Source organism: Bubalus bubalis, chromosome 20 (genome assembly GCF_019923935.1).
Source record: "Bubalus bubalis isolate 160015118507 breed Murrah chromosome 20, NDDB_SH_1, whole genome shotgun sequence".
In the NCBI taxonomy this organism is placed as follows: Eukaryota; Metazoa; Chordata; class Mammalia; order Artiodactyla; family Bovidae; genus Bubalus; species Bubalus bubalis.
The window spans coordinates 20,873,143-21,017,321 of NC_059176.1; the positions used below are offsets into that span (position 1 = coordinate 20,873,143).

General features: G+C 38.7%; 2 long non-coding RNA genes across 10 annotated transcripts; both read right to left on the reverse strand.

The window, feature by feature from the left end:
- Positions 1-1,205: 1,205 nt before the first annotated feature.
- Positions 1,206-41,985, reverse strand: LOC123330751. The gene is made up of 4 exons (XR_006546855.2): positions 41,928-41,985; positions 29,443-29,707; positions 7,240-7,295; positions 1,206-1,396 (listed from the first exon to the last, which is right to left on the reverse strand). It is a non-coding gene; the product is annotated as an uncharacterized LOC123330751 (long non-coding RNA).
- Positions 41,986-56,125: 14,140 nt separating this feature from the next.
- LOC123330750 lies at positions 56,126-96,488 on the reverse strand. Of its 9 annotated transcripts, XR_006546847.2 has the most exons (9): positions 96,034-96,333; positions 77,432-77,568; positions 76,458-76,554; positions 64,422-64,469; positions 58,476-58,503; positions 58,174-58,336; positions 57,776-58,091; positions 56,956-57,211; positions 56,138-56,186 (listed from the first exon to the last, which is right to left on the reverse strand). It is a non-coding gene; the product is annotated as an uncharacterized LOC123330750 (long non-coding RNA). The 9 variants fall into 9 exon arrangements; XR_006546849.2 differs by lacking the exons at positions 76,458-76,554; positions 77,432-77,568 and adding an exon at positions 96,372-96,488 and having other exon boundaries at positions 96,034-96,111; XR_006546852.2 differs by lacking the exon at positions 58,476-58,503 and having other exon boundaries at positions 96,034-96,334.
- Positions 96,489-144,179: the final 47,691 nt, after the last annotated feature.

The following is a 144,179-nucleotide window of genomic DNA, read 5'->3' on the forward strand; positions in this document are numbered from 1 at the left end:
CAACATGCATTTTGAGATAACATTGGCACCAGGTGAGTCATCCCAGGCCATAAAATGATTGACATGAGTCTTGAAGAAAGACACTTTCCAAGTAAATATATAGTTTCATTAACATAGATTCAGAGAAGGCGATGGCATCCCACTCCAGTACTCTTGCCTGGAAAATCCCATGGACGGAGGAGCCTGGTAGGCTGCAGTCCATGCGGTCTCAAAGAGTCGGACACGACTGAGTGACTTCATTTTCACTTTTCACTTTCATGCATTGGAGAAGGAAATGGCAACCCACTCCAGTGTTCTTGCCTGGAGAATCCCAGGGACGAGGGAGCCTGGTGCGCTGCTGTCTATGGGATTACACAGAGTAGGACACAACTGAAGCGACTTAGCAGCAGTTTAGCAGCAACATAGATTAGGAGAACAATGTATGAGTAAAACATACAGGTTTGTTGAGCCCTTATGGGTTCTGAGTCTTAAACAGAACCGACTTGACAGAGTCTAGAGTAAATACATAGTTAATTAACATAGCTTAAGACAAACATTTCCATGTGAAAAATGCATTAGTTAGCTCAAGGTTTGAGAAAAGTTAAGCTCAGGTGGAGCCAGGTGTCATCATGACATCCCAGAATTTTAAGAGAAACCTATTTTTAAATTTGTATAGAGAAGGGGGGAAATCTAAGTTGTTTGTTTCCTCCTGCTGCTTAAGGGAGAGAGAAAAAGTGTCTGACACTTGCAGCCTATTTCCTGCATTTGGAGACCTCTGGTCTGCCTACCTGTTACCCTCTCAATACCATGTTAATGGTATATTTTATCAGAAGAACATATGTTTTCAAAATTTTTCTATTATGTTGTTATATAAAATTGTATGTTATCATTTTAAAATTGAATTTTGTAATTAGAAAACCTGAAACTGTTAAGACCTAATATTGACTCTTTACTGTAAATAATAATATATTAATTAGGAAGATACTCCAACAGATGTCAACATAACTAGAAGACTCAGACAAAAAATATCTCCTAGAGAATATTCTCAGTTCTATTTTGTGCTCAAATTTCAGTGCTTACATATTTACCTCAGCTATTTCTACTGTCTTTTTGCCTCCATTCAGAGTCTTTTTCTCCTTAAAATATTTTAGAAGAATAAGCTTTTCTCTATCATTCTTTTGAAGATTTCATCATAAGTGGATGCAGCAAAATCACAGGCTTCCTCCTTTTCATTTCATTCCATAAAGTATATTTATTCAATTAAAATCATAGATCCATCAAAATATTCTTCCCATAAGTTAAGAGACATCAAAGTTTAATTATAGACTTTCAGAACTGAATAATGTATACCATTTGAGCTGTGATGTGCTTTGTTCAGTTTCTTCCTTGTTTATGTAGGATGAATTTTGGAGTCTTCCTATTTGAAAAAAAAAAATTATACAGGTAAGGAGGGAACAGGTTGATACATCAAGTGCCCACCTGCACCAAATATTTTTCCCACCACCATCCCAAGGAGAAAATACCCATTCTTGTCCACATATACTTGGTTTTATCAGCCCCGGAATGCTATCCTTGTTGCCTACATTGAGTCTGGAAAGAGCTGGAAAAAGAAATATGAGTTGTCTCTGTCATACTTCCAGATGTGAACATGTATCAAAGTGAGACCCTGTTCACTGCACATGGATTTCACACAACACGAGAAGAGACCACAGGCAGAATATAAGCATATAAAGGGGGTGTCTATCAGATCCATACAGATATATCTAAGCAAGTAGTAATGATAATAATACTTTATTTAAAAAAAAAAAAACAAGAAATCTAGGAAAAATTCTAAACAAGACAAAGTACCAGTATAACAAGCACAAATTTAGACTACATTTCCCATTACCCATGACAGTCTTCCTACTCAGAGGCATGCTTTTAGAAAGCTAGAGGCCCTAAATCAGTAAGTGAGCATAATGGGAATACAGCCAGAAATATTTGAAGGATTGTGGTTCTAGTCTTATCTGTATCTATGAGTGGCACAGCTAGGAACAACTTGAATTGAACAGCGTTTATTATTGAAATATTTTCTAGTTCTTTCTGAAAATTAAGCACTAAATTAATGTGCTTTTCTAAGATTCCACCTGAAGACTGTAGGTCTCAGAAGAAGCAAGTTTTCTAATCCAGAGTTTGCAGACTTGTTATACATCGTATGTACTTGGGGGTAAGGGTTTAAAATTCTCAAATACTGTAGGAATCAAGATCTCAACAAATCCTCCTCTCCCTATGGGAAGATGTAAACCGAAATCTTTTCCACCCACCCAGGGAAAAGAAACATAAATCCAACATAGGGCGAAGCAGCTATTGCCCTAGAATCAGAAAATATAACTCTGGGGGCTACTGTCTTTTATCCTAACCCACTTGCTTCTCTTGCCTTTGGTAGTTCTCCTGTATTCAGTGTGCAAGCACGGCCTGGACTCAGAGTTCTCACGCACTTCTAACCACCGACAATAGATATTTATTTTCTAAAGACACAATCTTGTTCTTTCCCACATACTTAACAACTTACTCATCTTAAAATGTTGCTTTGAAAGAGGAGACTATCTCTTAGACACTCTTGCTTTATCAAACTCCCTGTTCTGCCTCTCCTGGGGATTCTGGACTACAGCCAGAGCCATATCCTCAGCCAGAATCCTATCCTCTGCACAATTAGCCTATAGAGTCACGTGGGTAGTAACAACATCTGCTACTCTGTCTTCTCTTCTGTCACCAATCTTTTTACCTTGAACAAAGTGAGTGCTCAATAAATACTCTTGAGTGGAATGAATCATTTCAAGAATCTTGGTAAAGAATTGAAGTTTCATCTCAGTTAAAAAAAAAAACTGAAAATAATTTGATGGCATAGTCTTGATATCATAGAGGAAAATAACCCCATATAATAATGATTAAGTCAAATTAAAATAATCCTCTTTGTACAGTTTTCTAGACAGGAAGGAGGAAAGATCCCCTTATAGTAAGAAATCTAGAGTTAAATAGAGGGGAGAAAATCTGTGATCTCTTCAAGTATGTTTTCTTCTCATGTTATTAGAAACTCATCTCTTCTATACTAATTCACACATCATTTAAATTTATTCATTTATTGAGTCCTCATTTAAGAAAGATCATATGCTATTTGCCTTTCTCTGTCTGACTTATTTCTCTTAATATAATGCCTTTGAGATCCACCCACATTGTCACAGGTGGCAAGATTTCATTCTTATGACTAATATTCCATGTACACACATACCATTCATCCATGAATGAATGCAAAAAGTGTTTCCAATCTTGGCTATTATAAATAAAGCTGCAGTGAACATATGAGTGCATATATCTTTTTGAATAAGTATTTTTGTTTTCTTCAGATAAATACTCAGAAGTAGAATTGTTGGACTGTACAGTAGTTTTTTGAGAAACCTCCATACTGTTTTTCATAGTGGCTACACCAATTAACATTGGCACCAACAGGGGCAAAAATTCCCCCTTCCTCCACATCCTCACCAATCCTTGTTATTTCTTGTCTTTTTTTAAATAATAACCAGTCTAACAGGTAAGAGGTGATATCTCATTATAGCTTTTATTTGTATTTTCTTGATGATTCAGTTTAGTTCAGTTCAGTTCAGTTGCTCAGTCATGTCCAACTCTTTGCGACCACATGAATCTCAGCACGCCAGGCCTCCCTGTCCATCACCAACTCCCGGAGTTGACTCAGACTCACATCCATCGAGTCAGTGATGCCATCCAGCCATCTCATCCTCTGTCGTCCCCTTCTCCTCCTGCCCCCAATCCCTCCCAGCATCAGAGTCTTTTCCAATGAGTCAACTCTTCACATGAGGTGGCCAAAGTACTGGAGTTTCAGCTTTAGCATCATTCCTTCCAAAGAAATCCCAGGGCTGATCTCCTTCACAATGGACTGGTTGGATCTCCTTGCAGTCCAAGGGACTCTCAAGAGTCTTCTCCAACACCACAGTTCAAAAGCATCAATTCTTCGGCACTCAGCCTTCTTCACAGTCCAACTCTCACATCCATACATGACCACAGGAAAAACCATAGCCTAGACCAAACGGACCTTTGTTGGCAAAATAATGTCTCTGCTTTTCAATATGCTATCTAGGTTGGTCATAACTTGATGATTAGTGATGCTCAATGTACCTATTGGCCATCTTCTTTGGGAAAATGTCCATCCAGATAGTCTGCCAATATTTTACTATGATTATTTGTGGGTTTTGTTTTGTTTGCTAGAGAGCTGCAGAAGTTCTTTATTTTGGATGGTAACCTCTTGTCAGATATACAGTTTGCAATATTTTCTCCCATTCATCATGTTGCCTTTTCATTTTGCTAACAGTTTCTTCTCCTTGCTTTTTGGTTTGATGTAGTCATTTGATGTAGTCCTACTTCCCTATTTTCCCTTTTGTTGCTTTTACTTTTGGCTTGAGATACAAAAATTCATCACCAAGACCTATGTCAAGGAAATTACTGTGTATGCTTTCTTCCAGGAGTTTTATGATTTCAGGTCTTACATTCAAGTCTTTAATCCATTTTGAGTTAATTTTTGTGTATGGCATAAGATAGCAGTAGAGTTTTATTCTTTTTGCATGTGGATGTCCAGTTTTCCCAACACTATTAATTGAAGAGGTACTGCTTTATTCATTGTATATTCTTAGCTCCTTTGTCATAAATCAATTTACCGAATGTGTGAGGTTAATTTTTGGCCTCTGTATGCTGTTCCATTGAGCAGTGTCCATTTTTATGCCAATACTATACAGTTTTGATTATTTACCTTTGTTTTATATAGTTTAAATCAGGGAGTGTGATGCCTCCAGCTTTGTTCTTTATCAAGACTGCTTTGGCTATTTGGGGTCTTTTGTGATTCCACATAAATTTTAGGATTGTTTGTGCTGTTATTATAAAAAATTTCATTGGAATTTTGATAGAAAATTGCACTGAATCTGTAGATTGCTTTGAGCAATATGGACTTCTTAACAGTATTAAATCTTCCAATCCATTAGCATGGAAAACCTTTCCATTTATTTGTGTCTTCTTCAATTTATTTCTTTAATGTCTTTATAGTTTTCAGTATAGAGGTCTTTCCAATCCTTGGTTAAGTTTATACCTAGGAACTTTACTGTTTTTGATGCAATTATAAATTGAATTGTTTTCTTAATTTCTCCTCCTGATAATTCATTATTAGTGTATATAAAATACAATGTATTGATGTGATCACAAATTAGTTGTATTTATTACTTGTAAGGCTGCTCTCAAGTTCTAAACATTTCCTGCTTGTCTACTGTCAAACAGCACCGCTGAGAAAGGAGGTTTGTGCTGCTAGGGCTTCTTACTAGGAAAGCCATTCTCTTGTTAATGAACAATCAGTATAAGCACAGCTTCAGACAGTGTTAGCATCTTAGAGACCCTTGGTGCTAATTTTCTCTACTTGTTCACTCATTTCTTTAAAACTTAAATATTTAGTTTAAATAAACAAATGACTTAATCTTAGATTTTTCACTGGGCTATTTATACTCTAGTTTGATAAAAAGTGGATATGAGTGGATAATATTAATATTACCATAAATTATGAAATGATAATTATGAATTTAACACTTTGGGCAAAAACATCAATCTTTGTTAAATTACATTTTTTAAATAGTTCCTCTCAAAGCAGTCAGTCATTCCTCAAATTTCTGCTATTATTGCAATAGTATAATTTAAGAGATTGGTCTCATTAGCATCAAAATTATAACAGTTTAGCAAGAAAATTGTATAATATTCTATTATTATGGTCAGAATTCAGTGAGTTCAATCTAAGTTGCACTCTGTTAAATCTGGGACCACTATGCTTGATAATAATTTCAGAAATCAGGTTAAGATATACATTATAATGAATTCCTTTGTTTTCTTTTTTGACTTTGATTTTTCAGCAAAACAAACAGAAAAATGACTAAATGACTCAAAGTTTAGGAGTTCAGAGTAATGAATAGGCCATAAACGCTTAAAAGTTCAAATGAGGAATAGTGCCAAAACCTAGCTACATTAAATTATTATTTTAGTATTTATTATTTATTTTAACCAAATAAGTAATGCAATATAATTGCATTTCTTTATTAAGAATAAAATTAAATAATATAGAATAAAATGAAACAATACAGAAAAAATCCAACTTCCCTTTGACCAACACACCAAACACAGTAAGGCTTCCCAGGGGGCTCAGTGGTAAAGAATCTGCCTGCCAATGCAGGAGACACAAGAGATGTGAATTTGATCTCTGGGTTGGGAAGACCCCCCTGGAGAAGAGAATGGCAACCCACCGCAGTATTCTTGCCTGGAAAATCTCATAGAAAGAGGAGCCTGGAGGGCTATAGTTCATGAGATCACAAAGAGTTGGATACAACTGAGCAACTAAGCATACATAGTAGCTATCCCCTACCCCTGAAATGTAACAATGGTTGGCAATCATTGTACACCACTCTAACCTCTTCACCAATCATTGTTGCATGTTTAAAAAATGAAAAATAAACACATTGCTCATGACTTTCGGAACTGAGAAATAAACTGAGGGACTTTCCTGGCAGTCCAGTGGTTAAGACTCTGTGCTTCCAATGCAGCAGATGTGAGTTCAAACACTGGTCAGAGAACTAAGATTCCATATGCTGCATGGCATGGCCAAAAAAGAAAAACAAAATGAAATATCCATCCTAAATATACTCTACAGCAATGACATTGAATAAGAAAGGTCTATATTAACCAATATGAAAAAAAAAATCTCTAAGACATGTTGTAAAATAAAAAGAAACAAGTTGCATGACAGATACTGTAACAGAATGAATAATGGTCCCAAAGATTTTAGGTCCTAATACTGGAATCAGGAAATACTACCTTATTTAGGGAAAGAGTCTTTGCAGATGAGATTGAATTAAGGATTTTTAGATGGGAAGGTTATCCTGGGTTATCTAGATGGACCTTAAATACAGCCCTTAATCTCTCTTTTTTAAAAAGTCTTTATTAATTTTTACTACAATATTGCTTCCATTGTATATTTTGGTTCTTTGGCCGCAAGGCATGTGGGATCTTAGCTCTCCAACCAGGGATTGAACCTGCTCTGCCTGCACCGGAAGGCCACGTTTTAACCCCTAGCCTGCCGGGGAAGTGCCCTTCATCTCCTAAGTACAGAGATTTGACATAGACATACACACAGAAGAGAAGGCAATGTGAAAATGGAGCAGAATGAGATTTGACGATGTTCACCTTGAAGACTGGAGTGATGTAGCCACAAGCTGAGGAATGTCTGCAGCCACCGGAAGCTGGAAGAGGCAACGAACACATTCCCTTTCAGAGCCTTTGGATGGAACACAGCCCTGCTGACAGCTTGTTTTCAACCCAGCAATACTGCTTTTGGACTCTGGCCTCCAGAATTCAGAGGGAATACATTTCTGTTTTTTAAGCTACCAAGTTTGTAGTAATTTGTTACAGAAACCATAGAAAACTAATATAGGCACATATGATACCATTCATATTAAAAGATACATAAAAATGAATTCTGTATATTTTCTACAAAGCTACTGCAATTTAAACTTCAAAAATGTTGTTAAACTCCAAAAAGTTAAGGGGTATGTAAAAATATGAAATTAGAAAGTCTCTAACACCATATATAAAAATAAACTCAAAATAGAGTAAAGACTTAAATGTAAGACCAGAAATCATAAAACTTCTTGAGGAAAACATAAGCAAACATGCCAAAATAAATTGTAACTTTTTTTTTGTATCTGTCTCCTAAAGCAAAGGAAACAAAAGCAAATATAAACAAATAGGACCTAATTAAACTTAAAAGCTTTTGCACAGCAAAGAAAACCATCAACAAAATGAAAAGGCAAACTACTGAATAGGAGAAAATACTAGCAAATGATAAGAGTCAAAAGGGGGTTAATATAAAACAAATAAACAGTTCATACAACTCGAGACCAAAAAAATAAACAACCAAATTAAAAAATGGGCAGAAAACCTAAACATACATTTTTCAAAGAGGAAATGCAAATGGCCTACAGGCACATGAAAAGATGCTCAACAGCACTGATCACCAGGGAAACACAAATCAAAATCCAAAATGAGATATCACCGAACACCTGTCAGAATTGCTATCATCAAAAAGAACACAAATAACAAATATTGGCAAGGATACAGAGAAAAGGGAAACCTCATACAGTGTTGGTGGAAATGTAAGTTAGTGCAGCTGTTGTGGAAAACAGTAGGGCTGTTTCTCAAAAAACTAAAATCAGAAATAGCCAATAATTCTACTCCTGGGTATATATCTGAAAAAAGCAAAAATACTAACTTGAAAAGATACATGCAATATTCAAAGCAGCATTATTTACAGTTGCCAAGATACAGGAACAACTTAAGTGTCTGTCAACAGATGAATGGATAACGATGTGGCATGTAGAATGCTAATAGAATACTACTCAGCCATAAAAAATAATGAAATTTTGCCATTGGCAACAACATGGATGGATTTGGAGGGTATTATGCTAAATGAAATAAGACAGAAACATAAATACTGTATGATGTCATGTTTATGTAGGATCTAAAAAATATAAGAAACTAGTGAATATAACCAGAAAGGAGATACACAGATACAGAGAACAAGCTAGTGGTTATGAGTGGAGAGAGGGAAAGAGGGAGGGTAAATATAGGGGTAGAGAATAAAGAGCTGCAAACTATTTCATATAAAATAAGCTACAAGAATATATTTTACAACACAGAGAACATAGCCAATATTTTATAATAACTAAAGTGGAATATAACTTTTTAAATCATAAACTGCTATATTATATACCTGTGAGTTATATAATATACATCAACTATAATTTTGGGGAACACAGGTATACCTGTGGTGGATTCATTTCGATATTTAGCAAAACTAATACAACATTGTAAAGTTTAAAAATAAAATAAAATTAAAAAAAAAATAAAAACAAAGAAAAACTCTGAAAAAAGTTAGAGAATTTTTGTTAGGTTGTATTCTATTATGAAAGTTGGAAACATTTCATATTTAAAAATCAAAATATGTGGCCATAGTTGGGTCTGATTATTTTTATTTAAGAAATAAAATGCTATAGAGAGTATTGAAGCTTTCTACATAACCATCTCAACCCCATTCTCTTCTCTTATCTCTGCACCAAAGCTAACCACTATCTTCAAGTAGATGGGTATTACCCTTACATATGATTTTATCCAGAAATAAATAGCATTTTTGTATAAATGTATTATTCTGCATATTTTATTCTGTAACTTGTATTTTTCCTTGATAATGGTTTTGAGGATTATTCATGCCAATTTGTGTAGCTCTAGTTCATTTTATTACTTCTTTGTGGTATTTTATTGTATAAATACTCAATGATGCACTCATTCATTCATTCATTCTCAGAAATAAATCCACACACCCATGGTCAATAATCTTTGACAAAGACAGAATGTACAACAGGAAAAAGACAGTCTCTTCAGCAAGTGGTGTTGGTAAAGTTGGACAGACACATGTAAATCAATAAAATTAGAACACACCCTCATATCATACTCAAAATGGCTTAAAGAATTAAATATAAGACATGACACCAGGCTTTCCTGGTGGCTCAGATGGTAAAGCATCTGCCTGCAATGCAGGAGACCTGGGTTCAATCCCTGGATTGGGAAGATCCCATGGAGAAGGAAATGGCAATCCACTCCAGTACTCTTGCCTGGAAAATTCCATGGACTGAGGAGCCTAGTAGGCTACAGTCCATGGGGTCGCAAAGAGTCGGATATGACTAAGCAACTTCACTTTCACTTTCACGACACCATAAAACTCCTAGAAGAGAACATAGGCAAAATATTCTTGACATAATTCATACCAGTGTTTTATTAGGTCAGTTTTCCAAGGCAATAGAAGTAAAAGCAAAAGTTAAAAAATAGGACTAACCAAACTCACAAGCTTTTGTACAACAAAGGAAACCATAAACAAAATGAAAAGACAACATACGGAATGGGAGAAAATATTTGTAAATGATGCAACAGACAAGGGCTTAATCTCTAAAATATACAAACAGTTCATACAACTCAACAATAAAAACCAAACAACCCAACCAAAAAAATAGGCAGAAGACCTAAATAGATATGTCTCCAAAGATATACAAATGGCCAACAGGCACATGAAAAGATGTTCATCATCACTAATTATCAGAGAAATGCAAATAAAAACTAAGGTGTGGAGCTAAGAGAACACTCCTACCCTGATGGTGGGAATGTATGTTGGTGCAACGATGGAAAACAGTATGGAAGTTCCTTAAAAGACTGACAGTAACTGCTATCTGACCCAGCAATCCCACTTCTAGGCACATATTCAGACAAAACTACAATTAAAAAAGATGCACCTCTATGTTTATAGCAGAACTATCTACAATAGCCAAGACAGGAAAACCACCTAAATGTCCATCAACAGACAGATGGATAAAGAAGATGTGGTACATACACACAATGAAAAACTGCTCAGCCGTAACAAATAAATAAGGAAATAATGCCATTTGCAGTCACATGGATGGACTGTGAAATTATCACAGTAAGTGAAGGAAATCAGAAAGAGAAATACAAATACCATATGATATCACTTACATGTGGAATCTAAACTAGGGCACACATGAACTTATCTACAAAATAGAAACAGACCCACAGACATAAAGAACAAACTTGTGGTTGCCAAGGGGGAGGAGGATGGAGGAGAAAGGAACTGAAGTTTGAAATTAGCAGATAGAAACTATCATACAGTGTTTCAGGTTTAAAAATAAAATTAAATTAAAAAAAAAAAGAAACTATCATATATAGAATGAAAAAACAACAAGGTCCTACTGTATAGAAAAGGGAGCCATATTCAATATCCTATAACATAAGGGAAAAGAATATAGAGAAGAATATATGTGTGTATGTATGACTACGGTCCATGGGTCCACAAAGAGTCGGAAACAGCTGAGTGACTAACACTTTCACAGCAAAAATTAACACAGCATACTAAATCAACTACACTTCAATTTAAAACAGAATTCTAACTTCTCCAATTAATAATGGCATATGGAACCAAAATGTATTACACATTAGTTACCTTTTTATTGATACTATCCCTTTGATTTAGAACCATTATTGCCTTCCTGAAAGCTAAATATTTTTTAACCAAATAACATTTTTATTGATACTATCCCTTTGATTTAGAACCATTATTGCCTTCCTGAAAGCTAAATATTTTTTAATCAAATAACATTTATAAAGTTTGGCTTATTACTTGAACATGTGCCTTAAAAATCACTGTTTATGGGATTTTAATAAAATACTTATTTATATTTTCACAAGGCATATGTGTTCCCTTATAAATTGGAATTGTGTTTTGTTTTTGTTATTGGGGGCTTTGAGGGTTTTTTCTTTTCTTTTTTTTGAGTATGTAAAATGCAACAGACTACATAAAGTGATTCTTTTTTACTTATGAACTTAGTCACCGATGTTAAAGATAACTTGGCGAAAATTATAAAGCTATGACTAGAAGTTTTCAGTAAAAATGCCAAGATTTTAGCAACTTGGGGAAATAACTCCTCCTCGCCCTATTTAGAATAAGGAATTGGACAAATGTTCTGCTAGAGAACTCATTTATAATTTGCTGTACATACTGAACTTTCTCAATTCCATTAATATATGGTTCAGTTCAGTTCAGCTGCTCAGTCGTGTCCGACTCTTTGCGACCACATGAATCGCAGCACCCAGGCCTCCCTGTCCATCACCAACTCCCGGAGTTCACTCAGACTCACGTCCATCGAGTCAGTGATGCCATCCAGCCATCTCATCCTCTGTCGTCCCCTTCTCCTCCTGCCCCCAATCCCTCCCAGCATCAGAGTCTTTTCCAATGAGTCAACTCTTCACATGAGGTGGCCAAAATACTGGAGTTTCAGCTTTAGCATCATTCCTTCCAAAGAAATCCCAGGGCTGATCTCCTTCACAATGGACTGGTTGGATCTCCTTGCAGTCCAAGGGACTCTCAAGAGTCTTCTCCAACACCACAGTTCAAAAGCATCAATTCTTTGGCGCTCAGCCTTCTTCACAGTCCAACTCTCACATCCATACATGACCACTGGAAAAACCATAGCCTTGACTAGACGGACCTTTGTTGGCAAAGTAATGTCTCTGCTTTTCAATATGCTGTCTAGGTTGGTCATAACTTTCCTTCCAAGGAGTAAGCGTCTTTTAATTTCATGGCTGCAGTCACCATCTGCAGTGATTTTTGAGCCCCCAAAAATAAAGTCTGACACTGTTTCCACTGTTTCCCCATCTATTTCCCATGAAGTGATGGGACCAGATGCCATGATCTTCGTTTTCTGAATGTTGAGCTTTAAGCCAACTTTTTCACTCTCCACACAGCTCTAATAATAAAGCTAAGAGTTTTTATTTACTAGGAAACAAATTCTTAGTAGTATCATATAAGCATCAGTTTTCTTATTATAGATACAAAAAAATTTACTTTAAATATAATGGTAACTCAGGTAAAAGAGATCAGTCATATCAATGTTAGAAAATGTTGCTTTTAAAAGTTTTTCTTCCCTTTTAAAAGTAATGATTTTGGGGGAGGAGCCAAGATGGCGGAGGAGTAGGACGGGGAGAACACTTTCTCCCCCACAAATTCATCAAAAGAGCATTTAAACGTCGAGTAAATTCCACAAAACAACTTCTGAATGCCGGCAGAGGACATCAGGCACCCAGAAAAGCAGCCCAACTCTTCGAAAGGAGGTAGGAAAAAATATAAAAGACAAAAAAAGAGACAAAAGAGGGAGGGACGGAGTTCCGTCCCGGGAAGGGAGTCTTAAAAAGAGAGAAGTTTCCAAACACCAGGAAACCCTCTCACTGCCGAATCTGTGCCGAGCTTTGGAAGCACAGAGGGCAACATAAAAGGGAGGGGAAATAAAATAAATAAACAATTAAAAATCGCGGATTGTGAGCCCTACGGGAACTCCCCCAGCGGAGAAGCAGCGCAGACGCCTGCACACGGCATTAGCAAGCGGGGGCTGGGCAGGGAAGTGCGGCTCGGGCTGTGTCCCTTAGAGTAAGAATCGGGCCGAATGTCCTGAGCGCTATCTGAGCGAAATAATTTGGGCTAGCAAACCAGACTGTGGGATATCTACCACGCGAAAAGCCAGCCCTAACCTAAGACACCGCCAGGCCCGCACACAGAACAAAGGACTGAACAGAGATAGCCGGCTGCAGACCTTCCCCCTCCGGTGACAGGCAGCCAGAGCCGGAAGGGGGCAATCGCAGCCCCAGAGAGACACTATCTATAAAACTGTAAGCAGGCTTCTTTGCTAACTAAAACTTCTTGGGGGTCTGGACGGTCAATATCTGCCTGAGAAGGTGCGCCGGTTTTACACCCAGATAACCGAGTGGCGGGGAGGCGATAAGTCGCAGCATTGGCGCCCGCCAAACACCTCATCACCTGAGCTGCTCGACCTGGGAAGAACACAAAACGCAGGCCCAACCGAGTCTGCGCCTCTGAGGACTACCCGAGTGCCTGAACCTGAGCGGCTTGGACCTGGGAGCTCAGTCCAGGGCCGGCCTCTGATTGTTCCCGGCGGAACAACCTAGAGCCCAAGCAGTGTGGGCAGGGAGGTTACACGCGCCGTGAGCGGGGGCAGACCCAGTGTGGCCGAGGCACTTCGAGCGCACGCCAGTGTTATCTGTTTGCAGCATCCCTCCCTCCCTCCCCACAGCGCGGCTGAACAAGTGAGCCTAAATTAAAAAAAAAAAAAAAAAAAAAAAAAAAAAATAGGGTCCTCCACCGTCCCCTTTGTGTCAGGGCGGGAACCAGACACTGAAGAGACCAGCAAACAGAAGAAGCTATAACAGAGGGAAACGCCTTGGAAGCTACAGGCCATAGATTAAAACCCTGTGGTTACTACGGATTACATAGGAAGGGGCCTATAGATCTTGAGAAATATAAGTCGGACTAAGGAACTGCCAAAAATGAACTGAACCCACAATACTCACAACAAAACCAGAGAAAGACCTAGATATATTTTTACTATTTTTACGATCAATCTTTCTTTCTTTCTTTCTTTTTAATTAAAAAAAAATTTTTTAAGTCCTCTATTGTCCTTTAATTTTCACTTTTATAACTATTACTTTGCAAAAAAAAAAAAAAAAAAAGACCCTATTTTTTTTTTTTTCTTCTTCTTCAGCAAACTTCATATATATATTTTATAATTTTTTGACCGTGGTTTGTTTTTGTTTTTTTTTTTTTTTTCTTCTTTTTCTTCTTTTCTTTAACATTGCATTTTTGAAATCCCAAACTCCACTCTAGATTTCTAATTTTAGCCTTTTGATATATGTTATCAATTTTGTACCTATAGTTTTTTTCATAATTGCTGTGACTTTTTTTTTTCCTCTGTTTCTTTCTCTTCTTCTTTTATATAACATCGTATATCTGCAATTCCAAACTCTACTCAAGATTTTTAATTTATGCTTTTTGGTATTTGATATCAATTTTGTACGTGTATTTTCTTTATAATTTTTGCGACATTGTTTTTGTTGGTTTGTTTGTTTTCTCTCTTTATTTTTCTTCTTCTTCTTTTTTTTTTTTTTTTTTTTTTAACGTTGTATTTTTGAAATTCCAAACTCTACTCTAGATTTTTAATTTTTGCTGTTTGGTATTAGTTATCAATTTTGTACCTGTAGTTTCTTTATTACTTTCACGACCTTGTTTGTTTTTCTTTGTTCGTTTTTTCTCTCTTTCTTTTCCTTCTCCTTTTCATTAACATCGCATTTTTGAAATTCCAAACTCTACTCTAGATTTCTAATTTTTGTTTTTATGTATTTGTTACCAATTTTGTACCTTTAAGAACCCAAGCTTCAGGACCCGTTTTTCACTAGTGTACGAGATTACTGGCTTGACTGCTCTCTCTCCCTTTGGACTCTCCATTTTCTCCACCAGGTCACCTGTATCTCCTCCCTAACCCCTCTCTACTCTACCCAACTCTGTGAATTTCTGTGTGTTCCAGACGGTGGAGAACACTTAAGGAACTGATTACTGGCTGGATCTGTCTCCCGCCTTTTCATTTCCCCCTTTTATCCTTCTGGCCACCTCTGTCTCCTGCCTCCTTCTTCTCTTCCCTGTATAACTCTGTGAACATCTCTGAGTGGTCCAGTTGTGGAGTGCACATAAGGAAGTGACTACTGGCTAGCCCACTCTCTCCACTATTGATTCCACCTCATCTCATTTGGGTCACCTCTAACTCCCTCCTCCCTCTTCTCTTCTCCATGTAACGCTGTGAACCTCTCTGAGTGACCCTCACAGTAGAGAAACTTTTCATCGTTAACGTAGATGTTTTATCAGTGGTGCTGTATAGAAGGAGAAGTTTTGAAACTACTGTAAAATTAAGACCGATAACTGGAAGTAGGAGGCTTAAGTCCAATCCCTGACTCCAGGGAACTCCTGACTCCAAGGAACATTAATTGACAGGAGCTCATCAAACGCCTCCATACCGACACTGAAACCAAGCACCACACAAGGGCCAACAAGTTCCAGGGAAAGACATAACAAGCAAATTCTCCAGCAACAAAGGAACACAGCCCTGAGCTTCAAGATACAGGCTGCCCAAAGTCACCCCAAAACCATAGACATCTCATAACTCATTACTGGACATTTCATTACACTCCAGAGAGAAGAAATACAGCTCCATCCACCAGAACATCAACACAAGCTTCCCTAACCAGGAAACCTTGACAAGCCACCTGTACAAACCCACACACAGCGAGGAAACGCCACAATAAAGAGAACTCCACAAACTGCCAGAATACAGAAAGGACACCCCAAACTCAGCAATTTAAACAAGATGAAGAGACAGAGGAATAGCCAGCAGATAAAGGAACAGGATAAATGCCCACCAAACCAAACAAAAGAGGAAGAGATAGGGAATCTACCTGATAAAGAATTCCGAATAATGATAGTGAAATTGATCCAAAATCTTGAAATTAAAATGGAATCACAGATAAATAGCCTGGAGGCAAGGATTGAGAAGATGCAAGAAAGGTTTAACAAGGACTTAGAAGAAATAAAAAAGAGTCAATATATAATGAATAATGCAATAAGTGAAATTAAAAACACTCTGGAGGCAACAAATAGTAGAATAACAGAGGCAGAAGATAGGATTAGTGAATTAGAAGATAGAATGGTAGAAATAAATGAATCAGAGAGGATAAAAGAAAAACGAATTAAAAGACAATCTCAGAGACCTCCAGGACAATATTAAACGCTACAACATTCGAATCATAGGGGTCCCAGAAGAAGAAGACAAAAAGAAAGACCATGAGAAAATACTTGAGGAGATAATAGTTGAAAACTTCCCTAAAATGGGGAAGGAAATAATCACCCAAGTCCAAGAAACCCAGAGAGTCCCAAACAGGATAAACCCAAGGCGAAACACCCCAAGACACATAGTAATCAAATTAACAAAGATCAAACACAAAGAACAAATATTAAAAGCAGCAAGGGAAAAACAACAAATAACACACAAGGGAATTCCCATAAGGATAACAGCTGATCTTTCAATAGAAACTCTTCAAGCCAGGAGGGAATGGCAAGACATACTTAAAATGATGAAAGAAAATAACCTACAGCCCAGATTATTGTACCCAGCAAGGATCTCATTCAAGTATGAAGGAGAAATCAAAAGCTTTTCAGACAAGCAAAAGCTGAGAGAATTCTGCACCACCAAACCAGCTCTCCAACAAATACTAAAGGATATTCTCTAGACAGGAAACACAAAAACGGTGTATAAATTCGAAACCAAAACAATAAAGTAAATGGAAACGGGGTCATACTTATCAGTAATTACCTTAAACGTAAATGGGTTGAATGCCCCAACCAAAAGACAAAGACTGGCTGAATGGATACAAAAACAAGACCCCTGCATATGTTGTCTACAAGAGACCCACCTCAAAACAGGGGACACATACAGACTGAAAGTGAAGGGCTGGAAAAAGATTTTCCATGCGAATAGGGACCAAAAGAAAGCAGGAGTAGCAATACTCATATCAGATAAAATAGACTTTAAAACAAAGACTGTGAAAAGAGACAAAGATGGTCACTACATAATGATCAAAGGATCAATCCAAGAAGAAGATATAACAATTATAAATATATATGCACCCAACACGGGAGCACCGCAGTATGTAAGACAAATACTAACAAGTATGAAAGGAGAAATTAACAATAACACAATAATAGTGGGAGACTTTAATACCCCACTCACACCTATGGATAGATCAACTAAACAGAAAATTAACAAGGAAACACAAACTTTAAACGATACAATAGACCAGTTAGACCTAATTGATATCTATAGGACATTCCATCCCAAAACAATGAATTTCACCTTCTTCTCAAGCGCACATGGAACCTTCTCCAGGATAGATCACATCCTAGGCCATAAAGCTAGCCTTGGTAAATTCAAAAAAATAGAAATCATTCCAAGCATCTTTTCTGACCACAATGCAGTAAGATTAGATCTCAATTACAGGAGAAAAACTATTAAAAAATCCAACATATGGAGGCTGAACAACATGCTGCTGAATAACCAACAAATCACAGAAGAAATCAAAAAAGAAATCAAAATTTGCATAGAAACGAATGAAAATGAAAACACAACAACCCAAAACCTGTGGGACACGGTAAAAGCAGTCCTAAGGGGAAAGTTCATAGCAATACAGGCACACCTCAAAAAACAAGAAAAAAGTCAAATAAATAACCTAACTCTACACCTAAAGCAACTAGAAAAGGAAGAAATGAAGAACCCCAGGGTTAGTAGAAGGAAAGAAATCTTAAAAATTAGAGCTGAAATAAATGCAAAAGAAACAAAAGAGACCATAGCAAAAATCAACAAAACCAAAAGCTGGTTCTTTGAAAGGATAAATAAAATTGACAAACCATTAGCCAGACTCATCAAGAAACAAAGGGAGAAAAATCAAATCAATAAAATTAGAAATGAAAATGGAGAGATCACAACAGACAACACAGAAATACAAAGGATCATAAGAGACTACTATCAACAATTATATGCCAATAAAATGGACAACGAGGAAGAAATGGACAAATTCTTAGAAAAGTACAACTTTCCAAAACTCGATCAGGAAGAAATAGAAAATCTTAACAGACCCATCACAAGCACGGAAATTGAAACTGTAATCAAAAATCTTCCAGCAAACAAAAGCCCAGGTCCAGACGGCTTCACAGCTGAATTCTACCAAAAATTTAGAGAAGAGCTAACACCTATCCTGCTCAAACTCTTCCAGAAAATTGCAGAGGATGGTAAACTTCCAAACTCATTCTATGAGGCCACCATCACCCTAATACCAAAACCTGACAAAGATCCCACAAAAAAAGAAAACTACAGGCCAATATCACTGATGAACATAGATGCAAAAATCCTTAACAAAATTCTAGCAAACAGAATCCAACAACACATTAAAAAGATCATACACCATGACCAAGTGGGCTTTATCCCAGGGATGCAAGGATTCTTCAATATCCGCAAATCAATCAATGTAATACACCACATTAACAAATTGAAAAATAAAAACCATATGATTATCTCAATAGATGCAGAGAAAGCCTTTGACAAAATTCAACATCCATTTATGATAAAAACTCTCCAGAAAGCAGGAATAGAAGGAACATACCTCAACATAATCAAAGCTATATATGACAAACCCACAGCAAACATTATCCTCAATGGTGAAAAATTGAAAGCATTTCCTCTAAAGTCAGGAACAAGACAAGGGTGCCCACTTTCCCCATTACTATTCAACATAGTTTTGGAAGTTTTGGCCACAGCAATCAGAGCAGAAAAAGAAATAAAAGGAATCCAAATTGGAAAAGAAGAAGTAAAGCTCTCACTGTTTGCAGATGACATGATCCTCTACATAGAAAACCCTAAAGACTCCACCAGAAAATTACTAGAACTAATCAATGACTATAGTAAAGTTGCAGGATATAAAATCAACACACAGAAATCCCTTGCATTCCTATACACTAATAATGAGAAAACAGAAAGAGAAATTAAGGAAACAATTCCATTCACCATTGCAACGGAAAGAATAAAATACTTAGGAATATATCTACCTAAAGAAACTAAAGACCTATATATAGAAAACTATAAAACACTGGTGAAAGAAATCAAAGAGGACACTAACAGATGGAGAAATATACCATGTTCATGGATTGGAAGAATCAATGTAGTGAAAATGAGTATACTTCCCAAAGCAATCTATAGATTCAATGCAATCCCTATCAAGCTACCAACAGCATTTTTCACAGAGCTAGAACAAATAATTTCACAATTTGTATGGAAAAACAAAAAACCTCGAATAGCCAAAGCGATCTTGAGAAAGAAGAATGGAACGGGAGGAATCAACCTACCTGACTTCAGGCTCTACTACAAAGCCACAGTTATCAAGACAGTATGGTACTGGCACAAAGACAGAAATATAGATCAATGGAACAAAATAGAAAGCCCAGAGATAAATCCACGCACATATGGACACCTTATCTTCGACAAAGGAGGCAAGAATATACAATGGATTAAAGACAATCTCTTTAACAAGTGGTGCTGGGAACTCTGGTCAACCACTTGTAAAAGAATGAAACTAGAACACTTTCTAACACCATACACAAAAATAAACTCAAAATGGATTAAAGATCTAAACGTAAGACCAGAAACTATAAAACTCCTAGAGGAGAACATAGGCAAAACACTCTCTGACATACATCACAGCAGGATCCTCTATGACCCACCTCCCAGAATATTGGAAATAAAAGCAAAAATAAACAAATGGGACCTAATTAACCTTAAAAGCTTCTGCACATCAAAGGAAACTATTAGCAAGGTGAAAAGACAGCCTTCAGAATGGGAGAAGATAATAGCAAATGAAGCAACTGACAAACAACTAATCTCCAGAATATACAAGCAACTCCTACAGCTCAACTCCAGAAAAATAAATGACCCAATCAAAAAATGGGCCAAAGAACTAAATAGACATTTCTCCAAAGAAGACATACAGATGGCTAACAAACACATGAAAAGATGCTCAACATCACTCATTATCAGAGAAATGCAAATCAAAACCACTATGAGGTACCATTTCACACCAGTCAGAATGGCTGCGATCCAAAAGTCTACAAGTAATAAATGCTGGAGAGGGTGTGGAGAAAAGGGAACCCTCTTACACTGTTGGTGGGAATGCAAACTAGTACAGCCACTATGGAGAACAGTGTGGAGATTCCTTAAAAAACTGGAAATAGACATGCCTTATGATCCAGCAATCCCACTGCTGGGCATACACACTGAGAAAACCAGAAGGGAAAGAGACACGAGTACCCCAATGTTCATCGCAGCACTGTTTATAATAGCCAGGACATGGAAGCAACCTAGATGTCCATCAGCAGATGAATGGATAAGAAAGCTGTGGTACATATACACAATGGAGTATTATTCAGCCATTAAAAAGAATACATTTGAATCAGTTCTAACGAGGTGGATGAAACTGGAGCCTATTATACAGAGTGAAGTAAGCCAGAAAGAAAAACACCAATACAGTATACTAACGCATATATATGGAATTTAGAAAGATGGTAACAATAACCCTGTGTACGAGACAGCAAAAGAGACACTGATGTATAGAACAGTCTTATGGACTCTGTGGGAGAGGGAGAGGGTGGGAAGATTTGGGAGAATGGCATTGAAACATGTAAAATATCATGTATGAAATGAGTTGCCAGTCCAGGTTCGATGCACGATACTGGATGCTTGGGGCTGGTGCACTGGGACGACCCAGAGGGATGGAATGGGGAGGGAGGAGGGAGGAGGGTTCAGGATGGGGAACACATGTAAACCTGTGGCGGATTCATTTTGATATTTGGCAAATCTAATACAGTTATGTAAAGTTTAAAAATAAAATAAAATTAAAAAAAAAAAAGAAAAAAAAAATAAAATAAAAGTAATGATTTTAAACAGGATTTGTATAATAACAACCACATTTATATAGCACGACTTAAAATATTTTCCACATATTATCTCAATTCTCATGTAAACTCTCTAAGTTAATAACTTTTATAATCCTCTTTTTAAGATGAAGAATTGATAGTACAAAATAATTAATACCGGACTTCCTTGGCCATCCATTGGTTAAGAATTTGTCTGCCAAAGCAGGGGACACAGGTCAGATCCCTGGTCCAGGAAGATTCCACATGCCATGGGACAACTGAGCTCATGCACCACAACTACAAAAGCCCACACTCTAGAGCCCATGCTTTGCAACAAGAGAAGCCACCGCAATAGGAAACCAGTTCACGGCAACTGGAGAGTAGCCTCCGCTCACCACAGCTAGAGAAAGCCCATGCACAGCAACAAAGACCCAGCACAGCCAAAAATTCATAAATAACAATTTTAAAAATGATAAATACCTTGCCCAAAGTCACACAACTAGTAAGGAGGAAGCCAGAATTCAAATTCAGGCAACCCACACTTGTAAGCACCACCAACACGGACCCACTAACTAACCATGTTCCATGACAGAATCTATTAATAATCTTTTACCTACTATTAATATTTTATAAGAGGCTTCCCTGGTGGCTCAGATGATAAAGAATCTGCCTGCAATGCAGGAGACCCAGGTTCAATCCCTGGATCAGCAAGATATCCCTGGAGAAGGAAATGACAACCCATGCCAGTTTTCTTGCCTGGAGAATCCCATGGACAGAGGAACCTAGCAGGTTGCAGTCCATGGGATTTGCAAACAGCCGGGCAAGACTGAGTGACTAACACTTTCACATTCAGTCTTGAATAATGGCCTAACATTTCTACTCCATGACTGATACAAATTAGGTTAGAAACTGAATTAGTTCAATAATATTAAATTTAAAATGAAATGAATTCTACAAATAAATTGAAACTTGAAAAAAATTAAACCATAGCAAGAGAGTAATTTATTCTCAATTTTCCCAGCAGCTGAACAAGTACTAAATTTTCTTGACTCAGAAAACAAATGAAATTGTTCATAATTTCTCAAGGTCATAATAGGAACTCTGTAGTATCTTTGTATCCAGAGATACAAACAAAACCCTAAATTTATTGAGAACAGATTCCAAGAGATTAGAAGTTAGAGTTGCTTTGAAACCTAAGTAGCTGCCAATCCTCCAAACTGTAATTAAGCCCTTGGATACAGAAAAAAGACTCGTGTTTGCTGAAAGTCTTACGTCTACTAGTCATGGTCTAGCATGCTAATGTGCCCAGGCTTTAGCAAAGGAAGATGGGGATGGTACTTCAGCTCTGTCTGTGCCATCATCTCTCAAAGGTTTGGTTTCCTCATCTGTAAAATATGCATGAGAGTTGTCTCTTCTACCTGGCTAGTTACAATGAAGCCCCCATGAAAGGCCCATGGGAGACCCCTGTAGAAGCATTTTATAAACCTGAAAAGAGTAACCATTGTTACTAATAGTAAGTGTGGCAACTGTTGCTGCCAGTCACTTCTCCTTCAAACTGGTCTCAAATTTTTTAAATTTAAGATTTCAAATATATATATATCACTATAGTTGTGTTCATTTTCAATTCTAACAAATTTAGTGGTGCAAAACAACACAAATCTATAATCTTGCAGTTCTGGAGATGAAAAGTCAGAAAGGGGTTTCACTGGACAATGATCTCACAGCAGGACTGTGCTCCTTTCTAGACTCTCTAAAGGAGTTGTTTCCTTGCTTTTGCCAGCTTCTACAAGCATTTCTTGGCTACTGGCCTTCTTCTGCCTGAAAGCCAGCAATGGCAATTTGAGCCTTTCTCACATGGCATTCACTCTGACAATCATTATTCTGCTCCTCTCTAAACTTTTAAGGACCCTTGTGATTGGGCCAACCTGAATAATCCAGATTAATCCACCTGTTTTATAAGCTAATTAGCAAACTTAATTCAATCTTCTATTTTAATCACCCTTTGCCACATAATGTAACCTATTCACAGATTCTGGAGACTAGAACAACATTTAGAAGTCATTAGTTTGCCTGCCAAAAGTGATACTCAATTTTAACATTCCATGGATAATTTGTGGTTTTACTTTGTACTTGTTGTTCAATCACTCAGTCATGTCCAACTGTTTATGACTCCATGTACTGTAGCACTCGATTTCCCTGTCCTTCACTATCTCCCAGAGTTTGCGCAAACTCATGTCCATTGAGTCAGTGATACCATCCAACCATTTCATCTTCTGTTGCCCCCTTCTCCTGCCTACAGTCTTTCCCAGCATCAGTCTTTTCCAGTGAGTTGGCTCTTCCCATCAGGTGGCCAAAGTATTGGAGCTTCAGCTTCAGCATCAGTCCTTCCAATGAATATTCAGGATTGATTTCCTTTAGAATTGACTGGTTTGATCTCCTTATTGTCCAAGGGACTCTCAAGAATCTCCTCCAGCACCATTTCGAAAGCATCAATTCTTTGACTTTCTTCATGGTCCAACTCATGTCCATACATGACTACTAGGAAAGCCATAGCTATGACTAAAGGTAACTTTGTCAGCAAAGTGATGTCTCTGCTTTTTAATACACTTTCTAGGTTTGTCATAGCTTTTCTTCTAAGGTGCATGCATCTTTTAATTTGTGGCTGCAGTCAACATCTACAGTGATTTTGGAGTCCAAGAAAATAAATTCTGTCACTGTTTCCACTTTTTCCCCATTTATCTTATACTGAATATGTGTAAATATCATCCCACAGAAAATGAAATGTTTCATGAAAGATTTCACTCTTTGAATACCACTTAAAATTTTCCTCATTAATTTTCTTCCTTTACCAATAAGATATAAGAGGATACTATGCATCTATCCTGTTTTGATCATATTAAACTAAGTTGCATCAGTCTTATTTCAACAAAATTGATCTAATAAAGGTTAACATATTGGTGCTTTTCTATAATAATTGATAATATGTTTAGAAGGAAATTGTTTAGTAAAAAATTTCAATAGTTTTTTCCTTTAGTCTAAGAGCCAAAGAATTGATGCTTTTGAACTGTGGTGTTGGAGAAGACTCCTGAGAGTCCCTTGGACTGCAAGGAGATCCAACCAGTCCATTCTGAAGGAGATCAGCCCTGGGTGTTCTTTGGAAGGAATGATCCTAAAGCTGAAACTCTAATACTTTGGCCACCTCATGCAAAGAGTTGACTCATTGGAAAAGACTCTGATGCCGGGAGGGATTGGGGCAGGAGGAGAAGGGGACGACAGAAGATGAGATGGCTGGATGGCATCACCAACTCTATGGATGTGAGTTTGAGTGAACTCCGGGAATTGGTGATGGACAGGGAGGCCTGGTGTGCTGCGATTCATGGGGTCGCAGAGTCGGACACAACTGAGCTGCTGAACTGAACTGAAGAGTTAGCAGTGTATGTTAAAATACACAATTTCATTAAAATCTCTTTGCTTTGCTTAGTTTTTAATAGAATTTTAAATCTTTGAAAAGGCTAATTAAAATAGATTTACTTTAAAGACGCAGAATTTATTTTTCAACAGTCCAAGTAAAAAGACTGTGAATTCCACATCTTGCAAAGTTATAATTTTCATCAGTTGAAGCACAGTTCACTCTCTAAACCTTTAGGATAATTAAAATGATCAAGAAATGAAATACCAAATCAATCTGCTTGGTCATGGGAATTTATCAGAATGCATAATTTTCTTCTTTGACTTTAACCTTTATTATTTTGGCCATTTTAACAAATCAGTTCCTATTCTCAAACCTACAATTTTATGCTTTGCTGTATCTGGGATTAAATTTTTTAAAGTCTTCATATTAGGCATTTTCTTAGTTTTTGCTCTAGGGGAAGGGAATCTATATTATAACCATCTTTTCCTTAAAATTATTCTTTTAGGAAATCATTGAAAAGATCTTTTGAAAAATCTAAATTTCTAAATACATCCTCAATGAAACTAAATTTCTTGAGTGGTAAAAGTTAGGGCAAAAATTTCCCCCAAGAAAATATTTACTCTTTATATACATAAGGAAATGTTTCCCTAAAGACTCTTCTCAGAGTGTCTATAAATTTAGGTCAACAATGAGAATATGAACTGACAGCTAAAGAACGCAAAGGTTACTGAGTCAAATTCTTATTCCTTCATATTCATCACATGACAAAAATTTAAAACTTTGTGGTGTTTCTGCCTTTAGAACTCAGTTTTACAATATCTTGAAAAGTTAGTAACTGAGTATTTCTAAAGCTTTTGTCTTAATATTCTAAAGATTAATGATTATTTACATAGACAGCCCTGTAAAACTAAAAATATTCCACTAGATTAACAGCCATTGTGTTAATAGTACCATTGTTGTTTAATATGAAAGGGTAATAAGCTGAAAATTTAGGAATATTATATTGTAGTTGAGAGGGAGGTTAGTAGCTCTATGTTTAAAAAAAAGTAAAGAATTAAATTGCATCTGATAGTAAAACTTCCAACGCTATTGTTTGTAACATATTTCTAGAATAACCTACTGGTGAGTGGCTCAGTGGTCAAGAATTCACCTGCCAAGCAGGAGATGCAAGTTCAATCCCAGGGTTGGGAAGATCCCCTGGAAAAGGAAATGGCAACCTATTCCAGTATTCTTGCCTGGGAAATCCCATGGACAGAGGAGCCTGGCAGGCTACAATCCATGGGGTCACAAAGAGATGGACAGAATTTAGTGACTGAACAACAACAAAATGAGGTATAAGAATTTACAGCATTTTCTCTAAACCCAGGTACATTCTATTTACAATGTTTCAGTAGTCAACCCATTCATTATAGTAAAAAAAAAAGTTATCTTACTTTTCCCTGTTTATTTCCTCATGAACATCACAGACCACGTTAGACGCATCCCTGCCAAAAGAACTCTTTGGCACTTAAGTAGAGAGGATATTTTTTAATTATTAAAGTCAGGACTCACATATAGTATTCTCACTTGGTCCAGCAAACCATTAAATATTCAATATTATGTCCCTGCTCTAATCACTTGTGGTAGTTATCAATAGCACAGTAAGGAGAAGGGTTTTAAGGAAGAATCCAGGCTTAATAGATTAGTACTTGGAACTTAGCAATTTTGTTATCATGGCTGTAAGAGAATCACTAGAGGCAAGCCTGCTACAGATCTAGTACAGAAATCAGGGCCAAAGTATCGGATATATTACCTTGTTTCTAACAGTAAAGAAATGTGAAATACTTGGCTTAATGATAACAGTAATATAAAAATATTTCAAAGGAAGTTAAATTCCATTTCCCCTACCACATAATTGATAAAATAATTAGATATGCACTTGTCTGAACATAAATTTATTTTGTCAAATGTTTGAGTGACAGTTGTAGACAAGGCACTGTCCTGGTACCATAGAGAGTACAGATAGAAAAGAAATTGTGGTCAAGCATAGAAAGTAAACCTGAAGACAATGGCAGACATGTATTATGAGTGTTATGTGCACACATTCAGATTAGACAAATGTGCAACCACATGAGACAGAAACTAATAAATACCAGAGCTGAAAAAAAAATGATTACAGGAGTATGGAGTCACAAATTTTAGAATACTGTTGAATAAAATATTCTGACATAATAGTCAAAATAAATGAATTTACCTACCAGAGGAATGAGAGTTTGAGGGGCTACAAAATGGAAAATTATCTGAAGCCTGAGAAGAGACATGACAATACATCATGAATAGGAACACAGAGAGCCAACCAAGTAGAAGGAAGCATTAAGCGTCTTGTGGGCATGTGGCATGAGAAAGGGGAGCTCAACCAGCCTGATTCTGAGCTGTATCTAGCTATGCACCTTGACAAAGCCTAATGGGGGTTAAAGAGGGGTTTCTGGGAGAGGACAGCAGGAGGCACCGTGGTTTTCACTGCCAGTGAGAGACCTTGAGTAAACAGAGCCAAATGGAGCCAGGTGTCCAGCTTCCAGGAGGTGAATTTCAAACCTCTCAGTTGAATTAAAGGGCAAGCCAAGGGTCCTCAACATACAGAAACGCAATGAGAAAGAGCAAGTGTTCTTGTGACCAGAGGCCTGAAGGCAGCTGGAACCTATAAATGTGCCACCCGCGGAGAAACTGGATCCATCCAATATGCAAGTAGGCAAATGATGAATATGTAAATGGTTATGAATGCGAACAAAATGTTATTGGTTGGAATTTGAAGTCCCAGAAACTGATTCTTCAAAGGTTTCAAGATGATCATAATGCAATCTTGCTTTTAGTTCACATTTCACTGAAGTCTTTATCTGTTGGAAAAAATAACTACCTATATAACAGGGTGAAACCAACTTAAAAAAAACCCGACAAGATTTCACAGAGGAGGCTACTCTCCTATATTCTCCATCCTAATAAACTGCTCTGATGCTTTTCTCATTTTCTGCCCAAATATAAATATCCACTTTCTTCTGAGCTACAGCTCATGTATCTTAAAACCCTCCATCTGTGGGTAGAGATGTGGAAAGATCTATCCAGACTTTCTCCTCCTGCTTCATTCCACATATGAATTAATGGTATCACCACTTCTCTGCTGCCATTTTTAAATCACAAAGCTCTTTCTTGGCTTCTCAAAATCCACTGTCACTGACTGTACCTCCATTTCTTCCCCTAGCAACAAATGCCCTCTCCACTGAACTGCTTCCCCTGTACACCTTACATAAAGCATTCTCTCCAACCTCATATATTTCAGAGTATATGTAAACCTCTTAGTTCATATCCACATCTTCTTCATTCCCCAAAGTCCCTTTCCAACAATTATCACCCCCATTCAAGTGTAAAATTCTCTACCTCTGTGAATCTGGTCCCATTTTTCTGTACATTTTTTAGTCAGCATGTGTGAGTTGTTTATACCACATTTATTCCTCCTGTCACAGTCCTTGCGAATTACAGGCCACTTTTTCAATAGACACCTATGTTTCACTTGTCTTGTGTGTTTTTGAAAAGCTGACATTAGCTCTACCTTCAGAATTAGTGCATGCACTTACTCAGCCACAGTGATTGATTCAGGAATAATCCTATGAGAACTAATCTCAGAACTTCTGTTCAGTGGTTCTGGGAAATAGGTACTTCTCCCACGAGAGACAAACTGGGAAGTAAGAATTCTTCAGTACTGCTGATAGTTACCTTGAAACCATAAGAAAAATCAGCCTAAGGAAATAGTTCACATATAAAAAGATCCAAAGAGATAGGAAAAACAGTGGAAACAGCCCTGATCATATAGTTCAGAGGGAACCCTACTTCTACACTTCTATGTTTATTTTCTAAATCATTCCAGATGGGTTTCCTGTTATGTTCATGGACTTTGTCATTACTAGAGACTGCTGGTTCTCAAATTGCTACTTTAGGAAGCCTATCCTCAGACATTAACCTTCTGCCCTTTCAGTGTGCTCACTTATACTGTAACCTTTACTACATCTCCTCCTTCCTGTCTTCAGATACATATTTTGTTCACTGATAGCCAACCATCATGAGCATTCAATACATTAGTAAGCAACCAATACGTTACGTAGCTTGCTTGGTTGAATAATTGACTTGTCTCTCTACCTTTGATCTCACCCATTCCCAAGTGTGTATCACCTAGTGGTTATTCTTTTTCTTTTTTTCAGAGTTCATAATATAAATGTGTGTTTATCACTGTCCCACTGAAAATCGTCAATTACTCCCATTTCATCCAGGGTTAGACCTTAGATGCAATCCATGTTAAGCCCCTGGTATTATTGCCCACCAAGGATTACCAGCTTTCAATGGAGATTGAGGAGGGCCAGATCCTTCTGAACCAAACCCAATTCTGAGACTTATCTAAAACTGCCAGGCCTACCTAAATCTGATTTAAAGTAATGTACCTACAGTAAATAACCATATTCACCATCATCAAAAATCTCAGAAAAGCCAAGTAACGAGTCCCCCTGCAGTATCTAATTTGCTAAGAATTGTATTCAGTTCTAGACATTAGAATTAAATGGAACATTGGCAAAACAAAAATTATACAGAGAGTAACCAGAATGGCAAAAAGTCAAGAAACCATGTGTAAAAAGGAAAATAGAGTTTTGTTGCAGGGAGAAGACTTATGGGGAACATAATGTTTGTGTTCTGACATGTGGAAGAACAAAAGGAGCAAATCTCTTCTTCTCTGGAGGGCATTAAAAGGTTAAATATTTACTCTTTTCTCAGTTTCTTATTTTAAACATTTACTCTAATATGGAGTCACATCTTAAATTCACATGAGACAGAATAGTAAAATAATGTTTTTATCCAGACATAGAAGGGGCTCATGCAAAAGCACAGTTTTAAAAAATATTGATCAAGTTAGTCCAGTTTCTGCTGCAGCAACAAAGAACCCTAAACCTCAATCACACAAAAGTTTATCTCCTATTTACATTACCTGTCCAACACAGGCCACCAAGGGGTCTGCCCACTATAACACTCCAAGACCCAAGATGGCAGAGGATCCACCATCCTATGACACTGCCATCCAAAGTCTCCAGGGGTCATCTGAGCAAGGAAATAGAGCTTGAGTCACCAGTTGGCTTCTGAATGTTTCTGCCTAGAAGTGATTCACATCATTTCCACTTGAACTTTATTGGCCAAAGCAAGTCTAGAGCCATGTCTAATTTTCAGGAAATGAGGGCATACATTCCTCCATGTGCCTGGAAGGAAAGGAATATCAGAAGTTTTGATAAGCACTTGCAACAGTGACTTCTCCCCTGGAGAAGGAAACGGCACCCCACTCCAGTACTCTTGCCTGGAGAATCCCATGGACGGAGGAGCCTGGTAGGCTACAGTCCACGGGGTCACAAAGGGTCGGACACGACTGAGCAACTTAACTTTCACTTTCACTTTGCAACACTGACCAAAACTCCAAGTAGGACTTAATCAGAGATCAAATCATCTTAAGAATATTGTAGAAAAAATTACATGTCTAAGCTCCTTTAAATTCTAGGTTTCTATATTCCAAATTTGCCAGGAAGCTCCTTTAAGACCAGAGGTCTTATTTCCCAGGGTCAAATAAATAACTTTGGATGCTGAAACTCCTCTTAATTAAGAAAATCACTATGCTCAATATTTGAATATACTGAGCTGAACTTGGACTTGGTTTGGAAGAGCTAAAATATTGATAGGTCAACAGCTCTAAATTTGTTTGATAAGAATGTTATGTTTCTTTCTTTTTTTTTCAAACACTGCTGCAAACATTTACAGTTGACTTCTCCATAAGAGTTGTTGATTTTCAGTAGAGGCTGAAAAGGAATGATAGCTAATAACTGTTCTTCCTGTTCTATAGAATTTATTTTCAAGGTTTTGAGCTATTTTCCATACTTCTCATAAAAGCGTAAGCTTAGCTAAATAGTTTGCATTACATGTTGTCAGCTCTATTCTGGAGGCTTGACTGTGTCTTTGTGTAAGAACCTCTTCTTACAGGTTATGCTATATATTACAATCTTACTCAATTCATTTTCCTGGACATAACTTAAATTGAGAGTAATTACCCAGCTCATTTTTGCTCACTTTAAAGCTGCTATATCCTCAATTTTTCTTTAAATTATAGATCACATAAGGAAAGCTATATATTTTCAGTATCACAAATCTGTAACTCTGAAAGGTGCCTTAGAGATCACCTAGTTAACTCCTTGTTTAACACAAAAATATAATAAATAATGTCTAATATTTATTGAGTGTTTACCATGTTCTGGGCTAATGATTTCATATGTACTTTCTCAATAAATACTCACAATAGCCCAATGAGATGAGCACTGGTATCTCCATTCTACAGATGTGTAAACTAAGGTTAAGTATATAGCCACAGTTAGTAGTTTTTTGTTTTTGTTAAAAATCCTACCTGTCCACCCTCCAGAGACTTTTCATATGGGATAATGTAGTAGGGGACCCACGGGTGCAACTCCAGAAGTCCAGTTACTAGATGGGATTTGCCATCCCTTCAGGAACTGTGTAATTATGCTTATTAAATAGAAACACCCTCCCTGACAATAAGTATACACAATACATCCTCGCTAACGATGCCCATCATGAACTGAGCCCTGTCAGTACTTAGTAAATCTACTGTTACCTGCATATCCTTAGGTTTTAAATATCTACTCTTGTTCATACCTCTCAACCAGACATGTGTCCTGTAAATATGCGACCCCATGGACTGTAGCTCACGAGGCTCCTCTGTCCATGGGATTCTCCAGGCAAGACTACTGGAGTGGGTTGCCATGCCCTTCTCCAAGGGATCTTCCCAACCCAAGGAACAAACACAGATCTCCTGCATTGCAGGAGCCATCTGAGCCACCAGGGAAGCCCACATGAAAAATATTCAACCTTAATTAGAAATTCAATTAGAAATAACAATGAGAAATATTTCCCCTTATCAGATGGACCAGTACAGGAAAAAAAAAGATTATTAAATCCTACTGTTGGCAAGGACATGGATAAATAAGGACACGCTGTCATTCACTGTTCAGTATTTTGTGAATTTAGCTCAGACTTTTGGACATTGAATCTTCCTCCATTGTTCCATAGTATTTACATATCAATTTGAGAAAAGGTGACAACACGATAACAAAATTCAGTAAAGAAACTACATGATCCAATGTTTAGATGACAAATTGAAGGCTGGAGCAATTCTGTAACATCACCTAATCTGAGAAAATAATGGGTGGAATGTTAAAATTATTAATCATCAAGGCTCGAACCTCAGGCTCCCTTATTGAGAAGTTTCTGGAGTAGTTTCTTCTGAAATAGTTTCACCAATTGTGTCAAAACTTTTAAACTAATAATGCTTACTCATTATGAAAGGGATTTGTGTGAGTTTTACATTTCTCTTTGTGCTTTTCAATATTGTTTAATTTTCCATTTCAGTGACAGTACATTTTAAAAAATCAACAAAGAGATTTAAGCACACACAACCAGTTTATTCAATAAGCTGAACTCCACACAGAAAGAACAAAAGGGACTTTGTTCTTTCTCACCACTGTAGCTGCAAATCTGTTCTGTTTGATCTCATTTAAGGAGCTGACACTCACCTTGCACGGTGAGGACTGTCCTCCCATTGCTAGAGGTCTACCACTTTAAGAACTGCCTGCCTTTGTCAACACAGGATTTGATTCAGTCCTGGCATCCCCTCCTCAAACTCACTCCCACAAAGTTCCAGCCTCTGTCCTGCACAGGCATCTGTGTCAGGGCTGTCTCCAGAAATTCCGCATCAAGTGTGCTCAGCTGTCCTCACAATAGCCTCTCTCCACCAACCATTCCAGTGCTACCCTCTGTCATCTAAAGCTGAAAAGTTCTCTACTCTCAGCAGTGGTGCTGAAGTGGAAGGAGGGAAGGCACAGAAAAATATGCTCCCTACATACTTTGGAAGCATGAACCCTGAACGAACCCTGAACGAACTCCAGTAGAAATTAATGGGGAAAGATTCTGTATCACCGAACTATAGACGCATCATAGGTTAAAGGCTTTGGCAGGCTGGGCTGGAGGCATAACCTTTATTCATCACGCTATTTATTACTGTGGGAAAATGTGTGGAGTTCACAACAACTGACCTACAAATGATCCTTTGGAACATAACTCACCTGGAAACTGGGGACAGCTTTTACAACCAGCTCCAGCCTGTCAGGTAGAATAGATTAGAGCCAAGACAGCTGTGCTGATTTACAGTCTCGGCCCTGCTGTTGAACCACTTCCTAATTCGCGTTTTTTTTTAGTCTTAAAATGAAAGGCATAACGTGTCTGTTCCAACTACAAGGTTGTTGAGATAATAATTACACCTATTTCTGAGCAAATGTGTCACAAAATTGATAATACTTGTGTGTTTACCATTATTCCACAGTATACACTATGGAATGCACAATACATGTACCCAGTTACAGAGAAGTAGTTTCTGAGATTATTATAATGGGGTGCCCCCAAAGTGTCATAAACTTCTCTTTTCCTTTTCCTAATTTTTTTCTTAGTGATATCTCTTTATCTCTCTTAAGCTGTAGAATATATTATTTTTTGAATTTTGGCATTACCCAAAGCCTAAGTTTAGGAGCACTAATTGAGTGTGTGATGATGCACAATTCAATTCAGTAGCTCAGTCGTGTCCGACTCTTTGGGACCCCATAGACTGCAACATGCCAGACCTCCCTGTCCATCACCAACTCCCAGAGCTTATTCAAACTCAAGTCCATCATTGGTGATGCCATCCAACCATCTCATCCTCTGTCATTCCCTTCTCCTACCACCTTCAATCTTTTCCAGCATCAGGGTCTTTTCAAATGAGTCAATGTGGACAAAGTATTGGAGTTTCAGCATTGGCATCAATCCTTCCAATGAATATTCAGGACTGATTTCCTTTAGGATGGACTGATTGGATCTCCTTGCAGCCCAAGGGACTCTCAAGAGTCTTCTCCAACACCACAGTTCAAAAGCATCAGTTCTTTGGTACTCAGCTTTCTTTATAGTCCATACATGACTACAGGAAAAACCATAGCCTTGAATAGACAGACCTTGGCAAAGTAATGTCTCTGCTTTTTAATATGCTGTCTAGTCGATCATAGTTTGTTTGTTTTTTTTCCCCAAGGAGCAAGCACCTTTTAATTTCATGGCTGCAGTCACCACCTGCAGTGATTTTGGAGCCCCCCCAAAATAAAGTCTCTCACTATTTCCATTGTTTCCCCATCTATTTGCCATGAAGTGATGAGACCAGATGCCATGATCTTGGTTTTCTGAATGTTAAGTTTTAAGCCAAATTTTTCACTCTCCTCTTTCACTTTCATCAAGAGGCTCTTTAGTTCCTCTTCACTTTCTGCCATAAGTGTTGTGTCATCTACATATCTGAGGTTATTAATATTTTTCCCAGCAATCTTGATTCCAGCTTGTGCTTCATCCAGCCCAGTGTTTCTCATGATGTACTCTGCATATAAGTTAAATAAACATGGTGACAATATACAGCCTTGATGTACTCCTTTTCCTATTTGGAACCAGTATGTTGTTCCACATCCAGTTCTAACTGTTGCTTCTTGACCTGCATACAGATTTCTCAGGAGGCAGGTCAGGTGGTCTGGTATTCCCATCTCTTGAAAAATTTTCCACAGTTTGTTATGATCCACACAGTCAAAGGCTTTGGCATAGTCAATAAAGCAGAAATAGATGTTTTTCTGGAACTCTCTTGCTTTTTCAATGATCCACAGATGTTGGCAATTTGATCTCTGGTTCCTATGCCTTTTCTAAAACCAGCTTGAACATCTGGAAACTATTAAAGCCTGGCTTGGAGAATTCTGAGCATTACTTCACTAGTGTGTGAGATGAGTGCAATTGTGTGATAGATTGAGCATTCTTTGGCATTGCCTTTCTTTGGGATTGGAATGAAAACTGATCGTTTCCAGTCCTGTCACCACTGCTGAGTTTTCCAAATTTGCTGGCATATTGTGTGCAGCACTTTCACAGCATCATCTTTCAGGATTTGAAATAGCTCAACTGGAATTCCATCACCTCCACTAGCTTTGTTCGTACTGATGCTTCCTAAGGCACACTTGACTTCACATTCCAGGATGTCTGGTTCTGGGTGAGTGATCACTATTGTGGTTATCTGGGTCATGAAGACCTTTTTTGTATAGTTCTGTGTATTCTTGCCACCTCTTCTTAATATCTTCTGCTTCTGTTTGGTATCTATATCTATACCACTTCCACCCTTTATGATGTCCTTCTATGATACACATACAGCTACAAATTTTAGAAAGCCTTAGATTTTGTCATTTCTCACAGATCTCACAGTTCTAGAGGCTGGGGAAGTCCAACATCAAAGTGCTAGCAGATTCAACTTCTCATGAGACCACCCCCTGAGCCCCTTGCTGGTTGATAGCTGGCTATCTTCTGACTGTGACCTTCATGGTGGAAGGGCTAGGGAGGTCTCTGAGGTCTCTTTTATAAAACCACCAATTCTGACATACATATACTACTGATACTATATAAAATAGATAACTAATGAGAACCTGTATAGCACAAGGAACTCTACTCAGTGCTCTGTGGTGACCTAATGGAAAAGAAATCCAAAAAAAGGGGGAATAAATGTATACATATAGTTGATTAAATTTGCAGTACAGTAGCAACTAACACAACCTTATAAAGCAAGTATACGCCCATAAAAATAAAATAAATAAATAAATGAAAACACTACTGCCTCCACCCTCATGACCTTAACACCCCCAAAAGGACCCACTTCCTAATGCCATCACATCGAGCATTAGGACTTCAACATACGAATTTGACAAAGAGACACAAATATTCAGCTCACAGCAAAAAAACATAATCCTAAAATTTGCTGTTTGTTGCCTTATGGGCCAGAAACCATTTTATACTTAACCAAGCTATCTTATTCCAACATTCTTTTACTTTGTAGTATCTTCTTTGATGGACTGTTATTATATGCATTCTTGTTCCACAAGTGGAATCAGTTTTACCCTCATATTTGTTCTCTCATTAAATAACAAACTGGGTAAAAACGTTGACAAATATTCTCTCATATGTGCATGAAAGCCAGGTCTTTAATTCACTGAAAATTACATTTTGTAAAGGTGAGAGAGGAAAAATTAAGCTTAGTTGTGAACACCCTAGAAGCTTCGGGAAAAAACAGAGGCTGGACATTTGCAATTGTCCTTCACTTTTGACCCTACGATTACTGCCTTGTCTCACAGAAGAATGGGGCTTCCCAGGTGGTGCAGTGATAAAGAATCTGCCCACCAATGCAGAAGACACAAGAGATGCAGGTTTGATCCCTGGGTCGAGAAGATCCCCTGGAGAAGGAAATGGCAACCCACTCCAGGTATTCTTGCCTGGAAAATTCTGTGGACAGAGGAGCCTGGAAGGCTATAGCCCATGGGGTCAGACGTGACTGAGCATACACAGAGACACACACACACACACACACACATCACAGAAGAATAGAACAGGCTTCCTACCTTCAAGCACATCCCCTTTAGTTGCCACTGTTTGGTTTATTGAGGTATTTTGGACTTAATATCTCTTTGATCAGTGCTTGGCACATGGTAGGCAAATAAAATTTGTTGAATAAAAGAACCAGTTATCTGTAGTGCTTTATAACAGTCAGCAAGGTAGAGTCTGTCATTCTGATTTTACGAATGAGAAATCTGATCACAGAAAGGATACTGGCTTGCCTGTAGCCACAGTGAGTAAATGGTAGAGCAAGGAATCGAATCCAGGTGTGCTGGGCTCCAAAACCCACTCTCTTTACACTGTACCAGAGGGAGACACAAGCCCCAAATGTGCCATAACTTTTCTATTTTCAATAAAAACCAGCCCAGAGTCTCTGAATGTCAAACAAACAAAACATACTAAACCTAAGCCATTAAAATTACAGGTTTTGAAAGTAGACCTCAAGCTCCTTGGACATTGTGCTTTCTCACATCCTCCCACGTTCATTCTTCCTCTTGACCTAGCTTTAACACCGGAGAAGGCAATGGCAACCCACTCCAGTACTCTTGCCTGGAAAATCCCATGGATGGAGGAGCCTGATATGCTGCAGTCCATGGGGTCGTGAAGAGTTGGACATGACTGAGCAACACCACTTTCACTTTTCACTTTCATGCATTGGAGAAGGAAATGGCAACCCACTCCAGTGTTCTTGCCTGGAGAATCCCTTGGACGGAGGAGCCTGGTGGGCTGCCGTCCATGGGGTCGCACAGAGTCAGACATGACTGAAGCAACTTAGCAGCAGCAGCAGCAGCAGCTTTAACACAATAGTCCAGCAGTCTTCAAACTGAAGTATGAACAAAAAGACTTTCTAGAATATAAATAGTCTTAGATAGCAATAGGGTGAAAATGTCCAAACCTAAACTTCCAAATACTCATTCTTAAAGCTGAGCCACCTGCCTGTCAGCACTAATGTCTGACAATTATTTCTCCTTTTCTCACCTCACCCACTGTCCTCTCCACTTTGAGAAAGTCATACTACCCCTTACCCTAAATCATATTTTGGTGCATTGTTCCAGGGTGCAAAAATCTTCAAATTATTAAAAAATAGGAATCAATCTAGAATACCACTTTCCTAAGGGAAAGGCTACTGTCAGAAAAGCCAAAAAAGATTCAGAAAGAAACATTCAGGTGGACCTAATTTCATCCAGGAGATGTACTCAAGAGAAGTATCTATCTATTCATTCAAGTCTTACTTTATCCATCTAGCCACCCACCTACCTACCTAGCAATCAATCATTCATCTATCAATCAATTAACCTATCTCAGAATACAATCAATTAACCTTCTCTCAGAGGTGAGATGAGTGTTAGACTCATGACTGTAATGAATTTTAAAATAAAATCATACCTTTTCTAATGAAAAGTAACTCTGATGTGACTGATTAGTTTAACAATGATGTCTGATTATGTGAAGGACATGCTCTATAAGTTGAATGAGCTAAATCTACAGCTCTAAGATTTGGATAAAAATACAGTTAAGGTATGTACACTATGGGATTCTCTGGTGGCTGTGATGGTAAAGAATATGCCTGCAATGCAGGAGACCTGGGTTCAGTCCCTGGGTTGGGATGATCCCCTGGAGAAGAGAATGGTTACCCACCCCAGTATTCTTACTTGGAGAGTTCCATGGACAGAGAAGCCTGGTGGGCAGTCCATGGGGGTCACAAAGTCAGACACAACTGAGCAACTTTCACATGTACATTACATAAAAGAAACCATAAGAAACAATTTTGCAAGTATTTAATTTTATGATATTTAAACTTGTGGTTACATTTTTTTAGATTTCCACTTTAAAAGGTGTTGGAGTAGCCAGTTTTTCCAAAATTCTTTTAGTTTGGAGGCAAGTGTCTGGTATATCACTTCAGGTACTTGCTTATAAACATCTCATTTACCTTGTCCCATTGCATTTCACTCACAACAGCTAGAAAACACCCACAATGTCCTCTATGCCCTTGCCAAAGCTCAGGACTTAGGCACTGCTAGAGGAAAAACAAAATCACATAATCACATTGGTATCATTATAGTTTCATGGCATACAACTTGTACTGGGTCCTGCCTACTGTCTGGCAATGTATCTGTTTGTTTCTGTTTTTCTAGCTTTCTTTCATTTCCCACAGCTTTCATCACCAACATTTTCCAAGCTGCTCAAGCTTCCAGCCCCCATCACCTCCACCATCACTGTCAGCCTGCCAGTGTGCTTTCACTTGCCTAAACCCAGCCCCACTCCCATCCCAGGACAGCCGTTCTTAGGACTCTGCCTTCTTTTGCTCTTCAGGGATCTTTTTTCCTTTCAATTATCTAACCCCAAACTCATTCCTCTTCCTTCATTTTCAAACACTTCTTTTCATCTGCATTCGAACATACTCTGGTCTCACACATTAAAACAAACAAAACAGGAAAATAAAAACATGACCTTTCCCTCGATCCCTTACCCATCAAGTGTTACTATCTTGTTTTACTCTCCTCATATTCAGACTTCCCTAAAGCAGCTTCTACACTCTTGCTCTTTCTCCTCATGCTCACCATCCACATACTTCTCACCTAATAACTGATTTCTGCCCTCACCATGCCAGGGAAGCTGGAAAGATATTGACAACCACCTTATTATTAAGTCTCCTCTTCAATTCACCACAGCATAGCCTCTGCTGAGCATTTCCTTCTCAAAATATTTTCTTTCCTTAGCTTCCTTGACACCACCCTCTCTTGATGTACCTGTTATCTGTTCACTTGGTCTCAGTCTCCTTAGCCCATTCCTCTTCCTCTATCCATTTGTTAAAAACTTACGTCTCAAAAAAAGAAAAAAAAAAAAAAAAAAAACTAATGTCTCTAAGGATCACACTCTAGGACTGCATGTTCATGAGCAGCTGGATCATGGTGAACATGCAGTGTTTCCTTTCTACTCTGAGGCTGATGATCCCCAAATGTGTGTCTTTCATTCATATCTTTTTCTACAGTTTTACTGTAACTATCTTCTATACCTGTACGTAAAACTTAACATGTCTGAAACTGAAGTTATATTTCTGTATCATTGTGAGCCTCCTTCCTCAGTAAATGGTACCATATAGCACAATATGGCTCAAATCTGGGAGTCACCCTGAACCCCTTGGTCTTTCATGTATATCCTGCCCAACTGATCACCTAGATCTGGACATTCTTCCTCATAACAATCTCCTAAATCTGCCCATATCACCCAATTCCAATGGCCACCTCTCTGCTGCAGGTTCTGGTGGCCTCTGACTAGGCTGCTGCAAATCAGCCTTGAGTCCTCTTCATCTGTTTTTTATTCTATAGCCAGTAAAAGTGTTCTAAAACACAAGTCTAATTATGTATTAATAACTCCTTTCCTTAATAGCTTTCAGTGACTTCCCATCATCCTTGTCTATTACTAGTCACTTACTGAACAACTCAAGAATACATCCTGAACTCCTCACAGCTCCAAGGCCCTTCGGAAGTTGGCCTCTGCTCACCATGGTAGCTTCAGTTCTCCACAGTCTTCACTCTAAAGGGTGACTAAAGCATACCCACTCCCTAAATTTCACCAAGCTCTCCTGCTTCAAACACTTTTTCTTCCTCCCTTTGCCAGCAGCCTCCTATTTTAAATTAAGGTTTCAGCTGAGATGTTCCTTCCTCTAGATGTTTCCTAATCCCCTCAAATCTGGATTTGATCCTTATCTTACATGCTTCTGTATGCATTGTTCTTAGTTCATTACAGCATTACTCTATATTGATTTTTTAACTGCTTACATGTCTATTTCCCCAGGATCAGAGACACATAAAGCTAGGTTACTAGCCACTGCCGGGCATATAGTAGGCATTCAACAAGCATTCACTTACTGAGTGAATGTATGAAACTACCAAAGCTTTGCTCCTAAACAAATCACATTACTTTTATGAATGGTTTATAAACCTGCTTAGTAACCAAATGTACAGTTTTCATCAAGCTCCCATGAAATTGTTGACCAGAGAGAACCCACAAGCTTCATGGGGAAAAGTGTCAAGTTGTCCTCATGAAGCTTTGGTCAAGCACTTGCTCCATGAAATTCACTGAATCCTGAACAAAAGCTGAGCCATCTCCATCTTTTCAAATTTTATTTTTTTGCACCATCTAGGAGCAGCTGCTTTTATCCAAGTAGGGGTATTTTTTAAAGAGCATTTTTCTCTTATATGTCAGAAAACCCAAGTTGAAAATAAAATTACATTTCTTAAAACTTCCATGCTCCTGATCTTTTTCTCCTTTTGAGCTGTGCCAGAGGCATGAAGTTTTATACCCCTAGCTCCAGTTAGGAAGATGATTTATTAAAGAGACTTAAATGAAAGATGACTTGGCGTGGATACACTTAGATTCATAGTCCATGCCTTGGGGCAGTTCTAGTATCGACTCTCTAACTAATTCAGAAAGCAAAAAAACTTCTCTCATTATTTCAAGACAAATGCCTAAACCTTCCAATTCTTGTTGGCCTACTACAAATGTGTCGGAAACTAAAACTAGAGATTCTGTAGTTCACGTGTGCCTCTATACCCTACAATGTTTGGCAAATGCATCAGTTACAAATTACCAACTGATGGTATCTTGCAAAGTCTCCACTGTCCATTGTATCAAACTCTTGTGTTCTTTATACTGATCTCTCTACAAAATTATCACTCAGAAGTTATGCTGGAGAAGTTATTTCCAATTTTTTCATTAGGTTCATAAATCAGAACTTGTTCAGAACAAGTTAAAAAGCCATGATAAAGAGACAAATATTTCAACTGATTTATGAAAAGTCCTAAGCTTCTGCTGGTGCACAGAGAACAGAAAAATGACCTAACTAGTTGCCTCAGTTTCGGCTCAGAATGTGCACATATTTACTTCATTTCCTTGATTTGACCCTAATTCAAGAGATCATCCTGAAGAGTCAGCAATGCTAATGAGCTGGGTTTTAAAGGGAACAAATGGATATAATTGAAAGACATACGATGTCATTTTCTCATCACTGTCGTGAATAAAGAAGATATTTCTCAGTGATAGGGATCTTTTATAATGGAAAATAATTTGTACTGAACTCAGAAACCTTAGTGTCTGCTTGCCTTCATTTTATTCAGAACAGGAAGAGTTCAATGAATTGATATAGTCCAGAAACACACGAATGTCTTTCCTGTGATGAAAAGTAAATTTAAATTGTGAGAAAATGACTTCCTTTCTGAGAATTGTCAAGATTCTTGTTCTTGATCATGGTTCAAAGTCTCCCATGTAGGTTTTGTCTTCTCATTTGTTCCAGAGAAATTGTAAATGACACTATTCCTTTTATATTAAGAAAGAACAACATCCAAACTATCAAGATAGGGACATGGTTAGGTCTACATCACTCATCTCTTTGGGTCTAAGAATATCATTATGCATTAAATAGCATATAAGTAATAAGTTTATCACTTATGGCAATGGCTTACCTACTGGAAATTAAAGAGCTTGGTAACTATATAGTCTTAATTACTGAAGATCATCTGTAATTATTCTTTCAAACCAAAAGTTTTTTTTCTCAAATACATGTTGCTAGAATTAAATATTTAGTTTATATATAACAGGAAAAAATAGAATGGACATGCTTTAAAGCACAGAAAGGCTGGCAGAAGTACAATTTATAGGCTCATATCAAAGCTAAAATGAGAAGGGACCAAGTATGAATCATTTGCACAATTCACAGTAAATCATAAAAATGGCAAAAAAAAATGGCAAATAAAAATAAAATGATTAATAAGTCAGATATTTTCTCCAAGTAGTCCTAGTTTTTATATTGCTCTTTTATGTCTTTCTTGCTGTTCAGTCACTAAGTTTTTTCCAACTCTTCACGACCCCATGGACTCCAGCACACCAGGCTTCCCTGTCCTTCACTATCTCCTGGAGTTTTCTCAGACTCACGTCCATTGATCCAGTGATGTCATCCAACCATCTCATCCTCTGATGCTCCCTTCTCTTTCTGCCCTCAGTCTTTCCCAACATCAGGGTCTTTGTGTCTGTAGTGGCATCAAAATAGTTAGATATTTTGAAAAGAAAAAAGGAAGAAAACAGATCCAATACAAACAATTTAAATAAAGAGAAAACAAGGTGGTCAGGACTTTTTACTTATTTTTCCAAAGTTACTTACATAGCAAAGCAATTTGATTGTGGTTTAAATGAGCTTTAAATACAAAAAACCCAATATGCAAATATATTTTACACAGTTATTCAGAGTCAGACACCAGGCAGCTGAGGACAAATGTAAAAACCAGAGGAGCAACGAAGTGGAACAGGAGCGTCTCCTCCTACAGAGTGGAGAGTGGCTTGGTTGTAGGGTTGCAAACAGCAAAAGAAAAAGAGGTAAGTATTCATGGTGGGCATAATAATGACCCCTCAAAGATATTGACAGCCTTATCCTCAGAATCTGTGAACATGCTGCTTGTTAAATGACAAAGGGGAATTAAGATTGCAGAGGAAGGCAGAAGAGGAGTCCATCATATCAAATGACAAAGGCTTGACCACAGTTACTGCCTTTGAAGATGGAAGAAGGGAGCCAGGAGCCAAGGAACACAGATGGCTTCCCGAAGCTAGAAAAAGCAAGAAAATGAATTCTCCCCAAGAACCTCCAGGAAGAAACACAGCTATGCCAACACCTTGATTTTTGCTCACTGAGAATCATTTCAGACTACAGACCTTGAGAACTGCAAGATAAATTCATGTTGCTTTGTGCCACCAAGTGTATGGTAATTTCTTGGGGCAGCAATAGAAAACTAATACAGCACTTTGCAGTAAAAACGATAGTGGAAAGGATTCCCAAGAGGCAAAGAAGAATAAATTTAAAATGCCATAGTAGAATAAAAAAGAAGACAAGGAGTTTATTAAATAGCAGAAAGAGGGCAAAAATGAAAGAATTTATGAATATCAGCAAAACTGACTTCTACCTGCAATAGCCATCATACTACCTGTGACAGTAAACTATAGGACCAAGGTCAAGTGCTTCAGGGTAAAGAAGTAAAGTGGGAGACATTACACAATGTCCTTCACATGGCAAAAGCTTCATTAGATATTTATTAATACACTGCTCTTGAGAAACAAAAAGGGCAAAGAAAAATAAGAAGGGCAACTATCAATAGAAATGGATAACATAAAGAAAATCATAAAGCAAACATGTGTGTGTGTGTGTGTGTGTATATATATATATATATATATATATATATATATATATATAAAGTATGCCTTCACTTAGGGCATTGGGTTTTTGATGTTGTCTACTTGATCAAGTGAAAAATGGCCAGAGTAGCATTAAAAAGTATGGACAAGTCATACCTATAACATCCAAATTAGCATGTAATTCTACATTATTTGAAAGAAGATATGCATATATATACCATACCATCTGAAAATGGCTTCAGTGAAAAACCATACACTGTTCAAATGACAAATGACTAAATATGGGTTTTCTTGAACTTGTCTTTGCAGAGTGACATACAGTCACGTGACACAGTGAAAAATTTTGTGTGATTGTTCATGAGACAACACAAACAACTTTTGGGGATGTGACTTTTCTTCAGTTGAATAAAGACTGATCCTCTCCTAAAGCTATGTTCAATAAGACCAAGCCAAAGATGTTTTATGACTTCCAGGAGTCAGCCAATTAATCCTTAGAGAATGCTAAGCCATTATTTCTCTTTATTTCTCACATCAAACACATTAGCTTATGACTGAAGACAAACAAGAAATTCCATAGGAAATATTAAAGAATATGATGGGAGGTGTATGATGCTATTAAAAAGTAAAGTTCAAAATGTAATATGCAGAGTTGTTTTGGAACTGACCCCCTATCCCAGCTCTAGTCATGGTGGTAACTTTTAAGGATACTGAATAAATGGAAGTGTGTTCCTACTGATTCTGTTTTCCATAAGTTTAGGAAAAGGCTTTGAAAGTAACGTCTAAAGAACACACTGATTTTTTTTAAACATATGCTAAAAGATTAATCCTTTAAGAAGATATTTTCTAATTCTCCTTTTATTACCTAACATTTCTTTCTCAAACAAAACAGAAACAGAAAACAAAAAGAACCTTCTTTAGTTTCTGCATTATTCCTGAGAGAATAGTGAGGTTTTAAGAGGACATCCAAAAAGGTGTGACTTAATAAAGAATAACTCATACAATCACAGATTAACGCAGGAAGATACCTATAAGAACTCCTTCATAATCACAAAATCCAAGCATCTCAGAGAGAAAAGCCCTGTGAAGTCCCTAGAGCAACTTCCAATGTAAAGCAGGATATCCCACCACCCTTGGCCAGACAGGCTGTCATTCAGCTCTCTAGCTGAGTATCTTAAGTGAGATAGAGCTCCCAAACACCCACTATTACACTGTTCGTTCCCAGTTTAACTTCCACCTGTAATCTGTTTTGTTTCCTAGCTGCCAAACCCATGTCTAAGCCTGCTTTCCATATCAGATCTTCAAACACTAGATACCAATACAATAATATCTTTCTATTTAATCATCTCCTTTTAAAACCAAGAAGCATAGGGCAAGCGTATGTATACATGTCTATTATCTTGGACCCTCCTATATAATCTGATGATTACTTAGTACAATAACTTGTTAATGCATTCATCAACTGTGTGCTGACACTCTACCAGTTTCCTGGCAAGGAAGAAAGACCAGATCCCTGTCATCAAGAAGCCTAAATTCTAGTAAGTCAGACAATGAACAAGTGAACAGGTAAGTAAATAAGATTTAAAATAGCAGAAAGTGAGTATGTATTGATTAGGGAGATGATTTTTAAGACAAGAACCAAAGAACAAAAAAGAAAAATCATGCAAAGAGCCAGAGAGGAGAACTTAAGATCCTGAGATTGAAAAAAAAAAAAAAAAAAAAAGAGTTCAGTCTCTTCTAGATGCTCCAGGTGCTTCTAGAACATTAGTAGAAGAGAGAAGCAAGTGACAGAAACCAAAATTGGAGAAGCAGACAGACCCAAACCATAGTATGGAGTTTGTATTTTATTCTATGTGCAATAGGAATCTATGTAAGAATTGTAAGCTGGATACATAATCAATTTGTTATTTAAAATACCATTCTGATGGGCTTATGGAGAATGGATGAGGCAAGGGTGGAAACAGAAAGATGACTTAGGAGGCTCCTGAAATGAGAAATGATGGAGACATAGCTAGACATGGCAGCAGTAGAGAATGAGAGGTGTGGAATGGATTGAAGCATATGAGAAAGTACAGACAGATGTGTCTGATGGTGGACACAGATGGTGAAGGAAGATGGTATAAAAGGTAGTTCCTGGGTTTCTAGTTGGAGTGACTCTGGATGGCAGACGAGAAGATATATCCAGAAGGTTTCAAATAGGCAAGTGGGTGTGTAGATGTGGAGCTCAGAGGAAAGGACTGGCCTGAAGATGCAAAATATGGGAGTTGCCAACATATGGAAGGTATTTAAGATCATTGAAATGAATAAGGAAACCCAGAAAGTTTACAAAGGAGAATAGAGCTCAAAACCTAGTCCTGAAGAAATTCCAACACTTAAGAGTAGAAAAGACTACAAAGAAGCCAAGAAGGAAAAAGGAGAATCAGAAGACTACTTGAAAGAGGAAAAAGGGGTCAACTTCATCAGCGGTTTTTTGAAAACTGGAGCAAAATGAGAGTAAAGTGACCATCAAACATAACACCAGGGAGGTGGCTGGTGATCATGACAAAAGCAGTGTCTGTGGAATAGCAAAGCTAGAAGCAAATGAGTAGTTTTAGGAGTGAAGTAAAGGTGAGAAAGTGTAGAAGTTTTGTTGATGGTTCTTGTTTAGTCGCTAAGTCATGTCTGACTCTGCAACCCCATGGACTGTCGCCTGCCAGGCTCCTCTGTCCATGGGATTTCTCAGGCAAGAATACTGGACCTTCTCCAGGGGCTCTCCTGGCTCAGGGATCGAGCCTGAATCTCCTGCATTGGCAGGCACTGGCAGGCAGATTCTTAACAGTTGAGCCACCAGGGAAGCCCCACAAGTTTTGTTGGGGAAAAGAACAAAAAAGTCGGGGATAGGAGCAAGAGACGATGTGGGATCAAACAAGGATTTTTTCCCTTAAGATAGATATTACATGCCAAAAAAAAATCAAAAAATTCAGATATTAAAGAAAGCTTGACATACCCCTTCTCTAGGCCAGTGATTTTCAAACTGTTTTCAACAAAAGGCTGGGTTTCTGAGACAGTATCTTGCAGTCACTGCAAAAAGCAAAACAAGCTTCCATCCTTACCAAAAAAGTAACTCAAATTTAATCCATTTTATATATGGAGATTTAGAATAAGATGTCATCTGAAAAATCACTGATCTAAGGAGAGCATAAGGTAGTCAAACATCTCACTATATTAACTGATTAATCCATATATGGTTTGTATTCTTAATTATGTCATACAATGGCTCTTCAGGCAAAACATGATGATAAATTGTATCCGTAGCACAGTTTCGGGATACTAAACAAGTTTGTCATCGTTTCACAACCTCTTGGCAATGATAAATTAAGTAGCTTCTTTTACACTAAATTCTTCAGGAACTTCAGTATTCTCAAAACTTGATTTTCAATCATTTTAATTAATATAGTCCACAGTCAATAAGTTTGATAAACTTGAGACATCTCAAACATGCTTTTTAATAAAACTGACTTACAAATTATAAAATTGTATCAATACACAGATTTTGACAGCTAGGCAGATTAATTCTTTATCTACTCAGTAAATACAATCTTTTCACAAAGAGATTCCCTGACATTCAGATGTGCAAAATAAGACTTAGGCAATAATTCTGAATTTAAAAAATGTAATACAGGGGCACAGCTTTTTTTAACCATATGAGATAAAAACAAGTGGGACAGTAGAGAAAACAAATAGATTCATGAGAAATTTGTCACTAAATAAATGAAACAAGTTATTTTTCTAAAAGATATTTATGTTTATGACCTTCAGAAAACCTTATGACCTTCAGAAAAATCGTTGCAGCGATTATTAAAATTTAGCACTGATTTTGACATTACACCACTATAGCTCTATTGGTGGTTCAAACGGTAAAGAACCCACCTGCAATGCGGGGGGCCTGGGTTGGATCCCTGGGTGGGGAAGATCCCCTGGAGGAGGGCATGGCAACCCGCTCCAGTATTCTTGCCTGGAGAATCCCATGGACGGAGGAGCCTGGCGGACTACAGTCTATAGGGTCACAAAGAGTCGGACAGGACTGAGCGACCAAGTACAGCACTTAGCTCTATTTCTCTACCACAGGATTCCTCAGTCTCAGCACTACTAACATTTTGGGCCAGATAAATCTCTGTTTGGGGGCTCTACCTTCTTTCTGAAGCACGTTTAAAAGAATACCTGGCCTATAACCATTAGATGTTCATCGTACTCCCCTCTCCACAACCAAAAATGTCTCCAGACACTGGCAAATATCCCCTGAGAGTCCAAATCCCTCCCAGTTGAGATTCTGTTCTACAAGATGAGGTGATTTCTTATTATGGACTTCAGCTACTCTTTTCACAATTTTTAGGAAGATATTCGGGCTCTAACTGAACGGAATGAAGATATTATGACACTCAGCCCTAGCTGTTCATGTAACTGTAACAGAGCAAGGGAAGCACACACATCTCAAATGTGACTAAACAGCCTGATAATTGGCTCAATACCTGTGGAGAAGCACGCATCTGGAACAAGGTTAATGCATTATATTAACGCTTCATTGTAAAAGGTCCAACTACTGACCTTCACATAAGGAAACAGTGAATAAGATCACTTATTTGGAGGACTGTGTATCTAAACCTTCCACTAAAATCAGGCATGTGGCAAAGCTACATGAAAAACCTTGTCAAGACATTAAAGACAGGCAGATCATGTTTGGCTGTATTCATTTTACATGTTGTTTTGCATTATGCTTTTTAAATGAAATACCAGTGAGAAAAATATGAAAAGGGAGATTTTTAAAGGTGGAGCTAAGCTGCCACCTAGAGAATACAGAAATGAGAGCATCTGAGCCTTCTACATTTACTGCAAGAATAATATTGTCCTATTAACTAAAAACAAATCAAATTTAAAATCTCAAAAGCAATGTGAAATTCTAATGCCATGTTTTTTTTAATTAATTATTCATAAGATTTCAAATTCAAGTTTTCAACTGTGCTTTTAAAATTTCATAGAGAGTGAATTAACAGAGACAATCTTTTAGAAGTTCAAACAATTCTGAAGTAGTCATTTCTGAATAATAGCAGAATACCTAGACACAGAATACTGTACCATTAATGCTACAATAAAAACTTAGTCAAAATTTTAAAGTTTTGAAGAACACTTACTATTGAAAATGAATTGTAAGATTAATGAATGAGACCAAGTGGCTGATTTTCAATGTTTATCACCTTTCCTTAACAATTATTCTTTCAAATGAAGCCAATTAGGGAAACAATTATGGTAACTAAAATCCAATAGACTCACCACCTGGAGGAAAAGGAGTGTTACTTAGGCAACCTAACAGAAGCAAAATATAGAATATAGGAGAGGGAAAAGCCTGGTGGAAATAAGAAGGCGGAAAGTAACCAGACTGTAACTGAGATAAAGCATAAAGCAGAGCTACAATTTCTGGGGAAATATGAGTCTCCTTTCCTAAATATAACAGTATAATTGAACATTCATTAGGCTCCCCAGACCATAAACCATCGCCTGGTTAAGGTAGGCATTTGGGAAGCTGCATGAACTCTTCTGGGCCATGAGGGTCCCATTTAGTAAATTAGTACTTCAGTGCACAGAATGATACCCTTGTGGTCTTGTAGTGGATTCCAAAAGTGCTTAGTTTACACACTAGGAGGATCTGATGTTCATTAGGAGATGAGAAGTATGCCGGCTTACATAGCTACATAGATGTGAAAGTACTACACTCATTCAAAAGGAGAATATCAAGATGCAGTCTAGAAATTCAAGTGTCAAATTGACATGACCTGGTCTACAACTGCTTAACATTTAGATGATGAGACTTTTCTCTTTTACAACTTGAGGATTTTTATTTTTATCTTATATAAGTTTCTGATATCACTGTTTTTGTAGTTTTGCAAGAAATATCCTAGTTTAAAAGCCTTCCTGGAATGTTTTAGAGTGGCATGGGTACTCAACAGATCATCCACCAAGCCTGGTATCCACCTGTACAAGTCAGCCAGTAAAATCCAATTGTTTAGAGATGAATTTACTCAACCTATTTGTCATAGAAAATGAAAAAATATTAGGTTTTACTGATTTTTTTTTTGAACTTTATCACAGCCTAGGGAAAAGAATCCTAAGATTTCTTCTGTCCTGAGAATTCTCTTTAGGTACATAAGTGACTTGAATCATGTATGTGAATGGCATTCTGCAACACTGTGTCTAAAACTAAGCATTTATACAAGTAATAACTTAATGAATAAAGTCTTTCCTATTCCCATATCAGACCAGTAAAGTAATATTTTACATATCTTTCTTAAATCATAGCTTTCTAATAATAACTCATATTACATGAGTAGCTTGAAATTCATGATAAATCTCAAATGATAGCTATTCATATCATACAATTGTGCTATCTGACATAAAGTTATGCATTTGCCTATTTTTAGATAATATGAAACAGAAGCACCTTTTATGTGGTAAATATATCAAATCTCTTCAATGGGCTTTTTGACTAAGAAAATACGACATTTTAATGTAAGTTTCCAAAAAAGGCCTCTGTCAGTCAGAATCAATTTCTATACATTTCAGAAATCTGAGCCAATACTGTACAAGAAATATGTAGTCCAATCACGTCCCAAGTGGCTCAAGTGGTAAAGGATCCACCTGCCAATGCGGGAGACTCAGGAGATGAAGGTTCAGTCCCTGGGGTGGGAAGATCCCCTGGAGGAGGAAATGGCTACCAACTCCAGTATTCTTGTCTGGGAAATCCCATAGACAGAGGAGCCTGATGGGCCCAAGTACATGGGGTCGCAAAGTGTCGGACATGACTGAGCACGTATGCACGTGCAAGAACGGTTTATATAGTCCAAAAAATTTCTGAAGTTCATTTATATAAAGAGTAGCACTTCTTTATATCAGTATTCAAATGTAAAAGATAAAATTAATATTACTGTGTTTAAAAGCACAGTGCCATGACTTATGGAAGAATAAAAGCATTTGGAGGATTCCTGATCTAGTGGGAGAAATTGATACAAATCTCTTGGTGTCTTGTTATTGTTGTTGTTTAGTCACTAAGTAGTGTCCAACTCTTTTGTGACCCTACAGAACTGTAGCCCACCAGGCTCCTCTGTCAATGGGATTTTCTAGGAAAGAATACTGTAGTGGGTTCAGAGGTCTAGAGTAGAGAGGGAGTCATCTGAGGATTGAGGTATGAAAGAAGTTGAATGTTGTTGAAGCAGAGAGCAAAGCAGATCTTGAAAGGTTTGAAGGTTATCCTAAGATCTTAAGTTTGGGGACCATTAACTCAAAGGCAAATGGAAGTCCCTGAAGAGTTTTAAGCAGGAGAGGAGGATGATCAAACGTGATGTCTAAGGGATCTTCCCGGCTTTGGAAGCAGAACACAACTGAAAGTAAGGCAGGAAGGTGACTTTAGGAAATAATTTAAGCCAGGAAAAAGATGATGATGGCTAAATGAGGATGATAGCAGTGGCAGTAAATGGAAAGGGATGTGCTTGAGAGAGATTTAAAAGTTATCATATATGAGGTTTTGTTACAGAATGGATATAGAAAATTAAGGAGAGAGAAGAGTGATGGATAAGTCTCAAGACTCTAACTTGAAAAACCAGAAGTTCCTAACAACTCTAGAAACAATGCAATGGGGACAAATCCATAGAGAGAGAGAAGATGAGGAAAGGTAATGAGTTTAGTTATGAGCGTGCAAATATTGAGGCTCCTGGCAAAGACTATTCAAGTGAAGATGTCCAGAGAAATTTAAATATATAAGTATAAGCTCAGGCAAAAAAATACACAAGATTAAATCAGTATATAAATGGCTGTTGAAGCAGAGAAGGTAAATGAGATTCCCTGAAATTCTGTGTAGTTAAGTATGAAAGAGCCTAGAAGCTAGTCTTTAATGGCATTGAAACATGTATAACATCATATAAGAAATGAATCACCAGTCCAGGTTCGATGCAGGATACAGAATGCTTGGGGCTGGTGCACTGGGATGACCCAGAGGGATGGTACAGGGAGGGAGGAGGGAGGCGGGTTCAGGATGGGGAACACGTGTACACCCGTGGTAGATTCATGTTGATGTATGGTAAAACCAATACAATATTATAAAGTAATTAGCCTCCAATTAAAATAAATTAAAAAAAAACACTGAAACATGAGGGTCCAGAAGAGAAGAAAGATCTAATAAAGATAATGTTGAGTGAGAAGGAAAATCAGTGGATTGTGTACCAGAAGCCAGTGGAAGGGTGTTTCAGAAAGGATGATTTGATTAACAAAGCAAAGTGTCATCCTCGATTAACAAAATAATGACTGATGTTTCACCACTGCATTTAATAACAAAGAAACCTTTATTAAATGTGGTGTGAGTGTAGTTGGAGTTAAATCCAGAGAATAGAGTGCCCTACTGTGTACTTAGCAGTGAACACAGGTGAGAACATAGATACAACAATTATGAATAACCTCTTTTAAGAATTTTGGGTGTGAAGGGAAGGAAAGACATATAACCAAGAGATAATATAGGTTTAAAGCAAGAAGTTTTGGTTTGCTTCATCATAATTTACATAGGTGGAAAATCTTTAGCATCTTTGATGAATAGAAAAATCAGACAGTCATGGACAAGGAATACAGTAGAAAGAGAGGATAATCTATAGGGTAGCGTGATGGCTAATTTTATGTGTCAACTTGACTGGGCCACAGGGTGCCAAGATATTTGGTCAAACATTATTCTGGGTGTTTCTGTGAGGGTGTTTTTTGGATGACATTAAAATCTAAATCAGTAAACTGAGTAAGGAAGACTGCTCCCTAAATGTGGGGTGGCCTCATGCAATCAGTTGAAGGCCTAAATAGAATTTTAAAAAAACCTAACTCTCTCCCAACTAAGAGAGAATTCCTCCTGCCTAATTGCCTTCATACTGGGACATCAGCTTTTGCCCGTTTTCAGACTCAAAATGAAACTGGCTCTTCCTGTGTCTCAAGCCTGTGGCATTTGGACTAGAACTACCACATTGGGTCTCCTGGGTCCCCAACTTGCCAACTGCAGATCATGGAATTCCCAGCCTCCATAATCACATGAGCCAATTTTTTTTATCATTATATCTGTGTATTCACAAACACACAAATATATGCACATCCCATTGGATCTGTTTCACTGGCTAACCCTGGGAGTGGGTCCCAGAAATCAAGTTTTTAACAAGCCACTTACAAGTGACTGTGACTCAGACTTAAGCTTGAGAAGCACTGCTCCAGGACAAAGTTCCTCTGTGAGCAGGAGGGATTAAGAGCATATAGATGGAAGGCTTGCCTATACCAGGAATTCCATTATAAAAGGAGCAAAGAAGGGAGGGAATGGGGCTGGTAGATGAAGGTAAGTTTGAGATTTGGTGAAGAGGAATTTGAGGCAGCTTTTGCCTGGCTTCTTTTTACTCTGTAGAGCAGGAAATACAGTGGTTTTCTAATAGAAAATAAGGATGTGGTACTGGAGAAGGAAATGGCAACCCACTCCAGTATTCTTGCTTGGAGAATCCCAGGGACAGGGGAGCCTGGTGGGCTGGCGTCTATGGGGTCACACAGAGTCGGACATGACTGACGCGACTTAGCAGCAGCAGCAGGGGGAGAGAACTGAGAAGGGGAAGAAATGAAGTCTTGAAATGATCATTGCAGAAAGTAGGAAATTTTCAGAGCCCACGAGTTCAGAGGGTAACCATACCACACTCGCTGGTTGTTTAAGATTTTTCCCAGATTTGGTCAGCAGTTTCATTATGCAACCAAGGATGATAATTGGATTCACCCAGGATTTGGATTTTTCAGGTCAACAGAACAATATTTATATTGTCTTTTAAGAGAAATCAGTGTGGTCAGGAGAATAGAATCCCTGCTATTGAATCCAAGCAGAATAGGATGGGAGTTGAGAAAAAAAGTGCTGGAAGAACAGAAAACACAGAAGTAAGCCTCCTGATACCTGACACTGGTTCTCTGCCCTTTAGGGATACCACAGCCACCCCGATGCAAAGTGTTCCAACAGCTTCACCAAGTGTGATGAGGTAACAGGGAAAAGACTCTACTTCTCATGGGAGGATATCTGGGAAGGCCTAGATGAGATGAGAAGGTGGAACATAAACAGCCTTAAAGAATCTAGACACGCAAGCTTGGGCTAGAGTTCACACAGCACACTGAGAGTCTGTAGGGAGCAAGTTGAAGAACAGAAAACATGGTTCCCAATACAATAAGGATGTGAATTTAATGGAGATTGCATAAGCTTAGGCAGGGATGAAGAATACTAACAGAAAGTGCCTTCAGGGAAAGATAAAAAGACACACCACATTCATATTTGGAGAGCCTTGGATTTTACTGTGTGCTAGAGAACTATTAAAGACTTATGACAAGCAGAATGATATGATCATTGCAATCTTCGCATTTCCATCAAAATATTTGTTAAGATAGGAAAGACTGTTTGAACTGTTTAACTGATAGACTAGATGCACTCCTAGAAGCTGTCCTCTAAAATTAAATTTAATACGTAAGCTAATACTTTAAAAGTTGGCATTCCTGGTATGAAAAATATTAAAGTCTTCATAGCAAATGGTCATATAAAGGAACAAGAACACACAATTTACAAAACAGAAATGTAATTAGAAAAGAAAATGAATCTTTATGTTAAATTAATATTTCTATGGAAAAAAATGAATCAACCCTAGGATTTTTTTAAAAGCATCATTCATTGTTGCCCTAAATGTTTTTTTCCACAGAACCTTTAGGTCTATCTTTCTCCAAAAGATGGTATAATCCATCTTTGGTTATTTCAGTTTCAGGAGGTAGGTGGGCTTTTCCTTCTATTAGTGCCTCAAAAGTACCATGTGTATATAGTTGGGTATCAATAAATGATTGTGGATGATGACTCCATTTCTCCCTGAGTTCTCTATGACTGTTAAGACAATTTCCCAGCAGCACAAACTCAGAACAGTGTTCCCTTTTCTCCTGATTTCCCCAAATCTCAGACTGTTCTTTGTCATAACTGAAACATTCTCAAACTATACCTTTGCCCCAGAGAGGACACATACTGGAATCTCCACTTTAATGTATCTTTGCCATCAGGTGGCGGGGGCGGGGGGCGTTTTTAAGCAAAAGAATGGTCAGCACACCACAGGGCCATTTCACCAACTGAAAAATTCAAGAGGAGATTCTCATTCTATAGACTAAAAGGGTCTTAAAACTATATAAACTTTCTCAGTTAAGTTGAATTGAATGTCTTGTTTTAGAATGCTCATTTTGACCAAACTCTTCATTGGGATGCTAATGTTCAACAAGTAAAATGTAAAAATTAAAAATACAGCAGGACTTCCCTGGTGGAACAGAAGATAAGAATCTACCTGCCAATGTAGGGGACAAAGGTTCAATCCCTGGTCCAGGAAGATTCCACATGCTGCAGAGCAACTAAGCCCGTGCTCCAAAACCAGTGAAGCCCAAAAGCCTAGGACCTGTGCTCTACAGCAAGAGAAGACACTGACCACTAGCAGAAGCCCTCACAAGCCAACAGAGAGTAGCCCCCATTCGCTACAAGTAGAGAAAGCCTGTACGCAGCAACAAAGACTCAGCTCAGCTAAATAAATTGTAAACGAAATAAATAATTTTTTAAAAAACACAGCAAAAACTTCACCCTTCTTGTCCACTGGTTGGATTCCTTTAATCATCTTGGTAGACGAGAAAGAATAATGTTTGAAACTGCCCTGAGAAATGACACTTAATGATTTCCTCTTACTTCAACTTATAAGCAAGATTTTCAATTATCTTTCTAAAAATAAACTGGTAGCTATATAAACTTATTTAGCTATGAAACTGTGATTAAATACTCTGATCTACTGAATTGCCTATATCAACTAATTTTATTTCATAAAAGCAATCAACTATATCATCATATCCTGTCTCTACTATCTTCCAGAAGTTTATAGATACTCTTAATGTATACTATTTTATTATTCTTGACATGAAAGGATGATAATATTATGGCTTTCCTTTTAATAACTCGTAAAAGTCTCATGATCTGTTTCAGGACACTTCCATCTTTTTTTCTCAGCACTGGCTTTGAGTACAATACTTAAATATGTCTCTTTGTACATTTTAACCTCCTCCTCCTCCCTATTTATATTAAACTTCACCCAGCAAATCCTGCCAGCAATTATCCCACAGCTGTGATATTTCACTTGTTTAAACAGAAACCTTATCAGTAAATAATAGCTGTTTTCATTCTACACAACTAATCATGTAATAGTCACTGAATTCATTTACAATTTCCAGCTACAGACACAAGATGAAGCTACCTATTAACATGATTTTCCTGTGTCACTCTACTGCCTTTCATTGATAGATGAGATATGCAACTGTTAAAAAAAAATTTAGGCTTGTGTATGTGGTTTCTGGGGTCAACAGCATTATGAAATGAATAAATCATATAGTTAAATCTACCTCTAACACAATACTGTGCAAAAGCAACAGGTAATTCCCTGCTGCAACGACTTTACTAGGAAGCTTCAGGCCCAATAAAATCAGAGTTAAAACACCAGATACTTCCAAATCAAGTTTCATGGTAGAACTGAGACAGAGGTAGAAACTGAGAGAAAGCAACTGTTCATTTTCGACAAGAAATTTTTGTAAGTTGGAGAAAGGCATGAACAAAAAGAAAGGGAATAAGAAGTTTCACCGGAATAGAATAGAGAAAGAAAGATCATAATAATCATGGATACTTTTACATCAAACTTTGGTTTTTCTAATACCCTAGACAGAGAAGCCTGGAAGGTCACAGTCCATGGGGTCGCTGAGGGTTGGACATGACTGAGCGACTTCACTTTCACTTTTCACTTTCATGCATTGGAGAAGGAAATGGCAACCCACTCCAGTGTTCTTGCCTGGAGAATCCCAGGGACGGGGAAGCCTGGTGGGCTTCCGTCTATGGGGTCGCAGAGTCGGACACAACTGAAGCGACTTAGCAGCAGCAGCAGGACCCTAAAAAATATTTGAAAGTTTTTAATACCTCTTTTTTATTCAACAAATACTATCTGGTACCCACTCTTAAATATTTTCAGAACCCCATTGTGAAATATTCCTATACTTAATCATAATGTTAACTGTAATACATGTGCTTTTTACTCCTATTTTCCTTTCCATGTCTTAAAAATATATACATTTCCCCAACATATAACAGAAAATGTCACTTTCCCTGTACATTGGATCTATGGAAAGATCAGTCTTTTTAGTAGACAGCAAGGAATATATGAGGACAAAGCAGCCCAAAAGGCATCTGAAATGAGCACAGGAGCAGCCAGCCAAATTGGCATCACATTCTGTATCATCATTCCATATCAAAGACAGACTAGGTGAAGAGTCTCACGATTCCAGACCTAACTGCCAAAGATACAGTCAAAGCAAGTGAGCTCAGACATAGCAAAATAAAATATACAAATATATAAACATACGTGTTCCAAAGTTTGTGTTCAAATCAGCCATGAGGAACCATATAGATGATAAATGTCTAGGTGGAGGGAGGAAAAAAATTATACCAGTAGCTACGTTCACTTCAAAAAATATACAAGCACCTACTATGCAGCAGGCAGTGTTCTAGGAGTATGCAGCAGTGAATAAAATGGACAAAAAAAATCCCTAACTTTCTAGAGTATCCAGCCAGTGTAGGAGACACATAATAAACAAGAGAATGCAGAGTGGTAGGACCTTAAGACAAAATAAAATCAGGAAGAAGGGATATAATGCATAGTACCCAAAGATGATCACACCAATTGCTCCTCTCTCTGTAGTCACATCTCACTCCTCTCTGTAGCAGATGGAGGATCTTTCTTCCTTCTTCTTGAATCTTAGCTTGTTTATGACTAGCTTTGACTATTAGAATAGGCAGCGGCTCCAGCTCCAGGCCTAAGAAATCTGGCAGCGTCAGTCTGGGTTCTCTTGGAACCCAGCCTCCAGGCTATAAGGAAGTCTCAACAATCTTCTAGAGAGAGAGGCCACATGCAGAGTCCCTGGATGAGGAGACCAAGGTGGAAAGGATGACAAAGAGGAAGAGAAAGGTGCACCTTCTGAGCGCTCACCTGCACACCGACACATTTGAAACCACTGCTGACCCCATATGAAGAGAATAAAGTCCAGAAATTAGTAAGAAATAATGAATTATTAAATCATTAAATTTGGGAGTGCTTTCCCTGTATATACAGTTACACTGAAATAGATAGCTGAATCACGGGAGGGGTGAAAAAAGAGAAAATTGGTAATTATCAGAGTGAAGAATCACAATGCAACAATGAGATTATCTACGTATTTTCTGAGAATACAGCAAAAAGAAAATATTTAAATTACTTCAGAAGAGAAAGAATTAAGGTAAGCATACTAAATCCTATTGACCACTGGAAAGGAAGACAGACATAGGCCACATTTCTAAACTGGGGGCTGAGAGGCAAAGATTGATCTTGCTGAGTCAGTTATAGGTGGCTACACCTCAGGAGCCACGCTTAAGGAGTAGAGCCTAAGGAATTGTACCCACACACCTCAGCCACACCTGGACACCATCCAAATGGTAGGATCCTCACCTCAAGGCTTAGCTGGAGGTCTTCCTGGGATGAGACTTTGAGGGGTCTTGGGGGATGGTGAATGGGAGGGATGTGAATCACTTGGGTTCAGAGGGCAGAGTGGGGTCGACAGTTAGGTTGGCAGCCTCCGATGAAGGATACCTCCAGGTGGTCACTCCCAGTGTAATCTCCTTCTACCTTGACTCTGGACTTGGCCATGGATGGCCTCTGACCAGTGGAACATTAGCAAGTGTGATGCAAACAGAGGCTTGATAAGCTGGTCAGCGTAGGGCCTGTCCTCTTGGAGTACTTCTACTAGGAAGCAAGCTTCTTTCTGCTGGAGAGAGAGTCACGTGGAGGGCTCTGAAAAGTGAACACTCAAGTAGAAAGAGGCTATGCAGAAGAGACCCAAGACATACCAGCAGAGCTTTCAGCTGAATGCAGTCATTCTCAGGGAATGGGGACGGGCGGTGGAGAAGCCTCCATTCCACTTGCAAAACTGTCTTAACGAACAATTGTTGTTTAAGCCACTGGCTTAACAGTGTAAATTTGTAGGGTGGTTTGTTATGTAACAACAGACATCTGAAACAGAGGATAAGGCATAGAAGACTTCACTGAGAAGACTTAGAGGCGAGAAAGAAGCCTTATCTGGGCGGGGAAGCATTCCAGGCAGAGGGATGAGCACGCACAAAGCCCTGAAGTAAGAGTAGACCTGGCTTACCTGAGGAGCTGCACAGAGGCCAGGAGAGCTGAAACAGATGAGGGAGTCGGGTGGGGGACATATTAAGAGACACGTTAGAGCAGAAACAGTGGCCAGATCAACCCAGGATTTGCAGGTCATTGTAAAGACTTGACTTTCATCCAGAGGTTGATGGAAAGCCATTGGAAATTGAAAGCATTCATCAATTCATTTAAAACTATCTGTTTAGCGTGACTGTATGCCAGTTTCAGAGTGCTGGGCATTCAACAATCAATAGGACTTTGTGTGTGTGGGGACAAGGGCAGGAGGAAGGGTTTTGAGAGGGTGGAATAAGAGGAGCAGGATTACAAAAAAGCTGGACCAGACGGGAGGGAGACTGCTTTCTGCTGGCTCAGGCCACCTGAGGGTAGAGATCCCTTTAGCCAGGACCCCTCTTAGTTTTCCTCAAAGTCTCTCTTCAAGATAATTTGCTACAATTTTATATTTGAGTACATTATACCACACAAGAAAGCTCACTTCTCTTTTAACACAATTTAATTTCCTAAAAGCTTTTTTCCAAACAAATGGCATTTCATCAGCCACGCACATGTATTCTCCAAAGATCTTGCCAGGCTCCAGCCTTCCGCGCTCTGTGTGTCAATACATTTACAGAAAAACGTTCCATTAAATTTAAAACAGTTCTCTTCAGAAGACACTATGTACTTCCCAAAAGGTACTTCATGAATATAGTGCAGTACAGATTGCAGTGAAGTTTCAGAGCAATTGACTCACCACCGCATCATATTCTTAAAGCCAAACTAAATGGCAAAGTAACAAGCAAAGAAGGCATAGAGCTAACATTATTATAGCTTTAAATAAAAGTTCATGAAGCAATTTTCCTTGTGTGGAGCCACACACACCAAAGTATACTTGCTGGCATGGAAGGGGACGGTAACAAGAGGACTTCGCTGGGCCTTGACACGTGGAGTTTCTGGAGAAAAGTGTGAAGATCTGGTCGCGGGTGGAATAAGTTATAATTATTTCAGCTGGACAAGCCATCAGTTTACACTGAATCTGGATGGCATCCCAGTTCAGGTCAGACTATATTTAATAGTATTTTCATAGAACTTCTTGTCAAACACACATTCTTTGCGGGAAGGAAGCAGAAGTGCTCCCTTCAACAGAATAAAATCCTTCTACTTATTCTGTACTTTCCTAGGTTTATAAAGACAAGATATTCCCAAATACTTCGTTGCTTTAGAAGAGATGTTTTTTTGGCTAACTCATTTCTCTCAAAAATGCAACTAAATGCCCTTCTTTACCTTATGTTGTTTCTTTGTTGTTCAGTCACTCTGCAGTGCCCAACTCTGCAACCCCATGGACTGCAGCACACCAGGCTTCCCCATTCTTCACTATCTCCCAGAGTTTGCTCAAACTCATGGCCATTGAGTCAATGATGCCATCCATCTTCTGTCACCCCTTCTCCTCCAGGCCTCAGGTTCTCCCAGCATCAGGTCTTTTCCAATGAGTCAGTTCTTCACATCAGGTGACCAAAGTATTGGAGCTTCAGTGTCAGCATCAAAATCAGTCCTTCCAATGAACATTCAGGGTTGACTTCCTTTAGGATTGACCATTTTAGGATTTTATTTCTTAAATTCTAATTAATAACAAGATTTCAGTTTCCAGCTACCTGATATTTAAATGACTTCACTGAGCATTTGTTTCTCACAAACAGCTCTATTTTTTTTTTTTACTTAAGGGCCATATAAAATAGATAAGAAAAATCTAAAAATACCATTGTACCTACTAACACTATCATCTTATATCTTTTAAATCATTCTTGTATAAGGTGTTTTATTTTCCATTTTAAATCATTTATTCTCAAAGAATTGTGACTAAATCCTCTTGAAATGTGATTCAGGTTTTAAGAAACATGTCAAAGTTATTTGCACTCTATGCTATTACAGTCTCTGCACCCTCTCTCCTGCCCCGCACGCTGAACTCTTCCACAATCTGAAACAATAACTTCTGAAGATTCCAACCATTCACTTATTTCTTTAGTTCTCCTCAAGGGGCTAGGCCTCTAAGTCTGTTTCTTTAGTTCATCAGAATCAGAATCACATGGTATTAAAATTCAGGCCCCAAGACCCCATTTCAAACTTATAAACTTGAAACTTCTGGGTGTGTGGCCAGGAATCTCTGACAAATATCCCAATTGATTCAGATGTACCAGAGGTTTGACAGGCACCACACCAGACCATAGTCCTTAAGCCCCGTGAGCATCTGATACGTAGGACAAACCCTCAGCCCAAGAAGATACCAGGGGGACTACATTTTGCATATTTTCTCAGAGAATTCACAGAAGCTCTGAAGCCTGTCCACGGACCCTTCTTCCCCAGTGTGTCTGGACTCCTTGTTTAATAACTTTCTCTTTGACACCAAGGAAATCAGTATGAGTAAGACTGGGCACTGGCTGTGCTCCGCTCTGTTCTGTTGAGGAGAGCCATTGACAATTTCCTGCCTTTATCTCAACCTCAAAATAAAGTGTGTTTTTCTTATCCAATTCACACAAGTATTGTGAGGCTGAAATTGCTTTAAGAGCTTTAGAGGAAAGGTACCATATAAATGCAAATAACAGGAGATTTGATAAGAAGAATAGTCATACCCAAGCGCACAAGGGCTGCCCTATCCAAAGGAACAGTTTGTGGTTTCACCGTTATTATCATTCAGTATACATCAGAGAATAGACTATAACATGAGTCTTTAGAATTCTTTCTATGAAAGAAAGAATTGCAGGCACATTTTTCTCATACAATCATATAAATGCCACCAAGAGAATGGAAAGATGAAAGAAGACACCCTGGACCATAAGTCCTAAAGATGCCACAACCACTCCAAGAGGAAGAACGAATACAGCGCTGGTAGGGAAAACTCTACAACTTCAAATTTAAGGAAACTCGGGGAACTCCAAAGAGAATACTGAAATCACAGCTATCTCCCTGTGGCAAGACATATTTTAACACTTAGCACAAACATCCATCCACACATTATATAACCTGGCATTTACCACTTTAATTGCCCAGGTTGGGCATGTCTACCATGCCCTCAATCCATCAAGTTGGTTTTTGTAACCACGGCAACAGAGCTGGAATACAGCCTAAGGAGAGTTAATTCAGTATCAAAAAATAATCAAGAAAAAGCAGGATTTTTTTTAGACACTCTGGCTCTTTGGATGATTTCAGGATATCTGCAACTGTTTCTAGACTTCCTCTGAAACTTTCTCTTGAACCAGCTTACAATTTAGCCAGCAACAACCACAGCACTTCTTCCTTGGTTGCTATACATTGAGTAGCTAGATAAAATGCATACATTAGCCAAGGAGTGAGTGGCCAAGGACAGTTTACATGACATCTTTCTAATCCTATATAGACATCTTAAACAAAACCTAAGGAGAATAATAAAGGACAGGAAAATAACCTCACCTTCAGAACAGCAGCTTTTGCACAGGTTTTTTTGCCTGAGTTCCAGAGCTTGCATGTTAGATCCTCAACAATTGTACATGGCAGAAAAAGGAGAAACTGATACTCTATCACACCTGAGGCAACCAGGACCTTATCTTTGCTTGATATTATTCTTTTGTAATTACACATATACTGTGTTTTATTGTGCTTCACTTTATTGCCCTTCACAGATACTACATCTTTTTTTTCTTTACCAGTTGAAAGTTTGTGGCAACCCTGCAACAAGCAAGTCTGCAGACACCATTTTTCCAGCAGCGCTGGCTCACTTCATGTCTCTGTATCCCATTTTGGTAATTCTCACAATATCTTAAATATTTTCATTATGGTATAGTTGTTATGGTAGTCTATGGTCAGTGGTCTTTGATGTTACTATCACAATGATTTCGGGGGTGGGAGGCATGTCATGAACTGTGCCCACGTAAGACAGAGAAATTAATTAACAAATGTTGTGTGTGTTCTGACTGCTCCACCGACTGCCATTCCCTCTCTCTCCCTCTCCTTGACCTTCCTGTTCCTTGAGACACAACAGTACTAAAATTAGGCCAATTAATAGCTGTACCATGGCCACCAAGTGTTCCAGGGAAAGGAAGAGTCAATGGGGCAAACTTCATTGCTTTACTTTAAGAAATTGCCATGGCCACCCCAATGTTCAGCAACCACCACACTCATCAGACAACAGCCCTCAACACTGAGGCAAGATCCTCCACCAACAAAGAGATTATGACTTGCTGAAGGCTCAGGTGACGATTAGTATATTTTTATCAATAAATTTTTTAAATTAAGGTTTGTACATTTTTAGACATAATGCTATTTCACACTTAAAAGACTACAGTATACTATAAACATAACTTCTGTACACTGGTAAACCAAAAATTTCATGTGACTTGATTTACTGTGGTATTCACTTAACTGCAATGGTCTGGAACCTGCAATATCTCTGTGACATACCTGTGGTGTCCTTTTAAAGTATTAATTATATTCTTGTTCAAAGAGACAGACAGTTGGGGTTGTCATTTTTCAGCAAACCCATAAAGAAAAACAATCCATCCTCCTGGACATTAAATAGAGAAATTTGATCAATTATCAATACAAAAGTCAAGCCCAAATCCAGGAACTATCAGATGGAAGATGGGAGACAGGAAAGAAAGCTCCTGCTTTTGGATAAAGACTTTGGATTCCATAGTGTGGGTTGTTCAGTTGTGTCCAGCTCTGTGTGACTCCATGGACTGTAGCCTGCCAGGCTCCTCTGTCCATTGAATTCTCCAGGCAAGAATACTGGAGTGGGCTGCCATTCCCTTCTGCAGGGGATCTTCCCGACCCAGGGATCCAACTCATGTCTCCTGCATTGCAGGCAGATTCTTTACCATCTGAGCCACCAGGGAAGCCCTTGGATGCTATAAACCCAGACTAATATATCACCCACATTGCTTTCTTCCCACAGCTCCCCTACAGGAGAAAGCACAAAACTAAACAGAACAGCCTAAATGGCCCGAGAGCAAGTCCTGGTTCTAAATGCCTCAGTGTGTAGTAAGCAGGCCTCAAGGAGAAAGCAACTCAGTACTTAAAAACAAAGCTCTTGTAATATCTAGCATCTCTTTCTGACCCTTTAGGGAAAACTTCCAAATATTCTAACACATATCAAAATCAAAAATCTCAAAAACACAGCAGGAGATGTTATCTAAAGAAGAAGCTGAAGATTCCTACTTGAACCACTTTTCTTTCACTTCAGATCACAAACTTTAAACCTACAGAGCTTTCAGTGGAAGGATTCACAGAACTAAACAGTTCTAATTTTTTAGTGAGAATGAATAAATCTACTATTGATGAGACTGGAAATCTTATTTAAAAAATCTTTCTATTGGGTGCATCAATAGAATTCTTCCATCATAATTCCAGTGAAATAATACATCTGCATGAGACATTTGAGTATGTTAGATCTTTATCTGAAATTGTTTATTATCTTGCCTTTTTAAAACATAATATATTCCTGCCACTGACTGGATATACTATGACAAGGTCAGAAAAGTCCCACTCATGATAAAACTATTGTTTCACTCCCTTTCATGTTGAGAATGCTTCCAGTGTTGTCCATGCATGCAAACAGGGCTAAAAAAGAGAGCAGCGGGATTCTCCTCCACTTGATGCATGTAAAATCCATTTTTCATCAGCAGCTCTTCGCAGAAACTGCCACTGATTGCAGCTCTGCTTTGCTCATCACAGTCTGATGGATGTTTTTGCTCAAAATAAGTCACCCTTTGCTGATTGCTGCAGGCTGCTCAGTCTGTCAATTGTGGAAATACAGCATCCTCCAGCTAGGCCACACTGCTTATTGTAATCAGAGTCAGATGCAAACATTCATTCCCATGATTCCTTGGCTCTGATCTCTATTAGTCTACTGCAGTGTTCATTTTGGTTGTGAGATACCCTCAGAACAAAAATGCCGCAGGTTAGGGATCAAGTCACTCACCTCAGCTAAGTTAAAATCTTCCTCTCAGAGAATAAGCTTCTCATTTTCCTAAAAATATAAGCCAAAGAAAGGTAAGTTTTCTTTTAAAATACAGTGGGGTAGAAGCTACCATTTTTCACAAGGACGCCGGGAATGCCTCCTTTTACAAGGATACTAGAGGAGGTAGGGAACTAGAGCCTAAAGATTTGCATCCCTGACAGAAATTCTGAATGTCATGAGTTTAAGACCTGTCAATCAAAAGCATGTTAAGAGTACATTTGTATATGTCACACAATCATATTGGGAATGAAGTGATTAAACAGAAAGGCCTTGCACAGTCGTGTCTGACTCTGTGGCCCCATGGACTGTAGCCCGCCAAGCTCCTCTGTCCATAGGATTCCCTAGGCAAGAATACTGGAGTGGGTTGCCATTTGCTCCTCCAAGGGATCTTCCCAACCCTGGGATCAAACTCACGTCTCCTGCAGCTCCTGCATTGGCAGGTGGATTCTTTTACCACTGAGTCACCTGGGGAGTCCCTAGAAAGGCCCTGAGCTACTTCCTAAGTACTGCTGCCAGAAGAAAGATAGAGTTCAATGGTGTTTTTTTAAAAATAACTACATTATATCCATATTTATGTACAATGAATACCCATTTTAAATGCCCATTCCAAGTAGGAAATAACTTTCTCTGCCAGAAGGGGTAAGCATTCACATCAGTTAGGACTAGGTTCAGCTACATATAACAGGAAAATCCAGTGAGATAACAGCTTCAAGTCTTAGAAGAGAGAAACAACATATGTGTCTTACACATCATAAATTCAGAGGAGAACAATCCAGGAATGGAATGATGGGCCACAGCATTATCTCTTACTCGAGCTCTCCTCTTTCCTCCCTCATCCTAGTGCCTGAATTTCATTCTCAAAATCATTGTATGGTCTAAGTGGCTGCCCAAGCTCCAGCCATTACATCACATTCCAGAGAGCAGGATGGAAGAAACAAGGAGGCAACTCCCAGTGCCTTTTCTTTAGAGACTCCCCAGCAGTCCCACGTAGCACCTCTACTTATATCTCATTGGTGAGAACTTGGTCACATGGCTAATACTTAGTGGCATTGGAAACAGGCAAATAGTTATAGTTGAGGCTATACAAACTCTGCCAAAACTTAGTGTTCTCTTATTAAAGAAGAAGGGAGAATGGTTATTTAACAGAAAATGAGAGATACCTACTCCAGCACTCACTCTTCACCACCATCTCTGCCATCAGAGATACCAGATGACCTTGGGCAAGTCAGTAAAATCTGTCTGTGCTTCAATTTCCTCAACTCTAAAGTATCCACCTTGTGCATTTATTTGAAACTTAAATTGTTGAGTCCTGCCCCAAGGCCACAGGTGCGAGGACTTACACCAAGGCCACAGAAGCAGAGCCCAGAACCAAGGTCACCTCCGAAGCTGACTGGGCCCCTTTGTTATCATTTTCAAAAGCCCTCCAATCATCACTAACAAGCTTCCTGACCCATATTATGCAAAGATGCCCACTCCAGTAAACACTCTATAGGGCCCCAACCAATCACCTAATGCCAACCTTTCAGCAGGAATGTTCTTTGTCTTGAAGCTATAAAAATTGGCTATTAATTCACAAAAACTGTTGACTCTCCCTGACTTGTCTGCAGTTGTTGGCCCACTGTGTTCACAGAGCCCACTTTATCCCTGTTCTTTGTTCTTAATAAACTTACTACCTTTCTGCAGTACTCCATGTCTGGAAATTCTTTTCCAGTGTGTGCTCGGGCTGCCTCAACATAAATGAGATGACGTGCAAAGGGCCTAGGGCACATAGAACCTCAGAAAACATCAGCCTCCTTCCACGTATCAACAGGAGCCAGATTAAGCCCAATCCAGCAGATGCCTTGGAGCCTGTACTTGGGACCTCTGTCCCCTCTCTCAGGGACCACACTGGCACTTGGTCCAAGGCTGGCTTCCTCTTCTTTCCTTTGTTATAACCCACACCCAACGTGTGCCACAGATAACTAGACAGGCCTGATAACTGGACCAAAAGAGGCTGTGGCCCCTGGAAGACTCATTTTCAGGAAGAACTAGAGATTGGAAAGAGGCTGAGCATAAACAAGTCCTCAGGAAAAATGGAAGAAATACATTTTCCACTAAGACTTCATACACCAGAGGGACTCCAAATAAACTTTTAAGTTCTTTGGCAAAGACAGCAAACCATTCAGTAGCAGTTTCTATCTGCTCAGAGGAAAGTGCCTCAAGATCAGCTACTTTTGAATTTTATCCTTCAAGTCATTGCTCTCAGAGGACCCTTCTGAGAGACTGTGAGTGACTGCAGGAACCCATCAACACTAGGAAATAAAATACAAATCCTCCTGAAAGTCCCATCCCTTTTATGGGGAAGCCAGCGGATTGCTGATCAACTCCCTGCTGCCACAGGCCAGGGTCTCAGGAAGCAGATTCTGAGATGGAACTCCCCACGTAAAGTGTTCTCTGTGTGTTGTGTTGTGTTTTTAATCACTAAGGCATGTCCAACTCATTTGCAACCCCATGGACTGTAGCCCTCCAGGCTCCATTTCCTTTTCCAGGGCATCTTCCCAAGCCAGGGATTGAACCTGGCTCTCTACATTACAGGCAGATTCTTTACCACTGAACCACTAGCGAAGTCCATAAGGTGTACCTGAAGGAGTAGTGGCAAGGTTGGGCAGAAAAAAAAAAAAGTTAAATTTTAATACAGTCCCCACAAAGCTGGCAGGGAGCCCCAGAACAAGTATTGCCCCCACATCAAGGTGCAATGGTCTAGTCTCTGTCACCACCACCACCACACCCATCTCTCACAATCACCACCTATGAGCCATCCTCAGAGGGCAAGACCTCAGCTGAGGCCAACCCTCAGGAAACTGACAGCTTCAGACTATGTCCTGACTTCATTCCCTACAACTGGGCAGCAAGACCCTCATGGGAAAGAGGATGGAGCAGCTCAAGTCTACTCCACCATAGAAAGAAATCAACCGTAAAAGGAATTTTAAGGTTTTCCTGGCTCTGGTGTTCATGTACTGATTTTGTATCCCAAATGGACTTGACACAAAAAATCACTATTTCACTCCTCAAGTCACATATCACAGAGTATATGTTTAATTGATAGCAGGCTTGAAATGCTATATAAACAACTCAGTTAAGATTAGGAAGATTGGAAAGTCGGGCTTATTCTATCAGCCTTCTTGGTTTCAGATCAGATCACTCACTCAGTCATGTCCGACTCTTTGAGACCCCAAAAATGGCAGCACATCAGGCCTCCCTGTCAATCACCAACTCCCGGAGTTCACTGAGACTCACATCCATCAAGTCGGTGATGCCATCCAGCCATCTCAACCTCTGTCGTCCCCTTCTCATCCTGCCCCCAATTCCTCCCAGCATCAGAGTCTTTTCCAATGAGTCAACTCTTCACATGAGATGGCCAAAGTACTGGAATTTCAGCTTTAGCATCATTCCTTCCAAAGAAATCCCAGGGCTCATCTCCTTCAGAATGGACTGGTTGGATCTCCTTGCAGTCCAAGGGACTCTCAAGGGTCTTCTCCAACACCACAGTTCAAAAGCATCAATTCTTCGGCGCTTAGCCTTCTTCACAGTCCAACTCTCACATCCATACATGACCACAGGAAAAACCAGAGCCTTGACTAGATGAACCTTTGTTGGCAAAGTAATGTCTCTGCTTTTGAATATGCTATCTAGGTTGGTCATAACGTCCCTTCCAAGGAGTAAGCGTCTTTTAATTTCATGGCTGCAGTCACCATCTGCAGTGATTTTGGAGCCCCCAAAAATAAAGTCTGACACTGTTTCCACTGTTTCCCCATCTATTTCCCATGAAGTGATGGGACCAGATGCCATGATCTTCGTTTTCTGAATGTTGAGCTTTAAGCCAACTTTTTCACTCTCCACTTTCACTTTCCTCAAGAGGCTTTTGAGTTCCTCTTCACTTTCTGCCATAAGGGTGGTGTCATCTACATATCTGAGGTGATTGATATTTCTCCCCGCAATCTTGATTCCAGCTTGTGTTTCTTCCAGTCCAGCGTTTCTCATGATGTACTCTGCATAGAAGTTAAATAAACAGGGTAACAATATACAGCCTTGACATACTCCTTTTCCTATTTGGAACCAGTCTGTTGTTCCATGTCCAGTTCTAACTATTGCTTCCTGACCTGCATACAAATTTCTCAAGAGGCAGATCAGATGGTCTGGTATTCCCATCTCTTTCAGAATTTTCCACAGTTTATTGTGATCCACACAGTTAAAAGCTTTGGCATAGTCAATAAAGCAGAAATAGATGTTTTTCTGGAACTCTCATGCTTTTTCCATGATCCAGCGTATGTTGGCAATTTGATCTCTGGTTCCTCTGCCTTTTCTTGGTTTAATGATCAATAAATATAAATAAGGATTTTTCAATTTAAATAAAGATTTGACTGTACTTCATAGTCAATAGCAAGAATCCTAAAGACAAGACTATGGAGGAAAATGGCTCTTTAGCAGATTTCCAGTACTTTCTAAATCTTGCTTTACCAGGAAGCAAACTGTTTAGTACTTATTTTCCAATTTTCAGTTCTACTGAGATGAAATGGATCCTTTCATTTTCTACTTAAAATATTCAAGGATGAACTGAATTTCCCCAGTTCTCAAGGTAATCTTACAATCACCCTGTGTGCCTTTCCATGGGGATTCCATCTAAGAAAATGCTAGGGACCCTTCTTTATTCCAAAAAATTACCAAATTCTCAAAGAAGCAAACCACACTGAAAGGATTTTGCTGCATTGGGATCAAAATCACTCCTTGCTTCAAAAATAAAACCTAGTTTGTCATATTAGTAAGTGTAACTCCACTTGTCTGAAATATAAATCAAGCTCACTTTGTAAAATCATCTTGCATTTTTTTCAGGTGGGAGGAGGTGGAAGCATTTAAAAAACTGGAGTTATAACAGCAGATTACCAAAACACTGGACTTTACCTTGATGTAATTCAGTTAACTACCAGCTTCCCATACTAGAGTTCCCATGGAACTGCTATTACAACTATTAAAATATTTTCTTGCCCAGAGAATTTTACTAGACAATGTATCAGAGAATACACCAGAAGGAGGAAAACGAGGAAGATGTACAGGAGTATTCAACTGTGTGGAGGTAAGTATTAAAGAAAGGACTAGAGCTGAGAGCTTTTGAAAAGGACACCAAATCAAGATGGGTGAGGATCTAGATCAAGGATCAGGAAATCATGGTTCATGAGCCAACTCCAACCTGTCTTTTGTTTTTATAAATAAAGCTTTATTGCAACACCGCAACATCCATTTGCTTATATATTGTCTATGGCTGCTTTTTTGCCACAACAGATGGCAGAACTGAGTAGTGACAGTAGAGATTACATGGTTCACAAAGGCCAAAATATCTACTATTTGTCCCTTCAGAGAAAATGTTTGCCCATGCCTGCTCTGTGTGTGTGTGCTTAGTCACTCAGTCGTGTCCAACTCTGTGCAACCCCATGGACTATAGTCTGCCAGGCTCCTCTGTCCATGGGTATTCTCCAGACAAGAATACTGGAGTGGGTTGCCTTGCCCCCTTCCAGGGGATCGTCCCAACCCAGGGGTTGAGCCCGCATCTCCTGCATTGGCAGATGAATTCTTTACCTCTGAGCCACCTGGGAAGCCCTGGAGAAGAAAGCATCTTTGGGCAAAGAGAGAGCTACAGCAGGTCTTCATAACAATTGATGCTCTCTTTTAACTATCATGTGCCAAATCAGCCAAGATATGTCTACCTTCAAATAATGGTCCTGTCTGGTAGTCCCTTGACATATCTTTAGCGGCTCTTCCACACCTGTTGGGACTTTCCTCTTACATAGTGGTAGCCTCCAAGATTCTCACAAAGGATCTCCTCTTTTCTTATTTATTTACACTCTCTGGCAGCATTTTCATGAATGGTTTTAGCTTCAAGTAACTTGTATAGGCTGATGACTCCCAATTTCATGTTTCCTAAGTCTGAGATCTGCATATCCATTGCCTCTGGAACAGTTCTACTCCTCAAATGCAATGCATGTACAAACTCAACCGCTCCTTCCCATAAGTGAATTTAGTAATTAATTCAGACTGCATTAGTTAGGTTCCTAGTTCTACCCTTACTAGCTACTAGTAACTATTGGGCAGGTTACTTAAACTCTCTAATACCTGATTTCCTCATATGTAAAGTGGAGATGATAATAATAGTGCCTACTACAGAATATGGTGATGAGGATTAAATGAGATAGTGTATGCAAAGGACTTAAGACAGTGCTTGACACAAAGAAATAGTTCTATAACTAATAGGAATAGCGAAATCATCAATGGACTTTCATGTTTATTTGCAATATTAGTAAGTAACACTTTCATTAAATGTCCTTTTTTACCTTGGTTTTCTCCCTGAAATTCTGGCCTCTCAGAAATGGCAACCCACCCCAGTATTCTTGCCTGGAGAATCCCGTAGACAGAGGAGTCTGGTGGGCTGCTGTCCAGGGGGTCGCACAGAGTCAGACACGACTGAAGCGACTTAGCAGCAGCAGCAGCGGCAGCACTATAGCCCACCAGGCTTCTCTGTCCATGGAATTTTCCAGGCAAGAATACTGGAATGGGTTGTCATTTCCTACTCCAGGAGATCTTCCCTGATCCAGGGATCAAACCCACATCTCCTGTGTCTCCTACATTGGCAGGTTATTCCTTACCACTGAGTCACCTGGGAAGCCCACACTCTATAATATCACCACTCAAATTCCTTTACCTGTCAATTATGAATTCATTGATCACCAAGGCTTTAAGATCGCAACATTCTCAGTCAGTATTGAAAAAGCAAAGACAGAAAATACATTTAATAATATCATCTTGCTAGCAAATGGAGAGTACTGCAAACATTCTTAGTAGCATATTTTAGTACTACACTCAATTTAGAAATGATTGGTCTATAGTATTTAGTATTTATTTTTGCTAAAGGAAACTATTAAATCCAGATGGCCTATCAAGCTTTCAACTGGAAAGATTTTTTTATTTTCAAAAGTAATTAATGTTACACTGACAGTAGCTGATTGGCCCTTAGTTTTCTTTTTATATCAGTCATCACATTATTGCCAGGATATTGTCTTAAAAAGAGGAGCAGCCTCTAAAATAAAAATAACAAAACCCAAAGGTTGAGTTCTCCTTAACTCTACTCACCCTCCAGTCAATCACGGCTCCTTCTGGGGCTCAGACCTCCATGAAAATTCAACTTAACAGGTTGAAAAGACGGAGACAAGTTTTATAAGCCAAACTAAGGAGGCATGCAGCTGAAAATGTATTATATTCGTGTAGAAGGATTTGTGGACATTGCAAACACTACTTTTAAAATCAGACTGAAGGTAGGTGAAATGAAACCCATTCCAGATAGGCTTTTGATCCTCTGTGTAGCTTCAATCATATCATTCCTTCTGTACCTCTTTTTCTCTATTTCTGAAGCAATAATTGCCATGTCACTATCTTGAAAGTGTGATTTAATAACTAAATTTTAGGAATTTTTCCTGGCCTCATTTTGCCATTTGAAAAATAATGGAATTTCATCAGACACTTTCATGACTTCTAGCTTTAAAATGCTGTGACTTTTAGCTTTAAAATGCTGTGACTTCAATAGGTCATAAGTTATTTCCATTAAACTTAAAGACATTTTATCCAGAAGGCCCCTAGTCATGTATATGTTATCTACACAGAATAAACATTTAACTATTAACAAGAACAGAGTGTCAGTATGGATTTCTTCAAGTCCCTAAGAAAACAGAACATCTGACTAGCAAATGTTGATGGAATGCTGGAAAATGGAAAGACCAGGACCATGGAGACCTGTCTAGAGGGAGGCAAGCCATGTAAAGGGCAAGCCATAGGGTCAAGGTTGGTAGTACTTTCTTCATGGTAGATGTCCAACCATGATGATAAACTTTCTAGGAAAGCAGGAATAGAGATTACCAGTGCAAAGAAAGGGGAGACTCAAAAAGGGAAATTTGTGTAACATTAAAATCTATTTATCATGTTGAGCTGTTTTGTCACAAGATAATATTTCAATGATAAAAGTTTTAGATCAGTAGCTCCTCAAAAAATGAAACTGGCAATTGTATGAAAAATCTATCACGATATCATCATATGAACAAACATAAAGGTTAAAGTTGCTGTTAGGACTTCCCTGCTGATCCAGTGATTGGGAGCCTCCAGCCAATGCAGGCGACACAGGTTCGAGCCGTGGTCCAGGAAGATCCCACATGCCACGAAACAACAAGCCCCGGTGCCACAAGTACTGAGCCCAAGCACCACAACTAGATAGGAGCTTACACTCACAACGAGAGAAAGCTGGTGTATGGCGGTGAAGACCAAGCACAGCCGTAAATAAATAAATTTTAAAATAAAGCTCTTAAAAATATTCTTATACTCACACCTTGTTCTGAGTAAACTTACGATGCAAGGGGGAAAAGTCCTCAAGGCAGTCTCACCTTCCTGCTGCCACACTTGTCCCTGTCTACTTCTCATCCTTCCCTTGGCCCTTCTCCCACTTCTTGGCCCTGAAGTCCTCAGGCAGCTTATGGCACACACCCTCTCAGTCATGGACTTAACCTGGAAATACTGACCCTTCCTTTAGAACACCTCTTAGAACCAAGGTACAGTGGAATGAACATTGGCTTTAAAGTCAGGCAACATAGGTATGAATCCTGGTACCCTAAGTGCATGCGAAAAGTACATGCTTGCCAAACCCTGACATCTAAAAGAGCTATGAAGATTATATTTAAAACATTGACTATCCTGGTTTACAGTGGATACAAGAGACTGCTCTTCTCCTTGTTTCCAGAATGAGGATTCCCTCAGTGGAGTACCAGCATGACTGAAAAATCATCTGATAACTCAATTTCCAGTGGGAGTTTAGTGAGCTACCACTTCCTTAGTCACAAAACAAAAGCTAATGCTTAGAGACACCATACTTTAAACACACAAGAACGAAAACAGAATTTCTAGTGGAGTGACAAGTAAACAATAAAGTTGAATCTTTAGCTGTGCATGTAAAGAGAAAAGTTGAATCTGAGTGTCCTGTCACACAAGTTTATATTTTCTAGAAAATTCTGCATTTCTTTGCTTAAGAAACCAAATTTCCATTGTCCATAAGAAACTTGAAAAGTGTCAGCCAAGAAACAACTTTCTCAGTTCATTCAACTCAATAACAACAACAACAAAAAAAAAACAGTCCAACTGAAACATGGGCAGAAGACCAAAATGGACATATAAACGGCCAAGAAGCACATGAAAAGATGCTCGGTTCAGTTCAGTTCAGTTGCTCAGTCATGTCTGACTGTTTGCGACCCCATTGACTGCAGCACACTGAGCCTCCCTGTCCATCACCAACTCCCAGAGTTTATTCAAACTCATGTCCATTGAGTCGGTGATGCCATCCATCCATCTCATCCTCTGTCGTCCCCTTCTCCTCCTGGAGCCTTCAATCTTTCCCAATGTCAGGGTCTATTCAAATTAGTCAGTTCTTCTTATCAGGTGGCCAAAGTATTGGAGTTTCAGCTTTAGCATCAGTCCTTCCAATGAACACTCAGGACTGATCTCCTTTAGGATGAACTGGTTTGATCCCCTTGCAGTCAAAGGGACTCTCAAGAGTCTTCTCCAACACCACAGTTCAAAAGCATCAATTCTTTGGCGCTGAGCTTTCTTTATAGTCCAACTCTCACATCCATACATGACTACTGGAAAAACCATAGCCTTGACTAGATGGACCTTTGTTGGCAAAGTAATGTCTCTGCTTTTCAATATGCTGTCTAGGTTGGCCATAACTTTCCTTCCAAGGAGTAAGCATCTTTTAATTTCATGGCTGCAGTCACCATCTGCAGTGATTTTGGAGCCCCCAAAAATAAAATCAGCCACTGTTTCCACTGTTTCCTCATAACATCCCTAATTATTAAAGAAATGCATATCAAAACAACAAGGTACCACCTCACATCAACCAGAATGGCAATCATTAAAAAGTCTACAAAAACAAATACTGGAAAGAGTGTGGAAAAAAAAAGAAACTCTCCTACACTGTTGGTGGGAATGTAAATTGGTATAGCCACTATGGAAAAAAATACAGAGATTTCTAAAAAAAACTGAAAACACAGCTACCATATGATTTAGCAATCCTACTCCTAGGCATATATCCAGGTAAAACTATAATTCAAAAATATACTTGCACCCCAACATTCATAGCAGAACTGTTTACAGTAGCCAAGACATGGAAACAACCTAAATGTCCATCAACAGATGAATGGATAAAAAGACGTGTTATATTTATACAATGGAATACTACTCAGCCACAAAAAGAAATGAAATAATGCCATTTGCAGCAACATGGACAGACCTAGAGATTATTATACTAAGTGAAGTAAGTCAGAAAGAGAAAGACAAATATCATATGATACCACTTAGATGTGAAATCTAAAATAGGATACAAATGATCTTATCTATGAAACAGAAACAGACTCACAGACATAGAGAACAGATTTGTGATTGCCAAGGAGACAGGGACTGGGAGTTTGTGGATAGCAGATGCAAACTATTATATATAGAATGGATAAACAACAAGGTCCAGCTGTAAAGCTCAGGGAACTCTATTCAATGTTCTGAAATAAACCATAATAGAAAAGAGAAAGAAAAAAAGATTAAAAAAATTCAATCTGACAGAACAAAAATAAGAGAAACCAAAGAAACTTGTTTCAGAGGCAATTCTAAAGCCCTGAGACTTTCTTAATAGTTTCAAGAGGCCTTTCTATTCTTACAGAAGGGAGATACTATATGAGAAAACCTGTTACTTGTCTTTATGGAAAATGATAAGTGAAACTGAGGCCCACAAAACAGCCTGATTGTAGGGCATCAAGAATAAGACTTGATCACACTGGTGATTTTGTAATACCTTCCTTGCTGTGAGAGTATGACAATTCATTTTTTAAATACTGTGGAAAGGGAAAAATAAAAAAGGTGAATCATGACCCAAAGGAAATTTCATTTATATCAGGAGTCCTCATTTATATGGATGGAATCATTCTTCCAAAAGTTTAAGTTAGTCATAATTAATCTATGACTATAGGGTAATTCTTTAAGTCTCCAGTTAAATGGGAGTTGGTGCAATTATCCATGAAATTCAGGGATATTTTTAAAAACCACAATTTTGGCTTAAATTACTCAGATAAGACATTGACTGCTCAGCTTGTTCTGCGGGGCAAGTGCATTAAATACCACCATATAGATGATAGCATTATCCCTGGAGCTTCTTCAAGTGTTTCTGAACATCTGATTACTCATAGTCTATGACTCACAAATTATATAAATCTTTGGAGAATTGAAAGTCAGTGCTTTCTTTTCATTCTCATTATATTAGCAAGTAATGGTGCTATCTCTGAAAGAAATTAGAAGCCCATGGTTAATATTCACTGTGGACAGTCTTAGTCAAAGTAATCCTCAGCAAATGTCAATTGTATGCACTATCTACTAATCAGAGACAACAGCAGTCCTAAAAGGGAATTATGACCCAACAGGGATTTTCATCTTAGGGTAAAATGCTCAGTAATTTCCCTAACATTAGAACCTGGGTTCTAAACTTCAGGCAGTGTTCTTGCCCTCATTCCATATTTTTACCCTAGAAATCAGGGTATGGTATAAATATTTTGACTTGTGGGTTACATCTGCCACTTTTCAGCAATGTGACCATAGGGAAAAAACATAAAAATATTGAACCCCTTTGACATTCTAATTTCTTCATCTGTGAAATAAAAACATTATATCTAGCTCATATGATGCTTATGAAGCTTAAGAGAATAGAGAGAAAACTTTCCTAAAGTTATATTACATCAGACAACCTCAACATCTCCATAGCTTTCAAGAATAAATACTTTTTTCCTCATTTCCTAATTGAGCTGGTGCTCCATGTTTAATTCTGGATCCCATGCTGAATCCTGGGTTCCAGAATAACAGTTGCAGGATAGAAGAGGATGACTGGATACCCACAAAATTTCAGCTCACAAAATGCTTTCATTTCTGCCCACATTCCAATCATCAAAGCAAGTCATGTAGCCAACCCCAAAGTCAATAGGGAAGAATATACCTATCAAGAGAACACAAATAATAGGAAATGAACAAACTAATCACCAGAGCAATGATCAGTGCTTCCTAAATGTTGATTCTACCCACTACTGCCAAAGTACTGCTACTACTGCCTCTCTGAGCCTGGATCCCCAGGTTTGCAGATTATAGGTGTTCACTAATGAATTATTGATTCATAAAATAGTTGGCTAATGATTATCATCATACAAGTAGTAGAAATAATAACCTAGGTTCTAGTCTGCAAATATAAGCAATTTTCTTTTGGATGCTTGAATCACACATTTTAATCACATGGATTTTAAATGGCATTATTTTTTCAGTTTCTTTTCTTCTAGTTTTCTATTTTTTTAATTTTAAATGTTTTCTAAGAGTTTAGAAGTCATTGTATGCCATCCAGTGCAGATTCTTAATATAGTAATAAAAGGTTGAAATCATTAATATCTCTAGCAATGACTTCTTATTTATATTAAGATAGTTTAATAACAAAGTTAGAGACTTTGATAATTTTCACAAATTGGATAGATGTAGTAAAAATACTATAGTCTCAACCTACCTCCACAGATAATATAGATTGAAGTAACTTTAGGGGTAGTTTTGAGTGGTCACAAATATAAAAATCTTGAAAAACAATTGCAAAAGGAAAAGATGCCTCACAAGATTTGTTTAGTATCACACAATACTAATTTTTACCACCAGTATCTTGTGTCAGAACTCTTAGATGTACCAGGAAAAATGAAGATACTATGATTAAGAAATAGGCATTCTGACTTTCATCTAAAATTTCCATTTGCATGAAGGTGACTTTGTATAAATTATATTCATCTTTGCTCAGGATCCCTGACTGTATATCACAATGAAATATTAAGTTGTGTACTCACAGAATGCCTAGTTAAGCAGGATATTCTCTTGGATTGATTTCAGTGATGAATGCGAAGTTAATGTCTCTCTCTGTGTGTGAAAGTCTGTATTGTATAGAACAGGTTCATTTATAAAATGCCTTATTATTAAAGTGACCCTGAAAAAATAAAAGATGGACATGTAATACATGAAAAAGTCTGTTTGAAATGAATTTATTTATGTGCCATTCATCTAAAGGGATTAGCTATTCTCCAGATTAGTGCTATGCCACCATTACTGCCCTGTATGGATAAGAATTTACAGTGATTTTCCATTTTCATTGATCTTTTAAGTTAAATGGATTCTTAGTCTATAAGAGAAGGAAACAATTTCCCAAGGGAATCAGTTTAATTCTGAGCACTTTTCAAACCACACCCTCAAGTCCCAGGGATTTATACATTCACTCTCCTTTGATTATCAGGAGCACATTAATTTAAAGTTTGAGAAATATTGCATGGGAGATTCCTTAGGCAGAATACATTACAGAATTTATTTAAGGGAACAGAATGTTTAGGAGAATTTGAAAGAATAGGCTTAAATACAAGGAAATAGACAGCCGAAATATTTGTAGGATTTTATAGAAACCAATATAAATCTCTCACCCAGCACAAAAATCTCTCCCACCTAGTTGTTGAAGCTTAAATTGCCTTTCACATAAGACCTTTCAACCCCTTGGCCTTCCCTGGTGGCTCAGATGGTAAGACACAGATATATAGAACAGTCTTTTGGACTCTGTGGGAGAGGGCGAGGGCAGATGATATGGGAGAATGGCATTGAAACATGTAAATTATCATATGTGAAACGAATCACCAGTCCACCTTGATACATGATACAGGGTGCTCGGGGCTGGTGCACTGGGATGACCCAGAGGGATGGGATAGGGAGGGAGGTGGGAGGAGGGTTCAGGATGGGGAACACATGTACACCCATGGTGGATTCAAGTCAATTTATGGCAAAACCAATACAATATTGTAAAGTTAAATTAATTAATTAATTAATTAAAAAAAAAAAAAAAGAATCTGCCTGCAATGCAGGAGACCTGGGTTCAGTCCCTGGGCTGGGAAGATCCCTGGAGAAGGGAATGGCTTACCCACTCCAGTATTGTTGCCTAGAGAATCCCAGGGACAGAGGAGTCTGACGGGCTACAGTCCATGAGGTGGCAAAGAGTAGGACTCGACTGAGCAACTAACATTTTCAAACTTGAAAATGACAACATAATATATTCCCAACAAATACACAAGTAATTGAAACTAAATCTTTTCCTGAATGCAAGTTTTAATTGAGGGAAAGAGCCCACAAGTTTGGGGCACGTGAAGTAGAGAAGAACCTGAAGAGGATCCACACATTAGAAAAAGGAATCAGAAAAAGCAAGCCAAGAATATCAAAACAAGCTTCACCTACTTCAAAATTTTCCCTAGAGCTGCGGTGTATGGTTGACTTACATTTCCTTATCCAGCCTCTGAATTTTTCTCTCCTGCTGTTGCTGCTGCTGTGTCGCTTCAGTCGTGTCCAACTCTGTGCGACCCCATAGACGGCAGCCCACTAGGCTCCTCTATCCCTGGGATTCTCCAGGCAAGAACACTGGAGTGGGTTGCCGTTTCCTTCTCCAATGCATGAAAGTGAAAAGTGAAAGTGAAGTCGCTCAGTCGTGTCCGACTCTAGCGACCCCATGGACTGCAGCCCACCAGGCTCCTCCGTCCATGGGATTTTCTAGGCAAAAGTACTGGAGTGGGGTGCCATTGCCTTCTCCGTTTCTCTCCTAGACCTTTGATTTGCTCTCCTGAAAGAAGACTAAGCTATTCCAGCTGGCCACATACATGATGGTGTTACCAGCTGCAGTTCAAGCCAAACTTCATACTATTTTGATGCAAAGGATTTAACTTGTGGGTATGAGATTTACCGGACTTCATTAAAGAAGAGAGTTCCTCATTGTATGCACTAGTTTCAAAAGGGTACATAGAATAGTAAAGTGTCATGAAATGATATCATATGCAAAACTGTCCTGAAAAAGAGACAGTTACAGAAGGACATGACAAAACTTAATGCAAAAAGCGATAAACTAAGCCACCAATGACAGTGATGGAATTGGTTTCAGCATAAGAAAGAATTTCTTAAAAACTGTTGTTTTTAAGTTGAATTGTCCAAATGAAGAGGGCTGCTCTCCAAGGTAACAAACTCCTTGGTCCTTAAATGTTCAGTTAAGGGTAATGAAGAAAGCATGTCTGATTAGGAGATGTGGAAGAAGTTTGTATCAACAACTAAAACTAAATTTAATGCTGTGCTGTGTTCTTAGTCGCTCTGTCTTGCACAACTCTTTGCGACCCCACGGACTGTAGCACGCCAGGCTTCTCTGTCCATGGAATTCTCCAAGCAAGAATACTGCAGTGGGTTGCCATGCCCTCCTCCAGGTGATCTTCCCAACTCAGGGATCAAACCAGGTCTCCCACATTGCAGGCGGATTCTTTACCATCAGAGCCACCAGAGAAGCCCAAAATTTAACACTAAACACCTCTAATTTTCTACAGACAACATAAGTTTTAAGGCCATACAGAAGGAAAGTTTAAGAGACATTAATATAATAAAACAGTTTACAACCGCCATGTCTTAGCTGACGTGAAAGCAACCTAAGAGCCCACCAATGGATGAATGGATATAACAAAATGTGAGATATTTATATATATAATTCAACTATTTTCCAGCCATAAAAAAGATGGAAATGTTGCTATTTGTGAATTCATAGATGGAACTTGAGGCCATTGTACTAGGTTAAATAAATAAGAGAAAGACAAATATTGCATGATCTCATTTATATGAGAAAAATCAATCAATCAATCACAGATACAGAGAATAGACAGAATGGTTCAGAGGCAGAAGGTAGGGGGTAGGTAAAATAGGTGAAGGATTTCAAAACATACAGACTTCCAGCTATAAAATACGTAAGTTACAGGGATGTACAGCATGGTGACTCTACTATATATTTGAAAGTTGTATCTTTAGGACCTACTAAGACAGTAGGCCCTAAATACTCTTATCATGAGAAAAAATAGGAAGTATATACATACCTATATAAAGAAAACAATCTATAACTATGAATAGTGACAAATATTAACTAGATTTATTATGGTGATCATTTCACAATATATACAATTAGCAAATCATTGTTTTATGCAACTATAGCTAACATAATGTTATATGTCAATTATATTCAGTTAAAAAGAAGTATGACAAAAGTATATATATAAAATAATCCAGAATGACTATAAAAATGAAAAAATAAATGTTACCAATAAGTATGGAGGCCAGAAAGGACATGAAGAAAGACAAGTAATGACTGGCAGTGAGGAAGGACAAGGAAACAGAACATGTGGAAATAAGATAATCAGGTAGAATTAAGGATTCTTAATTAAGAATTCAGTTCAGTTCAGTTGCTCAGTCATGTCCGACTCTTTGCAACCCCATGGACTGCAGCACACCACGCCTCCCTGTCCATCACCAACTCCCGGAGTTTACTCAAACTTGTGTCCATTGACTCAGTGATGCTATCCAACCATCTCAACCTCTGTCGTCCCCTTCTCCTCCCCTCTTCAATCTTTCCCAGCATCAGGGTCTTTTCAAATGAGTTAGTTCTTCACATCAGGTGGCCAAAGTATTGGAGTTTCAGCTTCAGCATCAGTTCTTCCAATGAATATTTAGCACTAATTTCCTTTAGGATGGACTGGTTGGTTCTCCTTTCTGTCCAAGGGATTCTCAAGAGTCTTATCCAACAGTTCAAAGCATCAATTCTTCGGCATTCAGCTTTTTTTTATAGTCCAACCCTCACAGTCATACATGACCTCTGGAAAAACCATAGCTATGACTAGATGGACCTTTGTTGGCAAAGTAATGTCCCTGCTTTTTAATTAAGAATTAGGATGGAGAAATTGATGTTACTTCACCAGAACTGAGGACACATGGAATAAAGACGTAGGGATAAGCAAATCAGGAGAATGAGAAATTAGCCTGAAATGGAATTTCCCAAAATGCAGGGAAGGTTTAATATGTGTTTTGGGGTGGGAGGAATTTCTATGGTCAAATACATTTGGAAATACTGAGTTAAACACCATTAAACAGATTCTCATAGAGCCTTAGCTATTTATCACAATTCTAAGTCTCCAAGAAATGGGGACAACATGTAAGTCCTCATTAAATCCATTTTTATGAATAGATTTTAGAAATCCATTATAAAAATTATAGAAATCTTTGGGAACTAGCAATCCAAACAATACAAAATAAAAAAAGAAATATTAGACTTGGGTGTCTGGGACTTAGTATCTGCTGGTTAGGGAAAGTTTGGACTTATATTAACAAGGGCTTATACTCAAAGCCTAGTCATAATGAACCTAGCTAATTCAAAAACTATATAATAGAAACAAAAAGTCTTTAGCCAATTTGGGGAGAAAGGAGAGTAAGGCTAATACAAAAAACGTCCTCATGTATTAAACCCTGTTTTAGTGTGTGACTCAAGCTGTAAATGGTTTTGCCTTGTAGTGAGAGCCCTACACTATACCAGATCTGTGTTCTAAATTGCTGGCCATGGTAATATAACTTGGTGGATAGTTCATTTAAAAATAAGATAAGGAACATGAATTGGGGACACCTCAGGAGACCCAGCTTCACTGTTTAAAGATAATAATCACAGCTACCACATTTCAAATGCAACCAGGGGCCAGACAATTTAATCCTCACCAAGGTGAGAACACTGGAGATCGGAAAAAGTAAATAACACTTCCAAGATCTCTTTGCTAGTGGGTTGTAGAGCCAGGATTCAAACAGGCCTGGCTAACTCCAAATCCTACAACTCTTAACAACTGCTGCTGTTCAGGGACACAGGAAGGCAGGAGAGAACCAACAATTTGGAGTGAGAGTTGAGAACAAGTTTACATATGGACTTGTTACATTATATTACATACCATATTACTAGAGGCCATTCTCTCTCTCTCTCTCTCTCTCACAGTGCTCCAGCCACAGTTGTTTTGACATTTTCTAGATTACGCTATGCTCTTCCTTGCTTCAGGCCTTTGCACCTGCTATTCTCAGTGACTGAAACACTTTCTTCCCCCTTCTTTCATACCTTATCCCTCCAGTCTCAGCTTAAATGTCACTTCCTTGATGAGTTCTTGTTTTCAACTGCATCTAAAGTAGCTAAGCCCCTCCTCTCCTATCACACACTGCCATCAATATCACTGCTGTATATTTTTTATTATACTTACTGCAAGCTATATAAGTTTTTTCCTTCATTTATTTATTTTCCTCCTGCTTCACTCAACTTCAATCTCCATGAGGGCAAGAAGCCTGTCTTCTTTATCCAGACTAGTTTAAGGCTGGTTCCTAGTGCCTACTTAGTAAATACCAGTAGGATAAAATGAACTTCAAATAGGTATTAATATTATACATTGGGGTTTGAAGAGCTGAAGATAAATTAAGGCTTATTTATATACTTGAAAGTAATGGCCTTAAACATGGCATATGAAGCTATGGATATGAGTGGATTTGTCCATGGAGAATGTATAGAGTGATAAGAGAGCCTAAGCAAAAAACTTGACATGGTAACCACCATCCAAGATGGTCCACAATGACTCTTACTTCCTAGTACTCTAGCACTTGGGTGGTACCCTCTCAAATTGAATTGAACTGATCTTGTATAATTAATAAGATACTATAGAAATGGAAAAGTTTGACTGCAAAGGCTAGATCATAAAAGACATTATGGCTTCCTCCTTGCTCTACCTTGGAGAGTCAAATGCCATGTCAAACTGACACTGAAGTAGTTCTAAGGAGAGATCCATGTAGCATGGAACTCATGTCTCCTAATAACAGCCAGCAGCAACTTGCCAGCACACGTATGAACCAACAGAAGCAAATTCCCGAACCCTAGTCAAACCTTCAGATGACTGCAGCCCTGGTTGATATCTTATCCACAATCTCAGGAGAGACTCAAGTCAGAAATATCCAGTTCAGCTGTTTTCAAATTTGTGACCCACAGAAACTAAGTGAGATAATATTTATTGTCTTAGACACAAAGCTTGGGGATAATTTGTTATACAGCAATGGATAATACATGCAAGGAACAACAATGTATTGTTAACTAAAATTTTCTCTAACAGAATACTGAAAATTCATTTCATTAATTTTATAAAATGTCATGTCCCAATTCATCTTTTGGTACATTTTCTTAGATAAATTACTCATCATATATATCCTGGTCTGCATTTTTATAGTGATTCCTTATTATTATATTCCTTATTCCCTATTTAAACAAACCAAAAAAAAAGAAAAAGGAAAATTTGACAAAATCAGAAACCAGACAGTATTTATCAAACATGTATGGGCATATATCAAAAAGAAAATATGATATATTTAATAGCTGTCAATTAGTATAGGGCATTTAAGATTTCAGAAATTTTTGTAGAAATAGGCAAGTATTTAATGAAATTCTATGATCAAAATTTTACATTTCAAGCAATTGATCCAGTTTGCTTCTCAAGAAAAAAGAATAGGGACAACTTCTGTTGAGTATCTGCTAAGTTCAGATCCTGAAATATGGGCTTTACATATGTTATCTCTTTTAACAACACTATGAGGTAAATATCGGAGAAGACAATGGCACCCCACTCCAGTACTCTTGCCTGGAAAATCCCATGGATGGAGGAGCCTGGAAGGCTGCAGGCCATGGGGTCGATAAGAGTCGGACACAACTGAGCAACTTCACTTTCACTTTCACTTTTCACTTTCATGCATTGGAGAAGGAAATGGCAACCCACTCCAGTATTCTTGCCTGGAGAATCCCAGGGACGGGGGAGCCTGGTGGGCTGCCATCTATGGGGTCGCACAGAGTCCGACACGACTGACGCAACTTAGCAGCAGCAGCAGAGGTAAATATTATTGGTCCTATTGATCTCAGAGAGGCAGCAGTGAGTGGTGGTGTGAAGCAAGATCTTAATTCCCTGCCCAGGAACTGAACCTGAGTAGCCTGGATGAAAATCAGAAATACTAGCCACCAGACCAGCAAGGATTAGAGGCTAGAAGCTATTTTTCCCTGGATCTTTGCCACAGTGAAAAAATGCATTTATCATGGAGGCAGAAACTGTAAATGCAGGTACAAAGTTTATTATTAGAGACACAGCTTGACCACAAATGGGAGAGCACAGAGAGAAATGGTTTGTTTAGTTAAGATAGAAGCAAGGCAGAGATGTAAACCCAGGGAGAAAGGGTGTGGGCCTTCGCCTTAGTGAGGAGGAAGACCGTAATGAAGTGGTTACATCATTTATATAGGTCAGTTCTTCCAGGTCTTTGTTTACTTTTAGCCAATTATCTGGTTTCTTTTTCCACACCTGACCTACCTTGGGACCCTTCTCTGGGTGCACATGCACTTCTCAGTCAAGATGGATCTCAAAGTAAAGGCTTCTAGGAGAAGCAAGATTCATTATGGCCTGGGATTATCCCCTGATTTATGAGCCACAAGGAGCCTTTCTGCACATGTGTAGTGGTTCCCTTGTCCCAAAAAGGGGGAAGAGTGAAGATCTCTTAATCCATTACCTAAACAGGATTTTGCCCCTCTTTGTCCTTGCCATGACTCTTACCTTAAGGTATTTACAAGAGACAAAGACTGGCTACTTACCCTGTTTCTGTTGTTACTTTCATTTCAGAGGGCAAATAGAAGGCTGTTGTAAATGCTTTAACTGGAGCCCATCTACCTCTTGTCTCAAGAAATGCTACATTTCTATAGCAATGTACATTATAATATACATTATGCTATAATGTATATTATAAGTATACAGCCTGAGTTCAGTTCAGCCTGAAGCCCCTTCTGTGTGCACTTCTTTGTGCCCCAGGAAATGCAAACAGGAGGCCAGCTGTAAAAGTCTAAATTTGAACCCATCTATCTCCTGCCTCTTTCACTTTACAGAGGAGGAAAGGGGACTCATTAACACAGAATACTCTGTCAAGTATCCCCATGGTCAATTATAATTCAATCAGCATAAGAAACAGCAAAGCTGCTCCCATTATAGCTACAACTGTGCCTGGAACTTAGGAGATGCGAAGTAAATCTGATTAGACTGCGACACAACATCCTAGAACAAATACAGTTCCACCAATACTCAGGGAGAGCTGGGAGCCTCCCTGAGAAACCTGGTTGTTCACTTTCTTCCTTTACAAACCAGGGGCATCAGGGTTGAGATTTAAAATAGTATCTAGTTCTTGCTGTGCAATAGAGAAGGGAGCTAGGAATACTGCCATTTCCTTAGAGCATGTTCCAATTATTTATTGTTGCATAAAAAAATCACCTCAAAACTTAGTGGCTTGAAAGCAGCAATAATCATTTAGTTTGCTTACAAATCTGTAATTTGAGCAGGGATGAACAGAGATAGCTAATCTGTGTTGCACACAGCATCTTGGAGAGCAGCTCGGCTGAAGGCTGGAGGACCCACTTTCAGCATGTCTCACTCATGGCTGCAGGTTGGAACTGACCTTAAACAGGAGGTTCAGCTACAGCCGTGTGCTGGGTGCTCCTTGAGGGCCACTGCTCTGGCTGCTTAGGCTTCTCCATTGCACGGTGGCTGGATGCTAAGAACAGGCATCCCAAGAGACGGGAAGCAGAAGCGGCTAACTTCTCAAAGCCTGGGCCAGGAATCAGCACAGTGTGACTTTCAGTACTATTCATAAAACAGTCACAAAGCCCTGATTCAAGAAAAGAGGACAAGGATCCCACATCTTAATGAAGGAGTATCAGAAATTGGCTGACCATGCTCTTAAAGCCATCAGAGAGGCTATATTTTTACTGCAAATAAGATTCCATTATTCTGACAATGGTAAAGAATTGACCATTATTGGACATGAGACAGAGACATAAAAATTATACTCTATTCAGTTATTAATCCCTTCATAATATTCTCATCTTTTGTTGACTATAAGGGCTACTCCATTTTTTCTAAGGGATTCTTTCTCTATCTATTTGTGGTAGATATAATGGTCATCTGAGTTAAATTCACCCATTCCAGTCCATTTTAGTTTGCTGATTCCTAAAATGTCGATGTTCACTCTTGCCATCTCCTGTTTGACCACTTCCCATTTACCTTGATTCATGGACCTAACATTCCAGGTTCCTATGCAATATTGTTCTTTACAGCATCTGACTTTGCTTCCATCACCAGGCACATTCACAAATGGGTGTTGTTTTTGCTTTGGCTCCATCTCTTCATTCTTTCTGGAGTTATTTTTCTTTTTTTTTTTTTTTTTGGAGTTATTTCTACACTCTTCTACAGTAGCATATTGGGCACCTACCAACCTGGAGAGTTCATCTTTCAGTGTCCTATCTTTTTGCCTTTTCATACTGTTCATGGTGTTCTCAAGGCAAGAATACTGCAGTGGTTTTCCATTCCTTTCTTCAGTGGAGTCAGAACTTTCCATCATGACCTGTGTGTCTTGGGTGGCCCTACACAGCATGGCACATAATTTCACTGAAATAGACAAGGCTGTGGTCCACGTGATGAGTTTGATTAGTTTTCTGTGATTTTGGTTTTCATTCTGTCTACCCTCTGACAGATAAGGATAAGAGGCTTATGGAAGTTTCCTGATGGGAGAGACTAATTGTGGGGGGAACTGGGTCCTGCTCTGATGGGCAGGGCCATGCTCAGCAATCTTTAAACCAATTTTCTATTGATGGACGAGGATGTGTTCCCTCCCTGTTGTTTGACTTAAGACCAAACTATGGTGGAGGTAATGAAGATAATGGCAACCTCCTTCAAAAGGTCCCATGCACACACTGCCACACTCAGTGTCCCCAACCCTGCAGCAGGCCACCGCAACCCACGCCTCCATGGGAAACTCCTGGACACTCATAAGAAACTCTGGGTCTTTTGCTTGTGGGGTCACTGCTTCTTTTACCTGGGTCCTGGTGTGCACAAGATTTTGTTTGTGCCCTCTAAGAGTCTGCTTCCCCAGTTCTGTTCAAACTACCGCACAATTGCACTCATCTCACACACTAGCAAAGTAATGCTCAAAATTCTCCAAGCCAGCCTTCAACAGTATGTGAACTTTGAGATGTTCAAGCTGGATTTAGAAAAGGGAGAGGAACCAGAGATCAAATCGCCAACATCCGTTGGATCATCAAAAATGCAAAAGAGTTCCAGAAAAACATTTACTTCTGTTTTATTGACTACACCAAAGCCTTTGACTGTGTGGATCACAACGAACTGTGGAAAATTCTGAGAGATAGGAATACCAAACCACCTGAACTGCCTCCTGAGAAATCTGTATGCGGGTCAGGAAGCAAAAGTTAGAACTGGACATGGAACAACAGACTGGCTCCAAATCAGGAAAGGGTTACATCAAGGCTGTATACTACTGTCACCCTGCTTATTTAATTTATATGCAGAGTACATAATATGAAGTGCCAGGCTGGATGAAGCACAAGCTAGAATCAAGATTACCAGGAGAAATATCAATAATCTCACATATGCAAATGACACCACTCTAACGGCAGAAAGCAAAGAAGAACTATAGAGCTTCTTGATGAAAGTGAAAGAGGTAGTTGGCTCAAAACTCAACATTCAGAAAAACTAAGATCATGGCATCCAGTCCCATCACTTCACAGCAAATAGATGGGCAAACAATGGAAACAGTGAAAGATTTTATTTTGGGGGGACCTCCAAAATCACTACAGATGGTGACTCCAGCCATGAAATCAAAAGACGCTTGCTCCTTGGAAGAAAAGCTATGACTAACCTCAGTTCAGTCAGTTCAGTCGCTCAGTCATGTGCAACTCTTTGTGACCCCATGGAAAGCAGCATGCCAGGCCTCCCTGTCCATCACCAATTTCCAGAGTTTACTCAAACTCATGTCCACTGAGTCAGTAATGCCATCTAACCATCTTATCCTCTGTCATCCCCTTGTCTTCCTGCCTTCAATCTTTCCCAGCATCAAGATCTTTTCAAATGAGTCAGTTCTTCGCATCAGGTGGCCAAAGTATTGGAGTTTCAGCTTCAGCATCAGTCCTTCCAAAGAATATTCAGGCCTGATTTTCTTTAGGATGGACTGGTTGGATCTTCTTGCAGTCCAAGGGACTCTCAAGAGTCTTCTCCAACACCACAGTTCAAAAGCATCCATTCTTCAGCACTCAGCTTTATTTGTACTCCAACTCTCATGTCCATGACTACTGGAAAAGCCATAGCTTTGACTAGACATATCTTTGTTGGCAAAGTAATGTCTCTACTTTTTAATATGCTGTCTAGGTTGGTCATGACTTTCCTTCCAAGGAGGAAACATCTTCAATTTCATGGCTGCAGTCACCATCTGCAGTGATTTTGCAGAAATCAAAAAAAAATAAAGTCTGTCACTGTTTCCCCATCTATTTGCCATGAAGTGATGGGATCAGATGTCATGATCTAAGTTTTTTTAATGTTGAGCTTTAAGCCAACTTTTTCACTCTCCTCTTTCACTTCCATCAAGAGGCTCTTTATTTCTCGCTTTCTGCCATAAGGATGGTGACATCTGCATATCTGAGGTTATTGATGTTTCTCCCAGCAATCTTGATTCCAGCTTGGGCTTCATCCAGTCCAGCACTTCACATGATGTACTTTGCATATAACTTAAATAAGCAGGGTGACAGGATACAGCCTTGATGTACTCCTTTTCCTACTTGGAACCAGTCTGTTGTTCCATGTCCAGGTCTAACTGTTGCTTCCTGACCTGCATACAAATTTCTCAGCAGGCAGGTCAGGTGGTCTAGTATTCCCATCTCTTTCAGAATTTTCCACAGTTTGTTATGATCCACACAGTCAAAGGCTTTGGTGTAGTCAATAAAGCAAAAGTAGATGTTTTTCTGGAACTCTCTTGCTTTTTTGATGATCCAGTGGATTTGGCAATTTGATCTCTGGTTCCTCTGCCTTTTCTAAATCCAGCTTGAAAATCTGGAAGTTCACAGTTCACGTACTGTTGAAGGCTGGCTTGGAGAATTTTGAGCATTACTTTGCTAGTCTGTGAGATGAATTGTGGGGTAGTTTCAGCATTCTTTGCTATTGCCTTTCTTTGGGATTGGAATGAAAACTGACCTTTTCCAGTCCTGTGGCCACTGCTGAGTTTTCCAAATTTGCTGGCATATTGACTATAGCACTGTCACAGCATCATCTTTTAGGTTTTGAAATAGCTCGACTGGAACTCCATCACCTCCACTAGTTTTGTTCGTAGTGATGCTTTCTAAGGCCCTCTTGACTTCATATTCCAGGATGTCTGGCTCTAGGTGAGTGATCACACCATCATGATTATCTGGGTCATGAAGATCTTTTTTGTACAGTTCTTCTGAGTATTCTTGCCACCTCTTCTTAATATCTTCTGCTTCTGTTAGGTCCATACCATTTCTGTCCTTTATTGTGCCCATCTTTGCATGAAATGGTAAATTAGAAATCCCTTGGTATCTCTAATTTTCTTGAAGAGTCTCTAGTCTTTCCTATTTTATTGCTTTCCTCTACTTCTTTGCATTGATCACTGAGGATCACTGACCAACCTAGACAACATATTAAAAAGCAGAGACATTAATTACTTTGCCAACAAAGGTCTGTCTAGTCAAAGCTATGGCTTTCCCAGTGGTCATGTATGCATGTGAGAGTTGGACTATAGAGAAACCTGAATGCCAAAGAATTTATGCTTTTGAACTGTGGTGTTGGAGAAGACTCTTGAGAGTCTTCTCAAGATTGAAGGCAGGGGGAGAAGTGGACAACAGAGGATGAGATGGTTGGATGGCATCACTGACTCAATGGACATGAGTTTGAGTAGCTCCAGGATTTGGTGATGGACAGGAAAGACTGGTGTGCTACAGTCCATGGGGTTGCAAAGAGGCGGACACAACTGAGCAATTGAATTAAATGATAAGGGAATAACAACACGCTTTCATAGGAAATGGGAAGGTTTATATAGCTATAAAAGAAGAGTGTACTTTTAATTGCCTTAATAAATGCCTATTAATGGTGAGTTATCTATAAGATGTCCTCACAGGTGAAAGGTGTAATTATTATGTGCTTAAGTAATTTTACAACATGAAGCCTTTTCAGCTTCCTTGGACAATTGTCCATGTTCAAAGTGCAGAAGCCTCCAATTAAATCATTTCATGAACATGTAGTTAAGTATCAAATCCTATTTTTAAAGGAATCCTATTGTACAATCCTTGTAAGTATTTGTTAGATGACAAGAAAAAAAGATTTATAGGTTTTTAATTTTTACAAATGAAGCAATATCTGATGGATACTACAGAATTTCAGAACCTCTTTGCAAATAAATCATGTTTTCATAATATATGCTTAAGTCCAGATACAACATATTCAGTCAGATCTCCCAGCAACAACCCTATTCAGGACTGAATTGCATCCAAGAGCAGACTCTTTCTAATAATATTTTAAGACAGCAAAATTGAATTGGCTTCCTTGCTATAACAAATAGGACATTTTCAAGTTTAACTAAGGTAATGTGAGTGAAGATCTTAAAACTAGTTCTCCTTGTGAAGAGGAGTCAGTCAGCACCTCATTTAGTCTACAGGCACAGTAACCAATTGGGACTGTCCCACAGGGGTTCAAGGATTTAGGCTAAATTACTTTCTATTAGGCAATTGAGACCGCAAAAAGCAGTAACTTCCTTAGCTCAGCCACTTATAGAAAGATTGGTTAAATAAGATGAGATTTGTCCTAGCTAAAAATGGGGCCTGCAGCTGGGAGGTTGGTTTCTCAGGGACTATGGGAGAGAGAGCTCTATTATATGGTGAAGCACTCTTAGTGCCAGAAAACTGTGAGTATGAAGCAGGAGTCGCACCCAGCCAGCCCATGGACCTTATTAATGTATGTAAATTTTACGCTTACACAGACATTTAAAAGACAATGTTACTGTTAATATGACCCACTTTACCCACTTTGTTACACACATTTCCTATAAGCTTGTGCTCTAGAGAATTATCCTGAATAATATAAACTTAGACTCAAGGATTTCTCAAAGAGTACATTTGTTGTAAGTCTTTTTTAAGCCAGCTGAAAGATGACAGCATATGCCCTAAAATCAGAATCTGTGGAGACTTCCCTGGTGATCCAGGAGCAAAGACTCTGCTCTTCCAATGAAGGGGGCCTGGGTTTGATCCCTGGTCAGGGAACTAGATCCTGCATGTCACAACTAAGACCTGGCACTGCCAAGGCCTTAAAATTTATTTATTAAATTTTTAAAAAATATTAATTTTTAAAAAAAAGAATCTGTGTGATAGAGAATCCAAGTGGGTGATGAATACAGACCCCAGAAGCATGGCCTCTACCATATTGTCTTACATTGCGCTGTGCTGTGCTTAGTCGCTCAGTCATGTCTGACTCTTGGCGACCCCATAGGCTGTAGCCCACCAGGCTTATCTCTCCATGGGGCTTCTCCAGACAAGAATACTGAAGTGGGTTGTCATGCCCTCCTCCAGGGAATCTTCCCAGTCCAGGGATCGAACCCAGGTCTCCTGCACTGCAGGAGGATTTTTTACCACCAGTGAAGCCCAAGAATACTGGAGAGGGTAGCCTATTCCTTCTCCAATGGATCTTCCCAAACCAGGAATCAAACCAGGCACTGCAGGCAGACTCTGCCAGCTGAGCTACCACGGAAGCCCATTGTCTTACATTAGTAAAATAATCTCTAGCTGGCCCACTGACACTTTCTCTGGCTTATTTCTTGCCATCTTTTACTCACTGTGATTTAGATGTTGGGGAAATGCTGAGACTGGCCCTTAAAAAAACGGAAAACAAGAAGTTAAAGCCCAAAGTTGATAATAGATACAAAATTATAGATATGCAAAAAAAGTTTAAGTGACTTTGAGTAAGAAGCAAAAGAAGGCAGGAAGGGAGGGGGCATTCTTATCACAGAAAGCAGATATAGTCACTCTAAGGTAAATACAATACTGACCCCAAATCAGCTCAGCTACCCAGAAAGTTTCAACAAAATTGGCCTGGGTATAAAGCAGCCCTATTTGATCATGACTATTTGCTCGGTACAAGTGGCCAAAATAAAAAGCTATACTCATGCTTTGAGCCACTGATGGTATGTAAAACATTTCCCTTCATTTGCTAATGTCAAAATATTCTGTCATTTGTTAAACTGTAAATTAGGAGACAATTTTTGAGCATGTCCTAAAACTCAGAGAATTAGAGCAGCTGTGATGGAATTGAGAAACACATGTTGACTGTAGATTTCTCCAAAACCCATCCATAAAACTGTGAAAGGTTTTCTTTTTAATAAATTCCCCAGAAAACCGCATACTGTGCTCACTGAAGCAAGAAGTAAAAAGAAATGATTGAGCAATATTAAAAGGTGGAAAGTCAGATCTTTCCTCTGCAGTGTTTTAATGTTGAAATAAAAGGCACTGAGTAACCCGTGGCTCCTCCAGCTGGGATATCAGCGCCCTGCCCTTCTTCACACTGCCAGGGCAAAGAGTCACTGGAGAGACCATTTCCTCTCCATATTAAAGCAATTGTTAAAGGCAAACCTTCCAACTAGACTTTCCAATCTCACATTTTCTGAAGATGTGGTCTGTCTGTCTACTTAAAAAGGTTAAAGAAGCAGATTTTCTTTCAGAATTGGAGTAAAGTTACTACTGCATCAATCCATTTCAGGTTGGATGGGAGAGGGTTTATTGTCTTCCACAAAAGCTAATTTTGCTACAATCCAAAGTTGCTGCAGTTCATGGGGTCACAAAGAGACACGACTGAGCAACTGAACTGAACTGAACTGAAAGTTATTCAAATATTTTAAAAATCCAGGCTGGACTTTGAAATAAAGAATGGTGTTGTGAAATATCCTAGATTCTCTGTAATTGCTAGACTCACAGTAAAACTTGCACACCTCTCTATAATGGGGTACATCGTATGCTCCAACTCTTTCAGTGTAAAGAGTACATGCTGCTGCTGCCAAGTCGCTTCAGTCGTGTCCGACTCTGTGCGACCCCATAGACGGCAGCCCACTAGGCTCCTCTATCCCTGGGATTCTCCAGGCAAGAACACTGGAGTGGGTTGCCGTTTCCTTCTCCAATGCATGAAAGTGAAAAGTGAAAGTGAAGTCGCTCAGTCGTGTCCAACTCTCATCGACCCCATGGACTGCAGCCTACCAGGCTCCTCCATCCATGGGATTTTCCAGGCAAGAGTACTGGAGTGGGGTGCCATTGCCTTCTCCGGAAAGAGTACATAGGGGCTTGCAAATAAGACAATCGCCCAAAAAAAAAAAAAAAAAAAGACAATCGCCCATTATCTTTTTTAAGCATAACGAGTATCAACAGGAAGGAGAATATTTCCAATCATGAAGTTCAAGTTTTCCCAGGGGAAATACTCTCTCTCCAACTCCTGTCTGCCTCCTCCCCTCACTAACAGATCACAAAAGAGGATCGATGGCCAATTGCATTTCCAAAATTTTATATCTTTTATATTTAGAGGATGTATGCTGCTCATTATGAACATATATATTTAAATACATGCCAAATACATCTAACACTATCATATCATGCTTTTTTCTTGTCTCTGCTCTGTTTTATACAAAACAAAAATTTTTCCCCCTGGCAGAGTTGCAAACTGTGACCTGTCATGTCTTATACTGGGGTCTGTGCACACACTCTCTCTCTTCAGGTATCTTTTATACAAAGACTCTTCTAATCACAACACAAGTTATTTTTAAACTGTCTTGTTCCTCAGGCAAAGAGAATGATTCTTTAGCAATGTAATGTGCATTATATCCACAAACAGTGGGAAGATATGATTTAAAATAAAAAGTGTCTTTTTTTAGTGGGAAAAAAAGAATTTTCAGAGTTCAAACGCTGGAGTTGCCAATGAATAACAGAGATGAGTCTGAGGATATATACAAGAAAAGCATGATAAAATGGATGGTTTTATTCCTGTCGATCTTAAATACAGTTCCATGCAGCTCTTAGAAGTGTCTGACTGGGTCAGACATGCTGCCATGGTCAGGATGCTCTAAAACCCTCACAAGCTTTCCTTTCCTTCTCTTCTTTTCATCAATCTGAGAGTCTTTCTCCTTTCATATCTATTATAGTATCTTCTGCTATTGAACTATTTCTTACAGCATGTTCTTTCTTTGTTCAACTGAGTTCCTTTTAATATCAGAAAAAGTGATAGCCTCATTTTATTTATATTATGAAGACAGGTTCTGGATTCAGACCTCCTCTGAATTAGAGTCCCAGTTCCAACATTTATAAGTTGTGCAATCTTGGGGAAATCACTCAAACTTTTTGTGCCTCAGTTTCCTCATAACAGGAATAAGAGAACCTAAGTCAGAGGGTTGCTGAAAAGATTCAATTTTAAAAAGTAAGCAAAGCATTCAAAAAGATACATTGCACTTAGGTTATTTATAAATATTTATAAATAACTAGAAATTGTTTTTAGAAAACTGGTGGGATTGTTGTTGACTGATGCTATTAGTTACATTGCTCACACATGCTTTTTTAACTGGTGTCCTTTAGAGTTCTTCCACGTTTTCTTTGTTATCTTCAGTTTACCTACATTGCTTCAGTAATTCAATTACTTGAAATCACTTACTTGTGATCTCAGAGCTGCAGCGTTCATATCTGCAACAAGAAGAAAGCTGGACAGACAGCAAATTAATGACTTTTTGTGAAGCCACTGGAGAACTAAAATCACAGAATAGTCATCCTCAAGTCTGGGGAGATGCAGATGTTCATGTAAAAATAAGAGGGGTGTGCTGGACACGGAGATCCTAAAAGCAACCAGTCCTTCTGCTGAACTACTTTCCTAGCAGTGAATGATTCAAAAATAGCCTTGTTCCTTTGCTGTCTGGAGAAGACAGGCACACTGTCTTCTCAATACCACTGGGAGTGGAATAGAAAGGAGAGAATCATTAAGGATATGCTGGATGAGGGGCAGCAGAACCACTGATGATAAAGGCTTGTTCCCTCCAATGACAACGACAATGTGCCTGCTCAGTCCTGTCTGACTCTGTAACCTCATGGACTGTAGCCCGCCAGACTCCTCTGTCCATGGGATTCTCTGGGCAAGAATACTGGAGTGGGTTGCAATTTCCTTCTCAAGGGGATCTTCCCAACCCAGGGATCAAACCCACATCTCTTGCATCTCCTTTATCAGCAGGCAGATTCTTTATGACTGGGCCACCTGGGAAACCCTTTGCTCCCTCCAAACCAGAGCTAATACACAAATGCTTCTGTTGTTAATCTAGAGTTTGAAAGTTATTTTGTGACAAAACAGCAAACAGAAGAACCAGAGGCAAATGTGCAAGGGGAATCACACAATCGATATCCTTTCCTGCTTCACCCTGTCCCCTGGGCCTGCAGAGCCCCCTGTGACATTACAACGATCCAGACTGCCACATCTGCTCTCTCAAAATGTACCTCTCCGTGCTCTGACTCCCCTATTGTAACTACCCATATTTCTCCTCCCTGGTGGTGTTGGGTTGCACCCCACAGGCCTACAAGGCCCATACTTGCTCAGCTTCAAGACCGAAGAGAGAGCCCAGGGTCAGCAACAGAGACATTGGTGGTTTAATGGATAGAGGAGCTTACCCACGTGAAGTAAGGTCCTGGAGTGCACCCCGAGGTGTAAAGCAGTCTGTGGGCAGAGCATGGCGGCAGTCTTCAGTCCTGGGTAAAAAGGAGATTACTGGGTCTGGGGGAATTGATTTCAGCTGGGCTCATTAGTTACCAGGGAAACCAGCAGAGGGGCATGGCCCCTCAACACCCCTTTGATGAGAACAATCACCAGCTGGGGCCTAAGGCAAGTACAAAGAAGGTCAGTCATGTGCGTAAAATAAAGATGAAGCAGGTACTGGTCCAACAGGGGATGTACAGAGAGCAAGAGAACAACCATCTTGAATGAGCTGACCATAAAGGTGGCTTCTTACTTCAATGAGGGAAATGATCATTTGTTGTTCAGTCGCTCAGTTGTGTCCAACTCTTTGTGACCCCATGAACTGCATGCAGCACATTAGGCTTCCCTGTCCTTCACCATCTCCCAGAGCTTGCTCAAACTCGTGTCCGTTGAGTCAGTGATGCCATCCAACCGTCTCATCCTCTAGCGTCCCCTTCTCCTCCTGCCTTTCCCAGCATCAGGGTCTTTTCTAATGAATCAGTTCTTTGCATCAGGCGGCCAAAGTATTGGAGTTTCAGCATCAATCCTTCTAATGAATATTCAGGATTGATTTCTTTTAGAATTGACTGGTTTGATCTCCTTGCAGTCCAAGGGACTCTCAAGAGTCTTCTCCATGTAAAGTTAAAAAATAAAATAAAATTTTAAAAAAGAGTCTTCTCCAAGGAATAATTATTATCCATTTTTAAGTATTTATTTATTTATTTGGCTGCACCAAATCTTAATTGTGGCATGCGGAATCTTTTTTATTTTTATTAACTGGAGTGTAATGCTTTGGAATGTTATGTTTCTGCTGTACAACAACATGAATCAGCTATACATGCATGCTAAGTCACTTCAGTCATGTCTGATTCTTTGTGACTCTATGGACTATAGTCCACCAGGCTTCTCTGTCCATGGGATTCTCCAGGCAAGAATCCTGGAATTGTTTGCCATGCCCTCCTCTAGGGGATCTTCCTGACCCAAGAATTGAACCTGAGTTGCTTATGTCTCCTGCATCAACAGGAAGGTTCTTTACCAGTACTGCCACCTGGGAAGCCCCTGAATCAGCTATATGTATACATGTATCCCCTCCTTCTTGAGCTCCCTCCCACCCCCCATCCCCATTCCACCCCCCTAGGTCATTACAGAGCACCAAGTTGAGCTTCCTGTGCCATACAACAGCTTTCCACTGGCTATTATTTTACACATGGCAGTATGTGTGTGTGTGTATATATATATATATATATATATATATATATATATATATCTCAATGCTACGCTCTCGATTTGTCCCACAGTCCCCTTCACCCCCTGTGATTGGACGTGCAGAGTGCAAAATCTTTAGTTGCGGGATGCAGGATCTAGTTCCATGATCAGGGATCAAATCCGGGCCCCCTGAATTGGGAGTGTGTAGTCTTAGCCACTGGACCACCAGGAAAGTCCCAATTATTATCTATTTTTAAAACGTATTCTTAGTTATAAATTACTGATAGAATAAAGGCTTCCCACTTATGGAACCATCTAGCTCTCCATGGCCACACCAGAAAAGTAATCTTCTCCCCAGTTTTTCTACCAAAACTACAACACTGCATTTACTATAAAAAGCAGAACACTACTATTTCTGGACCATTGCCAACACCATGTTTTTATTTAACTTTTTATTTAAAATTTTTTAAAAAGTAAAAATTACCTGCAATCCCATGTTTTTATGATTATATAAGAAATAGAAGCCTCCCATCTAATCCAATCCTGAGAATTAACTATTGTTAATACTTCAGAGTGTAGCCTTCCCAGCTTTTCCTACAGATAAGATACATACAGATAAGTCTCTATCTCCATATATACATCTAGGTACATATAGTAATGTAAGTATCTGGATCTTCACAATAATATATTTGTGCTTGCCTTTATTTATTCAACAGGGCTTCCCAGGTGGTGCTAGTGGTAAAGAACCCACCTGCCAATGCAGGAGACAAGAGAGACACAGGTTTGATTCCTGGGTCAGAAGATCTCCTAGAGAAGGGCATGGTAACCAACTCCAGTATTCTTGCCTGGAGAATCCCATGAAGAGAGGAGCCTGGCAGACTACAGTCCATAGGGTTGCAAAGAGTTGAACATGACTGAAGCGACTTAGCACGTATTATTTACTCACATTTATTTCCATATGAGTCTGAAACATTTTTTCACTTAATATATCATGTATATATTACCCTGTTCAAATTTATAAGTCTGCCTTTAAACAAGCACTTACAATTGTGTCTGGAACATAGGAAGCACTCAGTAAATCTTTGCTTTGTTTCATTGCTATTTCCTCATTCTTCTAATACAATTTTATGGATATACTTTTCCCTTACTGAGACACTAAATTTCTTCTAACTTTTTGCTTTTACAAACAGTGCTACAAGGGACATTCCTGTCCTTTCTAGGAGATTGATTCCAAAAACTGAAGTAGCCAGGTTAAAATATACAGACATTTGACATTTTAAAGATACATGCCACAAAGGGAGGTGCCACCTTACCCACAAAAGATTATACCACTCTCCACTTTGCCAACAGTGAGGAATGTCCATTTCCCCCACTCTTTCAGTACTGAGATTTTGCATCTTTTTGTACATTCATTGCCTGAGGGAGGAGGGAGTGGTGGGGGGTGAGGGCAAACTGCTTGTTCAGATCCTTAGCCCATTTTTCTACTGTATTTCTTCTCATGACTTTATATAATCTCTCTGTATAGAAGTTATATAAATCCTTTGTCTATTTTTATTTCTTGCAAATATTTTTCCCAAAATGTCATTTGGTTTGAATATTTTTGTGTTAATTTTTACCATAATTTTAAATATACACATCATCAAATGTATTGATTTTTTTACTGTAAATTCTTACTGCCCTTGTTTGCTTAGAAAGTCCAGAATATGTTCAAGTTGCTCTGCTCAGCAATGTCAGAGGCTTTTATACTGTTAGAAGCTGTGATATGACAGAAAAATCAGTATGTATTTGAGAGCATAAACAGGAGGCTCTCCTAAAATAATGAAACAGTTACCTACTAATAAACCAACAAACATACACCTCTAAATCCATGAATACCACAGTGACTAATAATATTTAAACATATATGTGAAATAAAAAGCTAGGAGGAATTTGATGTGTCATTTTACAGATAAGGAAACTGAAAAGCAGAAAAGTTTTGTCCTATTCATGGGCACAGTGCATAATATATGAAACTACAGTAAGATCATAAGCTACAAGAGCTAGATGCTATAGTCCTCCAAGAAGATCAAGTTCAAAATATAAAAGAAAAGTAAGAACAGTTTCTGATGTGTCATAAGATCCAGACTGAATATGGCAAAAATACAGTTTCAAAGTTAATATTTTACCAGAATTCAAGCACATAAGGTAAAAGTAGTAGAAAAATGTGAAGCTTAAAACAGCAAATCATAAACGAAACAATGCACCACACACCAACACCGGAGTCTCGGGTAGTCACTAGCGCTCTTCACAAATACCTCTGGCTTTCTCTCTTCCTGGCATATGATAGGATTGTAATTTCTTCCCCTCACTTGACATCTTTAGGCCACGGGACTTGCTCTGATGAATGAAATATGAGCAGAAGGGATATCTGAGCAGAAGACTTATGGATCATCTTGCTTTCTCTCCTTTCCCCTCTGCCACAGTGACAGATAATACCCCAAATGGTGGCTCCTCTATTAACCTGGATCTAGGAGTAAAGATGACACAGAGCAGAGCCTCTAGCAGATAATGAAAAAGTATCAGAAGCAAGAAATAAAACTTTTATGGTTCTAAGATACTGATATTTGGGGATTGTTTGTTACTGCAGCAAAATACAAAGTAATTTATTCATAAATATTCACTGGGCACATTCTTTATGCCAGGCACTACCCTAGGTGGTACGACTATAATACTATTTAAGAATCAGTCCATGACCTTGGGCATTTACAATCTAGCAGATGGAAAAGAAAAGTGGTAAAATGTACAATTATAACACAGTATGAAAAATGTCATTGGGATAAGCACTATAATGCAAAGGAGCCCATAGAATGGATATATGGCCATGCCTTTTAGAGGAGGTTACTTCTAAGTTGAAAAATAACAGACAAATGGGAATTTTTTCAAAACTATTGGTACCTTTACAAATTAAACCAAAATATGGAAAATGTAATGCTGTTTTAGAAAAAGAGAGCAATATGTATGTAAATAAAATGACAATAAGGAATCAACATGTATTCTTCAACTGGCCAAAATTCAAGAGACACTGCACAGAATTGCCAGAAGGTACCAGTTTATGAGGGATGCCATGACAAAGTATACAGATGGGGTAGTTTAATCCACAGAAATTTATTTCTGGAGGCTCAAAGTCCAAGCTCAAGGTGTAAACCAGGTTACTTTCTTCTGAGGGCCTCTCTCCTTGGCTAGGATGGCCATCTTTCCCCTGCATCTTTACATGGATGTGCCTCTGAATGTGTCTGTGTCCTAATTTCCTCCTCTTTTAAGATGCCATGTGACCCAGCAACTCCACTGCTGGGCATACACACCAAGGAAACCAGAACTGAAAGAGACACGTGTACCCCAATGTTCATCCCAGCACTGTTTACAATAGCTAGGACATGGAAGCAACCTAGATGTCAATCGGCAGATGAATAGATAAGAAAGTTGTGGTACATATACACAATGGAATATTACTCAGCTATTAAAAAGAATGCATTTGAATCAGTTCTAATGAGCTGGATGAAACTGGAGCCTATTATACAGAGTGAAGTAAGTCAGAAAGAAAAACACCAATACAGTATATTAATGCATATATATGGAATCTAGAAAGATGGTAACAATGACCTTATATGCAAGACAGCAAAAGAGACACAGATATAAAGAACAGACTTTTGGACTCTGTGGGAGAAGGCAAGGGTGGGATGATTTGAGATAATAGCATTGAAACATGTATATTACCATATGTGAAATAGATCACCAGTCCAAGTTCAATGCATGAGACAGGGTTCTCAGGGCCGGTGCATTGCGGTGACCCAGAGGGATGGGATGGGGAGGGAAGTGGGAGGAGGGTTCAGGATGGGGACACATGTATACCTATGGCTGATTCATGTCAATGTATGGCAAAAACCACTACAATATTGTAAAGTAATTAGTCTCCAATTAAAATAAATTAATTTTTTTTAAAGATACCAGTAATGTTGAATTAGACCCACGCTGATGATTTCGTTTAACCTTAATTACCTCTTAAAGATCATGTATTCAAATATAGTCACATTCTATGGTACTTGGAGTTAAGACTTCCACATATGAACTGGGGGGAGGGGGGCAGGACACAATTTAGCCCATGACACCAAGGCTGCTGTCTTAGTTAGTTCTGGCTGGTATAATAAGGGGCTTACCTAGTGGCCCAGTCAGTAAAGAATCTGCCTGCAATGCAAGAGACCTGGGTTTGATCCCTGCATTGGGAAGATTCCCTGGAGGAGGGCATGGCAACCCACTCCAGTATTCTTGCCAGGAGAATCTCCATGGACAGAGGAGCCTGGGAGGCTACAATTTATGGGGTCTCAAAGAGTCGGACATGACTAACCATAGTCATAGAGTAGATGGGTTGAACATTTGTTTCTCACAGTTCTGAAAGATAGAAATCTGAGATCACGCTGCCAGAATGATTGAGTTCTGGTGAGAGACCACTTCCTGGCTTAAAGACAGCCACCTACTTATTGTCTCCTCACATGACTGAGAGGTTATCTCTCTGGCTTCTCTTCTTTTAAGGGCACTAACCCCATTCATGAGAGCTCTGTCCTCATGAACTAACACCTCCCAAAGGCTCCACCTCCACATCTTGGATTGGGGCTTCAGCTTGTGAAATTGGGTAGATGTACACCCAACACGCGAGGTCAGGGGCGGTGGCCAAGAGAAGCTACCCCACATCCGAGGTCAAGGACGGTGGATGAGAGGACCAACCCCACGTCCAAGGAGCGGCAGCTGCACCAGCGCAGGAGGGCTGAGAGGAGCTACTCCACATTCTAGGTCAGGAGGGGCAACCTCGTCCAAGGTAAGGAGCAGCAGCTGCACTTTGCTGGAGCAGCCATGAAGAGATACCCCATGTCAAAGGTAAGAGAAACCCAAGTAAGAAGATAGGTGTTGCGAGAGGGCATCAGAGGGCAGACACACTGAAACCATAACCACAGAAAACTAGCCAATCTGATCACATGGATCACAGCTTGTCTAACTCAATGAAACTAAGCCATGCAGTGTGGGGCCACCCAAGACAGACAGGTCATGGTGGAGAGGTCTGACAGAATGTGGTCCACTGGAGAGGGAATGGCAAACCACTTCAATATTCTTGCCTTGAGAACCCCATGAACAGTATGAAAGGGCAAAATGATAGGATACTGAAAGAGGAACTCCCCAGGTCAGTAGGTACCCAATATGCTACTGGAGATCAGTGGAGAAATAACTCCAGAAAGAATGAAGGAATGGAGCCAAAGCAAAAACAATACCCAGTTGTGGATGTGACTGGTGATAGAAGCAAGGCCTGATGCTGTAAGAGCAATATTGCATAGGAACCTGGAATGTTAGGTCCATGAATCTAGGCAAATTCATTTCAGTTCAGTTGCTCAGTTGTGTCCAACTCTTTGCGACCCCATGAATCGCAGCACACCAGGCCTTCCTATCCATTACCAACTCCCAGAGTTCACTCAAACTCACATCCATCGAGTCGGTGATGCCATCCAGCCATCTCATCCTCTGTCATCCCCTTTTTCTTCTGCCCCCCAATCCCTCCCAGCATCAGAGTCTTTTCCAGAGAGTCAACTCTTCTCATGAGGTGACCAAAGTACTGGAGTTTCAGCTTTAGCATGCTGCTGCTACTGCTGCTGCTAAATCACTTCAGTTGTGTCCGACTCTGTGCGAACCCATAGATGGCTCTGCCCACCAGGCTCTGCCGTCCATGGGATTCTCCAGGCAAGAATACTGGAGTGGGTTGCCATTTCCTTCATTCCTTCCAGAGAATACCCAGGGCGGATCTCCTTTAGAATGGACTGGTTGGATCTCCTTGCAGTCCAAGGGACTCTCAAGAGTCTTCTCCAACACCACAGTTCAAAAGCATCAATTCTTTGCTGCTCACCTTTCTTCACAGTCCAACTCTCACATCTATACATGACCACTGGAAAAACCATAGTCTTGACTAGACGGACCTTTGTTGGCAGATTAGAAGTGGTCAAACAGCAGATGGCAAGAGTGAGCATCAACATTCTAGGAATCAGAGAACTAAGATGGACTGGAATGGGTGAATTTAACTCAGATAACCATTATATCTACTACTGTGGGCAGGAATCCCTCAGAAGAAATGGAATAGCCATCATGGTCAACAAAAGAGTCTGAAATGCAGTACTTGGATGCAATCTCAAAAACGACAGAATGATTTCTGTTCATTTTCAAGGCAAACCATTCAATATCACAGTAATCCAAGCCCATGCCCCAACCAGTAACACTGAAGAAGCTGAAGTTGAACGGTTCTATGAAGACCTACAAGATCTTTTAGAACTAACACCCCAAAAAGATGTCCTTTTCATTATAGGGGACTGGAATGCAAAACTAGGAACTCAAGAAACACCTGGAGTAACAGACAAATTTGGCCTTGGAGTACGGAATGAAGCAGTGCAAAATAGAGTTTTGCCAAGAGAATGCACTGGTCATAGCAAACACCCTCTTCCAACAACACAAGAGAAGACTCTACATGTGGACATCACCAGATGGTCAATATTGAACTCAGATTAATTATATTCTTTACAGACAAAGATGGAGAAGCTCTATACAAACAGCAAAAACAAGACCGGGAGCTGACTGTGGCTCAGATCATGAACTCCTTATTGCCAAATTCAGACTTAAATTGAAGAAAGTAGGGAAAACCACTAGACCATTCAGGTATGACCTAAATCAAATCCTTTATCATTATACAGTGGAAGTGAGAAACAGATTTAAAGGACTAGATCTGATAGAGTGCCTGATGAACTATGGACTGAGGTTCATGACATTGTACAGGAAACAGGGATCAATACCATCCCCTTGGAAAAGAAATGCAAAAAAGCAAAATGGCTGTCCGAGGAGGCCTTACAAATAGCTGTGAAAAGAAGAGAAGTGAAAAGCAAGGGAGAAAAGGAAACATATAAGCATCTGAATGCAGAGTTCCAAAGAATAGCAAGGAGAGATAAGAAAGCCTTCCTTAGCGATCAATGCAAAGAAATAGAGGAAAACAACAGAATGGGAAAGACTAGAGATCTCTTCAAGAGAATTAGAGATACCAAGGGAACATTTCATGCAAGATGGGCTCGATAAAGGACAGAAATGGTATGGACCTAACAGAAGCAGAAGATATTAAGAAGAGGAGGCAAGAGTACACAGAAGAACTGTACAAAAAAGATCTTCATGACCCAGATAATCACAATGGTGTGATCACTCACCTAGAGCCAGACATCCTGGAATGTGAAGTTAAGTGGGCCTCAGGAAGCATCACTATGAACAAAGCTAGTGGAGGTGATGGAATTCCAGTTGAGCTATTTCAAATCCTGAAGGATGATGCTGTGAAAGTGCTGCACTCAATATGCCAGAAAATTTGGAAAACTCAGCAGTGGCCACAGGACTGGAAAAGGTCAGTTTTCATTCCAATACCAAAGAAAAGCAATGCCAAAGAATGCTCAAACTACTGCACAATTGCACTCATCTCACATGCTAGTAAAGTTATGCTCAAAATTCTCCAAGCCAGGCTTCAGATATATGTGATCCATGAACTTCCAGATGTTCAAGCTGGTTTTAGAAAAGGCAGAGGAACCAGAGATCAAATTGCCAACATCTGCTGGATCATCAAAAAAGCAAGTGAGTTCCAGAAAATCATCTATTTATGCTTTATTGACTATGCCAAAGCCTTTGACTGTGTGGATCACAAGAAACTGTGGAAAATTCTGAAAGAGATGGGAATACCAGACCACCTGACCTGCCTCTTGAGAAACCTGTATGCAGGTCAGGAAGCAACAGTTAGAACTGGACATGGAACAACAGACTGGTTCCAAATAGGAAAAGGAGTACATCAAGGCTGTATATTGCCACCCTGCTTATTTAACTTATATGCAGAGTACATCATGAGAAACGCTGGGCTGGAAGAAGTACACACTGGAATCCAGATTGCCGGGAGAAATATAAATAACCTCAGATATGCAGATGACACCACCCTTATGGCAGAAAGTGAAGAGGAACTCAAAAGCCTCTTGATGAAAGTGAAAGTGGAGAGTGAAAAAGTGGGTTTAAAGCTCAACATTCAGAAAATGAAGATCAGGCATCTGGTCCCATCACTTCATGAGAAATAGATGGGGAAACAGTGGAAACAGTGTCAGACTTTATTTTTCTGGGCTCCAAAATCACTGCAGATGGTGACTGCAGCCATGAAATTAAAAGACGCTTACTACTTGGAAGGAAAGTTATGACCAACCTAGATAGCATATTCAAAAGCACAGACATTACTTTGCCAACAAAGGTCCATCTAGTCAAGGCTATGGTTTTTCCCGTGGTCATGTATGGATGTGAGAATTGGACTGTGAAGAAAGCTGAGCATCGAAGAATTGATGCTTTTGAACTGTGTTGTTGGAGAAGACACTTGAGAGTCCCTTGGACTGCAAGGAGGTCCAACAAGCCCACCATAAAGGAAATCAGTCCTGGGTGTTCATTGGAAGGACTGATGTTGAAGCTGAAACTCCAAAATTTTGGCCACCTCATGCGAAGAGTTGGCTCATTGGAAAAGACTCTGATGCTGGGAGGGATTGGGGGCAGGAGGAGAAGGGGACAACAGAGGATGAGATGGCTGGATGGCATCACCAACTCGATGCACATGAGTTGGGTGAACTCTGGGAGTTGGTGATGGACAGGGAGGCTAGTGTGCTGCGATTCATGGGGTTCAAAGAGTAGGACACGACTGAACGACTGAACTAAACTGAACTGAACTGACACATTCAATCCATAGGAATTGGTAACTAATTGAATGAAGGATACAGAGAAGGAAAGCAGCACAAAATCACACCAAAGTGAAACTCACTCTGAGAGCTTGTAAAGATGGTGACCCAGGGCAGTTAGAAAGGGGTACCAATTTAGTTAGGAAGATGAACTCTATTTTCAGCCTAAAACCACAGTTGAAAGTAGAACCTTTAACTGGAGATATCCTGAAGGCAAATAGAGAAAATGCAAAGTCTAGGGTGAAGATACCCTAAATATGGAGGCCATTTATTTTAGAACTAATAACAATAAAAATTAATTAACATCCTGAGGGAAGGAAAATAGTATTAGACCCTTAGAAAATAGTCAATATGTTTTCTAGAACTGCACACAAATATCACAGTTGAAGAACCAAAATCAATTTATGATAAACAATTAACCTAGATACTAAACAGTTTGCAATAAAAAGAAATGAAATGAGCAATAGTAAAAAACAAAGGGGCAGCTTGAATCCATGGAGACAATTATCTTCTGATAAGTACAAATTTAAGAACTCATGTCTCACATAAATGATACCTAAACTGATTTTATCCTCAAAATAAACTCAGCAAAGAAAGAAAAGAACATTTCCCTGAATGTAAGAATCCTATCCACATTTTAGAAGCAACATAACAAGTAGAAATCCATAAATTGTTGGTGAATAATAACTTTGAGAAGAAAGCATTAGATGGTTTGACATCACTTATTAATAAAGCCTTTCAAGTGTTACAAATAGCCATTATTTATTATCTACTTTGCTGTATTTCCTTGTAACTAGGGGGAGACTTTGTTTAAAATGATAATAAATCTGAAATGAGTGCTATCTCGTTCTTTTTTAGTAGGTATTCATAAAATAATTATAAAGGGTTACCTGTTCTGGCTTATTTTAAGATTTCAGAATTATTAAATTGAAGTGCAAATTATAATTGAATTGGAAGAGAAAACTTTAAACTTAGTAAAACTTTCTTCTTGGTTAGTGTTAGGACAGAATGTAGACACAGTTTGTAGTAAAGGGTCAATTTCTTTGAACTAGAAAAATTTACTAATATATACTGGATTACATAATATTTAAGGAAATTCTGAGATAAACAAAATCAAAAGGAAGGGAAGAAAAATTGGTGGAGAAAGCACTGAATTAGAAGTCAGGTAACCTGGATTCAAGCCTCTGCCTTTCACTTTCTGTGTTTGCTACAATTAATCATCCTCATTCAGATTCTTTATTTCTATAACAGAGCTAACAAAAGCTACCACTCAAAGTTAGAATGAACACTAAATAAGTTAATGCATGTTAAAGTGCTTTGAAGACTTTTTGTTTAGTAATGTAAGTAATTAATCGCTCAAAATTACTGGCAAATGGAACATCACAAAAGACATCATGATAGTTGATACAACAGGCAAGAACATTGCCTAACATTGCAATACCACATGCATCTCAGAACAAGATATACTACACCTGACTGAAATTTTGAAATCTCCAATAACCAAATTCTATAATGGATTGTGTTCTTGGACACAGAAAAGCAAAAATTCTAGAAATACCATTCTCATCAGCTGGAAAAATACACCTAAAAACCATATCTAAAGTTTTCAAAACTTCATTTTGTGAATTATGACTTATAGAAAAAAATATGCTAGAAAAGCTTTCAATGTATGCTTTTTGAAAACTGTCACCCACTCTCCATTTCATCTTGGCTTATAATTAATGAACATTTTGGAATAAATCTGGCATACTACCAAAAGTACAAGTATCAAGACTTTCAGCATTTTTTGTATGTTTTTAAAGTCATTTCATATCCCTATTTTTGGGGGGGCCACAGCACATGGCCTGTGGGATCTTAGCCCAACCAGGGATCACACCCATTCCCCCCTGCAGTGGAAGCACTGAGTTGAACTGCCAGGAAGTTCCCTCATATCTCTACTACTTTTCCATGTCACAAAGAGATCCTTCTAAGACCTTGTGAATATCCACATGAATCTGTGAAAATTAGCTTCTGGATAAGAAATAAAATTGAAGATAAAAATAAAATTGGCAGCAAATTAATAAGTAAATTAGCACATGAATAAAAAAAATGGCCGAGACCTGAGTATTACATTAAAAATTGGGCAGAAGATCCAAGTAGGTATTTTCCAAGGAAAACATACAGTTGGCCAAAAAGCACATGAAAAGATGCTCAGCATCACTAATCATCACAAAAATGCAAATGAAGACCACCAGATACTACCTCACTCCTGCTAGAATGGTGGTCATCAAAAATAGAAGAAATGATGAGTATTGATGAGGATGTACAGAAAAGGAAACCTTCAAACACTGTTGCGTTCAGTTCAGTTCAGTCGCTCAGTCGTCTCAAACTCTTTGCGACTCCATGAATTGCAGCACGCCATTGCCTTTCTTTGGGATTGGAATGAAACTGACCTTTTCCAGGCCTGTGGCCTCTGCTGAGTTTTCCAAATGTGCTGGCATATTGAGTGCAGCACTTTCACAGCATCATCCTTCAGGATTTGAAATAGCTCAACTGGAATTCCATCACCTCCACTAGCTTTGTTCATAGTGATGCTTCCTAAGGCCCACTTAACTTCACATTCCAGGATGTCTGGCTCTAGGTGAGTGATCACACCATCGTGATTATCTGGATCATGAAGATCTTTTTTGTACAGTTCTTCTGTGTACTCTTGCCTCCTCTTCTTAATATCTTCTGCTTCTGTTAGGTCCATACCATTTCTGTCCTTTATCGAGCCCATCTTTGCATGAAATGTTCCCTTGGTATCTCTAATTCTCTTGAAGAGATCTCTAGTCTTTCCCATTCTGTTGTTTTCCTCTATTTCTTTGCATTGATCACTAAGGAAGGCTTTCTTATCTCTCCTTGCTATTCTTTGGAACTCTGCATTCAGATGCTTATATGTTTCCTTTTCTCCTTTGCTTTTCACTTCTCTTCTTTTCACAGCTATTTGTAAGGCCTCCTCGGACAGCCATTTTGCTTTTTTGCATTTCTTTTCCAAGGGGATGGTATTGATCCCTGTCTCCTGTACAATGTCACGAACCTCTGTCCATAGTTCATCAGGCACTCTGTCTATCAGATCTAGTCCCTGAAATCTATTTCTCACTTTCACTGTATAATCATAAGGGATTTGATTTAGGTCATATCTGAATGGTCTAGTGGTTTTCCCTACTTTGTTCAACTTAAGTCTGAATTTGGCGATAAGGTGTTCATAATCTGAGCCACAGTCAGCTCCTGGTCTTGTTTTTGCTGACTGTATACAGCTTCTCCATCTTTGGTTGCAAAGAATATAATCAATCTGATTTTGGTGTTGACCATCTGGTGATGTCCATGTGTAGAGTCTTCTCTGTTGGAAGAGGGTGTTTGCTATCCTACACTGTTAGTGAGAATGTAAATTGGTGCAGCTACTATCAAAAACAGTATGGAGGTTCCTCAAAAAATTCAAAATAGGACCACCTTCTTACATAGCAATCCTGCTTCAGGAAAATGAAAACACTAATTTGAAAAGATATATGCATCCCAATGTTCACTGAACCGTTATTTACAACATAGCCAAGATATGGAAATATCTAAGTGAAGAGATATTACTTTGCTGACAAAGTTCTATCTAGTCAAAGCTATGGTTTTTCCAGTAGTCATATATGGATGTAAGAGTTGGACCTTAAAGAAGGCTGACCACTGAAGAATTGATGCTTTCAAACTGCAGAGATTCCAATTTTCCAACTAGGGATGGAGCCCCATCACTTGGCAATAAGAGTGCCAACCACTGGACTGCCAGGGAATTTCTTACAATATTTTTGAAATCTCTATTCAACCTATGAATTCCTTTAGATTTTTTTTTCTTTTTGAACTATAGTCGATTTACAATATTATGTTAGTTTTAGGTGTGCAGCAAAGTGATTTAGTTATACATATACTTTTTCAGATTATTTTCCATTATACGTTATTAAGATACTGAATTTAGTTCCTTGTCTCAAGACTTCATTTTGCTATTAACATCTAATATCGCTGTTCTCAAATTTTAATAATGCTTATAAATTGCCTGAGGATCCTTTTTATTTTTATTTTTTAATATAAATTTATCTATTTTAATTGGAGGCTAATTACTTTATAATATTGTAGTGGTTTTGACATACATTGACATAAATCCACCACGGGTATACATGTGTTCCCCGTCCTGAACCCCCCTCCCACCTCCCTCCCCATACCATCCCTCTGGGTCATCCCAGTGCACCAGCCCTGAGCACCCTGTCTCATGCATCAAACCTGGACTGGTGATTCATTTCACATATGATAATATACATGTTTCAGTGCCATTCTCCCAAATCATCCCACCCTCGCCCTATTCCACAGAGTCCAAAAGACTGTTCTATACATCTGTGTCTCTTTTGCTGTCTCACATATAGGGTTATTGTTACCATCTTTCTAAATTCCATATATATGTGTTAGTATACTGTATTGGTGTTTTTCTTTCTGGCTTACTTCACTCTGTATAATAGGCTCCAGTTTCATCCACCTCATTAGAACTGATTCAAATGTATTCTTTTTAATGGCTGAGTAATACTCCATTGTGTATATGTACCACAGCTTTCTTATCCATTCATCTGCTGATGGACATCTAGGTTGCTTCCATGTCCTGGCTATTATAAACAGTGCTGCGATGAACATTGGGGTACACGTGTCTCTTTCAATTCTGGCTTCCTCAGTGTGTATGCCAGCAGTGGGATTGCTGGATCATAAGGCGGTTCTATTTCCAGTTTTTTAAGGAATCTCCACACTGTTCTCCATAGTGGCTGTACTAGTTTGCATTCCCACCAACAGTGTAAGAGAGTTCCCTTTTCTCCACACCCTCTCCAGCATTTATTGCTTGTAGACTTTCTAATAGCAGCCATTCTGACTGGCAGGAAATGGTACCTCATTGTGGTTTTGATTTGCATTTCTCTGATAAGGAGTGATGTTGAGCATCTTTTCATGTGTCTGTTAGCCATCTGTATGTCTTCTTTGGAGAAATGTCTATTTAGTTCTTTGGCCCGTTTTTTGACTGGGTTGTTTATTTTTCTGGAATTGAGCTGCAGAAGTTGCTTGTATATTTTTGAGATTAATTCTTTGTCAGTTGCTTCGTTTGCTATTATTTTCTCCCATTCTGAAGGCTGTCTTTTCACCTTGCTTATAGTTTCCTTTGTTGTGCAAAAGCTTTTAAGTTTAATTCGGCCCCATTTGTTTATTTTTCCTTTTATTTCCAATATTCTGGGTGGCAGTGGGTCATAAATCCTTTTTAAATGCAGATTGTGCTTGCTAAGTCACTTCAGTCCTGTCCCACCCTTAGAGATCATATGGACCGTAGTTGGCCAGGCTTCTCTGTCCATGGGATTCTCTGGACAAGAATACTGGAGTGGATTGCCATGCCCTCCTCCAGGAGATCTTCCTGACCCAGGGATTAAACCCACATCTCTCATGTATCCTGCGCTGGCAGGCAGATTCTTTACCACTAGTGCCACCTGGGAAGCAGATTAAGATCCAAGAAATGTGAGGTGATACCTGAAATTCTGCATTTCCAACAAGCTCCCAGGTAATGGTAATACTGCTGATCTTCCAAGACTTAATTTGAAAGGGAAAATCAAGACACAATCTGACTAAAAAAATAAATGTTATTTTTTGATCAATGTTAAAGTTTTACAGTGATAAATGTGGGTGTTTAAACATTTGTTCCCTCAAAAGTATCCAAGCATCATTTAATAAGGTGCAAAACTCTGAGCCTTAAAAGCAAGATTGTTAGGCAACTGAATAGATTCAGAACCAATGTTCAAGAAAAGTCTTGCCCTACCTCCCGAGACCATGTGCAGTCAAAGTTGGGTGGCCCTCAACTAAGCCTGGAATACAAAGTAGACCCCCATCAGCACCCTCACCATCTATGCTACTGGCATCTAAAACATATTGATCTTCTTTCAGTCAACAGCAGAGAGTGTCATCCTGTCGGACACTGACTATCCATCTCAATGGGGAATTATCTGTCTTGTGGTTCTTATCCAAAGCCTAATGAACACTATTGATAGTCAACAGGGAAAACCTAATTAAATGTATTTCCAATTATTCCAGTAATGCAACCCTCTGTCAGTGAAAATTCTCCACTTAATTCTAATATGTATGGTAGTATTTATTTAAATTTAGTTTAGTTCAAATTTATAGAAAATGAAATTGTTTGGTTGAACCCCAGAGATTTTAAGTTGGTAGTTATGTTCATCAACTGTAACTTCACCAGCTTCATCATCCAATTTGTTTTTGTATACTGAGACAATCTAAGTCAGATAAGAAATTAATTTCAAATGGTAAAAGTTTTGTAATAGCTCATTCTGCACCCTCAGAATTCTCTTCACTAAAATAGAGATCTCTGGAGAATGTTTTATAACAACTTTCTTTTAACAGTGGTTAAAACGTATTTTTAAATATTTCACACAAATTCAAATCAAACAGTTATAGATTTCCTGCTCTGTCCTGCATTTAAAGAACCCAGCTGGAAACATTGATCTAAGATATATTTACCTCCTGCTGCTGGTTACTTTAGTTTGTGTTATCCTGCATTAAGCCAGTTTATCAGAAACCTATACACAGGAACACATTATTAATCAAAAGATGATACAGTGAATGCTATATGTAAAATTTATTTTTATAAAACTTACATTCAAGATACAATTCTTATACAGACATTTGAACAACTACAAAAAGATCCTCGCAATAAATTATCTGAGTTAAGGATCACAAAAAGTCTATCTCTCCTTATACACTGGTATATTTCTTTCATTGTTTAGAAAAACATATCTTCACATGTAGTTCCTTTAGCTTTTTAAACTCTTGACTGTCTTAAACATATATGCTGCTGCTGCTAAGTCGCTTCAGTCGTGTCCAACTCTGTGAGACCCCATAGATGGCAGCCCACCAGGCTCCCCTATCCCTGGGATTCTTCAGGCAAGAACACTGGAGTGGGTTGCCATTTCCTTCTCCAATGCATGAAGGTGAAAAGTGAAAGTGAAGTCGCTCAGTCGTGTCTGACTCTTCGCGACCCCATGGACTGCAGCCTACCAGGCTCCTCCATCCATGGGATTTTCCAGGCAAGAGTACTAGAGTGGGGTGCCATATATATAGCATGTTTCAATTGTCCAGATGTCGAACAGGAGTTTGCATTTTGTTAGGAAATAGGTTAAACTAAGGTTTCACAAAAAGTCCAAAACAAGTGATTCAAACAAAATAGAATGACTTGCTTTGACCAACGGAATATGGTAGAAGTGATGCGGTGTGATCTAGAAACCTAGTATTCAATATATACTACTTGCACAGAAAGGCCACCAGGAAGATAAAATCGTCACCTGACCAAGAGTCAATACTGGGATCTCAAATATGTGCCAGAGGCCTTCTTGGACCTTGCAGGCTAAACCAATCATCAACTGAACAAACATACATGAGGAACCTTGCTGCTGCTAAGTCGCTTCAGTCGTGTCCGACTCTGTGCGACCCCACAGACGGCAGCCCACCAGGCTCCGCCGTCCCTGGGATTCTCCAGGCAAGAACACTGGAGTGGGTTGCGATCGCCTTCTCCATTGCGTGAAAGTGAAAAGTGAAAGTGAAGTCGCTCAGTTGTGTCCAACTCCTAGCGACCCCATGGACTGCAGCCTACCAGGCTCCTCCATCCATGGGATTTTCTAGCAAGAGTACTGGAGTGGGGTGCCATTGCCTTCTCCATGAGGAACCCTAGCCAACACCATACGAAACAGAACTAACCAGATGATCCAGAAATAAAAAAGTCATTGTTGTTCTAAGTTAAGTAGTGCAAATGAAATATTAGCAAGTTCACCAATAAGAAAGTAATATTAGATAAATATACCATCCACTTGGATAGTGACATAAGTTCCAGAAAAGGAACATCATATGAGATTCCTAAAGATATGGAAAACATAACCTTGATGCTTTGACTTTCTTGAGTCCTACATGCAAAAGAGGGGAAAAGATGAGAGAGTAAAATGGTGGAGGATTAGGTGGAGGTGGAGTACATCTTTCTGCAGGGATACTTCAGGAATACACCTTCAGACACAGAAGTGCATGCAGAACACCAGCTGAGAGTGGACAGGAGTACCTGAACAGTGGAGAAGAATATATAGGCCCATGCAAAACTCGGTAGGACAAAGGAACTAGGGGAAAAACCAGGAGTGTTAGTAGGACAGGACCTGCCCTCTGGCTGGTGGGAGAACTGAAGCAGGGGTCCGATCCCCACATGGGGGCAATTGTCTGAGTCAGAGGAAAAATATTTAAGGTTGAGAGTGAAACAGGTGATCTGCGGCAGCCTAAATGGAATGAGAATCAGACTATCCTTGCCACAGCCATACATACCCCAGATAGGGACACAGGTCACCTGGAAGGCACAGTGGCTGGGAGCTGGAGTTTAGGGATTGCTCTGCAGGGCGAGGGCTGCTGTTGATTGCGGAGGGGCGGATCAAGGGGATGTGAGGGAGGAGATTGTGGTGGGAAATGCCTATGGAGGAAAGCTGGGCAGCCATGGAAGCAAGACAATACTGCTGAGTCACTTGTAGTGGGGAGGCATCACCATAGCCTCTCTCTCCCCACAGGCCAGCATCAGCAGCTGAACAATAGAGAGGCTGGCCCATCAAATGCCTGCCACAGTGAACTACAGAGTAGGACCCCCATCCAGGGTGCCCCTTTAAATGCCTGACTTGTGGATCTACAGAGTAGAACCCCAGCCAGGGGAGCCCCCTCTCTGTGCCTGACACACAGAACAACAGAGAAGGACCCCAGCAAGGGAGCCTTCTAAGTGTCTAAATGGGCAGAGCTATGAAGAAAGACTGGCCAAAGAGGTCTTCTGATCGCCAGCTACAAGAGGCTCAAAAAAATACTCTGATAGGGCCATACCTCCAGCGGCAGAGACAGTCTGGCACTTGGCACCCCCAGGGTGCCCGCAAGCCAAGCAGCTGCACCACCTTCATGCTCAACTCTCACTGGGGCAGAGCTGCCACAGGCAAAAAAAGTCCTGCGTCTAGGCACGTAGGGTCACCTCAGTAGTGTCTGACTCTGCAACCCTGTAGACTGTGGCCTGCCAGGCTTCTCTGTCAGGGACGGGGCGTGGGGGAGTGGTTCTCCAGGCAAGAATACTGGAGCGTATTGGCCAACACTGGTTTCCATACCCTTCTAGAGTGCTAAACTTCCTGCTGCCCTAGCCGCCAACTCCCCTGACAACCTTGGTGCTGCCAGAACCCCTGCAACTCTAACAGCTGCACCACCTCCACACCTGGCCCTCACAGAGGCAAACCCAAGTCCTCCAGGGCAGCCTCAGGAGCAAACCCCAGTGGACGACCCACATGCAGAGGTGAAAATAAAATCACAATTGAAACCCAGGGGCAGTATGGCTAAGAAAGAAGACCCAAAACCTTCCCACCAGCTGTACAAGCGGCAGATTAAATCCACGTGATCAACTAGGCAGACTTTGTGTCTATGGAATATATGAAAGGTCACTGAGAGCTCCCACAAAAGAAAATGCACTAGTTCTGAGAGCTGTGGACATTGGAGGCAAGAACACACAGGCGTACGACCAGATTAGATTCTGAGCTGCCGCCACAGCAGGTCCAGAGATCAGCACAGTGTTAGAGGGCATCCCAGGGAGGTGAGGTGGACTGTGACTCCCAGCGAGGCAAAGGACTCAGACAGCTGTGACACAAGAAAAACATTTATTATTCTTATGTTTTGACTTGTTCTGTAGATTCTTTTTGATTTTTTCTTTTTTTTTTCTGCCCCCCACCAACGTTGTAACTGTCCATTTTATTGGCACTATGAAATCTAATTAAGCTTTTTAGCTTTTTCTTTCTTCCTCAGTCACATTTTTTATTGTTGTTGTAAACCTCTGCCCCTACATTGGACTTCTGCAGTTCTGTGGAGTTTTCCTTTTTTCTCTTTTTTTAATTTTATTTTTTAATTTTTTTAAACCTATTACAATTTTTTCTACATTTATTCCTTTGTTTGCTTTTCCTATTGCTCTTTTCCCCTTGCAGTTAATCTTTAATTTATATAAATATTCTTTATCTACCCCTATTTAACTTTGCAGATCTATTTTTTCTTTTCTTTCTTTCTTTTCCTCTTAATATAGTTGTTAGTTTTATTTTCATTGCTTTATTGCCAAATTGACACATTGCTTTAGTTTTCTTTTCCAGTTTGTGCTTTATTTAGTTTTCTTCTGGTAGATATAATTTGTGGTTTCTTTTGTTCAGTGGGTCAATCTATTGTACTTTATTTTTTCACAGTTTTGATTTTCGCTTATAGGTGTATATGTATATGTGTATATTCAGTCACACTTTTTATTGCCATTATAAACTTCTGCCTCTACATTGGGCTTTTGCAGTTCTGTGGAGTGTTTTTTTTTTTTCTTCTTTTGTCTTCCATTTTTTTTCTTCTTTTCCAATTTTAATTTTAATTTTTTTAACCTATTACATTTTTTCTACATTTTTCCCTTTTTTGTCTTTCCTACTGTTCTTTTACCCTTGCAGTTAATCTTTAATGGATATAAATCTTCTTCATCTACCTCTATTTAACTTTGCATATCTATTCTTTCTTTATTTTCTTTCTTTCCTTTCCTCTTAACATATTTGTTAGTTTTGTTTTCATTGCTCTATTCCCCACTTGGCACCTTGCTTTACATTTGTTTTCTAGTTTGTGCTTTAGTTAGTTTTGTTCTTAACTGGTAAATATAATTTTTTATTTCCTTTGTTTGCCAGGTCAATCTACTGTACTTTATTTTTGTTGAACTATTTTGACTTTGCTCATGGATGTACATGTATATGTGTATATTCCATTATTTTAATTATTTGCCTTATTTTGTAACTGCCATTTTTCTGGGGTTCATCTTTACATGCTCATTTTTGAATATTGGTTTTAATCTCACTTAATGCCATAACAAACCACTTGTGGAATCTTCATTCCTGACCAGAGATCAAGCCCTGAGCCTTTGGAGTAGGAGCACTGTCTTGGAGTGTCTGGTAGTCCCTAGACCACTTCAATACAAGACCCAGCATCACCCAACCACCAGTAGCACCCTGTGCAGGATGCCTCATCTAAACAACAAACAAAACAAAAATACAAACCCAGTCACCAGCAGACAGGATTACCACCTCACTCATCCTTGCCCATCAGAGGGAAAACAAACAAAAAAAAACTCGGCACAAATCTCACCCTATGTGAAGCTGATACAAACCACTGGACCAACCTTGAGCGACGTGAGTGAAAGTCGCTCAGTTGTGTCTGACTCTTTGCTACCCCATGGACTATACAGTCTATGGAATTCTCCAGGCCAGAATACTGAAGTGGGTAGCCTTTCCCTTCTCCAGGGGATCTTCCCAACCCAGGGATCGAACCCAGTTCTCCTGCATTGCAGGCGGATTCTTTACCAGCTGACCAACCTTAGGAGGGCAGAAACCAAAAAGAAAAAAGAATTCAACCTTGAAGCCTGGGTAAAGGAGACCTCAAACACAGTAAGTTAAAAAAAATAATGAAAAAGCAGAGAAATACCACACAATTGAAGGAAAAACTAGAAATAATAAATGAAGAAGAAATAGGCAAACTGCCTGAAAAAGAATTTAGAATAATGATAGTAAAGATGATCAAAAACCTTGAAAACAAAATGGAGAAAAATACAAGAATCAATTAAAGACCTAGAAGAATTGAAGAATAAGCATACAGAAACAAACAACTCAATTACTGAAATTAAAAATACTCTAGAAGAAATCAATAGCAGAATATCTGAAGCAGAAGAATGAATCAGTGAGCTAGAAGATAAAATGGTGGAAATAACTTCTGAAGAGCAGAATAAAGTACAAAGAATGAAAAGAACTGAGGATACTCTCAGAGACCTCTAGGACATTATCCAATGCACCAACATTCCAATGATAGGGGTCCCAGAAGAAGAAGAGAAAAAGAAAGGGTATGAGAAAATTTTTGAAGAGATTATAATTGAAAATTTCCCCAACATGGAAAAGGAAATAGTCAGTCAAGTCCAAGAGGAACAAAGAGTCCCATTCAGGATAAACTCAAGGTGAAACACGCCAAGACACATACTAAACAAACTAACAAAGACTAAACACAAAGAAAGAATATTAAAAGCAGCAAGGAAGAAGCAACAAGTAACATACGATGGAAACCCCATATGCTTAACAGCTGATCTTTCAACAGAAACTCTGCAGGCCAGAAGGGAATGGCAGAATATATTTAAAGTACTGAAAGGGAAAAGTCTACTACCAGGGTTACTGTACCTGGCAAGGATCTCACTCAAGATTTGTGGAGAAATAAAAAACTTTTCAGATGAGCAAAAGTTAAGAGAATTCAGTACCACTAAAACAGCTTTGCAGCAAATGTTAAGGGACTTATATAATCAAGAAACACAAGAGAAGGAAAATAATTCTACAAAATCAACCCCAAACAATTAAGAAAATGGCAATAGGAACATATATATCAATAATTACTTTAAATGTAAATGGATAAATGCTCCAACCAAAAGATACAGACTGGCTGAATGGATAGAGAAACAAGACCCATATGTACACTGTCTACAAGAAACCCACTTCAGACCTAAAGACACATATAGACTGAGAGGATGGAAAAGTATATTCCATGCAAATGGAAAGCAAAAGAAAGCTGGAGTAGCAATCCTCATATCAGACAAAATAGACCTTAAAATAAAGAAGATTACAAGAGATAAGGAAGGACACTACATAATGATCAAGGGATCAATCCAAGAGGAAGACAACACATTCAGAAAACTAAGATCATGGCATCCAGACCCATCACTTCATGGCAGATAGATGGGGAACCAGTGGAAACAGTGGCTGACTTTATTTTTCTGGGCTCCAAAATCACTGCAGATGGTGATTGTAGCAATGAAATTAAAAGATGCTTACTCCTTGGAAGGAAAGTTATGACCAACCTAGACAGCATATTAAAAAACAGAGACATTACTTTGCCAACAAAGGTCTGTCTAGTCAAGGCTATGGTTTTTCCAGTGTTCACGTATGGATATGAGAGTTGGACTGTGAAGAAAGCTGAGTGCTGAAGAATTGATGCTTTTGAACTGTGGTGTTGGAGAAGACTCTTGAGAGTCCCCTGGACTGCAAGGAGGTCCAACCAGTCCATCCTAAAGGAGATTAGCCCTGGGTGTACATTAGAAGGACTGATGCTGAGGCTGAAACTCTGACACTTTGGCCACCTCATGCAAAGAGCTGACTCATTGGAAAAGACCCTGATGCTGGGAAGGATTGAGGGCAGGAGGAGAAGGGGACAACAGAGGATGAGATGGTTGGATGGCATCATCGACTCGATGGACATGGGTTTGGGTGGACTCTGGGAGTTGGTGATGGACAGGGAGGACTGACGTGCTGTGATTCATGGTGTCACAAACAGCCGGACACGACTGAACAACTGAACTGAACTGAACTGATGCACCCAACATAAGAGCACCTCAATACATACGACAAACACTAACAGACATAAAAAAAGAAATTGACAGTAACACAATAATATTAGGAGAATTGAACACCCCACTCATACCAATGGATAGATCTTCAAAACAGAAAATTAATAAGGAACACAAGTCTTAAATAATACATTAGATGAGATGGCTCTCACTGATATCTTCAGGACATTCCATCCAAATTCAGAAGAATACACCTTCTTCTCAAGTGCACATGCAACATTCTTCAGGATAGACCACATCTTGAGTTACAAATCAAACTTCGGTAAATTTAAGAAAATTGAAATTGTATCCTGCATCTTCTTCGACCACAATGCTATGAGACTAGATATCAATTACAATAAAAAAAACTGTAAGAAACACAAACACATGGAGATTAAACAGCACGTTTCTAAATAACCAACAGGTTACTGAAGAAATCAAAAGGGAAATCAAAAAATTTCTGGAAACAAATGACAATGAAAACACGACAACTCAAAACCTATGGGTTGCAGCAAAAGCAGTTCTAAGAGGGAAGTTTATAGCAATACAATCCTACCTCAAGAAACAAGAAAAACATCTAATAGAAACGTAACTTTACACCTAAAGCAACTGGAAAAGAAGAACAACAACAAGAAAAAAAAAATAGTAGAAAAAGATATCATAAAGATTCAAGCAGAAATAAATGAAAAAGAAATGAAAGGAACAATAGTAAAGATTAATAAAACTAAAAGTGGTTCTTTCAGAAGATAAACAAAATTGATCAGCCTTTAGCCAGACTCATCAAGAAAAAAAGAGAGAATCAAATGAACAAAATTAGAAATGGAAAAGGCGAGGTTACAACAGACAACACATAAATACAAAGTATTATGAGACTATTATGAACAACTATATGGCAATAAAACGGATAACCTGGAAGAAATGGACAGATTCTTAGAAAAGTTCAATCTTCCAAGACTGAACCAGGAAGAAGTAGAAATTATGAACAACCCAATTACAAGCACTGAAACTGAAGCTGTGACCAAAAATCTCCCCAAAAACAAAAGCCCAGAACTAAATGGCTGCACGGGAGAATTCTGTCAAACACTTAGAGGATAGAAAGAAAGCCTTCCTCAGTGATCAATGCAAAGAAATAGAGGAAAACAACAGAATGGGAAACACTAGAGATCTCTTCAAGAAAATTAGAGATACCAAGGGAACATTTCATGCAAAGATGGGCTCGATAAAGGACAGAAATCATATGGACCTAACAAAAGCAGAAGATATTAAGAAGAGGTGGCAAGAATACATAGAAGAACTGTACAAAAACAATTTTCACGACCCAGATAATCACAATGGTGTAATCATTCACCTAGAGCCAGACATCTTGGAATGTGAAGTTAAGTGGGCATTATAATGCATCACTATGAACAAAGCTAGTGGAGGTGATGGAATTCCAGTTGAGCTATTTCAAATCCTAAAGGATAATGCTGTGAAAGTGCTGCACTCAATATGCCAGCAAATTTGGAAAACTCAGCAGTGGCCACAGGACTAGAAAAGGTCAGTTTTCATTCCAATCCCAAAGAAAGGCAAAGCCAAAGAATGCTCAAATTACCACACAATTGCACTCATCTCACATGCTAGTAAAGTAATGCTCAAAATTCTCCAAGTCAGGCTTCAGATATATGTGACCCATGAACTTCCAGATATTCAAGCTGATTTTAGAAAAGGCAGAGGAACCAGAGATCAAATTGCCAACATCCACTGGATCATGAAAAAAGCAAGAGAGTTCCAGAAAAACATCTATTTTTGCTTTATTGACTATGCCAAAGCCTTTGACTGTGTGGATCACAATAAACTGTGGAAAATTCTGAAAGAGATGGGAAAACCAGACCACCTGACCTGCCTCTTGAGAAACCTATATGCAGGTCAGGAAGCAACAGTTAGAACTGCACATGGAACAACAGACTGGTTCCAAATAGGAAAAGGAGTACGTCAAGGCTGTATATTGTCACCCTGCTTATTTAACTTCTATGCAGAGTACATCATGAGGAATGCTGGGCTGGAAGAAGCACATGCTGGAATCAAGACTGCCGGGAGAAATATCAATAACCTCAGATATGCAAATGACAACACCCTTATGGCAGAAAGTGAAGAGGAACTAAAAAGCCTCTTGATGAAAGTGAAAGAGGAGAGTGAAAAAGTTGGCTTAAAACTCAACATTCAGAAAACGAAGATCATGGCATCTGGTCCCATCACTTCATGGGAAATAGATGGGGAAACAGTGGCTGACTTTATTTTGGGGGGCTCCAAAATCACTGCAGATGGTGACTGCAGCCATGAAATTAAAAGACTCTTACTCCTTGGAAGGAAAGTTATGACCAACCTAGACAGCATATTCAAAAGCAGAGACATTACTTTGCCAACAAAGGTCCATATAGTCAAGGCTATGGTTTTTCCAATGGTCATGTATGGATGTGGGAGTTGGACTGTGAAGAAAGCTGAAGGCCAAAGAATTGATGCTTTTGAACTGTGGGGTTGGAAAAGACCCTTGAGAGTCCCTTGGACTGCAAGGAGATTCAACCAGTCCATCCTAAAGGAGATCAGTCCTGGGTGTTCATTGGAAGGACTGATGCTAAAGCTGAAACTCCAATACTTTGGCCACCTCATGCAAAGAGTTGACTCATTGGAAAAGACCCTGAAGCTGGGAGGAATTGGGGGCAGGAGGAGAAGGGGACAACAGAGGATGAGATGGCTGGATGGCATCACCGACTCGATGCACATGAGTTTGGGTAAATTCTGGGAGTTGGTGATAGACAGGGAGGCCTGGCGTACTGTGATTCATGGGGTCGCAAAGAGCAGAACACAACTGAGTGACTGAACTTAATTGAACTGATCCTTCTAAAACTTTTCCAAAAACTCGCAGAGGAAGAAGCATTTCCAAACTCATTCTACGAGGTCACCATTACCCTGATACCAAAACCAAACAAAGACAAAACACACATAAAAAAAGAAAACTATAGGCCAAGATCACTGATGAACAAAAATGCAAAAATTTCAACAAAATTTTAGCAAACAGAATTCAGCAACACATCAAAAAGCCCATACACCATGATCAAGTTGGGTTTATTTCAGGAATGCAAGGATTCTTCAATATATGCAAATAAATCAATGTGATAAACCATATTAACAAATTGAAAGATAAAAGCCATATGATAATCTCAATAGATGCAGAAAAAATATTTGACAAAATTCAGCACCCATTTATGATTAAAACTCTTCAAAAAATGGTCATTGAAGGAACCTACCTCAACACAGTAAAGACCATATATGATAACCCTACAGCAAACATTCTCAATGGTGAAAAAGTGAAAGCATTCCCCCTAAGATCAGGAATAAAACAGGGTGTCCACTTTCACCACTATTATTCAACATAGTTCTGGAAGTCCTAGCTATAGCAATCAGAGAAGAAAAATAAATAAAAGGAATCCAGATCAGAAAAGAGAAGTAAAGCTCTCACTGTTTGCAGATGACATGATACTGTACAGAAAAAACCCTAAAGACAGTATCAGAAAATTACTAGAGCTAATCAGTGAATTTAGCAAAGTTGCAGGACACAAAATCAATACACAGAAATCACTTGCATTTCTATATACTAAGAATGAGAAATCAGAAAGAGAAATTAAAGAATCAATCCCATTCACCAGTGCAACAAAAAGAATTAAATATCTAGGAATAAACTTACCTAAGGAGACAAAAGAACTCTACACAGAAAATTATAAGACACTAATGAAAGAAATCAAAGACAACATAAACAGATGGAGAGATATTCCATCTTCCTGTGTAGGAAAAATCAATATTGTAAAGATGACTATACTACCAAACGCAATCTACAGATTCAATGCGATCCCTATCAAATTACCAATGGCATTTTTCACAGAACTAGAAAAAAAATTTCACAATTCATATGGAAACACAAAAGACCCCGAATAACCAAAGCAGTCCTGAGAAAGAAGAACGGAGCTGGAGGAATCAACATTCCTGACGTCAGATTATACTACAAAGCTATAGTTATCAAGACAGTATGGTACTGGCACAAAAACAAAAATATAGACCAATGGAACAAGATAGAAAACCCAGAAATAAACCCATGCACCTATGGGTACCCTATTTTTGACAAAGAAAGCAAGAATATACAATGGGGCAAAGACAGCCTCTTCAATAAGTGGTGCTGGGAAAATTGGACAGTTACATGTAAAAGAATGAAATTAGAACACTTCCTAACACCATACACAAAGATAAACTCAAAATGGATTAAAGACCTAAATGTAAGACCAGAAACTATAAAACTCTTAGAGGAAAACATAGGCAGAACACTCGATGACAGAAATCAAAGCAAGATCCTCTCTGACCCACCTCCTAGAGTAATGCAAATAAAAACAAAAGTAAACAAATGAGACCTAATTAAACCTAAAAGCTTTTGCACATCAAAGGAAACTATAAGCAAGGTGAAAAGACAACCCTCAGAATGGGAGAAAATAATAGCAAATGAAATAACTGACAAAGGATTAATTTCCAAAATATACAAGCAGCTCATACAACTCAATGCCAGAAAAACAAACAACCCAATCAAAAAGTGGGAAAAAGACTTAAGTAGACATTTCTCCAAAGGAGACATACAGATGGCTAAAAAACACATGAAAAGATGCTCAACGTCACTCATTATTAGCAAAACACAAATCAAAGCTACAGTGAGATATCACCTCATACCAATCAGAATGGCCATCATCAAAAAGTCTACAAACAATAAATACTGGAGAGGGTGTGGAGAAAAGGGAACACTCTTACATTGTTGGTGTGAATGTAAATTGATACAGCCACTATGGAAGATGGTATGGAGATTCCTTAAAAACTAGGAATAAAACCACCATATGACCCAGAAATCCCACTCCTAGGCATATACCCTGTGGAAACCAAAATTGAAAAAGACACACATATCCCATTGTTCATTGCAGCACTATTTACAATAGCTAGAACATGGAAGCAACCTAGATGTCCATCGACAGATGAATGGATCAAGAAGTTGTGGTACATATATACAATGGAATATGCTATGCTATGCTAAGTCACTTCAGTCGTGTCCGACTCTGTGTGACCCCATAGATGGCAGCCACCAGGCTCCCCCGTCCCTGGGATTCTCCAGGCAAGAACACTGGAGTGGGTTGCCATTTCCTTCTCCAATGCATGAAAGTGAAAAGTGAAAGCGAAGTCGCTCAGTCGTGTCCGACTCTTAGTGACCCCATGGACTGCAGCCTACCAGGCTCCTCCATCCATGGGATTTTCCAGGCAAGAGTACTGGAGTGGGGTGCCATTGCCTTCTCCGACAATGGAATATACTCAGCCATAAAATGGAACACATTTGAGTCAGTTCTGATGAGGTGGATGAACCTAGAGCCTATTATACAGAGTGAAGTAAGTCAGAAAGAGAAAGATAAATATCATATTCTAAAACACATATACAGAATCTAGAAAAATGGTACTGAAGAATTTATTTACAGGACAGCAATGGAGAAACAGACATAGAGAATAGACTTATGGACATGGGGAGAGGGGAGGAGAGGATGAGATGTATGGAAATAGTAACATGGAAACTTACATTACCACCTGTAGAATAGATAGCCAATGGGAATTTGCTGTATGGCTCAGAAAACTCTAACAGGGGCTCTGTATCAACCTAGAGGAGTGGGATGGGGAGGGTTATGGGAGGGAGGTTCAAAAGGGAGGGGATATATGTTTACCTATGGCTGATTCGCGTTGAGGTTTGACAGAAGACAACAAAATTCTGTAAAGCCATTATCCTTCAATAAAAAATTAATTAAAAAGAAAAAAAGAGAGGAAAAGATGCAGAGAAAATTTTTCCCAATAATATATTTGGCTGAGTTAATCAGACAACTCGAAATTACTTTAAGAAAATTAGCTACGAGCAATGAACTTCTATTGAAATAAAAAGGTTTTGTACTAAACTTTAATTTGAATTGAATTAAAAATGCAATCAAATATGAAATCCAGGAATGCAAGAGAATAAAATAGATTAGAAAAGTTGTGATTTTATGAAAGTCCCTTTAAGAGATTGCCACAAAGCATATAATGATAAAAGAAACATCCAACACAGTTTTCAGGAAGAGGATTATGTGAAACAGCTAGTATTAAACCTTAAGGCTCTAAAATACCAAGCTATTTTGACTTATATGGGGCAAGCTAAAAGTATGAATGTGTCTAAAGAAAGTAAAAAATTAGAACTCAAAAGTCTTTGTCCCCAAAATGCAAAAAAAAAAAAGTGAACCATTATGAGGTTTCCCAACAGAATTTTATGTGAAAGTTAATGTCACTTCAAAATCATTTCTCTGCATGACTGAAAAGGTTGCTCTTCATGTTAATATTCTTCAAAGCATTGTTTTAAATGCTATTCAGCTGTGCTAAGAAAGACAATCAATATTAAGCCACAGTAAAGTGTTATATTCCAGTTGGACAGATCTGTTACTTACAAAGTGTCAGAGAGAAAGAGGAAAAAAGGGCTATTGAAATCTAATGAAAAACACAGTGCTTAATAGTAATGGGATTTTTCAAAATGTTATTGGTAAGCCCACAAGCTGAAAGGTCCCTATAGAGACTTTTATTTAGTTCCTAAATTACTTTTAAACTCCAGGCTTAAGAAGAAATAGAATCAAACCCCAAACTTTCAAACCTTTCATAAAATATCAGTGAATATCTTCATACAGCATCCCTTAAGGATTCCACATTCCATAAATTGTATTTTCAAAAAGTCAGGTAAACAATAAGCACATTCTTTAAAAATAGCTTGAAAGAAAGCAAGTGTGTGCTAGTATTTCCTAATATGGAGTTCAATGTTAATTTACTGTACCAGGTACCAACTAACATACCCCCAGAAAATAATCCCAAGAGGTTATTACACGCCTCAGTATCAATCTATTATTATTATCAGATCTGCTTTCTAGCAATCTATCTCCAAATCAAAAGAAAAAAAAAGCAAAAAAAAAACAAACTATTTAACATAATGTCAGTTTCTTCAGCAGTTTTGCCAGCAAACAGTCAAATATATTAGAGCTACTTTTAATATAAAATTTATTTTAAAGTATTATTATTAAATGCTGAGTCTTTCCAAGTATTGTATTGCTCTTAAATAAGTAATTAATTTGACTACTAAGTTAAACATGCTACATTTGTATTAATAAAATCAATTAATTATGTAAATTTAGCATTATATTAACTGATAAAAAGAATGAGTTGGAGCTTTAATATTTAATAATTTAGCTGTGACCAGATTGCTTCCTCAAAAGCTGTAAAATGCTTCAATGGCATTGATTTGAGAAATTAATTTATAAATATTTTTGTGAGTAAAACTAAAAGAGCATAGGTCATAATTTTTACATGAAAGATATTCAAGTATATGAAACATTTTCTCAGAAATTTTGAACAGACTGAAGTAGCATGCATCTTCAAAATATCTGATCTTCCTCACTATTGATGCCAACACATCCATTTTTTTCTATTCAATATTAGATGCCAAAAATATTAAAATTCATTTGCCCCAAGCATTCTCCTAAATAAAGAAGAAAAAATAGTTATTCCCAAATAAAATTAAAGAACATTTATTTTAAGATACTAATGGATAAATTATTTCATTTTTATATTAGTAATATGAAAGGAATGTAAAATCCATAGATGGGTGTTAAAGATTATATATAGGCTAACATTCATTCCTTGGGCATTTTGGAATAAGAGAAAGAGTGCAGCAGGCTTCCCTTGTGGCTCAACAGGTAAAGAATCCACCTGCAATTCGGGAGAGCTGGATTCAGTCCCTGGGATGGAAAAATCCCCTGGAGAAGGGAAAGGCTACCCACTCCAGTATTCTGGCCTGAAGAATAATTCCACAGACTGTATAGTCCTTGGGGTCGCAGAGTCAGACACAATTGAGCGATTTTCACTTTCACTTTCACTTTAGAGTCAGTCACTAAGTCTGGGCTTTCTTGGCTCTGCTGCCTAATGACCATGCGAACTGGGGCAAGGATAGTTAACCTCTCTACATTTCAGTTTCCTTATCTTTAAAATGAAGTAACACTACTACCAGCTTCCCTGGTGGCTCATTGGTAAAGAATCTGCCTGACAATGCAGGAGAAGCAGTTTCAATCCCTGGATCAGGAAGATCCCCTGGAGCAGGAAATGGCAACCCACTCCAGTATTCTTGCCTGGAGAATCCCATGGACAGAGGAACCTTGTAGGCTACAGTCCATGGGATCGCAAATAGTTGGACATGACTTAGCAACTAAACAACAATACTACTACAGGTTTCTGAGGGTTAGTTGAAATCATGAAAGCAAAGCATTTAGCAGAAAGCCTAATAACAAAGCCTTATACAGATTCAACGGAGAAGGCACTGGCAACCCACTCCAGTACTCTTGCCTGGAAACTCCCATGGATGGAGGAGCCTGGTAGGCTGCAGTCCATGGGGTCGCTAAGAGTCGGGCATGACTCAGCGACTTCACTTTCACTTTCCACTTTCATGCGTTGGAGAAGGAAATGGCAACCCACTCCAGTGTTCTTGCCTGGAGAAACCCAGGGACGGGGGAGCCTGGTGGGCTGCCGTCTCTGGGGTCGCACAGAGTCGGTCACGACTGAAGCAACTTAGCAGCATACAGATTCAATAAAGAGTAGTTATTTAATTGCACAATTGCTTCTCAACTCAAGATTGCCATTTCCTTCCTCCCAGAGACATCAACAACTGTGCTCTCAACCCCACCTCTACGAACTTCCACCTTTGCCCAAATCAAAAGTTCATGTACACTAAATGTAAGCACATATTCACCTTCATCTTACACTCTATCCAACCAAAAGTTACACAAGCATATCACGCACACGCATGCACATGGAGCTTAGAAGATAAGAGTTTGAAATTTGGAGAAACAGCTTGGAAAGGTGGACTGACACATTCAAAATATACAGTGGTTTTCAATATACTCAAGTAACAACACCAAATATACAATATAACATTTCTTAATATGTGAATCTAAATGTGAAATAAATTAGTTCATGTGAAAACATTAAAACTGGCCAAAACATCCAAAATTTAGCTTTCTCACATGTAAGAAAAATTATTGAACCGCTTTAAAAGAATTAAGAATTTTTCATCAATCTCCATAAAACACACTGAGTATAACAAATAACGTAAGATTTCAGCTTCTACCATTAAGTTGAACAAGATACTCCAAAAGACCCTCCCACTAAAAAACAGCTGTGTCTCAGGAAAAGAGACTCTAAATGCATTTGGGGGTCCCAATTAAGCAAAGAAATTCTGAGAGACACTCTCCTCGATTTAGAAAAAACAACAAAACTGAAACTAAAGCAATGAGCCAAGAGCCACAAGCAAACATGTAAGGGCAAATGCCAGTATAGGCACTATGACATGAAAACACCCTGTGGACTAGTGGCAAGAATGTTTACCTTGCCATTTCTATATTAAAAAGTATCCTAAAAGGTGGTTATCATGGCCTTAGGCCAGTAGTGACCCTGGCTATTGAAAGAATACACAAATTCTAGTTGGAGGAAACTATCCCTTATGTAAGCTTCATGGATTCCCAAAATTTGAGAATAAGGCAGGCTCACAGTCAATACCACAATGAAATACAAGGGGAAAACCTATCACAACTGAAAGCCAGAAGGAACTATTAAAAAAAAGACTTTACACCATCAGGGACTTCAAAATTTGGATTCTCATATAACAGATTATAAAATTACTATGCACAAAATGTTCAAGTTAGTAAAAAAAAAAAAAAAAAAAAAGAGCAAATACGAAGCCTACTAAAAACCACCAGGTGGATTTAGAAAAGAGTCAAGCAGCAAGTAGAACATCTAAAAATGTAAAAAATTACAAAAATAAAAAGTTGAATTAATGAGTTAAATAGCAGATTAGACACAGTTGAAATAATAACTAGTGAATTGGAATATATTTCTGAAGAAACTAACCTGAAACAGGAGTTGTGAGGTTGCGAACACAGCATTTGTTGATATGACTTAGAAAGATAAGAATATAGATAATATAAAAGAGAAGAGATGCGGGTGAGGAAAACTTAGAAGATTTCACATACACAAGGTTAAATTAATTTATCATAAAATTAAGATACTTTTGTGAGTGAAAGGGGACTCCATTAATAACTTACTCTGAAAAGATTTCTACCAAGACTACTCAGAGAAAATTATGACTGTGATCAAACTACATGTATTTCTTATGTGATTCCCAGAGAAAAAGAAAGAGGAGAGGAAATGTTTGAAGACACTGTGGTCACTAATTTTCTAAAACTAACTAAAACACATAAATGTATAGATAACAAGAAACATAAAGAGATGTTCTTAAAGAACAACCTGAGACAAGCCACCTACAAAGAAACAAACAGAATGATAAAAGCCTTTCCAACAGTTACAATGAAAACCACAAGAGAGTGCAATAATTTTTACAAAGTGCTAAGAGAAAATAACAAAATGAAAAGAAAATTACTTTCTAGAAATGAAAAATCAAAAAAAATACATTTTCAGATAAACTAAAACTAAGAGAATTTATCCCAAACAGACCTTTTTTAAAAGAACTCTTCACAGGATAGACATCAGGAAAAGCAACAATCGCTGAATGATGGTCTGTGATATCAAAATGGAAGAACAGATAAATTGGGAAATATTAGGTAATTTTTAAAACATACTGTCTGTATAAAATAATTTTTAAAGGCACAAATTTAAATGCTATATAAAATAGCATATAATTTTGGACAGAGTGATCAGAATTCTGTCAATTACAATAACAATTTTCACATTAAAAGGACCAAACTTCGGAATGTAAATTGGTACAGTCACTATGGAAAACAGTTATGGAAGTTCCTCAAAAAACTAAGAATAGATGGGACTTCCTTGAACCTTTCCAGTGGTTCATAGCCCCATGTTTCCACTGTAAGGGGCATGAGTTCAATCCTTGGTCAAGGAACTAGGATCCCACATGCCATAAAATATGACCAAAATATAGAACAACAAAGCAAAAAACTAAGAATAAAGTTGCCATATAATCCAGCAATCTTGTTCCTGGGCATATACCCATACAAAACTACAATTCAAAAAGATATATGTGCCTCTATGCTCACAGCAGCGCTATTCACAATAGCCAAGACATGGAAACAAACTAAATGTCCAATGACAGACAAATGGATAAAGAAGATGTGATATTTACATAGGCAATATTACTCAGCCATAAAAAAGAATGAAATAAATGCCATTTGTAGTAACATGGATGGACCTAGAGATTTCATACTAAGTGAAGTAAGAAAGAGAAAGGCTAATACCATACTGTATCACTTATATGTGGAATCTAAAATATGACACAAATGAACATATCTATGAATCAGAAACAGACACAGAGAACAGACTTGTGGCTGCCAAAGAGGAGTGGGGGTGAGGGAGGGAAAGATTGGGAGCTTGTGATTAGCAGATGCAAGTGGGTATATATAGGATGGATAAACAATATTATACTGTAAAGCACAGAAAATTATACTCTATATATTATGATAAACCATAATGGAAAAAACTATGAAAAGAATAGATATATATGTGAAAGAAAGTGAAAAGTGTTAGTCATTCAATCACATCCAACTCTTTGCGACCCCTTGCAGGGTAGCCTGCCAGGCTCCTCTGTCCATGAAATTATCTAGGCAAGAATACTGGAGTGGGGTGCCATATATATATATATATAAACTAAGGGCTTCCCAGGTGGCGCTGCTGGGCTTAGTCACTTAGTCCTATCCAACTCCTTGCAAACCAATAGACTGTAGCCTGTCAGTCTCCTCTGTCCACGGGATTCTCCAGGCAAGAATACTAGAGTGGGTTGCCATGCCCTCCTCCAGGGGGATCTTCCCAACCCAAGGATCAAACCCAGGTCTCTCTTATTGCAGGCAGATTCTTTACTGTCTGAGCCACCACAGAAGCCCGAAGAACCTGCCAATGCAGGAGAAATAAGAGACACAGGTCCAATACCTTGGTCAGGAAGATCCCTGGATGAGGGCATGGCAACCCACTCCAGTATTCTTGCCTGGAGAATCCCAAGGACAGAGGAGACTGATAGGCTATAGTCCATAAGGTCACAAAGAGTCAGACACTACTGAAGCAACTGAGCACACACACACACGCATGTATAACTAAATCAATTTTCTGTACAGCAGAAATTAACACAACTTTTTAAATCAACTATATTGCAATTAAAAAAATTTTTAAGTACCAAACTAAAATACAGGACAACAATGACATTATTTGGAAACTGAGTGATCAGAATTAAAGTGTTTTAAAGCTTTTATATGATTTGGAAAAAAATGTAGATATTTACTTTAGAATATAAGTTTGTGTGGTAAAGTTTCAAAAGTAACTTTAAAATAATAGAAATGGAATATGCAACTTTCACACTATCTGAGGAAGAAAACAAAAAAGGAAATAAAATTTTAATATTTAAATATATTCAATTAAAAAAAAAAATGAAACATAACAAACATTTAAAATTGAAACAGAGAGGAAAAGTAGGATAAAAGTCAGAAGTCCATATAAAACAGTGGTCATAAACATGTAAGTAGTTTAAAATTGCCAATTAAAAAACAAAAATAGATGGATTTAATTTTTAAAATTCAGCTATGTGCTTCAAGCATATATTAACCAAAAGAAAAGCTGGAAAGATTATTGACTTTAAGAAAAAATGATATTATTATAAGTCATTACAGAATGATAAAGTTTTGATTAACTACTAAGATTTAAAAATTTCAAATTTGTATACAACTAATTACCTCAAAACATATGAAGCAAAATTAATAAAGCTATAAAAATAAATTAAGAAATCTCACATCACAGTGGAAGCTTTCATAATACCTCAATTATTGATAAGTCAAGTAAATAGAGTACAAATGGTTTTAAAAATGTTGACTATTTAACTCAATAAAATGTACTTGCTGCTAAGTCACTTCAGCCGTGTCCGACTCTGTGTGACCCCATAGACGGCAGCCCACCAGGCTTCCCCATCCCTGGGATTCTCCAGGCAAGAACACTGGAGTGGGTTGCTATTTCCTTCTCCAATGCATGAAAGTGAAAAGTGAAAGTGAAGTCACTCAGTCGTGCCCGACTCTTAGCGACCCCATGGACTGCAGCCTTCCAGGCTCCTCCGTCCATGGATTTTCCAGGCAAGAGTACTGGAGTGGGGTGCCATTGCCTTCTCCAAAAATGTACTTATATCCCCATTAATTCAGGAAAAACTGTGGCACCTAAGAGCATTACCTCCAGAAAATGATAAAAATATGAACCTTCCTTCACACACAAAGAATTAATATCTCTTTCATTGAATTGATAATAAGAAAGGAAATTAATAATGCATTGCACTGTTTCAAGACATTTTATCAATTGTATTTTTAACTCATTTATTTTAAATACAATACATATTTGGTAGCTCAATAGAATATATATTTATTGAGTATTTCAAATGAACTAGGTAGACACTGTTAGGTACTGAACAGAGTGATAAAAAATATAATTTCTATAGTTGATCATCTATCAAGGAGAAAACATGTAACACATTATAATACAATATGAAAAGTATAGTAATAAAAGTATGCTTGTATTTTTGTACATTTAAAAAATAATTTCACTTCATCTAAATAGATTTCCAATGATAATTTTGTTGAGATAAAACCTTTCATGATTGGCTTCCACTCCTTACATTCCCATATTAATTTAAAATTAATTAATTAAAAATTAATTCATGTGAATTTTTTTCATCAACCTAAATGACCTCGCATAAAGGAAGAACATAGGAAACTTTGATGTGGATCAGAAGTTCTCAAATCATAGTAACATGGAAACACTCATTACCATATGTAAAATAGATAGCCAATGGGAATTTGTTGTATGACTCAAAGAACTTAAACCAGGGCTCTGTAACAAACTAGAGGGCTGGGATGGCAAGGGAGGTGGGAGGGAGACTCAAGAGAGATGGGACGTATGTATACCTATGGATAATTCATGTTGATGCTTGGCAGAAACCAACACAATACTATAAAGCAATTATCCTTCAATTAAAAATAAATAAATTTTTTAAATGAAGTTCTCAAATCAGCATCCAAGTGTTTTCTATAATTTTTAACGTTTCCGTTTGTAGTTGGATGAAAATATCAAAGAATTAAGATAAGCATATTTTCAATTATCTATAACCAACTTTTACGTTTAATACCATTGAGTAAATTATTCTCTTCAGAAGAGAGACAAATTCATTTATGTGTTAACAAAATATTAACAAATAGTTTAAATAAAGAAAGGCTATAGAATAATTGGATTGTCACATCTCCACAAGAAAGAACGATAACGTGCAACTCAAAAATGCACCTTAAGGGTCAACACCGCATTTAAGATTTAACAAAGTAACATCATTGGTTGCTAACATGAATGGTATTTTTTGGTATTTTTGCAGTTCTTCTGTATTTTAATTGTTAATTCATCCTGATTTAATGGTTGCCTACATAGACCCTATGAACAAAGGATTACAAGTCTAGTTCGATATTAGTGTATATCTTAGGTTCTGAATAAAAATACTATTTCAACACTGGGATGTTTGAAATTTTTGGTATGTCCGTACATTGCTAAGTTTGAAAACAGAAAATATATATGTGAGATGGAATACTGTTCAACTTTCTGAAAACATTTGGGATTTACATCAATTCACAGAAATACACAGTGAAATAATGTGAAGTGAAAGAGAATTTAAAATATGATAGAAACCTCATTACTCCTTTGTCTAAAAGGGCATGCATGACTAAGAGTTATCATTAACATAGTAAGAACTCTTATAAAAAAAATAAGAAAAAAATGAGCCTCAAAGAGAAAAAAAAAATGGGAACATGATATAAACAGACAACATATAAAAGAAGAAATATAGATGATCAAAAAAATATCATAAAGCTCAACTTCCTTACCAATCAAAGAAATAAAAATTCTAACAACAATAAAGAAATTATCTGAGGATCCCTTGGTGGTTCAGTGTTAAGAATCCACCTGCCAGTGCAAAAGACATGGGTTCTATCCTTGGTCCAGGAGGATCCCACATGCCATGGAGTAGCCAGGTCTGTATGCCATAACTATTGAGCCCATGACCTACAGCCCAGGAGCCGCAACTACTGAGCCCACGAGCTAGAACTACTGAAGACCGCACACCCTAGGGCCCATGCTCCACAATAAAAGAAGCCATCACAATGAGAAGCCCTCACATTGCACCTAGAGAGCAGACCCTGCTTGCTGCCACTAGAGAAAAGTTCATGCAGCAACAGAGACCCAGTATAGTCGAAAGTAAATAAATAAATAAAATATTTTTTAAAAAAGACATTATTTTTCCTCAAATACTCCACAACCTAGCTTGGACACTTTTTAATGGCAATTTCTCATATTGTTAAGGTCTTATGGAAATGGACATTACTCTAGACAGAAGAAAATGGTCAACTACAGCTGCACAGGCTTTATGAAGGGTATTTTGACAACACATGAAAACTCTTAAAGGATTTTGGCCCATTAAGAAGTCTATGTCTAGAATCTGCCATTAGGATGTAGCACAAACACACAAATGTTCATCACAGCACTGAAAATCATTTAGTGTCCAACAACAATGACTTTATTATATACATTATAGAAAAAGTATATAATATATATATTTTAAATTCATCATTTGAAAGTGAAAGTGAAAGTCACTCAGTAGTGTCTGACTCTTTGTGACCCCATGGACTACACAGTCCATGGAATTCTCCGGGCCAGAATACTGGAGTGGGTTAGCCTTTCCCCTCTGCAAGGGATCTTCCCAACCCAGGGATCCAACCCAGGTCCCCCACGTTGCAGGCAGATTCTTTACCAGCTGAGCCACAAGGGAAGCCCTCACCATTTGACATTATGCATAAATTTTGCTAGGCTTAAAAAAAATCAGTTTACAAAAGTGTGTGATGCGATTTTTAAAGTTAATTAATATCTGTGTGACTGCACATATATATAGACGAACACATAAACACACATACGAAGGACGGAATGAACAGTGACTCTCTGGTTTTTGGAATTATAAGTGATTCGTCTCTTTTTATGCATTTTCTAAAGTGCTTGTAATAAAAAATAGACAGTTTTAATTTAATGAAAGCACATCTACATTTTATAAGTAGTCCAAAATAAAATTCTGAGGGCTGGAAAAAGTTTTTGGTTTTCACCAGGTTCCATTTTTAAAGTAGGTTAGGCTCACAATAAAATCACACTTAAAAACTTCCTTTTTAAGTTATTTCAGGACTCAGTCTGCTTTGTTGAAATTTGCATTATTTATGTTGATATGTAAATGTGCCACTCAATTGTTCCAAAGCATAATCTAAATGTAAAATTTCTTGAAGCCAGTGGCTAGGTTGCATATCTTCATCGTTTGTCGGAAAAGCATTTTGAACATTGCAAGCGCTCAATGAATACACAGCACATATACAGTATTGGTAAATTCAGGCCAAAGTTCCCATTGTCTTGTAGTTCACTTAAAGTGGGTACATATAATGTGATCTATGAGCCCTTTAAGCAATTTCTATGAAATGTATAGAAATAACATCCGATGGTGTATTCTGAGAAAAACTGGCACATCAGCTAAGAATGGTTCTGCCTAAGTATTTTCCTATAGTGTTTTTCGTAGCATGTGGGTTTATTCATCTGCCTTAGTGCATTCCTAAAAAATAAAACTTACAAGTTATTAACTTAAAGTGTTGCATTCTTAAAATGTTAAGAATGAAGAAATCTTAGGAGTTCTCTACTCTTTAATATGTAAATTGAAGCTAACAGCAGTCATTTATAGGCAACTGTTACCTTTAATATTTCAACTTCTTCATGCTGAGATCTTTATAACCCATCTACTTTGCAGAACTGCTTTCTCATTAAATATCCACCTTACTGACTATTAAGCAATGATAACTCACCTCCCCTGCTTAAGAATTAGGAGGCGGAGGAGAAATCTCAATAGACTTTGAACAACAAACTATTAAAATATTTTCTTGTTCTGATCTCTTTTTTTTAAAAAAAAAAGGACACATGGAAAAGACAAAAAATGCATTTTCTGTTTTCTGTTGCTCAGCACACATGTCATTCAGATGTTGTTTTTCATCTTGCTTCACAACCCACAGCATCCTCTCTCTAGTCAGAGGAAGCTCTGTGGTTAGACCAGCTTCACAGGAGACAGAACATGCTAAGATCCTTTGATAAATTAAAGATAAAATATTTTACAACTCAAAAACTAGCACAAAAGACATGGAAGATGAGAGTGACAAGATAGTGTTTTTTTGCTGTGTCACCTTCTTACATTTGAATTGGGGATAATGATGTTTTGTAACCTTGGTACTAAACAATCCATATGCATTCTTCATGTTTATTTCTTCTTGCCTTGTTGAGGCAACAGTAGCCTTTTTTCAGCCCTATGTGAAATAAATCCTAGCTATCCCTGGATTTTCACCACATAAAAAGAGGAGTACAAAGCCATTTTGGCAGCCATAACTTCCTTGTCCTCAGTATGACATCTTTCATCAATCAGATTCTTTCACCAATGAAAAAAAAAAATTGACATCTATATGTCAAAAGTTTTCTTTAGAAACTTATCACATACTCTGCCTAGCATGGTAACTGCTTAGTAGAATTTTATGGAATAAAGGGATGATATCTAACGTACAACATTAGTAGCTTCGCATAATGCACCATTCCACTCTGAGTATGTAAGTCACCATGTGGCGGACTAAGGATATCACCTAGCCATGTCAGTAAACAAAGGATGTTGTGTCCATCAAGCAGTCAAGAATTTAAAAAGGAAGTCTTTAAATGTGATTTTATTGTGAGCTTAACTGATCCTAGATTGTAAGATGCATATCAAAGGAATGATTTCAATAAGCCCAGACTCTTGCGTCTTCCCACACATAGTAAAGGGCTAAATTCATGAACTTGAGATGCCTGGTGTTTCTTTAATTAACAGTAATCTTTTGATGTCCTGATTACCTGGTTTTCATTACATAAGTGAAAGTATTAATCACTCAGCTGTTTCCAACTCTATGCGACTCCATTGAGTACAAGCCACCAGGCTCCTCTGTCCGTGGAATTCTCCAGGGAAGAATACTGGAGTAGGTAGCCATTCCTTTTTTCAGGAAATCTTCCCAACTCAGGATTCAAACCCAGGTCTCCTGCATTGCAGGCAGATTCTTTACCGACTGAGCCACCAGGAAAGCCTGGTTTTTGTTACAAACCTCCTATATACCCTGGCTCCTCCCTCACCTCTTCAGAGCAGTCCCTTAGAACTGTGACATGCTGTCCCCAGGCTTGAAGTCCTCAGAAAATTTGCTGAACAAAACATAATTCTCAACTTTAAGGTTGTGCAATTTTTTTTTAATTTAGAGTGCCTATGAGATTATTCCTGCTTTATACAGACTAGGGAGAGGAGCAGAAGAGGAGATGAACGAGACAAAGAGGTGGCCAAAAGCATATAATCAACTCTCCTGAAGCTTTCATAGAGGAAGTAGTGCTTGGACTATGACTTGAAAGATGAGAAAGAGTTCACAAAGCAAAGGGGGTCAGGATAACTTTCCAGGCGGAAAAAAAAAAAAAGCATGTTCCAAAAGCATGGACCCTGAAGGTACAACCATTTTAGCAAACTATTTAGCCATTTCTTGTAGAGTTAAGTATGCAATCGGTCTATAGATGCCAAGTCACTCCAGTCATGTTCAACTCTTTGGGACCCTTATGGACAGTAGCCCATCAGGCTCCTCTGTCCATGGGATTCTCCAGGCAAGAATACTGGAGTGGGTTGCCATGCCCACCTCCAAGGGATCTTCCTGACCCAAGGATTGAACTCGCATATTTTACAACTCCTGCATTGGCAGGCAGGTTCTTTACCACCAGCACCACCTGGGAAGCCCATACTGTCTGTCTGAAAGTGAAAGTGAAAGTGAAAGTCGCTCAGTCATGTCTGACTCTTTGCGACCCCATGGACTACACAGACCATGGAATTCTCCAGGCCAGAATACTAGAGTGGGTAGCCTTTCCCTTCTCCAGGGTATCTTCCCACCCCAGGGATCAAACCCAGGTCTCCCGCATTGCAGGCAGATTCTTTACCAGCTGAGCCACAAGGGAAGCCCAAGAATACTGAGATGAGTAGCTTATCCCTTCTCCAGCAGATCTTCTCCACCCAGGAACCAAACTGGGGTCTCCTGCACTGCAGGTGGATTCTTTACCAATTGAGCTACTAGGGAAGCCCTACTGTCTGTTTACAAGCCTTGGGTATTTAATCCAAGAGAAATAAAAAGATAGGCCTCCAAAAACTTCTTAAATAAGAGTGTTTATGGCAGCTCTATTTATAATAGATAAAAACAGGAAACAACTCAATATAATCTTATAAAAATAAGGCAAAATTATTGAGCAACATTCATACAATGAAAAGTACTACACGAAAAAGAATAAACTACTGATTCAATCAAATACATGAATTTCAAAAATATAATGTTTAGCTAGAGAAGCCAGCCACAAAAGAATACATACTGTATAATTCCACTTTTATGAAGTTCAAGTACAAGCAAAACTAATCAATGATGACAGAAATCAAAAAAGTACTTGCTATGAGAAGAGGCAGGGATTGACTGACTGGAAGAGGGCATAAAAGGAACATCCTGGTTTGAGAGAATTGTTTTAAATCCTGATTGGGGTGGAGTTACACAGGCACTTACATTTATCAAAACTTACCAAATTGTAAACCTAAGATCAGTGCAATTCACCATATGTCAATTTTTCCTCAATAGAAATAACAAGTCAAAAAATGAATGAGGCAACATTGAAATAAATAAATACATAAGGCTGAGGGCTGAGACAGCACAGTATGTAGAAAACTGTGCCTAACACAGCAGCTGTGGAGCACAGTGTTTGAGCAAGGAAGCAATCGAGCATGAGCCTAGAAAGGTAAGCAGTGTGAAAATGGAGTGAAAGTATTTTCAATTTCTGACCAAAGAAAATTGGAACCTGGGTTAAAAGATAAACTTTGGAAGTTAAAGAGTGTTTGATTCAGCTAGAGACCACCAACAAGTTGAGAGACTTGTTTACTTCTCTGTTTCCTTATCTAAAAGGGATGAAACCCTGAGCCTGGAAGCCAATCCTTTACAAAGGACAGTACAAAACTAGAGAATAAAGGTTTTTTTTCTCTTTCTCTCCATGATGGGGGCAGCATGTAGTCTATATAAGCTCCCAGATTCATAAATTCAGGGTTCCTCTCCTGCAGTGTAGACTCTCCCATCCCCCGACATGCAGGAAAACACTTGATTTGTATCACTTGGGAATTACTGGGTATGGCAAAATGAGTGCAGTCATTGCTCTAAATAATAACTCTTCTCTCTGCCCCCCAAAACCTCATGTTTGCTTTCAAGATAGATATATATACCAGACAGAGTCACATCATGAAAATGCCCTGTAACATACAAAAAGTTTATTTTTATGCCAGAGGGAAGGCAAATTTAGAAAGGTTTTAAAGGCACAGTTGATGAATGCCAGTTGAGCTATTTCAAATCCTAAAAGATGATGCTGTTCAAGTGCTGCACTCAATAATATGCCAGCAAATTTGGAAAACTCAGCAATGGCCACAGGACTGGAAATGGTAAATTTTCATTCTAATCCCAAAAGAGAAAGGCAATGCCAAAGAATGTTCAAGTGAAAGTGAAGTCGCTCAGTCATGTCCAACTCTTTGCGACCCCGTGGACTGTAGCCCACCAGGCTCCTCCGTCCATGGGATTCTCCAGGCAAGAATACTGGAGTGGGTTGCCATTTCTTTCTCCAGGGGATCTTCCCAACCCAGGGATCAAACCCAGGTCTCCCGCATTGCAGGCAGACGCTTTTAACCTCTGAGCCACCAGGGAAGCCCACGAATGTTCAAACTACTGCACAAATGCACTCATCTCACATGCTAGCAAAGTATTGCTCAAAATTCTCCAAGCGAGACTTCAACAGTACATGAACCAAGAACTTCCAGATGTTCAAGCTGGCTTTTGAAAAGGCAGAAGAACCAGAGATCAAATTGCCAACATCTATTGGATCATTGAAAAATCAAGGGAATTCCAGAAGAATATCTACTTCTGCTTCATTGAGTACGCTAAAGCCTTTGACTGTGTCAGTTCAGTTCAGTTCAGTCACTCAGTCGTGTCCAACTCTTTGCAACCCCATAAATCGTAGCACACCAGGCCTCCCTGTCCATCACCAACTCCCAGAGTTCACCCAAACTCATGTGCATTGAGTCGGTGATCCCATCCAGCCATTTCATCCTCTGCCATCCCCTTCTCCTCCTGCCCCCAATCCCTCCCAGCATCAGGGTCTTTTCCAATGAGTCAACTCTTCGCATCAGGTGGCCAAAGTATTGGAGTTTCAGCCTCAGCATCAGTCCTTCCAGTGAACATCCAGGACCGGTCTCCTTTAGGATGTACTGGTTGAATCTCCTTGCGTCCAAGGGACTCTCAAGAGTCTTCTCCAAAACCACAGTTCAAAAGCATCAATTCTTCAGCGCTCAGCTTTCTTCACAGTCTAACTCTCACATCCATACATGACCACTGGAAAAACCATAGCCTTGTAGATCACAACAATCTGTGGAAAATTCTTCAAGAAATGGGAATACTGACCACCTGACCTGCTTCCTGAGAAATCTGTACACAGGTCAAGAAGCAACAGTTAGAACTGGACATGGAACAACAGACTTGTTCCAAATTGGAAAAGGAGTACTTCAAGGCTGTATATTGTCACCCTGCTTATTTAACTTATATGCAGAGTACATCATGTGAAATGCCAGGCTGGATGAACACAAGCTGGAATCAAGATTGCCAGGAGAAATATCAATAACTTCAGATACGCAGATGACACCACCCTTATAGCAGAAAGCAAAGAGAACTAAAAAGCCTTTTGATGAAAGTGAAAAAAGAGAGTGGAAAAAACTGGCTTAAAACTCAACATTCAGAAAACGAAGATCATGGCATCTGGTCCCATCACTTCATGGCAGATAGATGGGGAAACAATGGAAACAAGTGACAGACTTTATTTTGGGGGGGCTCCAAAATCACTGTAGATGGTGACTGCAGCCATGAAATTAAAAGATGCTTGCTCCTTGGAAGAAAAGCTATGGCCAATCTAGACAGCATATTAAAAAGCAGAGACATTTGCCAACAAAGGTACATCTAGTCAAGGCTATGGTTTTTCCAGTAGTCATGTATGGATGTGAGAGTTTGACTATAAAGAAAGCTAAGTGCTGAAGAATTGATGCTTTTGAACTGCTGTGTTGGAGAAGACTTGAGAGTTCCTTGGACTGCAAGATCCAACCAGTCCATCCTAAAGGAAATCAGTCCTGAGTATTCATTGGAATGACTGATGCTGAAGCTGAAACTCCTATACTTTGATCACCTGATGTGAAGAGCTGACTCATTGGAAAAGACCGTGATGCCGGGAAGGACTGGGGGCAGGAGGAGAAGGAGATGACAGAGGATTAGATGGTTGGATGGCATCACTGACTTGATGGACATGAGTTTGAGCAAGCTCTGGGAGTTGGTGATGGACAGAGAAGCCTGGCACATCCATGGGGTTGCAAAGAGTTGGACATGACTGAGCTACTGAACTGAACTGAAGACACAGAGAATATATTTGAGTATAGAATGATCACTCTGACAGCATCCCAAGAGAATAGATCCAAGATGGTCAAAGCTAAAGGCAGCAAGATGATTTAGAGGACAACTGCAATGGCCTTGGGAGGAGATAATGAGATAAATATTAGTAATAGGGGGAAGAGCAGAGGAAATAGATATTCACAATGTCATAAAGGTAGAATTGAAAGGATTTTAGAGTCCTGTCAAATGTGAAAACAGAGAAGGGATTAATATAATTCCCCCACAGTGCCTCGTGGATGCCACCAAAGAGATCTGTGCAAAACACTTGAGACAATGATTTCTTGCATTTCCCTGAGCTACACTATACCTCTGAACTTGAAGGTTTGTAACTCCCTTTCAACTCATCCATCTTGTATTAATCTTCAACTTGAGTTTACATTCTACTGGGAAAACTCCTGAAGCCCCTCAACCCACAAAGTTCACTAGTGGCCTGATGCTGGGCATTCCCATGTCCAATATACTATAATATTCATCAGCATCCCTACTTCAGCGTTTACACGTTTGGATTGTGGTCGTGTTTTCATGCCTGGTTTCCTCACTAGACTATGATCTCATGGACAGACCATCTCTTGCTCACCACTGTATCTGCAGCACAGAGCAGGAGTTGGCCCAAAGTAGAAACCCAATAAATATTTGTTACTAAATTAATAAGCATTGCTCCAGTTCAAGTTTATACAAGATTAAGAACCAGAATATTAGTTCATTTCCCAGACTTCCTTCAGGACTCCAAGGACATTCTGTCCTCAATATATTCAAATAAATCATTTGAGCTTCTCTCCTTTATTTCCCATTTTTAGTGTAATAAAATATAAACCTTATAAGACTTTAATAAAGATAAAATAAAGAATGAACCTTAAACCTATGAGTTTTTCATGACATGTGGCTCTGTCGCTCTTTTAGAGGGACCTAAATTTGGTGCCTGGAAATTCTAAAGATACCTAATGGAGTGGTACCGTCACCTTGATGCCATCATAAAGGTGTTTGATTTTCATAGTGCCTTTACTTTGGCACGGCGACATTAAATGAGACAGGTAAGATACAGTGACACACATACACAATACGCAGACAATAAGCACAGGTTTCACCTTTCCCTGCCTCTCTTTCCACATTTTTTATATTTTATCGCTCTGTCCTAATTTTTCTTACAGATGAATCTGTGCAAACTGACAAAATTTTCATAGTCTCATTGAAAGTCACAAATATGGTGTTTCCTCAAATTAATGGGTGCAGAAATTCATGACATAATTAAAACATGCTTGTACTACATAGAAAACAAAACAATGGCAGGAGAGAAAAAATGTCTCTTCCTCCTTTCAGGGAAATAGAAACATAAAATATGTATTTGGTGCACATCTAGCCACTCTAATGACCTCAGTAAATAAGGTAAAAGATAAAAACTGTATGACAAGAATATATAAAATGAATAAATTAAGATTCTAAATAAAAGAATGAGATAGAAAATAGGTATACTTCACCTTCTGCATCCATTTCCAAAAGTTGAGGACATTATATGTGTTTCCATTGATCATCTACCATCAACATTTAATAAAGACGAAATATCAAACTTCATTCAGTACTGAAAAGCAGGAGCTAGAACTGGAGTTTCACAAAGAGTAGCATTGACTTCTAATGATATCAGGTGTTGTGACTTGAAACAGGCCTCAGGTCTAAGGCGTAAATATGAGAGAAGCCATTGATCTACACTGCTGCATTCTTCAACTCCATAATAAGAATTTCATCAAAGCTCGTATCCAACTAACAATAAGGCCAGCAAACCAGGACTTATAAGGTGA